Source organism: Periplaneta americana, chromosome 2 (genome assembly GCF_040183065.1).
Source record: "Periplaneta americana isolate PAMFEO1 chromosome 2, P.americana_PAMFEO1_priV1, whole genome shotgun sequence".
Taxonomy (NCBI): domain Eukaryota; kingdom Metazoa; phylum Arthropoda; class Insecta; order Blattodea; family Blattidae; genus Periplaneta; species Periplaneta americana.
Genome location: NC_091118.1, coordinates 40962501 through 41095002, shown reverse-complemented (window position 1 = coordinate 41095002; position 132502 = coordinate 40962501). Strand labels below are relative to the sequence as shown.

The 132502-nt window shown below is 34.5% G+C and overlaps 2 protein-coding genes across 3 annotated transcripts; both read left to right on the top strand.

The window, feature by feature from the left end:
• The first annotated feature begins 14388 nt into the window (after window positions 1–14388).
• LOC138692896 (lipid scramblase CLPTM1L) lies at window positions 14389–65132 on the top strand. Its single transcript, XM_069816223.1, has 11 exons — window positions 14389–14827; window positions 19109–19209; window positions 21844–22075; window positions 26666–26799; window positions 28545–28688; window positions 32244–32385; window positions 33688–33876; window positions 34884–35098; window positions 36837–36972; window positions 39845–39960; window positions 46741–65132. Exons 1-11 carry the CDS (start codon window positions 14672–14674, stop codon window positions 46838–46840), a joined length of 1665 nt encoding a protein of 554 aa, XP_069672324.1. The 5' UTR covers window positions 14389–14671; the 3' UTR covers window positions 46841–65132.
• Window positions 65133–65153: 21 nt separating this feature from the next.
• Window positions 65154–127049, top strand: LOC138692885 (rifampicin phosphotransferase-like). 2 transcript variants are annotated; one of them, XM_069816201.1, is made up of 30 exons: window positions 65154–65196; window positions 71115–71209; window positions 72630–72774; window positions 73470–73624; window positions 76675–76810; window positions 77986–78103; window positions 80269–80340; window positions 82552–82662; window positions 82908–83138; window positions 84072–84199; window positions 85645–85801; window positions 87784–87967; window positions 88605–88759; window positions 90355–90621; window positions 92620–92767; window positions 94962–95079; window positions 96679–96830; window positions 98561–98688; window positions 100141–100297; window positions 101221–101388; window positions 106396–106530; window positions 108188–108272; window positions 108965–109053; window positions 111084–111239; window positions 112337–112506; window positions 116404–116631; window positions 116774–116858; window positions 119474–119708; window positions 122076–122150; window positions 124638–127049. In XM_069816201.1, the coding sequence occupies exons 3-30, from the start codon at window positions 72636–72638 to the stop codon at window positions 124745–124747; spliced, it is 4092 nt and encodes a 1363-aa protein (XP_069672302.1). In that variant the 5' UTR covers window positions 65154–65196; window positions 71115–71209; window positions 72630–72635; the 3' UTR covers window positions 124748–127049. The 2 variants fall into 2 exon arrangements, with proteins under 2 accessions (XP_069672302.1, XP_069672311.1); XM_069816210.1 differs by lacking the exon at window positions 65154–65196 and having other exon boundaries at window positions 71135–71273.
• Window positions 127050–132502: the final 5453 nt, after the last annotated feature.

The window sequence follows — 132502 nt, the reverse complement described above, 5'->3', positions numbered from 1 at the left end:
GCGAATCCAGAAATGAATATAGAGTATTAAGTATTAGTTGGGAGACTGGAGGGAAAAAGACCTTTGGGGAGGCCGAGACGTAGATGGGAGGATAATATTAAAATGGATTTGAGGGAGGTGGGATATGATAGAGACTGGATTAATCTTTCACGGGATAGGGACTAGTGTTGTGCAATGTTCGAACATGAGAGAGGCAACCAAGACGTTACAAAATTTGTCTTATTCCATATGAAAAACTAATCGCAAAATATTATGCCAAAATCCTTAAGCAGTTAAAACATGAAGGGGTGAGAGTAGAGAACAGCAAATATTTTCATAACAAGGCCGCCATCTGCAGAGCGAACATCGGCGAATATTGAACTTCACCATACTCGACGAACTGTAATGCACGACGCTAATAGGGACCGATGGCGGGCTTTTGTGAGGGCGGCAATGAATCTGTGGGTATTTGAGAAGCCATTTGTAAGTAAGTAAATAATAATAATAATAATAATAATAATAATAATAATAATAATAATAATTGTGGCGTTTTGAATAGTAATGATGCATATTAAACGCTTACCTTGTTTTTATGTAAACAGTATTCCTTCAGTCACTGTTGAATAAACACACAGATCAACACACAAATACACAAAATTGTTACTTTCACAACTTACTTTAATATATCACACATTTATAAATACGATATAGATCACAACAAACATGTTAATGATTCAATCTCACGCGATACACTGCTTGCAATTTGTTTTGAATGCTATAACTTTGCATCTAGAGATAATGGAATTTAGATTGTCAGGCCTTATTATCACGAAGGCCACGATATACTGTAACTGTGCAGATTGAAGGAAGGTAATAGAATACATTAAAATAAATAAAAAATACCTGTTATGCGTTTTGTTTTTAAGTGCATGGCTTATTGAAAAGTTTAGATAAAAGTCTGCATAGTTTGGCAACAGCGCATCGCCGGCTCACCTTTAAGGTGCGTACACACTTAGCGAACGAACAACGAACGAATGATGAAGCGAAATTTCGTTGTTCGTTCGCTATTTGGAGCAACGTACAAATCATCAGCAAATGGTCGGAAATCATTCACGTTCGCTGATTATCCGCAATAATGACAGACGAAAATTTATAGCAAGTGCAGTCGTTGTTATTATAGGCAGTTTAATAAATATAAAGTTAAAAAACAAAAGGCGATGGTGGCAGACGCCACTCTACGAAAGTCGCAATCAATATAGAGGCACTGACTTGCTTCATGATTTACGTCGAATGCAATCGGGACAGTTTCACAACTTCTGTCGCATTTCAGAAACAGACTTCGAAATATTACTGTGCAAAATAGGGTCAAAAATTTCCAAGAAAGACACAGGCTGGCGAGAAGCAATACCTATTCAGGAAAGGCTAGTATTAACACTTCCGATATCTTGCTACAGAAGATTCCTATACAAGTTTAATGTATTTATTCAAAGTGTCGAAACAGCTGATTACCAGGATTGTTCCAGAAGTATGTACAGCTATAATTGAGGAACTGGAAGATTTTATTAAGGTACGACTGCAAGACAGGCAAAAGTTTCAATATACGGATACCTCACTGACAATAATTATCTTAAAATTCTAAAAAGAGAGATTTGTCTGTGTTTGTCGAATGCGGATCATGCTTACGAAAAGGCACTTTTCAGTGCCAATATTTTATTTTGTGTGCACAAGGTTGGAGCTTTGTTTTTTTTCTGGGCGTGAATTTTGTCCAAAAGGAACGACATATGTTTATACGCGACCCAAGTTGACTCGTACACTTCATCACTCCCCATTCCAGATCTTTTTGTGGACTTCTGTCTTTCCCTCCTCGGAGTGATGTCAATAGGGACTGAGTTTTCTTTTTGACTTCTGTTCCCTACAATAAACAAAAATTATGTACCCGATCAAAAAATAAATAAACAAAAATAATTGTTAAATTTTGCACGTGTTTGACTCGCCTACTTTACAGCTGAACATCTTTTCAATAGCTTCCCAAACATCATGTTATCTTACTTTATTGTGGTAAGTAGGATGCTTGGGAATCCATAAAGTTTCCTGCTCCCTATATGCATTAATAAGATTTATAACAGCGTCTTCCGTCCACTCCAGTTTCGACATCCCGTTGGTGAAATTGAACTAAGCGCTGCGTTCTGCTACGAACTACAAGCTAGTGGCAAATCCCGTCCACAACGAATACCAACTTCCTTTGATGTACCGACAAGCGACGGATCACTTCCGAAGGCAAACCAAACGATCGGTTCGCACCTTTAGAAGACACACACGCAATGTTCCTGAATAGCAGAATTCCGTCCCATAGGATTGTCAGACTTCCGAATGGCAGGAAATAACGATACATGTTAATCTTTTTATTTAATTTGCAAGAAACCGTCCATTTTATTGAAAAACTGCAAAGAGATGAATCGTTCTTTATCACTTTCTCTAATGATAAGAGTAAAATCAGAATCGTACGAGCAGTACTTATCGAGTAAATCAGTGATAAGAAAAGTTATTCATTTAGGATAAAAGAGAGATTTGCTTTCAATAAACATCTGCCAACAGCATAATATTAAATTTCTCCCTTTTCAAAGACAGTATGAATTACATAGACCCTACAATTTCCTTTGCCCGAATTTTGTGAAACTATCGAAACTTATCCTTTCTTGTGTAAAGAACGTCTGAAAACTGAAATATATGTTTTGTACGAGAGGCAAGAATTCCACTATTTGAGGGCTTATGAAAATGTATGAAATCATTTTGGATCCTGTACAGAAGTGTTCACTCTCCTCAAAATAATTATTACTACTACCATGACTACTGCTGACGCTGAGAAAAGAGTGATGACTTTTCTAAGTACAATGACACACGACTGTTTTGCTGCTTTTGCAGTGTTAATCGTAGAAAAACTCATGATTGACAAAATTACTAATTTCATTGATAAATGATCAATAAATTTTCCAGTCGCAAAGAGAGGAGATTGGACTTCATGTTCAAACAAATTTGTGAATGAAGCAGTGGCATACATGTATGATTTTATTCGTGTTCAAACAAATTCGTGAATGAAGCAGTGACATAAATGTATGATTTTATTCGTGTTCAAACAAATTCGTGAATGAAGCAGTGACATAAATGTATGATTTTATTCGTGTTCAAACAAATTCGGGAATGAAGCAGTGACATAAATGTATGATTTTATTCGTGTTCAAACAAATTCGTGAATGAAGCAGTGACATAAATGTATGATTTTATTCGTTGTTCAAACAAATTTGTGAATGAAGCAGTGACATAAATGCCCGATATTATTCGTGTTCAAACTAATTTGTGAATGAAGCAGTGACATAAATGTATGATTTTATTCGTGTTCAAACAAATTCGTGAATGAAGCAGTGACATAAATGTATGATTTTATTCGTGTTCAAACAAATTCGTGAATGAAGCAGTGACATAAATGTATGATTTTATTCGTGTTCAAACAAATTCGTGAATGAAGCAGTGACATAAATGCATGATTTTATTCGTGTTCAAACAAATTCGTGAATGAAGCAGTGACATAAATGTATGATTTTATTCGTGTTCAAACAAATTCGTGAATGAAGCAGTGACATAAATGTATGATTTTATTCGTGTTCAAACAAATTCGGGAATGAAGCAGTGACATAAATGTATGATTTTATTCGTGTTCAAACAAATTCGTGAATGAAGCAGTGACATAAATGTATGATTTTATTCGTTGTTCAAACAAATTTGTGAATGAAGCAGTGACATAAATGCCCGATATTATTCGTGTTCAAACTAATTTGTGAATGAAGCAGTGACATAAATGTATGATTTTATTCGTGTTCAAACAAATTCGTGAATGAAGCAGTGACATAAATGTATGATTTTATTCGTGTTCAAACAAATTCGTGAATGAAGCAGTGACATAAATGTATGATTTTATTCGTGTTCAAACAAATTCGTGAATGAAGCAGTGACATAAATGCATGATTTTATTCGTGTTCAAACAAATTCGTGAATGAATCAGTGACATAAATGTATGATTTTATTCGTGTTCAAACAAATTCGTGAATGAAGCAGTGACATAAATGTATGATTTTATTCGTGTTCAAACAAATTCATGAATGAAGCAGTGACATAAATGTATGATTTTATTCGTGTTCAAACAAATTCGTGAATGAAGCAGTGACATAAATGTATGATTTTATTCGTGTTCAAACAAATTCGTGAATGAAGCAGTGACATAAATGTATGATTTTATTCGTGTTCAAACAAATTCATGAATGAAGCAGTGACATAAATGTATGATTTTATTCGTGTTCAAACAAATTCGTGAATGAAGCAGTGACATAAATGTATGATTTTATTCGTTGTTCAAACAAATTTGTGAATGAAGCAGTGACATAAATGCCTGATATTATTCGTGTTCAAACAAATTTGTGAATGAAGCAGTGACATAAATGTATGATTTTATTCGTGTTCAAACAAATTCGTGAATGAAGCAGTGACATAAATGCATGATTTTATTCGTGTTCAAACAAATTCGTGAATGAATCAGTGACATAAATGTATGATTTTATTCGTGTTCAAACAAATTCATGAATGAAGCAGTGACATAAATGTATGATTTTATTCGTGTTCAAACAAATTCGTGAATGAAGCAGTGACATAAATGTATGATTTTATTCGTGTTCAAACAAATTCGTGAATGAAGCAGTGACATAAATGTATGATTTTATTCGTGTTCAAACAAATTCATGAATGAAGCAGTGACATAAATGTATGATTTTATTCGTGTTCAAACAAATTCGTGAATGAAGCAGTGACATAAATGTATGATTTTATTCGTTGTTCAAACAAATTTGTGAATGAAGCAGTGACATAAATGCCTGATATTATTCGTGTTCAAACAAATTTGTGAATGAAGCAGTGACATAAATGTATGATTTTATTCGTGTTCAAACAAATTTCGTGAATGAAGCAGTGACATAAATGTATGATTTTATTCGTGTTCAAACAAATTCGTGAATGAAGCAGTGACATAAATGTATGATTTTATTCGTTGTTCAAACAAATTTGTGAATGAAGCAGTGACATAAATGCCTGATATTATTCGTGTTCAAACAAATTTGTGAATGTAGCAGTGACATAAATGTATGATTTTATTCGTGTTCAAACAAATTCGTGAATGAAGCAGTGACAAAAATGTATGATTTTATTCGTGTTCAAACAAATTCGTGAATGAAGCAGTGACATAAATGTATGATTTTATTCGTGTTCAAACAAATTCGTGAATGAAGCAGTGACAAATGTATGATTTTATTCGTTGTTCAAACAAATTTGTGAATGAAGCAGTGACATAAATGCCTGATATTAGTCGTGTTCAAACAAATTTGTGAATGAAGCAGTGACATAAATGTATGATTTTATTTGTGTTCAAACAAATTCGTGAATGAAGCAGTGACATAAAAATATGATTTTATTCCTGTTCAAACAAATTTGTGAATGAAGCAGTGACATAAATGCCTGATATTATTCTTGTTCAAACAAATTTGTGAATGAAGCAGTGACATAAATGTATGATTTTATTCGTGTTCAAACAAATTCGTGAATGAAGCAGTGACATAAATGTATGATTTTCTTCGTGTTCAAACAAATTCGTGAATGAAGCAGTGACATAAATGTATGATTTTATTCACTGTTCAAACAAATTTGTGAATGAAGCAGTGACATAAATGCCTGATATTATTCGTGTTCAAACAAATTTGTGAATGAAGCAGTGACATAAATGTATGATTTTATTCGTGTTCAAAAAAATTCGTGAATGAAGCAGTGACATAAATGTATGATTTTATTCGTGTTCAAACAAATTCGTGAATGAAGCAGTGACATAAATGTATGATTTTATTCGTGTTCAAACAAATTCGTGAATGAAGCAGTGACATAAAAGTATGATTTTATTCGTGTTCAAACAAATTCGTGAATGAAGCAGTGACATAAATGTATGATTTTATTCGTGTTCAAACAAATTCGTGAATGAAGCAGTGACATAAATGTATGATTTTATTCGTGTTCAAACAAATTCGGGAATGAAGCAGTGACAAATGTATGATTTTATTCGTGTTCAAACAAATTCGTGAATGAAGCAGTGACATAAATGTATGATTTTATTCGTGTTCAAACAAATTCGTGAATGAAGCAGTGACATAAATGTATGATTTTATTCGTGTTCAAACAAATTCGTGAGTGAAGCAGTGACATAAATGTATGATTTTATTCGTGTTCAAACAAATTCGTGAATGAAGCAGTGACATAAATGTATGATTTTATTCGTGTTCAAACAAATTCGTGAATGAAGCAGTGACATAAATGTATGATTTTATTCGTGTTCAAACAAATTCGTGAATGAATCAGTGACATAAATGTATGATTTTATTCGTGTTCAAACAAATTCGGGAATGAAGCAGTGACATAAATGTATGATTTTATTCGTGTTCAAGCAAATTCGTGAATGAAGCAGTGACATAAATGTATGATTTTGTTCGTGATCAAACAAATTTGTGAATGAAGCAGTGACATAAATGTATGATTTTTTCCGTGTTCAAACAAATTTGTGAATGAAGCAGTGACATAAATGTATGATTTTATTCGTGTTCAAAAAAATTCGTGAATGAAGCAGTGACATAAATGTATGATTTTATTCGTGTTCAAACAAATTCGTGAATGAAGCAGTGACATAAATGTATGATTTTATTCGTGTTCAAACAAATTCGTGAATGAAGCAGTGACATAAAAGTATGATTTTATTCGTGTTCAAACAAATTCGTGAATGAAGCAGTGACATAAATGTATGATTTTATTCGTGTTCAAACAAATTCGTGAATGAAGCAGTGACATAAATGTATGATTTTATTCGTGTTCAAACAAATTCGGGAATGAAGCAGTGACAAATGTATGATTTTATTCGTGTTCAAACAAATTCGTGAATGAAGCAGTGACATAAATGTATGATTTTATTCGTGTTCAAACAAATTCGTGAATGAAGCAGTGACATAAATGTATGATTTTATTCGTGTTCAAACAAATTCGTGAGTGAAGCAGTGACATAAATGTATGATTTTATTCGTGTTCAAACAAATTCGTGAATGAAGCAGTGACATAAATGTATGATTTTATTCGTGTTCAAACAAATTCGTGAATGAAGCAGTGACATAAATGTATGATTTTATTCGTGTTCAAACAAATTCGTGAATGAATCAGTGACATAAATGTATGATTTTATTCGTGTTCAAACAAATTCGGGAATGAAGCAGTGACATAAATGTATGATTTTATTCGTGTTCAAGCAAATTCGTGAATGAAGCAGTGACATAAATGTATGATTTTGTTCGTGATCAAACAAATTTGTGAATGAAGCAGTGACATAAATGTATGATTTTTTCCGTGTTCAAACAAATTTGTGAATGAAGCAGTGACATAAATGTATGATTTTATTCGTGTTCAAACAAATTTGTGAATGAAGCAGTGACATAAATGTATGATTTTTTCCGTGTTCAAACAAATTTGTGAATGAAACGATGACATAAATGTATGATTTTATTCGTGTTCAAACAAATTCGTGAAGGAAGCAGTGACATAAATGTATGATTTTGTTCGTGATCAAACAAATTTGTGAATGAAGCAGTGACATAAATGTATGATTGTATTCGTGTTCAAACAAATAAATTTCACTGTGATGTGTGATAATGCTATATGTATAAAATTGTAGTACAGCTCTACAGAACTAGAATCTCACGAGTCGCCACTGCTTTTCACAATAATATAATATTATGAAACGAGTTTATATTATACTTTATTGCATGAGTCGCGAGTTTCATAATTTTAACGAGTGCAATAACTGCGTAACATTATAAACGTGTTTCATACGTTATTTTTTGTACGACAGCATTATAAATCAATTAATAAAAAAATAACATCAAATTTGTGATAGATAGTTTGATATCATGGTCTATGAAGATAGGGGTTCCATAACAACAGTGATGCATTGGCACAGCAAATCGTTTCATAATGTTAACTTTATGACAAATTATGCCGTCATAATAGAAGTCATGACGTTTCAGTTGGCATGGTAATATTTTACGACATTAGTACAATAATGTGCCATATTTTTGTGCATAATTTTTACCAACGATAAAGACTGTTTATAATGCTGGAGTACAAAAAATAAATTTATGGTATTTTGAATCGTAAAGATTGCTTAACAGAAATGCATCTATGTACGTAAAGTACGCTTAACGGGCTAGCACATTTTGGGCTACACAACCGTTTCATTTAACATCTCACTCACCAACTTCTTTTTTCATCATTCATTAAATAGTGACAGCTCCTTATAGGCCTAATATCGATCTCTCGATTTTCCTGGTACAGCGCTTTGGCTTGCTTGTTCTGCTTCTATCAATATTTCGTTAGGAATTTCAATGCAGTCCATTTACACAAATTTAATCTCAGACAAAACCATTTGTATTAAACGCTTTTGTTTTATTTTCCTACCGTAGTAACCGATTATGCCGTTTTCTCTAACATAGTAACTGATTAAGACGTTTCTCAATTGTTATTTTATCTACAAATTCTCAATAATTTCTGTTCCAACAAAATGCAAAATACAATTATTAATTTATTTTCTCTTAAGATATACGATTCAAAATACCATAAAATGTTGTACAATGCACGACCGTTATGAAATTTAGAAATCTTCTCACTATTCGTGAGCTGCCACAAGGGACAAAGAGTACCTACTTAACCATATAAATGTTTACAAGTTCAGTGAACCATTAATTTTGTTTTGACAATGAAACTCCTACAAGTACATAGCTGCAAATATACATTTTGTGATTGGTGGAAATATACCTACTTTTAGAGAGGCAAGTGTTCCAACAAAATGCAAAATACACTTATTAATTTATTTTCTCTTAAGATATACGAATAATTGATTAAATGGCGATCTTACTCGTGTTAATTGTGTAAGCATGTGCGGCTTACAGCTGTTTCGGTGCTTAAAAATATACAGAAAACCAACCACTACCACCACACACATACACAACACATCTAATCACCCCACACAACACAAACATGCTGCATTCAGGACAATGGTACACAGATTACTCAACATACCCATGAGCCAACAACACTACAATGAAAAGTGAACACAATCAAATACGTAGCACAAGAAAATGGTTACAACCCAAACATAATAGAAAACATCATAAGGAAGACAAAACAAAAACTCAACAAACAGTCCAGGGGCGTATACTGGTTAAAGGGTTTGGGCTATCGCTGACCCTATTATTACACAAAATATATCTAACAATTACTTTAATTTTAATTACTATGGTAAAACTAATAATACAAAATTATTACATTATGTTATATTATAAACTTTTTCTTTTGTAATTTTCTTGGGCTACCGCCGGTAGCCCGCAAAATACGCCCCTGACAAACACAAAAACACAACACAAACACAAGAACACAAGAAATACATCACACTAACATACGAAAACAAAAACACACACAAGATCGCATCCTCATTCAGAAAACAGAAATACAACATAGCATACAGAACAGAAAATACACTACAAAGACATCTCAACACACAAACAACACAAACAAATAAATACAACCATACAGGCGTATACAAACTCACATGCAATAGTTGCGACATTGGACAGACAGGCAGATCATTCCAAACTCGATACAAAGAACACATTAAAGCAATAACCAGAGTACAGAATACATCCACATACGCCGAACACATAACTAATGCTAACCACACATACAATAACATACAGACATGGAAATCCTACACATACAACCCAAAAACCAAAAACTCAACACACTAGAACAATATGAAATATACAGACACACTAAAACACACCCTGATCAAATTCTCAACATAGAGATAGAGATCAATTTCAGAACACACACACTATTTGACACCACATTTCAACACTTTTCAACAATCGAACGCACCCACACAACAGGCAGCGAAGTTAGAGATGACGCCGAGATCTAGTAGGCTCTGAGGATGGTGTGAAGAAGCACCGAAACAGCTGTAAGCCGCACATGCTTACACAATTAACACGCCATTTAATCAATTATTTATATTCAAGTGTTAAAAGTAGTGTACGAAAGATTCAACATGGATTAAGATATACGATTCAAAATACCACAAAACCTCGTACAATACACGATCGTTATAAGAACTCAACATCTCACATGGATAATAACTCGCTGTCGCTCGTTTAGTTAAATTTAAAATTCCATGCTCGCATGTTAAGTTCTACATAACGGTATTGTAACGTAAATAACTATTATTGGTTTGTGTACTGTGTATCACATTGTTTTCACTGATGTACCGCTCGTCTGTTGCTTTCCTTGCATACATCTACTGTTAAGGCTACTAGACTTACCCTTTCCTAATTACTTGATCGTACTTACTGTTATGTGTTATAATTTCCAGTAGTGAATATGGTCACTAATATTCGTACGTTAGTAAATTTTGCAAAAATTAATTTTGAATTATGTAAAATACCTACTGCAAATGATGATAAACAGCAGTATCACTTGGTAGTTCTCTGATCGAATGGGGAAAGAGATTAGATAGACTATTTAAAGTAGCGAGTCTAAGGCTTTATCATCTTTAAGACTATCTAGTGGCAGGTCTTCTTATCTACAGGAAACCAATTGAAAATAGGTAGATTCGCGCTCGTTCAGAATTATTTCACATAGTACACTTTTGTCATACTCTGGTGGTGTGACGTGTCATATATTCGCGCATATACATTTATGCACAGAAAGAAAAAAAGGAATTGACTGGATCACTGGTTGAGGAGAAACTGCCTACTGAAGGATACACTGGAAGAAATGGTGAACGGGAGAAGAGTCCGTGGCAGAAGAAGATATCAGATGATAGACATTAAGATATATGGATCATATGCGGAGAGAAAGAGGAAAGCAGAAAATATGAAAGACTGGAGAATGCTGGGTTTGCAGTGAAAGACCTTCCCTTGGGCAGAGCACTATGAATGAATGAATGAATGACATTTATGTAATATACATTAAAGTCATTGTAGTACTAAAATTTGAGTCGAATTGCGTAAATGTTGGTATAGTCGTGACGCTGTTATTCCCGCGTGACTCCTCCTCTTTGCTTACGTCTTAGTAAGTGAAGGCTCTATAAAGTCTAGGTAGGTTATATCGTTCGCCATTTTTGTTCTTTCGTCGCCGAGCTACCAGACGAGGAATCTATTTGCCACACCGTTAAACATTATCATGTCGTAGCTCCTATGACAATAAATCAAACGCACTGTAATTGAGCAAATAATTGAGCGGCAAATAACGTCCTCGTGTGCTTTCTGCAAACGCCAACGAAAGAGCCAAAATGGCGGGCGATTATATTATTTATCGAGCCTTAGGAAATGTAGTAGTGTCTTCATCAGCGAATCACAAGATGCACATGTTTAAATGTAGCCGACCTGCAACGTGATTGGCTGCCGGAATTAGAGCGATGGGAATGACATTTTCATATAGGTTCTATGGTTACAGTGGTCACTCGTCCTCTCTTATCTGGATTGGTGGAAAATGCAAAGAGGATACTTTCGACGTGTACCTTTACCTTATATTTTTATAGGCCACCATGTTTTCTTGGAATATCCATTAAACGGTTTAATTTTAATTTGTATCTCACATTTTGAGAAACTCTTTTTATGTCTTAACGTTTTTGTTTCAAGTTTTTTAATCGAGGTATCTTAACATTGGGGAGGGCGGGGAATTATAATATGATCCATGGCCTATTGTTTTGACATCATGAAAAATAAAATCGTTACTAGCCGCTTTTAAGTAAATCACACGTTGAGTTTTTTTTCAGCGCTGAAAATAAATTATAAAGCTAAATATATTTTTTTCTAGTAGAAATTCTCCTGTCATGTGCATACTTATCCAATGAATAGATGTAAAAATTGAATGCAAACAGTGTCCTCTTGCTTATTTGAGAGAGAATGCTTGCCAAACATTTCGATACTGCAGAAATAATTATTTTACTATGAATAAGTGTATTGCCACACGTCGCTACTTTCGCAGCACTGCAGTACAAAATACTGCACAACGCTCTGTGACGTGTGAACTATAGTGTCGTGCAATGTTCGAACATGAGAGGGGATATCAAGATACCATGGATAAATATATAATATATATTTATTCATGAAGATACTACGAACTTCGCCCTAATCCTTAGGCATACAGCATTATGTGGAAATGAAGCATGTAAACTAAAATAACAGAGTCTGTTGAAAACTGGTAAGAGGCCTTATGTTCGGTTCATATTTGTTGAGTCTTTGTAGAATCGAAGCTCCCTTTGCGTTTGTTCAATCTTTCCCCTTCCTTACATACGTTCGGCACCTATCTCCTTAGTTCCTCCTCTCTCTGCGCCTTTATGTTTTAGCTGTATGAGGATGTCAGGCACATATCTTGCGAAGTTACGCACAGTTATAATTTTCTTATTATTAATATTACTAAACATTCATAAAAATATACGTATAAATAAATCAAAATATAATTAAAAGAAACATGTTCATTTTTTTAATACCAACTAGTATTGTGCAGTGTTCAAACATGAGAGAGGAAGCCAAGACATTACAAACTTCGTCTTATTTCATATGAAATAGTATCCTGCAGTATTCGAACATGAGAGCGACAACCAAGATTTTACAAACTTCGTCTTATTTCATATGACAAACTAATCGCAAGATGTGCTAAAATCCTTAAGCGATTAAAACATGAAAGGGTGGGAATGGAGGACAGCAATTTTTTTTATAACAAGGCGGAACAAACACAACAAAGCGAACATCGGCGAATATTGAATTTAACCATACTCGACGAACTTGAACAGAACATGGCGCCTGTAATACACGACACTAGTTTAAAGTATGGAGGGATGGAAGAAGACAACAAATATTTTCATAATATTGGCGAACAAACATGATAGGCCTCCTACTGCAAAGCGAACTTCGGTAAATATTTTACTTCGCCATACTCGACAAAATGAACCGAACATAGTGTCTGCCATGCACGACGATAATGTGTAGTATGAAAATGAAATCATTAATTTTATTAACAGGTTGAATAGTATTGTTACAATTGCAGTATGTATAATATTATGAAAATGAAAACGTTTATTTAACAGGTTGGATATTATTTATTTCATTTATTAGCAGAGTGATATAAGTTGTAATATTGTGTATAGGCTGATATGAAAATGATTTTTTAAATTTATTAACAGGTAGAGTACTCTAAGTTTATTATGTGTAATATGAAAATGAAAATGAAATAATCTTATTTATTCTCAGGTTGAATGTTGCAGGCTACAACGAATTATGTAGTATGAAAGTGAAATCTATTTTATTTATTAACAGGCTGGATAAGTTATAATGATACGTAGCATGAAAATGAAATCGTTTAGTTTTATGGGCTTATACATTTTATTTTATATTATGTCGTTGTTGTTTAGTCAACTGTCCGAAGACAGGTTTGAACCTCACAAATGATATCAACAAGGCAACATTTTTGAGGCAACTAGACTAGGAGATAATGGGTGGCCAGTTTCTCTTCCCCCTCCATTGCATACATCGCCGATTAGCTACATATTACACTAATCAAACTTCAGATGTATACAAACAATAATATTGTTCTTCCTGTGACACATCGTGAGTTCTTGTCACGCTCGACAAAATTGAACCGAACATAGCGCTTGAAATGCACGACACTAGTGTGAACAACGGTGCAACCCGGAAAGTAGCGGCTGCCGAACCAGCTATCCACTACTTTTCATGCTGTTTGTAGCATGAAAGCAAATACTTTGAAAAATTAGCGAAGACTTTTGTAGCGCTTGGATTGGGCAGCACGAAAAGTAGCGTGTAGCCTGTTACTTTGGGCACGTAGGCTATGAACACGATATGCAACTTTTGCAACTGAAGTAGTAAAAAGTTTCGCAAGAGAATTAGCGACACGTGGCCATACTTTGTATACAAAATCTTTTACCAATAATTATTTAAATTTAAAGATGTCATGTTTTTCCCCGAGTTTCCTTGAAATCTCGCCCGAAGACGCCCTATAGCATTTCTTCAGAACATTGTCTAATTATTTTCTGTATAACAAAACACGAAAATAATAATATGTATTATAATATTTTCATCGACAAAAGATTGAAACACAATTTCTTAATTATTACAGTTAATAATTAGTCATTTATTGGAAATTGATATTTCTTATGGTGCTGCCATCTTGTGGTAAAGAGTACGTACTACTGGTAAAGATATATCACGTTATTCAAATCAGTATGTTGTGACGTGCCACATGTTATAATATTTGGTGTATGATTTTGATTGTAAACATGAATAGATCAGGAATTGTTATCTCATTCTGTTTTTGCTGACGTAAAAGTGTACATATTTCACCTTAATTTGTCCTGATTGAAAATATTGTGTAGTATTCTATTAAAAATGCCATTGTATCTCGTATGGATAGGTTAGAATGTGACCTAACCTTTGTTCGAAATCTTGGAAATAATAATACAGCTAAACGTTAAAGAGAACGTAATATTCAAGAAACAATGCATTTTCCATCGCTTTCTCTCATACTGTCGGGATTATTTATTGCCTACATCGGACATTCGGTTTGGACGCTAGCACAATTATTTGTACCTCCGAAATGTCACGTCGGTGAAAAATGTTTGACATCATACTTGCATAATAAGCCGAATTTGCAGGTTAGTTGAAAACATCTGTATTTTTATGAGTAACACAGTAATATGACGGCTTGATATTGTCAGGACTATTCTGATACCGGTAGTTCTTTAATTCAGTGCCTTCTATTAGAATGTGAGGTTAAAAGAGTAGACCTACTTAGTTACCGGTAGCCTACTGAGAAAATTAGGCCTTCATAGAATGTTTGAATCGGGAATGTTTTTGCACGTAGAGGCTAACGAAAGTGAGATACCGGTAGTTTAGTGTAAATAAGAATGAGGTCAAGGTTGAAATTTCACTTTGTATTTGAAATTTGAAAGTGGCTCGTTATAGCCCATTCAATTGCAGGTTTAATATTTTTAGACTTTTTTTATGTTCATGGCCTTTGTAGTATCACATGCAGTTGAATTCTTTTCGTCTTCCGTAATATAAGCAGGCAAGATATTGTGTTTATTGATTTTAATATGATACCGGTTGATTAATAAGCTACTGTTACATAGTACTTCTAAGCTTTTATTTATAGGATCTACTTAGTACCCTAAGAATATAAGAAATACATCCTAAAAGTAAGTGCGATAATAGATTCAATTTTTATCCTTTACATAGCCAGAAAAGCTATGCCTTTTCATCTCATCTCAACTGTACACACCTACTCAATTGAATTTTCAATAAACACTGCTGTATATTATAATTTTTACTGTTTATAGACCCCATATTTAAAAAAAAATTGTGTATATTGTTAATACGATGTGCCAATTATAACCCTAGTCATAATCATCAGCGTTTGGTGCTACAACCCTGTGTGGAATTTGGCTTCTTTAGCAACGGCATACCATCTTACTCTGTCGTCCATCATATTTGTCCAGCCTCTCACTCCCATAGTCTGAAGGTCTTTAATTACACAGACCATCCACCTCACATTTGGTCTACCCTTTCTCCTATTATAATTATAGTCTTCCCTTTAACATTATTATTTGTATTCGAGTTTCCGGCATTGTTCAGATGTCCCAGCTATCTTATTCTTTGGGTTTTTATAAATTTTACAATATCATGCCCTTCAATCAGATTATATAGTTCGTTATTGGAGAGTGTCCTCCATCCCTGATGTTCTCTAACAGAATTATAACTCTCGTAGCTCCTACTTTGTGAAATAGGGTTGCACTAAGTTGATAAATCAATCTCAATCTTATTTTGATACAACTGTCAAATTATATAAAACACACAAGTAGAGACCGGCAAAATATCCAGAACATTTGGGAAAATATGGAATTTATTTTGGCAAAATATGAAAATATTAAATAAATATTTAAATAAAATGTATTGGTTTTGAACTATTTGGAGCAGGTTTACTCATCATTATTTACAAAATATGCTTTGTGTATATTTAATATGCTGTGTAATAAAATACAATAAATTGGCATACTTGATAGTTTTTAGCATGATTAAATGCTTATCTGATGCAAGACGTAAGTAACTCAGTTTTTGACACTGAGGAATACAAGAAAAAATTCTTACATTAGTTGGAATCAGCACTAGTTACAATATAACTTAAGTAATTTTTCTATATTTTCTTGCAAAATATTACACTTTCTGTGAGGTAATATTGTTTTGTATGACGAAAATCGCATGCAGTTGCAAAAAGAGGAGAAATTAAACAGCAAAACTGATGGTGAAATCTATTTTAAACAATCATATATAGAGTAGGCATGGCAACACTGAAAGACTTCACGGCTTTCGAAAGAATGAGGAACTGCGAAATAGGAGACATTTGGCTTTTCAAATTCATTGACGGTATGAGTTCATTGACTCTAAAGGGTTATTTCGAGGTTTCACTTTGGGAATTCGGAGATTTCACTTGTCTTTGGGAGCCTCGGATTATTGATGGAATGGGTGGCTTGGGTTTTTCAAGGTTCCCAGGAAAACATCCCTATTGTCTCATAATTGGAAAGCCCGGTTCAATGGCTGTTTCAGAAATATTAACAGACGAAGAAGGGAGAAATCATGCAAAATATGGAAAAATGAACATTTTACCAAAATATTTATTTATTTATTTATTCTGATAGAGTTAAGACTATGAGGTCTTCTCTTCCACACTACCAGAAGTGAAATATACATTGAAGCAATAACAAAAGTAATAATATTAATAGTAATAGTAAGTAAAGTAAATCCGTGGCGCTAGAGCCCATGAAGGGCCAAGATCGACCAGCCGGCTGCTGGCCTCATGTTCACATGCTGAAGCAGAGGTGATTAATATTAATACTGGTAGTTAAATATAAAATCATTATCATGCATATTAACGAGCTTACATGGGTCTGTTCACACCTGTGGAGTAACGGTCAGCACATCTGGCTGCAAAACCAGGTGGCCCGGGTTCGAATCCCGGTCAGGGCAAGTTACCTGGTTGAGGTTTTTTCCGGGGTTTTCCCTCAACCCAATACGAGCAAATGATGGGTAACTTTCGGTGCTGGACCCCGGACTCATTTCACCGGCATTATCACCTTCATATCATTCAGACGCTAAATAACCTAGATGTTGATACAGCGTCGTAAAATAACCCGATAAAATAAAATAAATAAAATACAAAGGCCTTTAATGAAATATTGACTACCGGTAAACATGTCATAACTAAGCAATTTATAATTTATATATATATATACATAGGCCTTTAATGAAATATTGACTACCGGTAAACATGTCATAACTAAGCAATTTATAATTTATATATATATATACATAGGCCTTTAATGAAATATTGACTACCGGTAAACATGTCATAACTAAGCAATTTATAATTTATATATATATATACATAGGCCTTTAATGAAATATTGACTACCGGTAAACATGTCATAACTAAGCAATTTATAATTTATATATATATATACATAGGCCTTTAATGAAATATTGACTACCGGTAAACATGTCATAACTAAGCAATTTATATATATATATATATACATAGGCCTTTAATGAAATATTGACTACCGGTAAACATGTCATAACTAAGCAATTTATAATTTATATCCTAATTATACTTTACAATAGACCTAAATGACAATTTATACAAAGACACAGAATAACTTATAAAATCGGCTAACACCCACGAATCAATTTCGTGTAAAAGTATGTAATTCTTAATTTAAATTGATTAACTGATTGGTAGTCCCTGACATGGCGAGGTAAGGAGTTCCATAGACGACAAACCGACACGGTTTTGCTCTTTTAGGCAGGCCCATGAAAGAGCTTCAAAAGATGGCGTTACCGGTATATGGTCAAATTTACGAGTATATTTAGATGAAGTGGACACACACATTATGAACATGTTGTAATCTTTCAATTAAATTGACAGGTATATATTTATCTAGAGATAATCTCAGTTATCAAAATGAGGCATTACTAATAATTGGACAATATTTCTTTTTTTATGGAAAGAGGCATACAATTTCGCAAATGATTTAAAAAAGTGGAGCAATGAAAATACTTTCTTACAGATGTGAGTTACATAACTATTTCAAATATTATGACATATGAAAAAAAAATTGGTGTTAATTACATTCTACAGATAGTGAATCATGAAAATATTTGATCCCAAATAGCTACTAGCCTGTCCAAGTCAATTACTCTCTTTTAATATCATATTTGTATACAAACCTGACTTCTCTATAATTTGTTACCATTTTTAAAAGTAAAGCTTACACAAGACATATTCCATTCTTCTGGAATATTATCTGCACATTCTATCTTATGAAAAATATTATCATACATATTAATGAGCATGTTAATTTTATTAAAATATTGCCTCCATATTTTAGGAATTCAGTCTTAATATTTCCTGGCCCTGATGCTCTTCCATTTTTTGCATCCTTTAGAGCAGGTACTGATAATTAAAAAAAAAAAAAAAAAAAATGTGGTGATGGAACTTGTATCCTGGAATAATTAGAACGAAATTTCCTCTTGCAATATTTGTAAGAATGTTTTTTCATTAACTTTCGTAAATGAATATCTTTTTTTCCTAAATTTTATCAAATTCCCACATCGTCACATCTCGGTAATATTAAACAGTGAATCACGCACAGAGCAATAAGTGTGTCAAACTCAACAACTACAATGCAAATAAAACCAGTTATCAGTTAGCATGACTAGCAACAGCTGACATTGACTGTGCTGGGAACAGAGTTTAATCAATTTGAGCTGTTTGTGATCAATCCAAGAGGATTTATGCTTTATACATTTGTCGTTTAAGTAATCATTTAATTCAATCTTTTTTCCATGAGATGTGTCAATGTTGTATTTTAATGTTCCAGTTGGTGTTATTCACTTCTGTGAAATCAGCACCTACGACACAAAAAGATGTGTCATTCGTTGATGCCCGAGAAGATTTTGACTATAATGTACCATCTGAAAAGTAAGTTTTCGTTGTATAAAACTAATTTCTTTGTGCTAGTTTAGTTTCGTATCTTCCTTTTATGTACACACACCCGAGCGCGCCACACACACACACACACACACACACACACACACACACACACACACACACACACACACACACACACACACACACATTACATATTTACCTATTCCTCCATTAACCCATCTGCTGTTCATCCCAGTCACATCTCGTATATACTAGGGTTTGATAAAAAGTAATGGCAACAGTTCGATATTTCTGACATGGCTTTATTCACAGGGGTACAACATTTACGTACCTTCTGTATAGTCGCCCGCCTTATTTATTACCTTTTGCCAAATGTTTGGAAGGTGTCGTACACCATCAGTGCGTCCATCTTTGTTGATGTTCTGTATTGACCGCCCTAAAGCACGGATAAGTTCATCTCTGGTATTGTACCGGGTCCCTCGCACCGGTTCTTTCACTTTGGTGAAAAGATCGTAATCGCATGGATCATATCGGGTGAGTACGGTGGATGTTCCAGTAGTCCGCGTTTTCCGTCTGCCTTGGAGGTACAGCGTGGTGCAGTATTACCCCATCAATGTCATACGCCACAATGAACATCTCCTTCACAGCACTTTGTGTAGGGCGCACTTTCTTTGGACGAGGAGAACCGGGATGCTTCCATTCATTTGATTAGTACTGTTGCCGCTGGCTGCACTAACTCATCTAACAGTCCTTGTTCATGTCCACACAGCTGGCAGCTCTCGAACGCACCATCGTCATGTGACCAGCAGTGTTGCGATTACTTTTTATCCAACCTATGTATGACAATTATTTTCCTGTTCACTTTTCTTATGTTTGTGAAATATTTGATTGACAGTAGTGTTGAATGGCAATTACTTAAAATACTTTGGGTTTCCCTCCTCTATTGTTGAATCATCACTCTGTTCTTTTCATGTCTAAGTTAATTGGTTCTGAGTAGTATCTGTTGTTTAAGTGTTTATTAAATAATTAACAATTGCTTATTAAATAATTAACAATTTATGTACTGTACCTTCTCATTATCCATTACCTTTCTTGATTTAATTTTACACTCACCTTTTCTTTGTCCTTCCTGCAGTATATATTGACTACACCCCAACTCTGGCTACTAGCAACAGGCATCTATAATGAACACCGATCAAAATATCCCTCATTTCTCGTGAAAAAGAACAACTGAATAGACTACAGTGGACTATAGTGGACTTTATGTTGTCAGCAAACAGCTGGATATATTAAGAAGATTGATTTGATTGATTTATGTAATTCGCCTCATACCACCCCTAACCTATCTTATCCTATCCTATATCAATCTATCTAACCTAAATCTATTATTACTTACTTACAAATGGCTTTTAGAGTACCTGCAGGTTCATTGCCGCCCTCACATAAGACCGCCATCAGTCCCTATCCTGAGCAAGATTAGTCCAGTCCCTATCATCGTATCCCACTGCCCTCAAATCCATTTTAATTTTATCCTCCCATCTACGTCTCGCCCTCTCCAAATGTCTTTTTCCCTCAGGCCTTCCAACTAACACTATATGCATTTCTGGATTTTCCCATATGTGCTACATGCCCTACCCATTTCAAACGTCTCGATTTAATGTTCCTAATTATGTTAGGTGAAGAATACAATGCGTGTAGTTCTTCATTGTATGACTGTTTCCATTATTCCTGTAACTTTATCCCTTCTCCATTCTCCTGTAACTTCATCCTTCTTAGTCCCAAATATTTTCCTAAGCACCTTATTCTCAAACATCCTTAACCTCCGTTCCTCTCTCAAAGTGAAAGTCCAAGTTTCACAACCATATAACACAACAGATAATATATCTGTTTTATCAACTTTCAGTATTTTTGAAAGCAGACTGGAAGACAAAAGCTTCTCAAGCGAATAATAACAGGCATTTCCCGTATTTATTCTGGGTTTAATTTTCTCCTGAGTATCATTTATATTTGTTACTGCTGCTCCAAGGTATTTGAATTTTTCCACCTTTTCGAAGGATAAATTTCCAATTTTTATATGTCCATTTCATATTATGTTCTGGTCACGAAACATAATGACATACTTTGTCTTTTCGGGATTTACTTCCAAACCTATCTCATTATTTGCTTCAAGTAAAATTGCCGTGTTTTCCCTAATAGTTTGTGGATTTTCTTCAAACATATTTGTGTCATCTGCATAAACAAGCAACTGATGTAACCCGTTCAGTTCCCTACCCTCTCTGTTATCCTGGCCTTTCATAATGGCATATTCTAGAGCAACATTAAAAATTAAATTAAAAGTGATAGTGCATATATTTTTTCTTCTCTTTTCCCCATTCATTTCTATCCTAGTTACCTGATATTACCTAACCTAATCTTACCACACATTGCTTTATCTTTTCTCGACAATTCGTACTGAATTTTATCTGATCTGATCTCATCAGACTTAACCTATTGTACCATTGCTACTACTGTATTATTATTATTATTATTATTATTATCATCATCATCATCATCATCATCATCATCATCATCATCATCACCACCAATTGTGATAGTCTTCATTCTATTGCAGATCTGTGCCTTTCACTGTATTTCGTGCATAAATTAGTTTGTTCCTTTTTGTAGGAAACTCACTATTTCCATTCCACCCTCCACAAGACAGAATGGGAGTCTGTATCTCCACCTGTTCACATTTCCTCGACCAAAGCAGCAGTCAGATACGAAGCAGTGGGACTACTGGAGGTTGAAGCAGGAGTCCATGGCAGTCTACACACGCATCAGACTGACTCAGTATCACATTCCTGAGGCATCGACCTTCAAACTTCTGGAAGGGAGCAGCGAGACAAAACCGAATTCGGTATGTATGCTTGCATTTAAGAACTGCAGTGTTTCCGTGATAGCGGAATGGTGGCGGGAGAAATTGAAGTACTATATGAGAAAACTGACCTCTTTGTATCTTTGACCGTCATGAAAGACAGTGCTCTAGATCAGTGTTTCTCAAGGCCCTGGCATCAATTATATTGGGCGGCGAGATGTTCTCCCGGAATTTGTCATTTTACTTTTCTAAGCATTTTTCACGAAAAAATATTTTATAGTGGAAATATTCTTAGAATGATTTTCATGATTGTGTCGAAAAGCACAGATCCAGATTGTCTCTATCCAAACTTACATGACGTAGCAATCATATTTCTTCATTGTTTTTCCACAACATTTCTTTGTGAAACTGCATTTTCTGCCATGGCTGTGCTTGAAACGAAACAGAGGATCCGCCTGCAACTTTCTGTCTCCGTTTGGCTATCACTTCAATTAATCACAGAGTTAACAAGTTAATGGACAGAAAACAGCAACAGAAGTCTCACTAGCCTCGCTAAATCTGTAAAAATTCGCAGGTGTAATACAAAAATAATAGTACATTATGCAACGAGACTATAATGGTAGTAATTAAGACGCGAGTTTCATAATTTTCATATGAGCTTCTTAATTATCATTGTATGCAAGTTTCATACGACTTTTTATGCTCGACCATTTTCCTAACTTGAAATTATTCATAAGTATTCATGTTATTCTTATCTGACTGGGGAGCGGAACTGACCTTGTGCAATATCTCGTAAATTGTGAGATGTACGCAGATGCGAAAGTATTGATTTTTCCGAAAAACAAATGTCATTGACCTTGATGTAATCTAGAGAGTAAAATAAACATTAATCTTGATATAACCTTGAAATTGATTTAGAATTGAAAAACGAGATGACAAATTGAATTTATTTGAATATTATTTACAATTAACGCTAATTATTATAGTAACAGAACATAACCTGCGACAGTATTGGATTTCCAGCCTCCGTGATGTTTTGCTAGTTGTCTTTCGATTGCATATCTGAGAATAATCGATACTTGCGCTTTTATAATGCTACAGTGGTGATTTCTGATTGGCTGAACAACTGAACTATAATGAATAGGTGTACTTTAATGAGGTGCATTAAAGGGCTACTACCAGGTGTATAATTACTACATTTCGGCATGGTCGAGCATAAAAGTATTTTATAGCGGAAATATTCTTAGGAGAATAATTTTCATGATTGTGTCGAAAAGCACAGATCCAGATTCTCTCTATCCAAACTTACATGACGTAGCAGTCATATTTCTTCATTGTTTTTCCACAACATTTCTTTGTGAAACTGCATTTTCTGCCATGGCTGTGCTTGAAACGAAACAGAGGATCCGCCTGCAACTTTCTGTCTCCGTTTGGCTATCACTTCAATTAATCACAGAGTTAACAAGTTAATGGACAGAAAACAGCAACAGACGTCTCACTAGCCTCGCTAAATCTGTAAAAATTCGCAGGTGTAATACAAAAATAAAATAAATTAAACACTAAAGTTAAATTTTTCAATAATTTATAATAATGCTGTGGTCATATGTTGCATTTTTAATTCATAATATTAATTAGTATTGGGACTAGTGTTTAGAATTGAGATATTCATACATTTTTTACACAAAATTACATATACGTTTGTCTTATGTGTGTGTGATAAGCATTTTGCCATTCTCCTGCTTCCTCTGCTGAGCTGACTTCTGTGGAGTTACAGTGCATAATCATTCTTCCCATCAGCTTTTTTTTTTTTCAAACAAGAATCATTAAAATCAATTTAATAATACAATGTTTTTGGTGGTCAGAAAGGTATAATATGTCGCATAAATTAATTGATGATGTTGGATTGAAGAAACTACAACAAGCTACAACATTTCTTTAATCCATTGCCTGATAAATTTATATTGAATTAAGTTATTTGTCAACTTGTCACACTGTTTTCATAATGAACTAAAATTTTTTTTGTCTTAAGATCTCTGCGGTGGCTGAATGGTCAGACCAGCGAATAGGGATTATAAAGAATGGACACTGAGCGAATTTTCCTGTGTTTTGTTTCTCTGTGCGCAGCGTTTAGTTCCACTTTCAAGCGCTAGAGGTTAGTGTAATCGAGCATACGCTAAGTTAATAATTGAGAATAGAATTAAGGCACAGGATCCAAACATCGCCTACCTTATTGCATAATCCAGTAACGCTTTGCTTCAAATAAATTCAAGTTAACAGCTTTTCCTTATTTCTCAGTGACAAACTAGTTGTAATAATAATATTTCATATTTCAGATATAATAAATTATATTATAAAATAATATAATACATTATAAAATTAAGTATCGAATTCGTTTAATATTTGTATATAATATAATATAGGTATATGGTTTTACTTCTCGTAAGAGTTTTGTTTTTCCATTTTCAGCGCTATCAAATCATTACATATTTTAATTGTTGTTGGGGGTCAACGTCTCAGCTCTCATTATAAAGGAACTCTAGAGTCTAGACATTACAGTTAATGACGGATTTATTATTTTATGGATCTAATTTATTTTATTTTAGTACATAATGTACCTAGATGTATTAATTATATGTGTTATATTTCCGCTGTGTCGACTGCTAGCTGGTGTGATGTCAGCGCCAACTCCTGGGAGAAAGCAGAATCTCACTCTCTAGCTGGCTTGAAGGTCATTGAAATCAGTCCGGCTACATCAAAGATACCGACGCGAAGTGTCCATTCTTTATAATCCCTATTCGCTGGTCAGACCTTCAGACTGTCACGCAGGCGGCCCGGGTTCGATTCCCAGTCAGGTCTGGGATTTTTTCATTGAAATCCACAGTGACACTTGTGGCGGACAAGGCTGCAGTTGGGGTTTTTTCCCGGTGTTCTTCTGTTTTCCCCAAAATAGGCATTTACATCATTCCGTCACCATTTTTCCATTTCATAATTCCATAAATGTCGGCTGGCGGTTCATGGAGGGGGTTGGCCTAGAGACGAGTAGACCTCGCTGCTCGAAACCTGGACCAGAGAACCTTAGTGTGGTCGGTCAGTATGGGTTTGGGAATGCGTCACCAGTGAGTTAGCGCAATAGATCTGCACAAGGTCGCAGTGCTGGGCCATAGTATCCCCTTCCATTAAATTCAATTCATTAAATTCAATGTCTTAAGATTACGTCATACTTAATTATCAATATTTCTGTTAGTTCACTCCTTGTATACTTTGTCACCTGGCCTTAACTCTGCCATTGTAAATAAATAAATTATTATTAATTATTATTATATGAACTTTAAAAAATTTGGAAAGGTATTTACAAATAAATTTATTGGGACCAGCCATCGTCTTACAGAAAAATAATTTACCGGGCCACGGTGGTTAAGAACCACTGCTCTAGATTAGAAGTCAGTATATTTGCATCTTTGGCAGGTATTGTCTGACCATCAGATCTGTGCCCTTTCAGCGCTGTCGTCGTTCTTAGAAAAGTTAACGCCTGTACTCACTCCATTCCGCCCACTTTCCTCCCACCACTTCAAACAGCAGGCCACGAACCTTGCTGAATAGGGATGTTGCCAAACTTCCGTCAAACAGTGTCATAAATAACTAGTCCTCGATGCTACAATATCATTTCTTTCAATCAAAATACATCTTGTATTTCTACATTTTTAAAGCTAAATCCCATGTCTCGAATCACTTTCCGTAGTGTTTCTCTCCAACCTTGGAAATTATTGCTTCTCTCACAACCTTCAGTAATTTCTTCAATGTTGGAACTTTTTTCTGCATGGTATAAAATTCTTGTATCTTTCTTCTTAAAATACATCGGTTCATATCATCTACAAGAATTAAAGGTTCCCTTGGTCTGTTCTTCCCTGGTGATTCTAACTTTTCATCTCCTGCACAGACTCCCTCTCTCCTGATTTTCTTTATCAGGCGCTCTGATCTGCCTATATAAATTACATAAAAAAGTTGTATTATATTAGTATTAGTTAAGTAAGTAATTTTAATACATAATCAATTGAAATAAAATAAGCCTCACCTGTGATTGCAGCTGCTCTTTTCATTGCCTGATTTATACGACACAGATATTGATCTGTTTCTCTTCATCGCAAAATGCTTATTATGTACCTGCTTAATAATATTTCTTTCGCCACTCCTTGCTACAGTGTTCATGTTGAATTGACAACACTGGACTGCAAGTGCACATAAATTGTCCCGCAAGAAGGCTAAAATTGTGGGTAGTGGGGAAGAGAAAGGGAGAGAGGTAGGAATGCAGGGAGAGAAATGAATTACCGAGGCTGAGAAGGAATTAGGGTTCAGTTCGCATATCTTACGGGGGCACTGATCCGATGGTCCGACAATACTTGCATACGTCATTAGTTACCAAGTATGCATTTATGTGAGTGACGGTAATCTACAGCTAGCTAGTGACATATTTGTCTATAGTATGTGTGTAGCTGGAGTATCTCTTTAGAACTTATGTGAAAAGTTGACTTTCTATTAAATCTTGATAATTATCTCTTTTATGCTCTACAATATCACGAAGATCTGTGACATACACCTGTTGTGACTTAAACTTGTATTATTTTTATTGTTTAGAATGGAGTAAGAGAGCAAAAGCAAACTGAACAGCGAGTTACCCACCTGAAATCTCGTGTTACATTCAACATTCTAACTGATGACATAACTCTGCCAAGCAAAGATCTGCCTCCAGAAATTGCACGATTGCTTGCGTGAGTATCTTCACCTCAACTTGTATTTGGAACTTCCTTCATGGACACCTCCCAATACCAGATACCTCTTATTAATGGACATGTTAAAATTTCTCAGCAGATTTACACATTCCCTTTCAGTAATGAATTTGTGCACCGAAGTACACGTGTATGCATTTGATAGGTTTACAGTTTCTCAGTAGAGAAAATAATCAAACATGCAATCTCTTCATTTCACAAAATTTTGTCATAATTACTCCAAATAACTACTAAACTTTGCAGCTATGGTATCAAAGTTACGATTATTGATCATATCTGATGTACCAGTATAAATATATATATATATATATATATATATATATATAAACATTAATTAAAACATTATTAATAAGACAAACAATTTTCATATTTTAAGTACAGTAGAATTCCTCGTATCTGGCAACTGTGGGACAAAGCCAGTGCCAGATAACTGATTTTGCTGGATAATTGGAAAATACGTTTATAGGTTATGTAAAGACATACTGTATTGCACAAATATTTTTTTCCTTGTTGACATTTAGTAATTTTCATATTAGATACTGGTATTTAAAAATAAAGTTTTGAAATACGTACCGTGTTTATTTTTAGTACTGAATACGGTAATGCACATTCATCAGTTCATAATATTAGGTCTTTTGTAATATAGTAATACATAATATCGTAAAAAATACTAAAAGTTTTCGTAACCTTATGGCAATTTTAAATAGCGGCCATATGATGTGAAGAGTAGTGTAGCTAACATCGCATCTATAAAGACAAAGTAGCGCTCGATGATTTGAACCTCTTTAACATATTTATAATGTCTGCTTGTTTACAAGCCTGCCTATGATGTTTAAAAAATTCACTATGAATACAGTGTAGCTGAACGATGTCATGTGCTGACATATATGAAGATTGTTCCGCGAAGCGAATGAATGTGGACAATCCAACATCTGCTTCTTGCCGTGATACACGTGGTGTTTGAGCATAAGAACATTTCCCGGAATCCATTGTGCAACAGCAGCACTTATGGACCGTGATACTATTTATTACTCGAATGAAATTTTTACCCCCCTGTAGGAACAGAGAATTTCACACTTTTCTATTTAGACTCATCCAACATCCCTTCGAAATGGGCGAGTTCAAGTAGTAAATTTAAAAATATCGTCTCTGTGCATTGTAGCTTACTCATGCTACCCAATCTATATACTTCAGGGCATAACAGGGTTTTCTGTCTATGTTTTCATGTGTGAACTGTGTAAAAAGTAAACACAATATGCGGCATGTGCGATCCACGAAAACCACTCACATCTTCGTCCGATTCTTCCCTTTCGCATGAATTACTATTTTTTTTTTGTCCTAGCCAAAAGTGTCATTTTGGTATTGCCGGTTATTTGGGTGCCGGATACGAGGAATTTTACTATATTAGTACATATAAGCTACATACAGTAATTCATATTTATCTAAGTTGAAATACGTAATAAAAATTGTAAAAAGAAAAAGATACTAAAATGCATTGAGTAAAATGGAGTAAGTGAAAAAGTTTTGTATTTCCTTTTTAATGACTGATAATTGACTTTGTGTCACTCACTCAATCATCAACATTTATAAGCGAATAGGTTTCTGAATAGGTCAGCAAGAAGTTCAACTCATGTATTAACATAATAATATGATAATAATAATAATAATAATAATAATAATAATATAATAATACAGGATAAAGAAATAATTATTTGTATTTGTTTCAGTGTAACATCAAAAATGGAGTTCTTGCCTGTGGTAGTGTACGACTTCCTTAACAATCGTCTTAGAGACCTAATTCACATTACCAACAATCACAGTTCCATAGATATAATGTTTTTGTACTCTCCGATTAGTATTGGAAAACTTAGGTAAGTTCCGACGTCATGTGCAAGTTTTGATGAATATATATGTTAGATATTTATGTAATACTGACAAACATGGAACATATATTCAGAAAGTACTTTAGAAAATTGATCAGAATTATATTGAGATAGACACTCAGTGTTCAGAAATCGTGGGTACTTATCTAGTAACAGGTAGGCCTACCTTTCACTTAGAGAAGTGCAATCAAACTATGTTAAATAAAGCCACCCACAGATAATGTCAAGCTATACATGTTGCACTGCTGTCCATGATTGTGTAGCACTTTGAGGTGAGGGGCCCAAAAATTTTAGATATGAATGTTCCCAATTGTTTAATACAACTAATACAGGACGTTTATTTTAACAGTTTCAGTTAAAATTAAAGGAGAATTGATTATAGAATTCTTATAAGGAGAGGTGTTAGATAAGACAATTCTCTCAGTCCTTTACTGTTTAATTTAGTGATGGATAAGATAATTGGTAATATGAAAAAAGGATATGGATATAGAATGGGAGATAAGGAAATTGATGTGATATGTTATGCTGATGTTGTTGTTCTTATAGCCGTGACCGAGGATAACCTACAAAGACTTTTATACCAGCTTCATCCCAGAAATTTAATATGAAAATATCTATTAATAAAACAGTAACAATTAGCAAAGAACCATTGCAATGCAAATTAGAGATTGATAATAAAGTAATAGAACAGGTCGTAAATTTTAATGAATTAAGTGTTAACATAACCAGTCAAGGAAACCTAATTGAAGAAATAAATTGTCAGATATTAAAAGCAGGAAAAATAGCAGGGTGTTTTAATGAACTGATAAGGAAAAACAAATGTTTAATGTTATGTTTTATTTAACGACGCTCGCAACTGCAGAGGTTATATCAGCGTCGCCGGATGTGCCGGAATTTTGTCCCGCAGGAGTTCTTTTACATGCCAGTAAATCTACTGACATGAGCCTGTCGCATTTAAGCACACTTAAATGCCATTGACCTGGCCCGGGATCTAACCCGCAACCTTGGGCATAGAAGGCCAGCGCTATACCAACTTGCCAACCAGGTAGACAGAAAAAAAAAAAAAACAAAAGTAAGAATTTATAAAGCAGTGGTTAGACCTGTAATGACATGTGTATTAGAAACAAGAATCGAAAGAACTCAAACAAGGCGCATGATGAATACAAAATATGAAATGAAAATATTAAGAAAGATAAATGGCAAAACATTATATGACAATCAAAAATGAATAGATAAGAGAGATGTGTGGAGTACAACTGGTAGCAGAATGGGTAGAAAGAAGGAGAATACAATGCAATCAGTATGTAGATAGAATGGCAATGGAGAGAATCATTAGGATTGCAAAAGGTAAGAATCTAACTGGAAGGGAAAGTCCAGGAAGACCAAAAAGATGGAAAGACTTGATTCATGAATAAAACAGGCAGTAACATAACACCTACATGAAAGAGAAGAAGAAGAAGGATCCAAAACTCGAATGGACCTTTCCACAGCATCCCTGAGTTTGCATCTAATAAACATAGAGGACTTTTTTCATAGAGATTTAGTGATCGCATTTCTTTCGTGTTTAATTTTATGTTTTCGTCCCATTGCTGATGTTATTCTTATCATCTCTGAGTGAGTGCTGCAGGCGACATATATCGAATATTTCTGATCTATGTTGAATTTCAACACTAAATATATCACCTTTGCAGTTGAAAGTGTTGTTATATAGAATAGTATTACTGCTTTTTTTTTTTTTTTTTTTTTTTTTTTTTGTAATTACAGTCATTATGATTCATGGATCAAGACTACCAATAATAGAGAAGTAACTAAAAAATGTTATGGTGTAATAAGACGTGAAAATGAACATCTAGATATATATTTTTTATTTTAGTAGATTATTTTAAGATGCTTCAACAACAACTTAGATTATTTAGCGTCTGAATGAGATGGAGGTGATAATACTGGTGAAAGGAGTCCGGGGACCAGCATTGAAAGTTACCCAGCATTTGCTCATATTGGGTTGAGGGAAAACCCCAGAAAAAGCCTCAACCAAGTAACTTGCCCCAACCGGGAATCGAACCCAGGCCACCTGGTTTTGCGGCCAGATGCGCTAACTGTTACTCCATAGGTGTGGCTATTTGTTCATTGATATAATAGTATTGAGGTTTTTTTTTTGTTTTTATGTAAGAAAGTTAATAATAGGTTTGTTTCAGCAAGCAATGCAGAACACATGAACTAACACTAAACATCTTTCGATGCATGCGTTAGTTAAGCACATTCTCAGAACTAGTTCGGATTTTTACTTTGTTGGGAAGTTTCTTGAACTGTTCTTTCTCAGCCTTAGGAGCTTCTTCTCATATTAAAATTATATTCATTTTCCAAACTTAATTCGTCATAAAATATATCGCTGTCACCTTCCAAATCACTCATGATCGACTATTTTTTTTTATTTTAACCTGTCTAGTCTCGATTATACTTGAAGCAAGTAAAGCGATAGGTTTGGAAATTAATCCCGAAAAGACAAAGTATATGATTATGTCTCGTGACGAGATATTGTACGAAATGGAAATTTAAAAATTGTAAATTTATCCTTTGAAGAGGTGGAAAAATTCATATACCTGGGAGCAACAGTAACAAATATAAATGATATTCAGGAGGAAATTGAACACAGAATAAATATGGGAAATGCCTATTATTATTCGGTTGAGTCTGCTGTCAAGAAATCTGAAAAGTTAGAATTTATAAAAGTTATATTATCAGTTGTTCTTTATGGTTGTGAAACTTGGACTCTCACTTTGAGAGAAGAACATAGGTTAAGGGTGTTTGAGAATAAGGTGCTTCAGAAAATATTTGGGGCTAAGCGGGATGAAGTTACAGGAGAATGGGGAAAGTTACACAACACAGAACTGCACGCATTGTATTCTTCACCTGACATAATTAGGAACATTAAATCCAGACGTTTGAGATGGGCAGGGCATGTAGCATGTATGGGCAAAACCATAAATGAATATAGAGTGTTAGTTGGGAGGCCGGAGGGAAAAAGACCTTTGGGGAGGCCGAGACGTAGATGAGAAGATAATATTAAAATGGATTTGAGGGAGGTGGGATATGATGATAGAGACTGGATTAATCTTGCTCAGGATAGGGACATATGGCGGGCTTATATGAGGGCGCAATGAACCTCCAGGTTCCTTAAAAGCCAGTAAGTAAGTCTCGAAGTATTTTAACCTCAACCTCAGACTATCCATCTGCGCATCGTCAGCAGTTCAGAATTCCCAGTTCTGCTCTTAATCGAGAACTAATTTCACTCTTTCCGAACGAGTTCCAAAGCTTGTTGGAACAGGAAGCTGCGAGTTCAGAATAAGTTCAAGTCTTGTTGAAACACACATTGAGATGCTGTATATGAGCAGGCAGTACAGAATCGATTCTAAACCATACTGGAACAAACCTAATATATATTTGTATATTGAAAAAAATATTTATATTGGAATGAATAAGGTGCGCTCCTAGCAGGTATGTATCATTGTACAAGTTATGGAAGTTAGACGATTTTCATTACAGGTTAATGCTCCATGTCGAGACAGCATTGCGGTCAATACTTTCACTTGGATTTACGGAGAAGGATGTAGATGAGATGAAAGGAATATTTGCAGATACGAATCTTTATTTGCTCTGCATCACCGTTTCTGTTGCAGCTCTTCATGTGAGTTTCATATTAATCAGTTTATATTTAGGTATTTAGCAATTTTATTTTAACCTTCAGAGCAGCAAAATAATCTCTTGTAACATTGATAATACGAGGCGCATCCAGAAAGTAAGTTTCCCAATTTTTTCCCCTTGAAAGTAAACGTAATTAGCCGTGTCAATTGCGCATGCGTGACAGATCTATGACGTATCAATCATATGCCAGCCGGACAGGTCCCGCCTGGTGCCAGTAGCATGGCAGCAGTGGTCCGAAATGGAAGCTCTTATTCCTTCTCCCGCTGTCTGTGAGGTTCGGTCGGTGATAAAGTTCTTTAATGCACAAAGCATTGCGCCAATTGAAAATTCATCGGCAGCTCTGTCAGGTCTAGGCCGAACATCTCTCTCTCTCTCCTCCTCTCTCTCTCTTTCTCTCTCCTCCTCTCAAGAAATATCTGTCCTCCGGTGAGCGTTTTGGCAACGACGAAGAGCTGAAGACGTCTGTCACACGCTGGTTCCATTCACAGGCGGCAGAGTTCTACGACAGAGGGATACAAAAGTTGATCCCACGATACGACAAGTGTCTCAATTCTGATGGTGGCTATGTTGAAAAATAACTGAAACATTGCTGTACCTGTTGCCAATAAATGTTTTCCTGAAAGTGTGTGTTCTTTTTTTTTTTTAAAATAGGGAAACTTACTTTCTGGATGCACCTCGTATATCAATTTACCAACTTCTGCGCTGTTTTATAGTGGGTTTTCAAGATTCGAGTTGGCAACACTGCATGAATAATACAAAATAATGTGTCTGGAAGTATTGAAATCTTTACTGTCATTATTGTTTTCTTTGTTCTATATCATCCATTACTAGGTTTAGGCCTGGAAGTATATATACACATTGACAAGTGAAAATGAAATATTATTTTGAAGTAATAATTTTGTTCTAATGTATTCAATTTGGCCTTTAAATTGTTGTTTAGATTCAATTACATGAATGGAGTTGTGGATCATGGTAAGAATACCTCCACCCACTCTATCTTCACGAAACAGATTAAAAATTTTGTAGTCAGCAAATTTGTAAAATTTTAAAATATCAGCAATCTGAATTACCAGTTGCAGAAGACACAGCCCTGCAGTATATATTGACTACACCCCAACTCTGGCTACTAGCAACAGGCATCTATAATGAACACCAATCAAAGTACCCCTCATTTCTCGTGAAAAACAACAACTTAATAGACTACAGTGGACTATAGTGGACTATATGTTGTCAGCAAACAGCTGGATACATTAAGAAGATTGATTGATTATTGTTTTCTTTACAGCTCCTGTTTGATTTCCTAGCATTCAAGAATGACGTCAGTTTCTGGCGTCGAAAACAAAATCTTGTAGGACTGTCAAGCAGAACTGTGGTTTGGAGAGCTTTCAGCCAGGCAGTTGTGTTCCTCTACCTCATGGATGAGGATACTTCGTTACTGGTTCTTGTGCCTACTGGGATTGCTACTGTGATAGAGGTAAGCAATGAGACATCATTCAACATTCTGTCTTTCTCAGTGGTTGAGTGATTATCATGATTGCCTTTAGATTCAAGATTCACGGGTTAAACTCTGACTAAGAATGATGGGTCATTCATTGGGTGTTTAATAACAGTAGAAATGTTTGACATAGCTTCTTTCAAAGTAGAAATTAAGATGGGAGTCCCATGCCTGGTAGTGTAAGTCACAGAGTGTAGAGTGGTCTGAAGAACCTAATTATGTGAGAATTTAGAATTTCATAGTGTTCGTGTTTAAGGGGTTAGGTACAGCTTACAGCAGTAAAATTTTTGGAAATATTCAAAATTTTTTTCCTCCATTACTGTGTCTTGTACAATAATGAAAATTAGTATGTGTAAAACACTGTCCTTTTGCTATATGAAAAAAAATATTTTTACGATTAAAAAAAATATTATTATTATTATTATTATTATTATTATTATTATTATTATTTATTTATTTTTTTTTCAAAATTCAAAATGGTGACAGTTCACTGTGCAGTGATGAAGCGTTTCCCTCAGTTATGCCATTTGAGTTTTAGCTACATACTTACGAAAATCAATAGGCATATGAACTAATAAATAAATATACAAATCATAACCCCTGAACAGTTTACACGTGATGTTGCATGCTCATTTACAGTCTTCCCTGACTTTAAAACCACTAGCCGCAACTGTTGTAAACTGAAAATCATAAACTGTGACGAGATTAAAGGATATTTATATCATTAAGGCAAATTTATAAAAAATTTCCATCAGAGCACTGCCTGTGGCACCATAAGATGTGGCAGTTATGCTACTCTAATGATGATAATGCAATAGGAAGTAACTTTACTGTTCTGCCTAAATAGGCGAATAAATGAGTAAATAAATATGTAAATCCTAGTCTCTGAATAATTTACATGTGAGATGTACTTATTTACAGTCCTCAATTTTAAAACTATTAGCTGCAACTGTCATAAGCTGAAAATCATATTTAACTTTTTTCAGTTTTGGAAAGCGCAAAAGGTGGTGCGGATGGAGGTGCTGCTGCCAAGCAAAGAGTGTTTCTACCCACGGCTGAGGTTTGTGTCGAAGGGTTCAACAGCTGCAGAGCAGGAGACCCAGAAATTTGATGCAGAGAGCATGAAGTACCTGTCATACCTGCTGTATCCTCTTTGTATTGGGGGAGCCATCTATTCACTACTGTACGAGCCACATAAGAGGTGTGTAATTTCTTTCACCTCACTTATGTCTTATTGGTGAACTGTTATGAGATCGTATTGAAAGCTTCGTGATCGTAGCTGATCACATTACCTGTTATGTTGTGAATTTGACGCTTTAATGAAAAATTATCAAAAAGGTGAATAGCCTCTGTGCTTGAGTGGATAGTGCTTACTCAGCTGGTGCAGCATGTGTGCATGGCCTTATGTCACATATCATGTGATAGAGTAGAGGTTCATGGAAGATGATGATTAACTGCTGTCTAATATATCCTGTTGTTTTTTAGTGCGATATATCAAGTAATTTTTTACATCATTACAGTTAATAAGGGCAACTTTTTTTTATTTGTTTATCAGCTATGGATATCTCACTACTATCTGCACAGTTTAAAGGGAGGTTTCGAAGTGAGCTTATTAACAGTTTCCATGTTAGTATTGATATTCTGTTGTTAAACATTCATCTTGGGGCTGTTGCATTTTTTGTTTAAGGGAACCAGGTAGTGATTAGGAGTAAAAAATCCGATTTTTTATTTTGTGTTTAAAAAAAGTACAAAATTTGTTCTCATTGTGGAGTTATCTCTGCTGATAAGCCATGTAAATGGCCTCTTTAAATTTGGCGGCAGATAAGAAAGAACTTTAAATCTTCTGTTAACTTAATACTGCTTCCTTTCACTTTGTTCTCTTCTTCGTTGGTTTCCCTTTCCTTTCAACATATAATCATCTCGATTTCTTTTTCTTTCATCTATTCTTTTCCTTCATCACCTTACTTACAACTTACTTACAATTGGCTTTTAAGGAAACCACAAATTCATTGCCGCCCTCACATAAGCCCGCCATAGGTCCCTATCCTGCGCAAAGTTAATCCAATCTCTGTCGTCATATCCCACCTCCCTCAAATCCATTTTAATATTATTCTCCCATCTACGTCTCGGCCTCTCCAAAAGTCTTTTTCCCTCCAGCCTCCCAACTAATATTCTGAAATCGCCCATACGTGCTACATACCAGCCCATCTCAAACGTCTGGATTTAATGTTCCTAATTATGTCAGGTGAAGAATACAATGTGTGCTGTTCTGCGTTGTGTAACTTTCTCCATTCTCCTGTAACTTTATCCCTGTTAGTCCCAAATATTTTCCTAAGAACCTTATTCTCAAACACCCTTAATCTCTGTTCCTCTCTCAAAGTGAGAGCAACCATATAGAACAACCGGTAATATAACTGTTTTATAAATTCTAACTTTCAGATTTTTTGACAGCAGACTAAAAGCTTCTCAACCAAATAATAACAGGCATTTCCTATATTTATTCTGCATTTAATTTCCTCCTGACACCTAGTTTTAATCTTCTTCCCCCTTCCCAACTTTCCTGTCTTCTCATTTTCCTCTTCTTTTCCTTACTTTTGTCATTCACCTTCACTTTTTTTTCTTCTTCCAAAAGCCACCTTAGTCCCGTTCTAGGTAGAGTCTGTCAGATTTGTGGGACAAGTTTTGTTCAAGTATGTAGATTGTTCTGTCACTTTCGTTCCACATCATTTTTCGATTTTCACAACACCATCAGCTCATTGTCTCTGAATGAGCTACATAGTTGCAGAATAAAGGACTGCAGCTCATATTTAAATTCCTGTGTAATAATTTTTCACTAAAAGGACTTAAACTGTCGGAAAGTAAAATGAAGTTTCATGTTTATTTAGAATTTTATGTTGTAGTTTTCAGTTGTGATTAGTAATTGATTTCTCTTTTCACAGTTGGTACTCGTGGAGTGTTCACAGTTTAGTGAATGGTGTATATGCCTTTGGCTTCTTGTTCATGTTGCCTCAGCTATTTGTCAATTACAAACTTAAGTCTGTGGCCCATTTGCCTTGGAAGGCCTTTATGTACAAGGTAAGTGCTTTGATACAGTATTTTGGTTTGCATTGAAATTAAAAGGATTTGTATGCCTCAGGAAAACTAAAAAATTTATATTTTAAAAAGCCAGTTATATTAAGGTACGGTCACACGTCGCTACTTTTGCAGCACTACAGTACAAAAAACTGCGCAACTCTCGTACTGCGACGTGTGAACAATGGTGCAACCCGAAAAGTAGCGGCTGCTGAACCTTCTGCCCGCTACTTTTTCATGCTGCGTGCAGCTTAGAAGTAGTGACGTGTGAACAGGGTTCTCAGGGTTGCAGCCGCAACATTTTTGATATCTGTTTTGTTGAAACTTTTGCTGCGGTTGCAACCAGTGTTGCCACCTAAATGTGCCAATGATACTTTTATTGTTTGGATATATTTTAATGTGATGAAAATAAATTATTTGTAACAGTTATTAAATACACAACACAGTCTAAGCATATTTGCTGACGATATAATTCATTTTTTTAATTTTCCATATCGTGGTTTCAAACAGGAGGGTTGCCAACATTGATTACGTGAAAATGCTGTTGGTTATCATTTAATTATATAGGTGTTTTTAAAAGCTTTATAGTAAAAATAATGCCAATTTCTGAATACTAGTTAGGACAGAAAAGCAAATAATAGATAAATAAGCTTTCGCATGAGTTTCTTAATAATGCGAACATAACCACAAAATGTATAATGAGAAGTCAACATGGAGATGGAAACCTGCAGCATGACTGCGGCTGCAAAAGTAACGCCTTGTGTGTGAAGAAACTCGCAACCTCCAGTTGCAACTTTTGCTGCACTCGGGTTGCACAGCACGAAAAGTAGCGTGCAGCGCGCTACTTTTGGCTTACATGTGAACACGACACGCAACTTTTGCAGCTGCAATACAAAAGTTGCGCAGCAAAAGTAGCGACGTGTGACCTTACCTTTAGTTACGAATTTTCCTCAAAAGTGATTTCAAACTTTTTAATAATTGGCTGTTGCTCTTGTATTATACATGTGTTACAGTAGAGTCTGGAATATCTGACCTTCAAGTAACTGATGTCTGGATTATCTATCATTAAAGAAAGGGTGCGATTTTTGAAAGTGATTTTACAGTAATAACTTACACCTCTCATTCTTATTTTCTGAATCATGCTAACCACGATCGCCTAACTTTCATTTGGTTTTCCATCAAGCCTAATTAAATACTTTCACCACTTTTGGAGTATCATAAAAGTTTCACTCCAAACTCTTTGCTCGATTATTTCTTAGTAATTAGAATGGATTAGTTATAGGAAGATGCAAAAAAAAAAAAAGTTTTTTATAGGATCTTAAATGGTGCCATGTTGATTTAATTCTATTAAAATGAATATTGATATTAATTGTTTTGATAAACTGTTCACTTCCATCAAAACAAATAAAATAATGGAAGTTGCACTGTATATGAGCTTTTCCATCTCAAATCGACCGAAATATAGAGAAAATTGACCTTACAATTTCTAAATATAATAAAACTTTTTTTGTACGTAGAGAACTGTGATACAATGCTTTGTGCAAAGTTTGAGACATTAGAACTTCATAGTGTTTAAATTAAAAATATTTAAATTTATCGTATTTTCATAAAATTAGCAACTTTAAACTGTTGTAGCTCCGAAACCCTTTCACCTAATGGTCAAAATCATGGTTTATTTTGATGCTGAGAAATTAAAGTTTGTATTGACATATAAACAGATTTCTTACTTTTTATGGAAATGGAGATATTTAGATTTTTCCTCATTAAGACTCCTTTGCCAAGAAAAAAATATTTTAAAAATATATAGTTAGATTCCATATTGAAAGTACAAATAAACACATATTTTTTACTGATGGCACGTTGATAAAGTATTGAAAATATCAAATAAAGAAAATAAATAGTACGCGCGTGAACTAACCAGCTGACTGTGAGGCGGGAGCTAGCGTAGGCAAAGCAAGGCCAGGAGAAATAAACACGTGATGCGTCGTCTAGCAGTGCATGGCTGTGCTAGTTTTATCACAGGTTTTCATAAACACAGGAGTAAAATGACGCCCAACGTTCTCTTATCTTCAGCTCTCGGCCAGTGCGTGCGGTACTGCGCCGTTCAAGTCTAGGCATGTGAAAATAATCTATTTAATACCCTCGAAACTTATTGCCATACCACTAAGCAAACAATGCAGAATCCCTCTTAATAATGCAAGGCTTTTTCTCAATTTTTTTAATTTTTACAAATTGGCAAAAAGCCTAAAAGTAAGTAAAATCAGATTATCTGTCTCTTTGTGTACAATAAAAATAAGGATTACTTCTTAACATAACCTACCAAATGTCAGCTTCAAAATAAGCTCTCGTTCAATGTTCTGCAGTAAATGGTTCCAGAGTTCTGAGCACTGAAAGTGGCTTGTTTTTATAAAATACGCTAAATTTGTCGCTCAATAGTATGAAAACCATACTGATCGATTTCATATGGAATAGCTCATATGTAAATATTACTGGTAATTATATAACAGTACAAGTCAAGAACATGTAGTTTTATTTGAAAATATTATAAGTAATCATCTTATACAAAAGTACAAGTCAAGAACATATTATTTTGGTATTAGACTTTCAGGTAATCCAATGTGTCCTGGAGCTTGACATTTCCAATGTTTCGGAACTATTTACTGAGCCTCAGTTGTTCGTATTATTTCCGTTCTTGGTTTATTGTGAATAAGAAATATGCATGTTCACGTCCTCCACTTCCCGTTCTCATTCTGGTTCTCATTCCGGTTTATTATGGACTAGCCTTAACTCCTGTTTTTTTATTGTTATAAAACTGCACTACTGAACTAGTTTTTTAAAGCTAGTATCTTTGTCATGATATTCTCTCTTTTTACAGGCATTCAACACTTTTATTGATGATCTCTTTGCATTTATCATCACAATGCCAACTGCTCATCGAGTAGCTTGTTTCCGTGATGATATCGTGTTTCTAATTTATCTGTACCAGAGATGGTAAGTACATCTTTTTGTCAAATTTCTTTACCTGTAAAAGATGCATATTTAGTGTCTTAAGTACATCACGAGAAGAGAATCTAAGAAATAAATAGTTTTGTGCGAGATCGTGTGTATTTGCTTGGTTTCCGCACAAAACCAATCTGCGGAAAGTCTAAAATTCCACATTGAGTATTCCCAACCTAACACACATAACAATTTCCCTCTTCTTACCGCTTAAGTGACATATTGATTTTACTGCTTTAGGCTTTTAACATATTATTTTTAGAGACGTTCAATATAGTAATAATTATAAATTGTAAACTTACCACTGCAATTTCACCTATATTGCACTGTTAATTATTGTTTTTAAATATTTGCAAAAATTAAGTAAATTCTACAACTCCACTAAAGTTACTGCATTCGTAATGCAAGTAACATTAAGGAAGCCGATGTTATTACTGCAATATGTTATATAAATAATATTGTTAAAATATTAAAATGAAAAATAAATCATTACATAACCTTACCGTTTGTATTAAGTTCGCATTTATAGACTGGGGGAAAAAAAAGACAGACATATATCACGGCCTGCTGGAGTATAGTAAACACAGAAAACATTTTAAAGCAACAATGTTGAAGATAGATATTTTTGTTTTGCAAATTTGCCGTCATTGAACAGAAACCAAGATGGAGATTTCATTGCAACTAATTAGAAATTCCTCTTTCAGGTATGTAATAAACGATCTTCGCACAAAATAATGTATGATACATGAGCGGTATGTTTTCTTTCAATTCTCGGAAATTAAAAAAGCTCAACTACGTTTCGCTTTTTGAAACTTTCTCTCAAACATGAAAACTTCAACATACCGCTCTTGTAACACATATTACTATTGTATGGTTTATTTTCACTAGTTTGCAATTAGAAAAAAATCTTAGCAATTTGATGCTTGAGGCCTTTATAGTGGAGCACTGCAAGTCAGAAGGTCACAGTCTCTCGTTCCTGTGGAATCATGGATTTTCTCCATAGGTTCAATCCTGCTAGCTGCACTATGGTCCTGGGGTTCACTACGCCACCAAAAGAAATTATTGCTATTAGAGGCAAAGGTGGTCAGCACATAGGACTGATATCACTACTACTACCCATTTTTGGGCCATTGGTGTTGTAGTTCAAGTGGTAGTGAATTTGCCTGCTGTTCCAGAGTTATGCTCAGGCGTGGGTTCGATTCCCACTTGGACTGATTACCTGGTTGGGTTTTTTCCGAGATTTTCCCAAACTGTATGGCGAACGTCAGATAATTTATGTCGAATCCTCGTCCTCATCTTGGCAAATACTGTCTCGCTATCATCAATTTCATCAACACTAAATAATCTAGTAGTTATTACAGCATTCTTAAATAACTGACTTAAAAAAACTACTCAGTGCCAATTATCTCATTGTGAGATGAAAACCTTGACATCTTACCATCCCACTACCCTAAAAGTGCATCTACACAATTAAACTTTTCTTCCAACTTTAATGCATGCAAGAGTGAACGAAATGCATTCAATTTTGCAAGCTTTTTTTTACACTAAAAATGACAGCGCATGCGGCAATTGAAAGGTATCCATCGCCAGTGGGTATCTTGTGCATATTTCGTTCAACAGTAGCATGTAGCGAGCAGCTGATTGTTTTAGGTGGCCGTGAGACATGAATTACTGAAAATTCTTTTGTTTTGTGATGATAGACCTTTCAAGCTGAAAATGGTGGAAAGTACGATTAGCTTTATTGAAGATTATTGCAAATACGTGTGTGTGTATAGAGTGTTCAACCACAATGTTGCGAATCAAATAGGTCTAAGTATTGGATTGATATTTAATATTTATTAATTAATATAATACATAGTGAGATGATGTTCAACATGGCACGTTGTGTAGACACAAAATCTGCATGCTTCTTAATTGAACATTCATTTTCAACTTGGTTCTTTCAGTATTCTCTCAAGATTGCATGTGTAAACACATGGAAAATTGAACCATGTAGATGCACCTTAAAGGCTTTTTGGGAACTCTTTCCTCTCTCTCTCTCTCTCTCTCTCTCTTTTTTTGTCCCCAGTGCTTGGTTCAGATGTGGTTCTCTAGTGATTCGGCTGTATATTTGAAATATAAAATATTCAGCATCTGAGATCTATTTACTGGTTTCGTTTTCAAAGACATATTCACAACTTTTCAAAGTTCACCTGTTTTCTTGAATCTGTTATGCCTAAATACTGTATTTTATCGAATAAACTGTTGACCCTACTTTTGAAAGGGGAATTTACAAAAATAAAACTTTCAGCAAATGTGTTCACACCCAACAAATTGAAAACAATTAAACAGAAATAGAGTTCAGTTAACAGTAAATAAATAAAAGAATAATTATAAGTTTTATCCTGGAACAGGACGCACTTCAAACCCATTCTGTGTGCACGCACTGCGCGGTCAGTTGTCTTGTTTAATTGGCTGTTCACACGTTATCCTGCAACATTAATAGCACATGTCACGATTTCTATGTTCCTCCTCATCCTTAATAAATATACAAGTTTTTTGGTGCGAGTAAAGGATCACAATCTGATACCTTTAGTGGTACTCATTTTCAGATTAAAAATATAACGCAAAAACTACACTTATCATTAGGGACCGGATTTTTATGTAATATCAAGGTGTGAGATATATGTATATATTTATGTAAGAACCATCTGAGCCGTGGTCTCCCCTGTCCTCTCTTTCCGATATAGGGATCCCACATCGTGACTGCATGGGTCGATCTTGTCTGATGTAGTCTCAGACAAGATGGACCCATGCAGTCACGATGTGGGACCCCTACGTCGGAAAGAGAGGACAGGGAAGACCACGGCTCAGATGGTCTGACATGTTTACCAAAGAGGCGGGGAAACAATGGTCGAGGACAGCAAAGAACAGAGTTTTGTGGAAAGAACTAGGGAAGTCATTGTAAATAGATAACGTAATCAGTGTTAAGATATTGTAAATAGTAAAGTCAGTATTAGTGAAAGTGTAAGATAAGTTTTGTAAATAGCAAAGTCAGTGTTGAGAAAGTGTCAGGTAAATAGTGTAAATAGCAATCAGTGTTTGTCAAAGTGCTGGTGTCAGTATAATGTGTGTAGTGCAAGAAAAAAAATGAACAAAGAACAGAGTGCTGAGACTAGTTAAAGTCTAACAGGGTTATTAACCATGTCACAAAAGTAGTATACATGACAAGCTCGCCTGGATTGGCTCACCAAGCGAGTACAGTTGAGCCATCCCTGTCGAGGGGGTTCTAACCCCATCACAGGAGGCCTGTGCCCAACATGGGCCATCATGACTAACAGCCATTCATTCATGTACCAAAATATGTAAAATCATGAAAATATTTGATATCAATATCTGGCAGGTATAGGATAAGTAAGACTCTCCAGTTGTGATTTCATAGAGCACCCGACATTTTTTACCGCACACTTGACACATTACTATTTTTCCATCTGTAGTGAAAGCTTCGTCCATCGCAATCCATGATTTTATTTTTGTCATTAGGGTTGAAGATACAGAGGCCAATTTAGTTAGTTAAAAGCAGTAGATAAAAATCACTTGCACTTTATATTGTAATTACTAAAACTAGAGAACTGAGTGAAATCAATGACACATCAGTACTGCAAGTACTGTTTTGCTGTACTGGATTAGGAGAAAATAAGAGGAAATGTGGGACATACTGTATGCATTTTAGCTGCTCCCTGTAAGAAACAAAGTACCTACTTACTTACTTACTTATTGGCTTTTAAGGAACCGGGAGGTTCATTGCCGCCCTCACATAAGCCCGCCTTTGATCCCTATCATGAGCAAGATTAATCCAGTCTCTACCATCATATCCCACCTCCCTCAAATCCATTTTAATATTATCTTCCCATCTACATCTCGGCCTCCCCAAAGATCTTTTTCCCCGCCGGCCTCCCAACTAACACTCTACATGCATTTCTGGATTCGCCCATAAGTGCTACATGCCCTGCCCATCTCAAACGTCTGGATTTAAAGTTCCTAATTAACAAAGTACCTACTAAAATCTCAAACTATAGGCATTTACAAACTATTGTTTGAAAAGTGACATTCCTGTCTCATTCAGAAGGGTAGGATTATTCCAGCTGAGAACCATACTTTCTAATTGCTCAGAAAATCCCATTTCCATATAGGTCTACTAAATTTAAAGTAAAGAGGTCAAGCAATAACCTGAAAAGCTATTTATTTTAATCTTTCAACATTTTTCCAGTTTGTTCCTTTACTTCAGCTTCTTTTCAAAAGTCGGCTACTTTATTATGGCTCATGCCAGACTTGACATGGGTTTTCCCTGGAGGATTAGGAAGAGGGTGGGTAAGGTTGCAAATTGCATGGGAACGGCTTGTTAAGACGTGTGCAGAACAATTATAGTTGGAGACAAATCATGTCATCCTCATCCTACTTCACCATATGAAGGCAACGCTACTTTCTGAGGGATTTTTACAATACAAGGTAGTTGTATGAGAAATGTTGCCTTTTGTTCACTCATATTTATAATGGGCGGTATGGGGTGAGTGCCTCTTATACTTCCTGGAACTAACAATGTTATGTTTCATCCCGAAATATGTCCTTTCTTGCGTAGGTAAAAAGGCTTTTTAAATCTGTGTATTTCAAATTGTAAACTTCCCCAGCAGAAGTTTCTTTTTTTTTTTCTTTTAAAGATGTAAAAATGAATAAAAACCCCTAAATATAGTCTGGGTCAGCTTACTTCATACCCTAAGGGTGAAACCTAACCATTTTTCCCCCATTACTACAAATGCTAGTGGATTGTGGTGATTTTCTAGTTTGCAGATTGAATTTTCTTTTGCCAACTTCGTTTCGAATTTCGATACTGACAAATACTACAAATGGTAGTGATTTTGTAACTAGTATGTTGGCAGCTGAGACAAATATCGAGTTCCATGAAATTGAAATTGTACTAGATTTCTGAGCCTGTTACTGGGAGCTAGTGAAATTTGAACATACTAATAATTAATTAATATCAGTATTAATATTAATACATAATAGTTATTTTATGTGTTGTGTTGTGGTTATAATTCAAGACTATAGTCAGGTAAGTTTTCTAAGTTAGTACAATACTAATAATTTCATGTGGTCAAACAAAATACATTTTTAGGTTAGGTTTCGTGAGTCAATTGTTCAGTCAAACCAATGAATTTCGTATTGCCAGACAAAATACTTGACATGTTGATCCCTTCCTCTTATAGTTTGCCTAAGAAAACATATTACAAATTATTGAATTATTTAGAATAATCTTCCAACATAAAGTACGGTTAAATAAGTCATTTAGTACGAAGGACCATGTGATATCTGGTAACAGTTGGCAACATTGACAAGACGCCAATATTTGCTGTTTGGGAACTGTTCTTATGTGACCCTCACTATATGTAGATTTATGTAATACCAAGCCATAATATGTAATGTGGGGCAAATATGTAAAAATATGTAGTATCAAATTTTAATATATTAATGGTAATTACAAGATTCGCATAGTTTTGTTATTTATATACAGTTATGTGGAAAGGAATATAATATGCAATTACATAAAAATCTGGTCCCTACTTATCATATCACACTTGAACTTGATTGTGACACATGTACTGCTAATCAAAGGTATTAATTTAATACATATTTATTCCTGATGTTTCCTTACCTATTACTTACTTACTTACTTACTGGCTTTTAAGGAACCCGGAGGTTCATTGCTGCCCTCACATAAGCCCGCCATTGGTCCCTATCCTGAGCAAAATTAATCCAGTCTCTATCATCATATCCCACCTCCCTTAAATCCATTTTAATATTATCTTCCCATCTACGTCTCGGCCTCCCTAAAGGTCTTTTTCCCCTCCGGCCTCCCAACTAACACTCTATATGCATTTCTGGATTCGCCCATACGTGCTACATGCCCTGCCCATCAAACGTCTGGATTTAATGTTCCTAATTATGTCAGGTGAAGAATACAATGCGTGCAGTTCTGTGTTGTGTAACTTTCTCCATTCTCCTGTAACTTCATCCCTCTTAGCCTCAAATATTTTCCTAAGCACCTTATTCTCAAACACCCTTAACCTATGTTCCTCTCTCAAAGTGAGAGTCCAAGTTTCACAACCATACAGAACAACCGGTAATATAACTGTTTTATAAATTCTAACTTTCAGATTTTTCGACAGCAGACTGGATGATAAAAGTTTCTTAACCGAATAATAACAGGCATTTCCCATATTTATTCTGTGTTTAATTTCCTCCCGAGTGTCATTTATATTTGTTACTGTTGCTCCCAGATATTTGAACTTCTCCACCTCTTCAAAAGATAAAGCTCTCATTTTTATATTTCCATTTAGTACAATATTCTCGTCACGAGACATAATCATATACTTTGTCTTTTCGGGATTTACTTCCAAACCTATCTCTTTACGTGCTTCCAGTAAAATTCCCGTGTTTTCCCTAATCGTTTGTGGATTTTCTCCTAATATATTCACGTCATCTGCATAGACAAGCAGCTGATGTAACCCGTTCAATTCCAAACCCTCTCTGCTATCCTGGACTTTCCTAATGGCATACTCTAGAGCATACCTATTGGGTTACGGAAATGAAATTTACATATCTTTATCTGTCTATTATTTTAGAATGTCTAGCAGTAAGATGCACTCACCCGTAAATCTCCTACATATGTGTAAAGATAAATTAATTCCAGCAACTTTATCGTGAGTAGGGAACAATATAATGCTTACTTCGTTTCAGGTTGTATCCTGTAGATAAGACTCGAATAGACAGTATGAATCCAGAGCAGAGTGGGGAAATCAGCACTGAGGTCCTTAAACAGAACAAGAAGAATGATTGACAGAGGTGAAAGACACTCTAACATACAGCGAAATTGCAAAGCTTAAGTTATTATTATATAAACATTCCATCGTAAGTAAATTAAAATAAGAAAAACAGTTGTGAAAATATGGTGCAATATGAGCCTGTTTGGGTTGCATGTGTGAGTCGTCATTTTGTGTTCGAAAGTGTAATTAGATAATTGTGCTTTTTATTTGGTATAATGGACTCTATACGTTTTATCAATTTATTAAGGTTTTAAATGTCAACCTTTTTCACAAAGAAAGAGAAATTATTTATTACTTTCTTCAACAAATAAAATAAAACGAATATTTTCTAAGCTTTCTGTTGGGACATCTCTAGGGATTGAATTATGTATAGGAAAAAGGAAGATTCTTATTATGAATATACGATTACTACTGAAATCTTTATGTTTTATTTCAAAGTTTGAGTTTCAAATGTTTGGTTCTGGAAGAAAGAGAGAGAAATTTAAGTGGCATGATCTCTTAACAGACCCATGTGATATTACTCATACATATTTTTAAATTTCTCTGTGGCCATTAATTTTACTACTTTCAATTCATACGTCGTCTTCTCCCTCATATATTTTATGAAATTTCATTTTATTATTATTATTATTATTATTATTATTATTATTATTATTATTATTCTTTGAGCATTACATAAATTTTGCTTCTGTACCTCACTGCCATGTATATTTTCTTTATCTTTATATAACTGTAATCTGTTTTTTGAACATTGTTTAGGTAATAGTTGATTTTAAGAGTAGAAGTTTTCCTCGTAAAGGTTATAACTGGTGGGGGGGGATGTTGATGACCTAAAAATCTACTTAAAATGATCATTAAAATGCCCTTAAACTAATGGAAAAAATGACATAAAATTAAAAGAAAATGACATTTAAATATTATTCACCATACTTGCACCACAACTTCTTAAAACTCAATGACTGCCCTGCAAATCTCGGAGAGAGGAGGCAACTTCCTGGAATTTGGCTAAGATAAAGGAAAAGAACATGCAACAAAATTAAGGTCTTAAGGGAGAACTATAGATTTTAGTGAGGGTTTACAATGTATTTCAATCAGGGGTGGTCCATGACAGTGCCTTCATTCTCCGTCTCCTCCTCCTTGTGCACTTCACTTTTGTTACCAGATCTTTCAGATGAGGGAGTATGAATGACAAAACAAATTGTGGGCGCTGCGTGCATTCTTGCAATCTTTGTGTCAAAAATACTGTCTACTACAGGAGACATCCCTTCCGAACCATGTTGAGGACACAACGTCCTGTCCAGGACATGGTGAAAGTTTCTTCCCTTTCAAACAAATTCTAAAGACACCCTTGTACAGACAAAAGAACAGTAGCGGTCAAAGTCCTCACTTAAACTAAGCTGTTGTCTAACATGTTATATTACTTCCGTTGTGTGAAGTGAAGCCTTCAGTAGAATGATGGTTGGACTTTAGAGTCTGTTCCAAACTATATAAAACGCAAACTTCACTGTTATTCACTTATTCAGTAGGTAATTACTACTGACCTATTTGGTTATAAAATGATTTAATAGACCTATCGGTAAAGAAGAAAGTAAAATGCATTCCAAAATGATCTAGAAGTTCTTCAAAGTATTAAAAATGACCAAAAAATGCCGAAAAAAAAATATAAAAATGACCTATTATTTCTAAAGGTCAAAAAATACGATATAAGAAATTATTTTTTACGTTGATATTGACATAGAAAAGATTTCTTTATTAATAGGCATCGTCGTAATATGTTGTTGTTGTTTTCTAATGCCAGGCGTTTGACAATAAAGTCATTTGACCTCTTGCACTCCATTATTTTTCAAAGATATTATCATGACCAGCCACTGAAGCACAGATTTTGAGGTGTTCCGAATCCATTTCTTGGTTTGAGTTGCACAATGGACAGTTAGGGGACTGATATATTCCAATTCTATGCAGGTGTTTGGCCAAACAATCATGGCCTGTTGCCAATCTAAATGAAAAATAAGAAGATGACTTTTCATCAACATCCGCCCCCTAGTTATAGCATTAGTCTTAAAAACGTTAATTTTCATACCATTATCTTTAGACCACTTTGAAATTGCGCTTTTTAACTGAAGAACCTTGTGATAATGTACATGTACACATCCGTCTTAATTGTAATATGATTAAAAAAGGTAATTATTGTTGATATTTGCGTGATCATTGAAATAAATAATACTGCTGGAGAGAGGGCTAGATGTAACTTCTGTTGCGGAAACTGCAATCGAAAACAGATGTGGTGAATATGGCAACCACATTGTTAGATATGTACTTTATAGTCGTCTATGTGCATGATTTCATTCAGATATTCAAATGGACTTCTCGGTAGATCATCCAAAAGAATAATATTTCTCGTCTGGCAACATAGAATCTTCAGTTGATGAGAAAGGTAATGATAAAGACGATAATTCTGATTTATCTTTATAAACACAAATATCTTAAATGTCATAAAAACATAGAATATTTATCTAAGTTACATAATGTTGAAACTATAACTGAGTAAATGAAATATACAAGTAGTCTGCAGTGTTATTTATTGTCAGTTATTTTAGTGTACAGAACAGTAATGTAGTGGCGTACATATTGATATTTGTTCATATTAGTATTAACAGTCAGGTAAACTAAAGATTAAGGCACAGATGATTGTAAAGTTGACAGTAACTGTTGTAACGGAAACTCATTTTAACATACCAGCATATTAAATCGTAGGTAACTTATATTCCAGAAACTGAATTCTTGATCATCATCTACCCCAAGAGCCCAACATCATGAGACATGCGAAATTGATAATTCCATCTATATTGTGTTCCATAATGTCTGACACAAAGTAAACATTGCCAGCAGAGATAGGGAGAAAGACAATTGCCACTCAACCAATGTCAGAGGTCACATTCCAGACTAAAGGCTGGTCCACAATAAACCAGAAACGAGAATTGGAAACAGAGGACGTGAAAGTGAAGATTTTTGATTCACAATAAACCAAGAACAGAAACATTTATGCATATTGATATGTATGTTAATAACAATATGTAAAGTCGATATTACGCATTCTGATATTATATGTTTATAACCACGGCCGACTTGATGCTCGCTTCGCTTCTCCTTTACCGGCCTTGGCAATTCATCTTAATCCCTATGTTAAAGCTGTAATCGAGAATATATGAAATTCCCGCAAGATGGCACTGACTGCCAAGGATTGCTGAGGAATGTGTGTATGGTTTATTGTACAATTATATTTAGTAATATTGTGCTTCTTTCTACTGGTATATGAGTTTGTGATGTGATTCAAAATGACGTATTGTTGTGTACCATTGTGTACTTCGAATAGAAAAAAGAGTGGAGGAACCATATCATTCCACGAATTTCCGAGTGATAGGGAAAGATGCGAAAAATGGCTTAAAGTGATTTCACGCCAAGACTTTGTTCCAAAAGCAACTCCCCATCTTCAGTCGTTTGTTGTTTACATTTCAGAGAAGAAGATTATTCTAATAATGGGAAATTTAGACGATTAAAACCAAATGCTGTGGCAACAATATTCCCTCATTATCCTAGGTAGAAAGTGACATATCAAAAGACCATGACGAACAGTTATTAAAACTGATCTCCCTCCACCCAAGAAACGCAAATCTTTTAGTAATATTGGTTTTTCACTATTTGAACAAGATATTCCGAGTGGCTCAGCTTCAGTTAATGACATTCCCTTCTTGCCAGTTGAAAATGACCATAAAGGGACGCAAACAGATGCTGTCAACATTGCTGAGCTAAAAAGAAATATTAACAGATTGCACATGAAAATTACACGACTTAATCAGGTGTTACAAGAGAAGCAAAATGAGATAACAAAAACAACTGGAAAACTCCAACCAATTGAAAGAGATCTGTTACATAAAGAACTGGAAAATGTAAAGAAAGAGGCTGATGAAGGCAGTATTCATGCAAAATTTATTCTAGATCAGCTGCTTAATCATAGAAAGAGAATACCAAACAAGAATATATTAGAAAATTTGTGTTCGGAAATTGAGCCGTTACTGTGTAGATGCCCTCTCTTGCAATGCCAATTTGAGATGAAGATGGCCAAAAACGACTTGCTAATATCATTACTGTGAAATTTGTTAGGCCACTTCTAGATAACATTGCAGCAGCTTTAACTGAAAAGCTTGTTCCTTCGAAGAATGCGGCTTATAATCCACTGAGTCGCAAAATCTTTAAACTATGATTCTTGACTCTGAAATTACCCAACTGATTACTTTGAAACATCGCAGTTTAGCCTAGGGGTACTACTCAGCGAATGAACTACAAAATTACGCCTCTGTCATCATGTTACTTAAACTGAACAGGTTACTATGTAGTTATCTTCCCTGCTTTTAAACTTGCGCTTTTACCATAATTAACAGAACTAAACATAATAATACTTATTATTTTCAAATTTGTTATTTATAAGTGTTATTATTACTCTTTAATCATTTATTTTAATTCATATTGAGTATTTCTTCTGTGGGCACCAATCCTTGGCAGACAGCGCCTTGTGGTGGAATTGAGGAATTAACCAATTTCAGAATAAGATTACTATTGTCAAGGTCGTATACAGAAAAACGAAGGGTGCATCAAGTCAGCCGTGGTATAACTGACCAACTTCAGAATTTATGACACAGAAAATTTAAGAATTCAATTCAGGTGATAATCTGGTCACATATACACGTAGCGTATATTGAAAGTGATTCTAATGAATTTCTGAGTTAGTTAGAAATGATGCATGAAGAAGAAATTGCGTCATGGCTTCCTTGCTACAAAATATACGACGATCAAATAGCTTTATTATGGCAACAATGAATCTATACTAAAAGCCAGGTTATGAACCGACTAAACCGGAAGCAACATTGTGTTGCTCTCTTTCTGAGCTCTGTTGCCACATAGTGGTGCGAGATTCAAGGCGTGTTCAGCGTTTGTCACCGATATGTTTAAAATAACTACTGTATATAGTTCTCGATAACACTATCAACAATATTAGTAATTAAAATTACTGTTTTTAAGAAAGCACGAGCTAATGACGCTGGTACGAAATGCGACATGTAATGCGCGTGGTACTGCAAATGAACTGGGAAGTTTGGCTACACTGTCTCCGTGATTCCGTTGCCAGATTTTCGTTAGTAGACGACATTTTCACGCGAGGTCCAATGAAAAGATCCGTTCTCCTTTTCCCCTCCAACCCCCCCACACTCACAGGCTACCCCTCTAACCCGCACTTTCCTCTCGCCCTCCCAACTACTTCCTGTTTAGTTGGTTCATAACCTGGCTTTTAGTATAGCAGGCTGTGAGAAACAAGAACAGCAAAGTTGAAACTTGGGCAACCTCATGTTCCTGGGTTCCGGCAAGTTCTCGTTAATTGTGAATGCTTACATTTAAATTTACACATTTTAACAATTTTTCCGTTCTTGTTCTCGTTCTGGTTTTCGTTTCCGGTTTACTGTGAACCAGCCTTTACCTTGAAGCTGTGAGGAGATAGCCCAACTTGAAGATAAGTATAGGATGTGATCTCTGCCATTGATTGAGTAGCAATTATCTTTCTCCCTTCCTCTGCCAGCAATGTTCACTTTGTCAGACATCATGGCACGCAATATAGTTGCCAGTGAACTGCCTTCTTAGATTCAGGGAGAAAGTAAGCTAAATATATCCGGTCATGTTTGTTACTTACATTATATTATTGTAATTTTTTTTTTACTCCATGGCTGTACTACCAACGAAAACAATGTATTAACTTAACAGACTCGCTAAGAAATCGAACATGTAAATATAAAAGTGTCAAATAATGGCCTACTTTTGCAAGAAAACTAGATAAAATATTTTTGAATTGAAATAATGCTGTAACTTAAATATAAATTTGAGTGGAAAATAAACATCAGCAAATGTCAACTAAATATGTTGAGCAGAATCAAATATTCAATATTAATATTTCTGTTTTTTATTTACTAAAGTCCCCATTAAATGATAAAAATATATTGGAATATAAAACTATAGATACTGGGATTTCTAATGAAGACCAGTGTACTACTTGCGTTTATATTTGATGCTTTTTTGTCATAAAGTTTCATAATTAATAATGCATAATTTATAGTTAAATGCATTGCTTCTTTAAGCAGATGTACTCAGTGTGATGCCGATACACTCATATGATGACTCACTCATGTTCCCAAAATCAGTGGCGGCTCTTCTGAGTGAGGGGTATGATGTTATGTACATAACAAAGGAAATTTAGTTTTTATAAAGATAGAACAAATATTTACTGAATATTCATCGACAGTTTTATTTTACACCTAAATAATAATACTGTAATAATTATGTCTATAATATACTATACTTACACGAAAAAATTAAAATATTTACATGCTATATATACCGGTATATATTCATATATGAACCTACTTTTCACTAGTAAGCTGTGTATTTCAGTGTTTGAAATATAAAATATTTTGAATTACTAATAAATAGATTTGTCGTGATTTTTATAATCATAAACTTGATAGGTTATGGTTTTAGTACAACCATAAAAATAATTCAGAAATTAACTTCGCTGAAGCCACATTTTGAATCTAGCTATTGCAATTACAATGAGCCAGAATTGCTTTTCCTGAGTATGTATATGCTTTGGCATCGATTATTTAATGCATAAATATATGTTAAGCTTAAAAAAACTGATAGAACCCTCTTCTCTATACAAGCCGCCACTGCATTGTAGTATTATGTTGAATTTGACATGTTTTCTCTTTTGCATTTGTCTGTAGTTATGAAGTTTGCAAATGTGAAGGTGATAATGACGCTTGTTAATTAATTCTGCACTATTCTTTACTATGTGATGCATAAATATTGTTTGCAATATTGTAAATTTTAACTTGTTATATAGGTGGAAGAAGTTAATGGTGTTAATGCATTTATTTATGCTAGTTTTAGGAAATAGCAGAAATAGCACATTTAGTGTTCCTCTTTCAATGTCAATTTTTTACAGCGGGGCTCAACATATCTGCTATAAATCCTGATGTCAGTTTTAAAATATATGTGACGTCACTGCCTAATTTTAATATATTGTGTGAAAATGTTATGGAAAAAACAGTATTTTTCGGATCATAACATGATCCAGACCTTAAAGATTCATCTTGATTTTAAAATGATATTTTAATTATTTTATTTTATTTTTTCCCCAGTTTTATCAGCTGATTTTGTTGCATTTGTCATTCATGACTCATTTTTTCAGCTTGTGATGGTCTGAACTATTGCTGCCCTATTACATTTTGAGATTACTTATACCCTGAAATGTGCTAACGTAGTAGGAATAGAACAGTGCTATGTTACACTATATAAAGTAAACCATACTTCACAGGAGCAGATCCGCCCTCTTGAATAGACTCGAGACAAATGACTTAATCCCCACTCCAGCCTGACTGGTAGAAGCACTTGTTTCTGTGCATTTTGAAACATTTGTTGCCTGACTACCATATAATCAAAAGATATTGTCATGGTCAGCCACTGAAGCATAGATTTTGAGGTGTTCCGAATCCATTTCTTGATTTGAATTGCACAATGGGCAGTTAGGGGACTGATATATACGAAATGTAATGTGTTGCAATGCTGTAACACTCCTTGAGGTCATTACTCCACAGTGGGGGTGAGTATAACTGCAATCATCGACTCTGCAAGACTTCCGAGAGGAGAATGTAAACAAAAACGTCTCATCAGATATGTTTCGATCAAATGACTGTAGATGAAAAGATAAAGTATTGAATCAATTAATTACGCAAATTGTTTGGTTTTTAACATTCTTTATTACACTATAACCACTTTAACTCTAAATTTAACACCATAAAACTTGTATGACTTGAGGCTTTCCCTGCGTTTGATATAGAATAACTCTTCTCGGGTTCTCAGCCAGGTGAGTTGGAGATTAGATTCCAAGCTTTCAACGGCTAGCTCTGCCATCTTCTTCATCCCTGAAGAAGCTGTCGAAAGCTTGGAATCTAATCTCCAACTCACTTGGCTGAGAACCTGAGAAGAGTTATTCTATACCATGAAACCTATTTAACATTTACAGTATCTGTTGATTTCTTTGATTTTTATGTAATTACAAAATAGTGAAGAATGTAGGCTACATTCTCATAAAACATTAAAGATTAATTTATAGGTACAGTTGATGTAAACTCAAAATAACATTATTACGAATACACATTCTGTAACTATCTAAGTTATTATCTTTGAAGAAATTAAAAATAAATTAATTTATAAAAGAAAGTAAGTTTACAGTACTGTTAAATAATGTGTTAAGTGTTACGAATGTACAGTAATTTGATCGAAATGTATCTAATGAGACGTTTTTGTTTACATTCTTCTCTTGCAAGTCTTGCGAAGTGGATGATTGCAGTTACTCTCACCCCCATGCAGAGCATTGATTTAAAGGAGCGTTGCAGCATTCGAACACATTACATTTCGTATTCTCAAAACTATTGAACTTACCAAAGAACTTATTTGACAAAACTTGTTCACATTGACTTGATCTATTACATCTGTGAATTAATGTAATAGGTTCTCTTCCACTCTGTATATTGCAATATGATAGCATAAATATCTAAGAAAAGTAACATAAGCATCTTGTTTTGTAATGTGATTTAAATTCTACAGTTACAACTTATTTTTTAAATGCTAAGAATAAACTTAGCTCTGTTTCAAAGGTTGTATTTTGTTTTATTTGCGAAAATCAGAAGATGTGATGCACATAAGATTTGTTGGGCCCTGTGTTGTGTATCTCGTAATTGTATCACACAAAACAGGGATTTAAAGGTTAAAGCTTAGGTATAATGATATTACTCATCGAATTATATAATGGTACTTCTATTTAAGCTTTAATAATAGGAAGTAGGATTTCCACAGCAATGTTATAAATGTAAAAAGTATTAAATCATTCAGTGTTAGTAGGCCTATTCAGAACAAAATGTTGCTTCCATAATTAAAAAATTTAAGGAGAGTTTTATTTTGTTTGTTTGATTATATACATACATAATGCGAAGTGACTATTGACATTGGTTTGCATATTAAAAACTTAATATACATACAGCTGTTTCCCCTTTATCACAATACCTACATCACACCCCTAAAATAATACTGTCGTAACTCCCAAAAAGTTAATTTTGAATTACAGGCAGTTTTGTGATCCATATTTATTCCTCTATCAAACAGTAGAACTGTCATATCTCTGAAGGTGGATCTACATGGTTCAACTTTTTTTTCAAGAATGAAGGAAACACATTCAATTGTGCATGCTTTTTTCTACTAAAATTGAGAGTGCATGCGACAATTTAAAGCTATCCATTGCTGGTGAGTATCTTGTGCATATTTCGTTCAACAGTAACATGTAATGAGCATACGATGAAAGAGTAATGGAACGGAGAAAAATTCTCTGCGGCACCGGGATTTGAACCCGGGTTTTCAGCTCTACGTGCTGATGCTTTATCCACTAAGCCACACCGGATACCCATCCCAGTGTCGGACAGAATCGTCTCAGTTTAAGTTCCAACTCTTGGGTTCCCTCTAGTGGCCGCCCTCTGCACTACGTCATAGATGTCTATGAACGTAGGACTGAAGTCCACACATGTGCTGAGGTGCACTCGTTCTGAGTGACTAGTTGGCCGGGATCCGACGGAATAAGCGCTGTCTTAAATAACGAAGTGATTTACGCATATCATATATATTTTAATGTACCGAAGTACATATGATATTTCCACCGACACCGGGATGGGTATCTGGTGTGGCTTAGTGGATAAAGCATCAGCACATAGAGCTGAAAACCCAGGTTCAAATCCCGGTGCTGCAGAGAATTTTTCTCCATTCCATTACTCTTTCATCGTATGATGACGCAGAATATCTGCATGGAAATATCATATGTACTTCAGTACATTAAAATATGTATGTAGTGAGCAGCTGATTGTTTTAGGTGGCCGTGAATAAACTGAAAATTCTTTTGTTTGGTGATGGTGGACCTTTTAAGCTGAGAATGGTGGCAAGTATGATTAGCTTTATCGAAGATTATCGCAAATACGAGTGCCTATAGAGTGTTCAACCACAATTTTGCGAATCAAGTAGGCCTAAGTATTGGATATTTTATATTAACTCATATTTATATACACAGTGAAGATGACGCTCAACATGGTAGACATAAAATCTGTATGCATTTTAATTGAACATTCGTTTTCAACTTGATTCTTTCAATATTCTCCCCAGATTGCATGCGTAAACATTTGGAAAATTGAACCTTGTAGATGCACCTTAAGTTCAAGTGAGGGATTCATACTGATGCTGAGTAATCCTGAGTTTTCATATGACTTTGAAATGTTTATCCTGCATTTACTCAAAATTAACTTTTGGTAGTTATGACAGTATTATTTAAAGGTGTGATATGGTACATTGAATGTGTGTGTGCGTGCATGCATGCACGTACGCACACACGCGTTTTTTTTTTATAGAAGTCATAACTTAACAGTGTTTTACTCAATAAAAATAATAGGTTTACAGATAAGTAGAATAATTATTGGAACAGAATATTCTGAAACCTATAAACTAACATAATAACTAAAATATAACACACACTATAAATACACTGTGTTCTGGTTGGACGGATCGAGAAATAAGTGATAATTTCAAGTGTAAATAATGGCTTATTAACATACCTTTTTACATCAATTGATGTAAACACAGAATTTCGGAGAATGCTCAGTGCAACTCGATGTGTGCACCTTGAATTGCTCTGCAGACATCTAAACAACAGTATTAAACCTCCCGCCAAGTGTTCTGTAGCATTTGTGGAGTCACTAGCACAGCTGAATTTGTGATGTGTTTCCTCAGTTCCTCCAAAGTGTTAGTTCTGCTTTTTTGGTACACAACATCCTTCACAAAGCCCCAGAAAAAAAAGTCCAAGGGGCCAGATTAGGTGACCTGGTTGATCAGGCAAGGGGTCCTCGTCTTCCGATTCACCTATCGGGGAATTTTTAATCCAAGAACTCACACACCCGTTGATGATAATGGAATGGCGTCCCATTCTGCTGAAAAACCGATCTTGGGGGAAGTTGGTCAACAACAAACTTCCGCAACATGTCCAGATACACATTTCCTGTGACTGTAATCTCTACGAAGAAGAATGGTTCAATGACTCGTGTAACAGATTTTTCTTCTGCAAATCATAGGACGCACTGAACTTTCTGTTGTGGTGTCCACATGGTGTTTACCATAGCGTGTTCTCCTACAAAATGGCGCTAGGCTTTTTTTAATGCCCTAGCAACAAACAAACGAAAGTTACACATGCAGCTCTTTTCAGACTTTGTTTCATAAACTTGGACAGTTTCTCTATCTTGTCAGATGTAAATCATAACTATATCTTTATCTGATTTTAAGTGGTGAGCATTTGTTACTCGATCCCTCTAAGCGGGACACGGTGTATTCTGAAGTCTGTCCAACGAAAGAATGAATTGATGTAAACTATGCACATGGCCTTGTTATCTTTGAATAATTGGCAATGACTTTTTTCTTCGTTGTCATGTGAACAGATGTTTTGGTGTTCTGTAGTTTACATTTACTTTATTCTTTTGCTGGATGGAGTATAGAATAGTTTTAAACACCTTAATGAAAAACACACAACTTCTGGATTAAAAATTTTTAATTTTCAGTAGTTATATTTTGTTATAGCTCATACTTTCTTCTTCAGTACAATAAAACAATTTTAGTCGTCTAGAATGTTTCCTGAGTTCTGTTCTGAAACATATTCGGATATTGGGCTTGGGAACTTAAATATTTCAGCTCATTTTCATCTTCTGTAAGCTAGTTGGTTGCTTCATAACACTTGTATCTTTGAAATTGCTATATTAGTGTTTGAAAATGTAGAAGTATCTCAGTACTAATTTTATGAAAATAAATTTGAATTTCCTATTAAAATTATAACAAATTATACATATTATTTTGATTGAGATAATGGGTTTAACACTTTGAATCCCTGTTTCATGTTACATTAGTAATGTGTGAAGTCTGGAACTTCAGGCGCTAAAAGTTAAGAATGACACTGAATGTAGATAATGTGGTGTCCGTGAGGAGGATTTTTAAGCCTAGTTCACAAGAGTCTGATATGTAATAATAGACAACAGAGTCACAAAGACTGGACAGTGGATCTTGTAAACCGTGCGCTAATTTGTAAGTAGTGATTGAAAGGATTAAAGACATTTAACGGTATCAAAGGGAAAATACTGAATGACAAGAGTGACATAATGTCATCTAAAAGGAATGAGGACATGGCTTCCATATTTATAAACTATAGCGAGTAACATTATTAACTTTCAGTGCCTAAAGTTCCGGGCTCTGGTAATGTGTCACACTTAAGCAAAAAAGGAAATCTGAATCCTACAAAGGAATTTTAATTTCATCGAATATTCTGTGACCTATAAATATATGTTTTCTTACGTATTCTGGAAATAATGTTATATTGTGTTTGTTTTATATTTATATATTAATTATATCACATAAACATAACTGAAACACAACTAAGTCGAAGTAAATGTGAAAGATATTTGTATTGTAATTACTTGTTTTGATTTTTATTACTTCAGTTGGTGCTGGTTAGGCCTACAATTTCAAGAACTGTTACAGTAGGATTTTGTAACGGAATGCAGATAGCTTTCAAAATTGTATTAGTGCTCAAAGTTCCTATAATCAACTATTATTAAACTGTATAATTACCAAAATGTATGGCTGTTTGTATGGCTCAGTTAATAAAGTGCCTTCCAATTTCAGACGACTGGTTTTATTTCTATTAAGGCATTTATACCATATTTCTTCTAGAAAAATCCAGTTGAACATACACGTTATTTTTATTTTAACATTAAAATATTTCTGTTTTAATTGTAGTTTATAACTCTGAGCCATAAAAACACCATAAAACAGGTTCTCAGATTAGTGTTTTTCAAGAATTATCTAATTTTCATGTTATTGTGTACCATGTCATGCAATAATAAGTTGTGTAAGTTACTCGTATTTGTATTAATTTCACATGACACTAAACACTGATTCTGTAATGAAAACAGAAATGTGTAGTTATTCCATCCTTTAATACAAAAATAAGTGCCTAATAAATGTATGGCGAAAGTAATATCAGTTTCGTAAGAAAAAAGATTAAATGAAATAAAAGATATACAATTTTATTTTAAATTAAATACTGAATTACATTTTAGATACACTCTGTTTGAAGCATGGTTAAGATCTCTTTGCATTTTCTCCCTATTAATAGTATGTTATGTAATGAGCCTATAATGATAGTAATTAAGACGCGAGTATGTTTGTTTATGAAACGAGCGCGAGCATCTTAATTACCATTATAGGAAAGTTTCATACGACTTTTTATGCTCGACCGTATTTCTAACTTGACATTATTCAGAAGTATTCATTTTATTTGTATCTGACAGAAGATCTGAAGTGATCTTGTTCATAGCTCGTTAATTGTGAGTTGTGCGCAGACGCGAAAGTATTGATTTTTTCCGAGGAACAATAATGTCATTGACCTTGATGTAATTTAGAGAATGACATGAACTAATTTTGATATAACCTGGAAATTGATTTAGAATTGAAAAACGAGATGACAAATTGAATTTATTTGAATATTATTTACAATTAACGCTAATTATTGTAGTAACAGAACGTAACCTTCTGCGACAGTATTGGATTTCCAGCCTCCGTGACGTTTCCCTAGTTGTCTTTTGATTGCATATCCGAGAATAATCGAAAACCTGAACTTTAATGGATAGGTGTACTTTATTGACATGCATTAAAGGACTGCTACCAGGTGTATAATTACTACATTTTGGCATGGTTGAGCATAAAATAAATAAACATACAAATACTCCGAAGTCGTGTATTGTTAAAGTGTTGGGAGTCATTAATGTCTAAACAAATTTTGAAGGAATTTATGTAAATGTGATGTATATAATTTAAATCTTTCTTGTGGTAATCTCATTGTAATCCAACTCTGATAAGAAAAATTTATATTTGTTTTGGTTCATGTGTGTGCATTATCATAGACATCAATTTCCTGTGCCTATTAGAAACAGAATTTCTTTCGAAAAAATTTCAATTTTCTTATGACATTAGTTGCAATATTATGTTCAGTGTTATCAAATATAGAAAGATTTAATAAAAAATCTCGTCTGAGGCAGATATGAAAGAAATCAAGGTACACATTCCATCCCTTTCTAACTCAATTATTTCCTTTAAAATCAAACCTACTGCTTTTCTTGCAACTCGATTTCGATATTTGCACATGTCCCTTGTTAGCTGTTGATTATTTATCGACCTCTGATTCAAGAGATTTAAGGTATTACCGCAGTCTAGTATATACAGTCACGAAGCTTGAGTTGTTGAGGGTACTAGGAACAATAGACTGTGCCGGTACTATTTCGCATTGTCTGTGATGAGGCGATAGTAGCGATCCTAGTGGTTAGCAACTATCTATGGATGCATATTTCTTACGTACTGAGTTTCGTGACTGTATATACTAGACTGTGGTATTACTGTTTAATACATTTGATATTTATTACCTAATAATATCACAGAAAGAAAATCTGTTTCTAATAATCAGAGACCATTTCATTCTCCCTTGTAGACATTAGTTGTGTGTCCATAATAATGTTTGAATTTCTTCTTCAGGAAAAATTTTGTGATGTCTATAACGAGTATTGTACTATTGATAGGGGTGTGATTTTATGGTGGTTATTTTACCCTGATTTCGGTGATTAAAATGGTTTCATTTCAGTGAATATTCCATAAAAAAACAAGTAAGTTCGTACATACTTCGTACCCTAAAGAAACTTAAAAAATAATAAAATAACTTTATTTAAAAATTATTATTGAAACAGTCCCTTTGAATCTGACAGATAATTGTCTGCATCATTAACTAAATTTAAAATTTAATTTAATTCGGCTGTGAGGGGTGACAGCACTGCCTTCTTGACCTCACGAAGCCAGTTGTTGCGGGAAAGAGAAATAACCGTTGTCTGCTTGTGCTGCTCTCTGGAAGTAGTCCCTGAAACTTTGTGTATGTCATTGCCAGATGCCGCATGCATTTATGCTGAACGATCATATATGTAGAAATGTTCATGTATATTTTATAACAAAGAAAATTTTCATGTTTTGTTTGGTAGAAAGAGTTATTTTTCATGTGAATTCTCCATAAAATCTACTTTTTTTTTTTTACTGTAGTTATTATGCATTTCCCATGTCGCTTATGTCATTAATACCAAAAAAATCACATCCCTAACTATTGAACAAGAGCTAGCCAGAAGTGATGGATTGTTGATTAATCCCCCCAGTACCTTTTGTCTTTGCGTCATCTTCATGGAATTGGCCTCAGTAGTGTAGTCAGTATAGTGCTGGCCTTCTATGCTTGAGGTTGCAGGATCGATCCCGGCCCAGGTTGATGGCATTTAAGCGTGTTTAAATGCGACAGGCTCATGTCAGTATATTTACTGGCATGTAAAATAACTCCTGCAGGACAAAATTCCGACACACCAGTGACTCTGATATAACCTCTGCAGTTACGAGCGTCGTTAAATAAACCAATAAACCATAATTTAAATTTTCATCTTCATGAGCTCTATATCCAGGAAGGATCAATCTTCCCATCTCTCTGTTTCCCCTGCATGTTCCAGGTTGTGTCTATTCAGATCTTATGATTCCAATGAGGACTATATGGCGTAGTCCTGCCTCAGCAACATAATTGTAAATAATCCTGTGCATGTGACTCATGTTTAATGCAAGAAATTGCGGTGTGACATTAAGTGTGAAAGTAAATGGTTCTGGATGAAATATTTTGGCAAAGAAAAGGAGAGTGCATAATGTAGAGAGAGAACAGTTATATATCCATCTGCCATTTCTGGCTAACCTTGATGTAAATGTATTTCTTAGTTAAGCTTACTTCGTAGTTACTTAAAATATGGAAAAGTTATTGAAAAATATAAAGGAATAATGAATTTAATTTCTTCTATTTCAGTAGAGTTAAGATTGGAATGATGATTACAAAATTTTAACAATTCAATTGATGTAATGGTACTGTCTCCAGTGGGCAGGAAAAAGGGCTTCAGTCATTACTTTTTGTGATATAAAATTTTAATTTTATATTCCTTCCTAAAACCAGTGACCTCAACAATAAAGAATATCATGGAATAGTCGAAACATCTCACTTCGGATTTACAACAGTTATTTAAATGCGTGAAAGTACCTCCTGTAAATTTTGCGTAGAGTGACATAAGCCCTTTTATCTGCCCACCAGAGAAATGTCAGCCAGGAGAAAAATCTGAGAAGGAATGTGAACTGTGTGACATCATGAGATGATACTACTAATTGTAAAAACATTTGCTTCCATAATTACTGTTTTATATCTGCCATTCCTAAATGGAAGGAGGTGCAAATTATTTGAAAATGGCCTAGGTTCTAAAGGAATACGACTATTTAATTCGTGAAATTAAGACCCGTAACACACTACAGCAAGAAATATGTAATGTGTTTGTCGAGCTATAGAAAATGTTTTTCTTTAGCATGGAGTAACACACGAAATAAGGCATAGCTGATATTGGTCGGCTGTATTTCTTGCTACCACAGGTAGCCTATCCGAATTATAGCATATAAAATGTATATTAGATTAATAAAATTTTATAGAAAGTCAGCTGATCAAATTTATGTAACTTTTTAACTGTCAAACTGCCTTCAATATCATGTAATAAAATTCGTGTTTTAATTATCTATACAGAGATGGCTTCAGTGTGTAGGAACATATTTCCCACTGTAGTGTGAAGACCAAAGCAATGAAGCATTGCTAACTGTTTCCAAACATATTACATAGTTCATAGTTCTCGGCATAGTGTATTACAAGCTAACTCAAAAGTTTTGTGTAAAAGTTAGAAGATTATCGTGATTAATACATAATAGACTTTTCACGGGTTTAAAATTAATTACTGTAAATAAATTATTAACATTGCTTTATGATCAGAACTTGTAATCAAGTTATTTACTTCATTCCAGTTTTCTTTAGAGAGTTATGGATATTGAACATGAATTAAGATTCATTGACATCAATTTAAATTTCTTAAAATTGTTGTTGGTCCAATGCTTAGACACTTAACAATGAAGTCATTTGCCGTAAATTTCTTGAAGTAGAAATTGCACTGTTAATGTATGTTTTCGTTTAGTACACACAGTGGTCGAATTGGAAATATATCATTGACAGTATGCACAGACTTGTCTCGTAATACAACTATTGTATTTTGGGGATCTCTTAAATAAGACATTGCTCCCATACGCTAACTAAATAACGTACTATATAAGACATCACACACTACTGCTGGAATGTCTAAGAGAAGGTACAGAGTATGACAACACTGTTAGTTAGTGTAATTAATTGTGTGATGAGCTTCATTAAATAACAGCTCATTTTAAATTTTTACTGCCGGTATGTTTTTTTAAATCTATATTACTTCCGGTATGCCATACCGGCTCAATTTGACCACTGAGTAATTGTTGTCATATTATCTTGTAACAGCCACGACTTGCCATTGAAAATATTGAACCTTTTCAAATTGCAGATTTGAATATGATTTTCAAGTCACCAACAAATGTAACAAAATGTTAAAAAAATTGCCTCAATTTAAATTTATTAAAATTATCTCTTACGATCACTTATCTGTTGTATTTATAACATCTTTCATTTCTCAACATTGAAGTCAGTCTATTGGCCATTGTCATTTGTCTATCATTTTAATTTTAATAAAAAAAATAGTCTATAATAGAACCAATTATTTGAGTGAATAAATACTAGGAATTTAAATCTGAAATTTATTGCACTAAATCTTTAACCTTTCGGGAGAGGAGGGAGGAAACCATTAAATCTGGAAATCTGTATTGTTTGCTCAATTCATAACATGTGGAATGATGTAATCATTGTTATTAAATCTGCATTTTGAAAAGTATCATGCATCTATATACTTTAATGAACATGTTATATCAGTATTTTGAATTAGATTATCTTCTTCCACCTAACCTATGATTGTTAAAAGTAAATTATGAAATTGATCGTTAATTTAAAGTTTTAAAATGTTTGGTTAGAGAACTTGATATAGCATTTTAATCTTGTTGTGTTATGAGAAGTACTGTATGAGATAATGTTATCACATGTAATAAAACTACTGATAAGGCCTATACCTTGATGTTGAGATGTGTGTCTGAATTCCATACTTCTAGTTAGTATTGTGCTCGAAGGAAGGTAGTATTCCTCGTTTATAATTTGACATAAACTTCTCTGCCTCATTTTTCCACCTTCTAAAGATTTATTTTTTTATCTCGTTTCTTAAAAGTTATACCAGTATTTCATTCTGAAACCTGATTTTAGATATCTCGTCATTAACCTTTCCTAAAAGACAGTGAAATCTTTTTTGGTTACAGTTTACCTAACTACTGTAATCTATATTGATGTGTGTATTTTTTATTGTTTACATTCTCTCATTATAGCAAGTATGAGAAAAGTACTGGATACTGGATCTATAATGAGTTGCAAATAAAAATAAGAGCTCAAAATGCGAGCAAGAACGAATCTAAAATTGTTTGAATTTATATTTTTGTAGGCTTTTACTTCCTTGTTAATTATTTTTCCCACTTCTTGGTTTTCATTTTATAGTAAATCTAAAATTGTTTGAATTTATATTTTTGTAGGCTTTTACTTTCTTGTTAATTATTTTTCCTTCTTGGTTTTCATTTTATAGTATGTTTTGTTTCTTTGTCGTCTCAACAGCAGTTTAATTAGTAGACAATTTCCCCACAAAAAAAAAAAAAAAAATAGGCTTCAATTCCAAACAGGACTCTTGTGACTGGCAAAGTGCTTCTGAGGCATATTTTGTGCAAGTACTTTAGTTTTATCTGTCATCCCATTTTACCATTGCTACATCATTGATATAGCATCAGTCGACCTAGTTGGCGAGTTGGTATAGCGCTGGCCTTCTATGCCCAAGGTTGCGGGTTCGATCCTGGCCAGGTTGATGGCATTTAAGTGTGCTTATGTCAGTAGATTTACTGGCATGTAAAAGAACTTCTGCGGGACAAAATTCCGGCACATCCGGTGACGCTGATATAACCTCTACAGTTGCGAGCGTCGTTAAATAAAACATAACTTTAACTTTGATATAGCATCATCTCTGAATAGCTAGTAGTTAAATGAAGATTTATCATTAACAATTACAATTTCGTGTCTTAATGAATGTCCATAACAAAATTAATGAACTTTACTAACATTTAACTTTCTGTCCACACCAAGACCAAGATGAAGTTTTCATTCATAATTACACACTTTTAACACTTGTATATAAATGATATGGTTAAACTTGTTAAATTGACAACTTTCACAGCTTTACTGTATTTTTTTAAATTATGTTTTATTTAGCGATGCAACTGCCAAGGTTATATCAGGGTCGCCAGTGTGCTGGAATTTTGTCCTGCAGGAGTTCTTTTACATGCCAGTAAAGCCAGTAAATCTACTGACATGAGCCACCCTCACATCACCCATAACAGTAAAAATTTATTCTTCAAACTGATACCATCCCCCTCAAGTTCAATTCATTGACAAGCAGCTGTCTAAGTCCATGAGCAGTGTCCAGTATTTTCTTGTCATTCAAAACTTTGAAGGCCAGGGAGAAAGTCAATAAAGGGTCAAAAACCTTCAAACAGAATTTAAAAATCCAAGCTACCCTACAGATTAAGCATGGTTAGATAATATTCCCACGACTAATCTAGAGTCAACTGCACATTTATCTTTTAATTAACTGGAATATTTAGTGGGTCTAGCTGTGAGATTTCCACAAAATCAACACTGCCAATAATTGAATCACTTTGTAGTTGTTCCATTTTACAATATAATGATAAAATAAATATGCGATAATGATTTCCTTGTTTTTTTAGCTCGCATACACCTGTAGTGCCAAGGCTGAACCTTGCTGGACTAGATAATAGCAATAAATGAACAATATAAATAATATGTTACCTTGTTATCATATACAGTTGTGTGTGCAAGAGTGCATTTGTGTGCATATGCATAATATGTACTTATGAGCAAATTACAACTGTTTTATAGCAGGTGTATTGTTCATGCTCATCCCCCAATATGGAGAGCTGCACCTGTGGGTTAGCAAGTTCATAAAACTTAGCCTGAAGAACTTTACTGTGTCTACTGACCATTCCCTACATCCGCCACCTGTGAAATACTTCTCTAAGCCATGACAGGCCAGTACAAGGCATGTACAGTTGCAGAAATTGATGTGATAAGTTAATTAAATATTTCATTCACATGTATTAACGAAAATATTTTACATTATACATCTTGATTACACAGCTTTTAACACTATATCACTTCGGAAAATGTATTATTAGTCTTTCACTTGTTAAATTTTAATTACCTTGTTTACATGTTTCGGCCTGTTATTGGCCTTCTTCAGAACTGGTTGCTGGTCTTGGTGCCACAGGAAACAAAACAAAAGGCGCCAAGACCAGCAACCAGTTAAGAAGAGGCCGAAACATGTAAACAAAGTAATTAAAATTTAACACATGAAAGACTAATAATACATTTTCCGAAAATATTTTGTTCACGAACAAGACAGAAAATTTAATAAACACGTGATCTTCTTAGTATATAAAAAAATGTTAATGAAGATGAATTATTAGCAAACTAAATGAAAAATTTCCTTTGTGAACACACCATTACACTACAAAATGAGTGATAGCACTGATAACACTACACTGACCAGGGTAAATGAATTAAAAGACTTTGTACTGGATAAAACTCTCTGCTTTGTGCTTATTTTGAGTTTATCATTCCATATCTTGATCTGCCTCGTTTGTCATATAAGGGATTCAGGGTATAAGTGATATATCTCCACTTTTTTTATTAATGAAATTGCATGTGTGTATTGAAGTGAAGAATACCAAAATTTCAATGCAATAAGTAAACTACCACCTTCATAAGAATGTTATATCTAGGGTAATTTGCGTTTTTGTAGGTTAACGAAGATTTTAGTCTTTTTATGTTAAAATAACAATTTTATGATCATAGTTACAGGTTTTAATAATATTATACTTGTGGTAGAAAAAGTAATTTTGATTAATTTATGATATTGCTAAACTCGTAAACCATATACCATAGAATCCCTCTTAACCAATAGCAAAAGGACCAGGCAGTTCTGGATACGAGATTTTGCAGGATAATTGAATAAATATTTAAGAACAATACCTGTTCGTATTTTATGATGCCAAGTGTTGAAACTGCAGACATATGAAACTTATTTTTCAGTCACTTGATCATAACTAAATAACATGAAAAGAATTTTATTATATTAGTGACATTGTCTACAAAACTATATCATAATTTAAAGAACATAAAAATTAGGAAAAGAAAACTGCAATCACATGAACACTATGTCGATTTCCTTTATTAAAACACACCACACCATAAATAATACACTAATTTTAGATTCGAATATTAACTGAATATGGAAGTTCGTGCGAACTTCATAGTTAAAGGTTTTAATAATATTATAGTAGAAAAAGTAACTTTTATGAAAATTATTGCTAAATTCTTAAAACATATACAGTAGAATCCCTGTTAACTGGAAGCAAAGGGACTAGGCTAGTTCCAGACACGATATTTTGCCAGATAATTGAATAATATTTAAGAAAAATATCCGTTAGTTTTTTATGACAGCAACAGTTGAAACTACAGCCATGTGAAGCTTATTTTTTCAATCACTTGATTTTAACTAAGTAACACGAAAACTGTGTCATTATGTGAACATGTATTGCAATGTTGCCGTCTGTTTGCTTTTATTTGTAAGAATATCTCAAAGTGATCGCAATGTTATTAGATTTTTATGTTTAGCTTCCCTCCTTAATTCATCTCTGAAAAGGATTCCATTTAATCCCCTTCCACTCAGTATACGAGTATTTACAGAACTGTTAAAGATTCATCTCATTTAAAGAAACATTCAATTCCAATACTATAAAAATAATAATAATAATAATAATAATAATAATAATATAAATTTAATCAGGATCTTTTAATGATGTGCATTTACACAACAGTTGAGGTAAACGTAATTGGGCTATTCTGAGATGCAGATTACAAAAACGTTTAGTCATCATGTTATGGGTGTTAAGTTTTAAAATAAATTTTCTTCATTCTTGTAAACACTTTCAACACTTATATAATCACTGATTAACTGTTAAGTTATCTATTTAAATTAATAAATAATGAATTCACTATGTTAACATTTTAAATAATGATGCTGTTGTACCTGATTGACTAGTTTCAATGTCATTTTCAGCAGATGATGTTGAAACATCAAAACTAGTCAATCAGGTACAATAACGTTATTATTTAAAATATTAATACAGTAAAGTCGTAATTTATTGAATTAAATAGCTTCAGAGATAATAATAATCAGTAAATAAACTCTAGAAGTTAGAAATATAAAATATAAAATTAATATAAGAAATTTTAGGTATAGGATTAAGAAATAACTTTTATGATGTTCGTGACTATTTGGAAAGTGACTTAATGTAATAATTTTATTCTGACATCCTATTGCATGTAAAGGATAAACGTTGGTAATACTGTGATACGAGTAATATTGTGATAGTTCTTTTTGAGAATTTATTACAATTTTACTGAGCGAGAGAAAGATCGGTTTTTTGCGTCAACGTATTAAGGGAATGTTCGTGAACAAGTTGCTGCACAAAACCGGTCCTTCTCTCGCTCAGTAAAATTGTAATACATTCTCAAAAAGAACTATCACAATATGTCTCGTATCACAGTATTACCAACCTTTACCCTATGCTTAATGATGTAAATAAATAAACTAAACTATGAAAAGTGGAGTTAGGTTACTTATGCTCTGAATTCTTTTGTATGTTTTCTCAAATCTCTTACTCTTAGCCTTTGAACATTGAAAGTAGCACTGTTTGTAGACATGGTATTTTAAACATTAACCTTACTGTCTGATTGTACATTTCTTTAGATAGTATTAAACTTTGCTTATCAGTTAAAGTGCAATTGATTCATCAGCTTATACTCTTGAGTGTATTTGTAGTATTTAATATCTGAACATATGGTACTGATGATGATGATGATGATGATGATGATGATGATGATGATGATGGAATAATTTCAAGGGAACAATTGTTCCGGGGCCGGATATCGATCCTGGGACCTCTGGTTGAACGTACCAGCGCTCTGCCAACTGAGCTACCCAGGAACTCCACCCGACACCGTCTCAATTTTTTCCCTTTATATCCACACAACTCACGTGGGCTGACGAAACGCCAGAGACCCACATCGAGTGCACACAATCCCGGGTAGCTCAGTTGGCAGAGCGCTGGTACGTTCAACCAGAGGTCCGGGATCGATACCCGGCCCCGGAACAATTTTTCCCTTGAAATTATTCAAATCTGCTTTACAGGGAGCTTTACCTGAAAGACTAGATTTGCATGATGATGGAATGTAGCATAAACCAGTTTCCTATCATGCATCCTGGATATCGACTCTGTTGGTAAATTGGTTTACACAACTGACTTCATGTGGGTGAATGACAAACGGTCAAGTATCCGCCATTAGAAAAAAAATTTGAACTGTAGGATATTAGTTACCTTATTTTCCAGTATTCACTCATATGTGTTTACTTGTATTTACATTGCATTAAGAACCCTGTCCCTGAATGGGAGTCTATGATGAAAATTCTGAGTTATTTTACTGTTAAAATGTCCCCACAGACTCTATTACATCATATCAGCTTATGATGCTCGATTCAGAAAAATATAGAAAGATTCATAACATTGTTACAAAGGTTTTGAAAGTTGTTTCGTGTTATAATTTTCAGAAAATAACAGAATTGGATTAACAGTATTAGATATCAATGCTAAATAGTAGACACTGTTGAACCCATTCGGGCTGAAAGGCTATGCACTAATTGAATCCATCTATATATCGATTCTGTCAACCAGTGTGGAAATTATATTTAGGCTGTAATATTTGACTGCTGTAAATTACAGGTGTAAATAGGTCATGTAAAAGATTGTTGGTAAATCTGTTATTTGCATATCCAATTAAACAGGTGTTTGTTTATCATCACATTTTGACTATTTCAGGTGATAACACAAACGTTCCAGATTATGCAAGACAGATAAGAATGCCTTAACAGTGTTAAATCTCTTAATCTGGAGATAACAGGTTCTGCCAGTCTGTAAGTCACATCAGTTATTTAACTTTAAATGCTACTTGAAGGTTGGGAGTCTTACTGAAAGACAGTAAGTTGTTTAAACATGCATTGTATATAATTACTAGCTTCACAGGATGTATGTAGTTTTTAATTGATTTTATATATTATTGACAGAGACAGTAGATTTTTGCAATCACGATAAATGTGAAATGTGCCCAAATGCTCTCAAAATAAGTAATTTCATGTTTAAAAGCATGTATATTGTGACTTTTAAAACCGCGATAAAATGTGAAAATTAGTAAAAATGCGAAATGTATGTGATTCTGCGAAATTAGAGCGAAATATACATTTTATGAGACTGTTTGTGTTTTTGTAAAAATAAAAAAGGGATTTATCCAAAGGTTCTTACATTTTTCGAATAGTTTGGTAACCCCTTTATGTTAGCTTTTACAGTTCAAATAGCACAAGAATGCGACATCCTATGAAACTTCTTTAGATCCAGTGTTCACCGACAAACAAATTGTATGTGGTAGTGGGTGATTGTGTTTGAGTATCAAGATGGATTAGGATAAAATTACCATTAAGCAAGGAGTGGGCGATTATAAAAATGAGCATTTTTTTGTTAGTGATTCTAATATTTGATGTGCAAATTGTGTAATAAGAGGTTGGCTTGGGAGGAAAAATATATTAGAGAAACATATAATTGTCACATAATGATGTTAAAGATTAAAGAAGAATCATTTTGAAATCTGTTTCATGTAACTTTGAATGAAATAAAACAATTTATCTTGAATACCGATTAAATGCATCTCGGAATTAGCAAACCCATATCTTTTGGCATGTTTCTAATGTTCAAAGTTCCACTGTAATTTTATAATACTTTTATTTTTTTTCATTAATTTTATCTGGAAAAATGTAGAAAATGCTCCTGGTAACACATTGATAACATCGAATTCCTATTACCAAACTTTCTATAAAAGAAAAATGTTTAATTAAAAAATGCTACAAAATGCTAAATTCTAACATTACGAGTAAAAGCGCTATAAAATGCTAAATTTGATTTTTAAAATGTTAAATTTTTTATTTTAAGCTTCTAAAATCTACCAACTCAAATTGTATTTCTTAGTTTACATTGTTTCAAATGGTAGTTGAGAACAGTGGTTCAGATTTTGTTGCCATGTTTATAAATTCGTTAATCTTAAAAAAAAAAAAATAATAAATAAATAAATAATAAATTAGTGAAATGCTGAGACCATAAGACTTTTTTCATTTGTTGTCTAATGTGACAGTAAAAGTCGGTGATGTTATTAACACTTACCGGTATTTAAAGTGTTGATACCTTTACAGTTTAGTATGTGCTCCAAGTTCATTACAATAATTACCATACAAACTGTTGCTTTTGAGATATTTTAAGATAATACTAATATAATTATGATTTGTTTAGGAAAAAATGGAAGAAGAATCTACACTGTCAATATTGGATCTGCTTCAGAACACAGCTTTCTTTGCCTGCCCTATAGTTGCATATGTCTTGCTGTTCAAAGGAAGACAGAAATTTAAAAGCCAACAGGGCCCATATAGCACTCCAGGTATGACTGTGATTCGAATATCTGTGGCTTGGTTCTAAAAGGGCCAATGTCAATTTTTTGCACTTTTGAGTTATATACACTTTCGAGCTTATCTTGGTCTGTTCTTCCATTTACTAAAAGGGCCAATGTCTGCTGCAGTTAATGTGGAAGGTACAGAGTATTCACAAGCCAATGTCATAAGTTCACTGTACAAAATAAGCAAACTTCAAACCCATTTATCTCAAAACTAACATCTTTGACATTGGTTGTATGTTTCATTTATTTTGACTTACTGTTCACATTTTATCATGCTTTTTCCTTTCTTTCCATATGTTATATATTATGTCTCATTTCTACTGACTTGTTGTTTACATTGTATTATGATTATCTCCTTCAGTCTTTTTTTTTGCGCTGTATTTTGTAAATTTGTAGTGTTTTTCGTATCGTAGTTTTACTCCTGGTTGAGTGTTAGAGAAGGCCATATGACCTTAACTCTGCCAGGTTAAATAAACCATTATTATTATTATTATTATTATTATTATTATTATTATTATTATTATTGTTATTGTTATTATAAATTTTAATGTAAAATTTAAAGTTATTTCAATGTTTTCTACGTTAATGCATGATAATTACTCCAATACTATTAATACTTACTTGAAAGAAAGTATGTTACAGTACCTGAAAACGTCTCTTATGTTGTATTATTATTGCAGACTGGAATTTCTTCTTGAAGAAATTGTGGGCACGCTGGCAGCTGTGGAGACAGAAACCTAGCCGAAGACCTGCTGCAGCATCTGTCACTGCCTTCATGCCAAGTGTGGAGGATGAAGAGTTCGAGGCACCCAAGACTCTTCTCAAGGGCAAGGATGTAAGTTATTTATCGCATAGAGAACTCTAAAATGGAAGTTGTGTAAGAATTATAGCTTTCAAGAGATCGTATTTTCCTGATAAAAAATTCTTTCTATTATCACTTCTTATCCTCCTCTGCCTCCTGTATATTCCCCTTCCTCTACACCCCTTTGCCTTCTCCTTTTCATGATCTTTCTCATAGTTTTGCCCCTCCTTTCAACTTTTTCTGCGTCTTCTTCCTCCATGTTTTGTTCCTCCACGTCTTCTATCTACATCTTCCTCCTAGTTCTTTGCCTCCTATTTCTCTTCATATTCGTTCTACATCACTTCTACATCTTTTTCAACTGCCCTTTCACTTTCTCTCTTCCACTTTCTTTCTCCAGCCTCTATCTCCTCCTCATCTTTCTCTTTTTCATTCTATTCGCGTTATACTTTCTTTTTCATCTTTTTTCTTTTTGTCCCCTTCTTTTTCCTTCCCTCCTCCAGGGGGCGGATGGTAAGTTTGAAAGTTGAGGAGGCCAAGACCTGACTGATGAAAGGTTGTATTTTATGTATTAAAAATATAGGACCTGTCATGTGCCTCATTATTATTACATAGTTGTACAGCATATTCACTCGATGATCCTCTTCCTTTGCAAACCGATCAATTAGGTCACAATATACTGAAGAACTACTATTAGAAGAAACTGGAGACAAATCTGCATTTATTTCTAAACTATCAATATTTAACCATCATCATCATTATCATCATCTTCCTAACAGGTAATAGTCCTATAAGGATTGTTCCAGTCTACAAAAGTTTTCCTGCCATCTCTTCACAGGGCGACCCAGTGATCTTTTCCCTGTTGATCTGTACTTCAAGATCGCTCGAGGAATTCTTGTTCTAGGCATATGCTTAACATGATGAAGCCAGTTGTCTTGATATTGATGAATATACTGCAGTACAGGTTCCATTCCCAGTTCTTGTAGGATGTCTTCATTTCTTTTATGATCCCATTTAGTGTATCCTGCTGTTCGGCGCATAAACTTCATTTCACTGGCAGTAATTCTGTTGTCATCGCTTTTTCGTAAGGTCCAAGCTTCGGTGCCATAACAAAGGACAAGTCTCACTAAGGTCTTATACAGACGAGTGAGGATATGTTTCTGGACTAAAGAAGGTTTCATTATACGGTTGACGATGCCTGCAGATTTATTGAATTTAAACATTTTTTGTGAGATATCTAGATGAGGTAGAAAGGAAAGCTTGAAATTAAGATAATTGAATCCATCAACCCTTTCTAAAATGTTACCATTTATACAAATTTTGCTTCGTACAGGTTCTTTGCTGCAGAATGCCATTATTTTTGTCCTTTTTCTGTGGATATTTCCATTCAATATTTATCATTATTAATTTTAAACTATAGACTGATTGTTGTAAATCATCTTCTGAAGTGGCTAGCAAAACCAAATCATCAGCAGAAGTCAGTATGTCCAGACAAAAATTTCGATTTATAGTTATATGATCATGTCTTAAGTTTCTAAATTTCCGTACTATTGCATTCATATAAATATTGAATAAGAGAGGTGAGAGAGGACATCCTTGGTAAAAAATTTCCAACTGATGAGACATTTTCTTATCAATTTTGACAGAAATGAAAGTTTCTTTGTATAGATTAAAAATATTTTCAATTATTTGTTGTGGAATATTATCACATACTAGTATTTCTATAAGTTTGTTGCGGTTTACATGATCAAAAGTTTTCTTGAGATCAATAAATGCAATATGTGTTCCTATATTAATATTATTATTATCAATATTTAATACACTGTATAAATAAATATATCTTGTAACACAAAATAAAAAATAACAGGAACACCCGCAGACAAGAAAAAAATTTGCCAACATAAAACAAAACTTTTATACAGGAAAAGAAAACTATACATGACGCGATTTTCTAAAGCCAAGAAGAAAGAAAGAAAGAGAGAGAGAACTTGCCAATAAAGCCGAACATAGCCGAAAGCAGCCGAGACTAGTGCTACACTTGTCAGTGGTGAGTAGAATTTCTCTAAATTAGCCTCCTCTTGCGGGTTTTAGTCATGACCGCTAACCAGCTATCTTATTGGTTGAACTGTTGCTGTTATGGTTACTGGGGAGGTGAGTCATATAGTTGTCTCTACTGTCTCACTCTCACATTGGCACCACAGGCTGCGCATGTCGATTGTACAGGTTACAGCGCTATCTATTTTCTTTCAGTACGAATTATTTGTAATGTCTATAGCGAGCGGGCATCACCAACTGGATGTGGTCGACTTGAAGTAACTTACATCTTAGTCGTAAAATTAATATGAAAGGAAAAATGTCCGTCATTTGCTATAACGTGTTTAAGATCTTACTTCAGCAGGAATTAATACTGTCATATTGTATTCTGGCAAAATTAAGGGAGGCATGACCTCCCCTGAAAATCCGTCACTGCCCTCATTTTCTTCTTCATCTCCTTTGTTTTCATCCTCCTCGTCTTCACAATTCTCGTTCTCTGCCTCTGGCTTTCCTTGGGGGTCTAGTGGTTACTGTGCTAACCATTGGATCGATTACTAGTGGATTCAAACCGGCTGAGGACGATATATTTCGAAGGCTAATAAAATTCTCAATATTTCTACCTCTGTGAGGGAAGTAAAGCTGGGAGGTTTGTGACTTAGATTAATAGCATGTAGAAGAACCTGTCCAGGCCACAAATTCCACTTGGGACTGACCAGGATTTGAAATCGTGTGTCCATCTTGCAAAACCAAATGGCCTACTCATATGCTCTGTTTTGGATTTACCGTATATACGCGACTTCGGGCCATCAAATAATCCACGCACCATAATTTTAGCAGAGGGGAAAAAAAATGGCTGTAATTTGTGTTTCAAATAATGCGCACACCACAGTTTTTCTTTGCTAAATTCTGGAAAAAATATGCACGGAGTATTTGCGTATATATGGTAAGGCCATTTCGTCTCCTTTGTCCATTTTATCTATTATTGTCCAGTATTTTTTGTTACAGTATAAGTAACAATTTTTATACTGTTTAAGGTTCCTTTCTTCGTGCAGGTAGACAGTTTGACGATATCTGGGACAGATCACAAGGGCAATGCAATTCATTTGAGGGTTATCAGAAAGCTGCATAATATAAACGAAGTCTGGCTTCATGTTCATCTAGAAGATGGGTCCATATACCAACTTCCAGGTAACAGTAACATTTTGTGTAATCCATCATTGCTATTATCATTGTAATCTACTTAGCTGTCATTACTGTCAACATCATTGTAATCATAATCGTCATATTTGTCATCATTACTAACACCAGCATCATCATCAGTACCGGTACCATCATGGCTATCGACATCATTGTTATCACAATCATTGTAACTGCTATTACCGTCACAACCATCTTCTTCACCGTCACACCAGCACCACCATGACTATCACCACCACCACCACAAAAGTACCTTCACCATCACCACCACATATCATTATCGAGATAGTTGTCATCATTGTTACAAACTTTTTCTTCTTTTTCTCTTGTACTGTCTGTTTTGCTTGATGAGTGCCATGATCTTCATTCACTACAGTTTGTAGTTCTGCATATACAGGATGATTCATGAAGTATGGTCTGCACTTTAGGAACCAGTTCTATAGGTAATTTTGAGCAAAAAAATGTCATATGTACATGAATCCAATTATCATTAATTTTTTTATTTATAGACCATTTGAAAGCACATGAAATAAAATTACTATAAAAATTGTATTAGGAGTGATACAAAAGTAGTTTTAGTTTGGTTAAAACACAGGAGTTTTTATAATTTCTTTACGAACAAAAAATAATCTGATTACCACTTAGCAATGACTGAATAAACAAAATACCATTTAGACAAGGAGCTAAATGTGTGTTGTGTTTTACAGAATTTGAAAGTGTAACATCGATTCGTCATTTTTGCTATGTTCATATGATATATTTTTTTGCTCAAAATGACCTATTAAACTGATTTTTATAAAGTGCTGGTTATACTTCATGACTCACTGTATTCAGGTACTTTGACTACTTTGAAACGGAGATTGGGTTGGATTTTAGTTTTATTCATTTCATAATTTACCGATGATCACTTCATACATCTTGAACATGTATAAGTTTTACTCCAATTTGATACCAAATGTTTAAGAACATATGCTTATAAATGGTTATACATAGTGTGTACAATAAATTTATATATTTAATAATCCCATCATTGAATTTAGGATGTCAGCTGGTGAGCCTAGACTCAGATTACTGTTTTATTCACCATTTATTATAATTTAGTACTTTTTGTGCTTCATATAAACTCTTGTATTTATAATCTCGTTCGTTTTCCTTCCTACTCCTAGGATACCCTGACAGTACATTGCAGACAAATAATCGAACTTGCTGGAGTGGTGGAGGACTCAAGATCCAGGTGTGCGAGCCACTGCGCAAGTGGAGAATTACATTTAACGGCTTATTGAGGTCAGTAAATTCTTAATCTTGTATGCACTAAAGAAAACAACACCCTTTTCTTGGATTACTTTTTTCTTCATTTAAGTTTTTAATACTAAGAAGTGGCCTTATGGGATTTGGACGTAACTACCTGTTCATAGTTTTTTATTCTTTTCTTGGTCGTTTCAAGTCCTCCTCTCTTCCCTCCCATGCTCATTATAATGCAGAGTTATTTAGTATATGAAATACTTTGTTGGAAACAAGATTTTAAAAATTCAAAAACACCATTTCGTTAACATGATTGGAGTTTTATTTATGTAGAAAGCAGTAATCTCACTAGAGGTTTTGATTTTTCTAGAGAAAATCAAAACTCGAGTGGGATTTAATTGACTATTACACGATTAGAAGAAAGTATATAAAGATCAGAAGAAATAAAGTACTCTAATACAATAAAAATAGATATTAATTGACTTACTAAAATTCTATTTTACTAATGTTAGCTTCACCAAAACATTTGAACGGAACTGCCATTTTCAATTGACTATGCGGTAAACAAATGACGATCGCAAAGCGGTTTTTTTTTTTTTACTACTGTAAAGAATTTGCAGTTTGAAATGTTGGCAAACAAAGAAACAAATGGTAGGAAGGTGATAAAAACAGAAGAAAATATATAAAGATTAGAAGAAATAAATTATTGTAATACAATAAAATAGATATTAATTGACTTACTAAAATTCTATTTCACTAATGTTAGCTTCACCAAAATGTTTGAACAGAGCCGCCATTTTCAGTCGACTATCTATGAGAAACAAATGATGATCGAAAAGCATGTTTTATAGTACCGTACAGAATTTGCAGTTTAAAATGTTGGCAAACGAAACAAATGCTAGGGAAGTGATAAAAACAAGTAAATGCTAGGGAAGTGTTAAAAATAAATGCTAGGGAAGTGATAAAATTGTAGGATAAACAGCCATGATTGTTTGAAACACGTCAAAAGTAGTGTGACATAGTAAAAGTGTAATAGTCAATTAAAAATTTGACATCAGCGAAATATACGTCGATCACCTCAGGGGTCCTAAAATGCAATAAAAATGTTCGAAAAATATGACGAAAAATATAATTAAATAATGGATTTTATATTCATCTTGAATATAATCTTAACCATTCTTTTTTATTTTGTTTTATTTTATTTTTTACTGAAAAAAATATAGTTGATGATGTAGAATCTTTAATGACCCCTTGATTATGCGTAATATGCTGTCACATAACTAAGTGAGAGAACCTGTAAATCTTTTAACTATGACCTTGTTAATTTTGAAACTCCTCCATGCTACCAAATAGTAAACCAGTGACTGTCGATCTATCTAGTGATAGGTTATATTGTTGTGAAAGGAGACAGGGCTAGTAAATTTATTTCTTCTCCCTGTCAACTTCTGTTTCTTGATTTAAATCTCTCTCAAAACAAATTTTTTCTCACTCTTGTTTGTTGCAATGGTATCAACTTTCCTAAAATACTCATCTGAAGACTCACAATGCACCTCTTTATAGACTTTCCATCCCGAGAATAATAAGGGAGATGCTAAAGAACATCTCTTTCTGTGATGTTTACAATTAAACAATCATGATTTCAGTACAATTCAAATGTAACATGATATTCATTTGATCAGTGATAGCTCCTCTTTAATTGTATTCTTTATACACACATTCAAAAAAAGATCTTGCATTAGTTTTCAGTATTCTCGTGTTTCTCTACAGTTCTTATTAAATGTTTTGGTAAACCCTTTTCATAATTTCCCACAAAAGCGCTCTACAGTATCTTGTTGAATGCTATTTGAAATCAGTGATTATAAAGAATGTTGATAAATAAAATGTTATTCATTTCTCCATTAATTTAGACAGCATCAAATTACAATCAGAACACTGGTGCAAATAAGATATTATTTATTCCACATAAGAGTTTGGAGATTTATGCCATAATAGTTCTTAGAGTCTACTTTAGTCCCTTTTTTATAATCTTTCCAATTGTTATATATAAACTTCGATTTTGTTAACGTGAAATTAATAGTAGTAGTAGTAGTAGTAGTAGTAGCAGTAGTAGTAGTAGTAATAATAATAATAATAAATTTGAAACTTATGTAAATGCATTGAGAGTTACGTCTTTTCTTGTGTTCTGATGTATTCATTTCATTCAACAGGCATGTAATGTGTCATAAGACTGGGGAAGAAGAACATGACAGCAGAATTCAACACGTGCGCTTCAATTTCATGTAAGAGTAAGATCAATGCAGAGATGATGTATGATTAGAACACTCTAGTTTCATGCTGGTAAATTTTATTGTAGTGAACTTTTGGTTTGTTTTATTTATTACTAAGTTCTTGCCTAAAACTTGTGTGTTTGTGTTCGTGTTCGTATACTATAACAAATGAATGAATCAATCAATAAATCTATTGATCGATCGATCTCAGTATTGAGATTTCTCTTGACGTCATTATAAATGGATATAACAAACCATCTTGCTTCTTGATTTTGTTACTTATTCTTGTTAAACTGGATCATATTTGCACATGAAACCAAAATTTGATTTCTGGGAAGTGGCAAATTTTTATCATATTTTTCACACTTGCAGTAGTGGATGTTATCAAATACAGTAACATATGGTGTGGCAATTTTATAACTTGTAACAGTAAAATAGATATTTTTGTCATTTCTCTGTGTGAATGCTAGTTTATCTGCTTTTTTCTGATTACTATTTCAAACCATATTTCACTTTTATTTCTATTATTATTAGCAGTAAGTAGAGTGACAGTTCCCTTCCCCCCCTCACTGTGCCAAAAATGTAAAATTGGGCCTGCTGTTGAAAGAGAGCCCACATTTCAGTTTTCAACCTTCTCAATTTTAGCGGGAAATCTCGATTTTTATGTTTGTTTCCTATTTTTCTATATTCAGCCATTCTTTGTAATTGAAGCTTTTAGTATTTTTGAGTGAATGTGTTGAAAGTTGGAGCTTAGAATTAATTTTATTATAAATTTGTTGGTTTACATATAAGCTGCATTTAGAGAGATCTGTTTAATTCGTTTGCTGCAATTCAGAGGTCATCTTCTTTTAACAGTGTCTGAATTTTATGTATTTGAATTAATGGAATTCATTTACGGACTTTTTTTTTCTTTCCATTTTTTGATAATTTGATTGATGACAATATTAAGGGCACAGGCTATGAACACATACAAAAATTATGACAAAACATACACTGACACTTTTGACAAATCTACCACAATACTTGTGATAGCCATACATAAATTTTATCACTGAATATCGAAAGAAAGCTGAATTGAATGACATACAGTTCACTTAATTCAGAGTATTCATCTGTTCTAAATCATTTGTTTAATTGTTGCAACAAATCGAAAATACACTGAAACATATTTTAACATAGGTACAAATTCCTGGTAAACTAATGATCTCATTGGTCTTACATTTTTATCAGATCTTACATGTACATACAAATATAAGAAACTCACTTTTTACTTAATTTGAGAAAGATCTGTCGGTTTTGTGATATTTTGAAACATTAGAGTTTAGTTTGGAAAAAATAATTTCACAACTTGTACTCGAATAAAATTATGAAACTAACTTAATTTTCAAGTTGTAAAAATAAAAACTGAGTTTCACTATCACAAGGCAATATATAAGATCTGGTAACAATTTTGGACCAATGGCATCATTACTTTGCCAAGAAAATGTACCTTGTGATCTTACGTTTAGGTATATTTTCGATTTGTTGCAACAATTAAACAAATTGTAAAGGACAAATTAATAATCTAAATTAATGAATTATAAGCCATCCAATTCAGCATTCTTTCAAAATACAGTGGTAAAATTTATGTATGGCTAGTATAAATCTTGTGGTAGATATTGTTAAAAGTGTAACTGCATGTTTTGCCATAATTTTTGTATGAGTTCGTGACCCTCTGCCCTTAAATAAAATATATGACAGAATGCAGCCTTGTTTCACTCCTTTTTTTTGTTGTATATGATTCAGATAATTATCCATCAAAATCTTTTTTTCCTGTTGTTTGAATCATTACTGTATATGAAAGTCTTATAGTTTTGTGGAGTTTTGGACAAATGTTTTCTTTTCTGAAAGAACATGAAATTTAATTTTGAAATATCTGTATAAGTTTTTTAAAAATGATAAATTTAGAATGGTAGCAGGACTTGTAACATCCAGTATGCGTTTGTCAATCACAGAAATGAAAGACTAGGAGAAAAAGAGGAATAATATTTGAATATAATTAGTAAATTTTAAATGTTTTTGCTATCTTGTAAATTAAATATAACACACTGGAGTTTAACTTTAAAATAACGAATGTAAGAATAACAAATATGCAATGTTTACAACATGAGTTATATATACAAAGTAAAAATTGGAAGCACACAATAGAGATATGTTTAAATGAATATTTGTTACATGTTCCAGATGGACAGCCTGCAGTGACGTCATTGATATGCAGAGAGACTGGAGTGCAGCCCTATTGTGCGATGCTTTAGCTCGTGAACGCTGGAGAAATGGTCGATGGATGAAAATGAAGTATGGAGATGCCAATGGATATGAAACTCATATGAGTGTCAAGCATTATTTTGAAAAATCGTATCTCGAAGGCTAGGCCTTCTCTGGATGTAGAAATTTATAGAATTTCTTATTTTAAATGGAACTTAAAGGAGAAAAATCGTTGTGAAAATCCATTATCACTTGGTGAGCCTTCCTTGTGAGTTCAGAGTCTCTTCTCTTTGATAATCTAGGACATAAGCAGATATTATTCCTCTGTTACACAGGAAGCAGCTGGGAGAGGGCTATGATCAATGGGGTACTCTCCATGGCACATGGACACAGGTGAGTGATGGCACTGCTACGAAGGAGTTGTATCTGCGAGGTATCAGGCAGAGACGATATGGGGCTGACGAGGCGGTGTGGCAACACAGGGCTGTCAGTTACGTCGGAGTGACTACAGATGGCAGCATGTTCAGTGTGGAGGCACGATGCTGCAAACGGCCAGGCCTGACACAGTGAGTACAGAATGTATCCCAATCAATTATAGAGTGAGGTTATTTTGTTACTGTTCTGCAACCAACAGTTATCCTACAGCGAGAAATTGAATAAAATTGTATCTATTATGACAGTACATTAAGTTATTTAACAGTCTTTAGCAGGGATGTAGTGGAGGTGGAGCAGAGCGGAGCGATGCTCTGGCACTGTTTTCGAAGATGGAGCAGAGCTCCGGCACTGATTTGGAATTTTAAAATCTGTTTTGACATCACAATACTTTCCCAGTTAACGATATAACGTCAGAATATTTAGTGATTATATTTTCTGTGCTTCCTTTAAAAAATCGGAACAAGTTCGGAAGTAGAGGTCACGAGACCACTATAAGTGACAGTACATCCACCAAACTAAACTTTAGTGCGTCTGTGCGAAATGATCACATTCCTAATTCACTTTCGTTTCATATTGTATTTCGTTAGTTTTCGCGTCTTTGTACATACAGGAGATTGTCTGTGGTGTTACTTACCGAAATGTGTTGTGTTTGTTTACCAGTTATTTTACGGAGTGAATTTTAAACAGTTAATTTACTGCCTATAACGTGACTAAAAGACTGCTTGAAACTTCTGTTTTTATCTATTGCCCTTCAGTAAATATGGAACAAAATAAACATAGACAAAAAACATTAACTTCTTTCTTTTCTCGTGTCATTGCTGTTACTAGTGGAGTTACAAAAGCTTCCTCTCCTGATATTGTTGATATCTCAAACCTATCGCTTCTATTTGATGAACCTAGTAATTCAATCAGAGATACTACAACCCTGGTCTTTAGCACCACAAAACTTATGATTGAGATGCAACATTTGGATTACTACACAGCACTGGTACTGGTACATACGTTATTTTTCTAAAAATGCTCATTGTTATGCCCTCAACTGATGCCATGTTTTGTTCTTCCAGTGCAGTGTTTGGGCATGTCTACAAGCCGGATGGATGTCATTCTTCAATAGATTCATGTGACATCTCTCTACCAAACTTAGGGAATCACCCAAAATGGATACCACAGAACACTATGCTAAGGTTTTCAGGTATTACACAATATTACAATACAAGGGAAAATAATAAGTTCATAAAGGAACTTTCCAAAATCGCTAGCCTAAATGCACCTTGAAAATTAGTAGTTAATACTCTGGTAACTACCATGAACAAAAGTTTAAATGAAAAGAATTAGCTGTCAGTAAGAATTGTAAGACATAAAAGCAGCTTCCAAAAATAGCATGAAATCTGCATTTGAGTAGAGATAAGCAGCCATGATTGGTTGAAACTCGCTGTTATGTACTGTTTATTGATCAATAGTAGTATGACGTAGTAAAAGTGTTGTTGTTTTCTAATGCCAGGCGTTTGACAATATAGTCATTTGACCTCTTGCACTCCAATATTTTTCAAAGATATTATCATGGTCAGCCACTGAAGCACAGATTTTGAGGTGTTCCGAATCCATTTCTTGGATTTCTCTTGAGATTGTGTTACCAAATTTTGTTTGTTGAAGTTTAAGTATGCAGATTTAATAAATTTTCTCACAGAGTAATATGTAGATTTAGTAACAGGTCTGTAAGTAGCAGTGCTGCCCTTCTTTGCTAAACATCCGCATTCTCGTTTCCCAGGATTCCACAATGGGATGGTATCCATTGGAATACAATTCTTTTATTGAGTGATATTAATTGAGAGAGCATTTTAGTTATTTCTGCTGTTTGAGATGAAGGTGTGTGTTTAGAGACGATTGATAGAATAGCTGCTTTGGAGTCTGGCAATATAACTGCATTCTTAAATTTATTGATGTGGTATAGAAGATTCCTGAGACTTTCACTGATTGCAATGATTTCTCCATCAAAACTTGTTGTTCCATATCCAAGAGATCTATAAAGTGAGAAGAGACAGCACGTAACACCTGCACCGGCACCTTGTTCTCTGGAGATCAAGGATCCGTCGGTGTATAAATGAAGCCAATTTTGTGGAGGGTACCTAATATTAATTGTCTCTAAAGACAATTGTGTCATTATTTCAGTGTTTACTTCTGATTTCAGTATTTCACTTTAGATTATACTCTATATTTAATAGAGTTAAAGGGTTTGGTTTAATTTGAAAGTTTTCTTTTAAATTCGGAATATTGAGTTTCTGTTTTAATTCTTGAACCATGGATATGAAACTTTTTTGAGTTTTTAATCTACAGAGAGGACTGTATGAATGGCAAAAAACATAAAAGTAGCTTCCAAAAATAGCATGAAATCTGGATTTGAGTAGAGATAAGCAGCCATGATTGGTTGAAACACGCTGTTCTGTACCGTTTATTGATCAATAATAGTGTGACGTAGTAAAAGTGTAATAGTCAACATAAATCTGTAATTAGAGCTATTGCCTATCGGAATATTGCAATATTATTTGCCCTAATTTATCTTTAACTTCTAAAATTATTCTAAATAAATCTTGTTGCACTTATTATGTAATTAAATTACAAGTTGCTGTTATTTTATAGCTGGAGGAAAGAACTACACAGCAGGCATTCACACCATACCAGATAGTACTGCCACTGTTTATGGTGGTCGTCCATGGGACTATGAAGCTCATTTGTCAGTGTTTAGATGCATCGTAAATTCGAAACAGGGGACAGGAACAGCTGCATTCTGGTACAGGTGAGTTCTCTTATTCACTGCTATCTGTAACTACTTCAGTTACGATCTCTGCAGTCTTTCCTGCTTGGAAACTAATGTTTTTATACGAAAAATATAATTTCTGATGTGACAACATCAGTAATTTTGATGATACTGTGTTACTGTTAGAATAATAGTTGGTGCAGGATATTTCTCGTACTCACTCAATCAAAACTTCTTTAGATTGACAAAAGGAGAATAGCTAGAATATAAAATCTGTAATACCGTGTTTACTCGCGTAATTTTCGCCTTCACATAATTTACGCACCCCAATTTTTAAGTATTTTCCTTTCATTTCATTTTTTTTTTGCAAAATTCAGCTCTTGGCCATGTATAACGGTAAAATATAATGACATCATGGCTTGCTGTGTGCCTCAGCACATCCTGTGGCTGCCCTTGAGTTGCTGTGACAAAGAGTTGCTTTTGTAGGCAACGTCATCCCCTCTACTCTAGTTGATTGCACTTTAAGCTTAGTGATAAATCTGATACTCTAGAGCACAGATGGGCATCGTGCCTCACTTGAGAACTTGTGCCTCACTGACCTTCACAGAGCTTATCGTTCTGAGTGACATCATCTTCACAGTCCCCGTTCCTCCCTCACATAGCTCCTAGGCGTGGGCAGGCTCCATATCAGTTTCATAAGCAATATCAGTGGTGGCATAATGGCATTATCAAAGCAGTGTGTACGCGTTAGAAAACGATTATTTCATGAGAAATGGGAGGAAGAGTTTTTTTGCTGTTTAGAAGGAGAGAACATACGATGTATGTTATGCTCGAAAATCCTATTAGGCATTAATACATTTAATATACAATGACAGGTAAGACAAATTAAATGTTATTTTTCGTACTATTCCGAAGAAAATTTATGATCTTAACATTTGCATAGTATACTAAATACGACATTATACCTTAAATACGCTGCATAAAAAGGTACGAGGAATTAAATGTTGTTTGTACATATTATTTCCAAAAGAAATTTATAAAAAAAAAAATCAGATATGCGTAAAAAACGAAATATGATTTCCTGAAATTATTTTAGGTCGAGAACGTGCAAATTTATTAAGTAATCTTGAGAAACGCCAGAATATTCAAGAAAATAAACATAGACAGCATGATGGAATATTATTGAATAGTTACGCAATTTCTCACCTGTGATTTAAATCAATTCATTGATGGAGAAATAGTAAAGAGGTTTATGATTAAAGCTGCCGAATTAATTTGCCAAATTGAATAAAAGTTTTCAAGAGTCTCACGTTAACCAAGCGCTTTCCTAATAATTCGCCACTGACCGCCTTAGCGATTACGATAAGGTGACGCAGGTCACAGCAGTTTATATTTTCCATCCTACTCTGCAGTCTCCTCTCCTAGTAAACAAACTATTTCAAATCGAGTGCCTCACGTAACCGAAAATTGTGCCCATGTATACTCTAGAGTTAGCAGTGCTTGTCCACTTCATAAAGTTTGTGTAGTTACATTACGAGAATGAGTATAGCTCATGCATTTTGAGACATTTGCGATGTGCACTACGGGAACAACGTTTCTGTGGACAGGGTAGAAGTAGAAGGGAAGGTCAGGCGTGTGTCTACTGAGTTCAAGGCAAAGGCTAACCCATTCCCCTATAATTCGTAAGTAGACTCATCCGATCTCGTGCGCAGCTCTGTAGGAAGAGTGGGGGAGTATCTTGAGAAAATGCACGAGCTGTAATCACACTGTATTTACAAACTTATTATTAGATATATGGTATGTATAATACATTACAGTAAAATTAATTACTTTAGTGCAAGATATTATGTGTATTTTTTAATTCTTCGCACAATTTACGCTCTTTTATTTGAAGATATTTTGTTGTTCGAAAAAATGCGAAAAATACACCAGTAAATATAGTAAATAAAAGAGCTGCCAATGCTATTTCTTATTGGAGTTCACACGTCATTTATGCTGATTGGTGCCATTATGTTTTGTAGATATTTCGGTGCATGTCCGGATTTTCCTTCTACTTCGCTGCCCATCTTGAAGGAACCAACACTCAGATCTGATGCTGAAGTCCCATTTGTGATAGACTTTAAGGACAGACAATGTGGCAACAGCGCATTAGTTGGAGGCAAGGGGTCCTCTCTGGGACTGATGGCTTCTCTCGAGGAAGGAAAGGTATGTAATGACTGTTATTATCGTAATCATCATTATTATTATTATTATTATTATTATTATTATTATTATTATTATTTTATTTTTATTTAAATCCACTACCAATAGAAGCAAGCTTCCAATTATAGGTGGCTTACATTGTTACATATACAAAATACATAATAAGAAAAAACAAAACAAGCAACACACACGAAAGAAAGATACATAATAGATGCTAGAATATAATTTTTCAGTTAATATAGTGCCAAATGTCAATATAATAATGCGAAATTATTTCAAAACTAGTATAAAAAACATTATAATACACTTATTCATAATTTAAATATCTAAGGAAATACAATTCTTTTTAATATTGTATGAAATTTTTTAACTGTTAAACTGAAATCTGATTCAGAATCACAGTTTGAATACAGAGAGTTGTAAGTATTACACATAACAAACAATGGAGAGTTGTTGAAGAAAACAGTTCTAGGAATTGGAATAACAAAAGGTTGTCTATTGTTATATATAATTATAATCATCATAATCATTATATTTATTTTAACATGAATATTGAAGCAACACAGCAAGTCTATAGTTTGAAATCTATATAAAGAATGACATAGATTTAGGCTTTTGTTCTCCATTATCCCAATTGCAGTTGTCAGCTGTGATTCCCCCTGGCTTCTGTCTGACAGTGGCAGCTCTGGAGAAGCAGATGCTAGAATTCAGTCAGTTGCAGGAGGCTGTAACAACTCTGCAACTTGTCAGTTCCATGGCCACAGTTCTCGGAGACATCCAGGAGCAATGTAACAGGTCCGTACATACCACAGTTAAGGTTTAAAATTTATTATTCTCTACATAGTCTACTTCACTGTCTGTAATGTGAAAAACATTTTGTTTTTACTTTCTCATTTTGCAAAGTACAGAGAGAAAGATTGTAATGCTGCAAAAATTCGATTTCAAGATTTTGGTTGAAATACACATTTTTAGAATACATAATAAATGGGTAAGATTACAGGACCAAAGATAATTCATTCACTAATTTTCCTATATCGCATCATCAATACTTTTTTGCATAACTATCTCTTAGTGCGTTTTAATTTCTTGTCCTCATATCACAGTCTGGGTATTCGTTCTAAAAATGACCCTTTATTATCTATGCCTTACTGTAAAACGGTTTACTATTCTTCCTCTTTCACAGTATCAGCAATTCGTTTCTGGAACTCCCTACCCAACTCTCTCAGGAACTGTCGAATGATATTGCAGTTTAAAAGTAAATTATTCAAACATGTGACCAGTACTAAAGACTGGTTCACAATAAACCGGGAATGACAATGAGAACGAGAACGGAAATATTGTTAAAATAAATATATTTAAATATGAGCATTCCCAATTAACTATTATGAATGCTCACATTTAAATACATTTATTTTAACATTATTTCCGTTCTCGTTCTCATAGTTTCCATTACCGGTTTATTGTGAACCAGCCTTAAGCCACATAACTTCTAGCTTCATATTTAATTTTTCCGTTCCTTTATCCTATCATGATTGTTGTATGTACTTTTATCATTGAAATTATAAATCTTCATTGTAATCCTACAAATTGTTAGTACATATTTTACTCATTTTTCTGAAAATATTGGTTCACTTACCACTTGCATATTCATTGAGTGTAACTTCTAAGCTTTACCTTATTTTGTAATTTATTATTTAGTATGTTTGCATTATTTTACTCAACTTGTGCTTGTATGACTATATCAATTTTTTTGTGTTCTTTAAATATTATTCTGTAATCATTAACTTGTATTACTGTAAATTGTATCAGCTTCTTTTGTTTCTGGCTAAGTGGAAGAGAAGGCCTAATGGCCTTAACTTCGCCAGAATAAATAAATATTATTATAATTGATCTGTTATGCAAGTGAAGCTTGGACTTATCTAAGGAGACAGAAGCTAAACTAGGTATATTTGAACGCAAAATACTTAGAAGAATTTTTGGACCAGAAAATATGCAGTGGAGAATACGTTATAACAACGAGCTATATAAATTATATAGAAGTTTCGATATTGTTACTTTCATCAAATTAAGGAGGCTTGAATGGGCCGGACATGTCTATCGGATGGAAGGGAACAGAATACCAAAGAAGATCTTAGAAGGGAAAATACATGGTAAAAGACCAATTGGAAGACCCAAAAATAGATGGATAGATGCGGTAACGATCGATTCTCAGGACTATCTCGGAACAACTGCCTGGAGAAGATTAGCACAGGACAGGGAGAGTTGGAGGAAGAAAATTGAGGAGGCTAAGGCTCGACTTTGGGCTGTGATGCCATCGTAGTAGTAGTAGTAGTATTATAATTAATAATAAATGTGTAGTAAATGTATTCTTATATCCCACTTTTCTATAGGACTGTGACTTTATTTGAGTCTACGGCTGTCACAGAGACTGTAACCAGTGAAGTCTCTGACCATTTGCAACGTCTATTGGATTCAACAACAGAACCCCAACTGCTTGCAGTTCGATCTTCAGCTGTGGGTGAAGACTCTGAGGACATGTCTGCAGCTGGACAAAATGCGACTCTGCTAGGAGTACGCTGTGAACTCATGGACGTTCTGGAAGCCATTCAGCACTGCTGGGCTTCTCTTTACACTTTCCAGTCACTCCAGTATCGAAGGTATGTACAATTTCAGTGCCCACAAGTGTGTGTGCGTGTCTTATCCCAAGGCCCACTGGACCAAGTCTGTAAGATAAATATTAGGGCTCTTAATGGGCTGTTGCACCGCAGATTTAAAGTCATATTTAACCTTTTCGCTCGAATGAGTCCATTTGGATTCACTAACATTTCTGTAATCTCTGATTCATATTGCCTGCTGATTCCATTTGGTATTCTCAGAATTAGTTTTATTCTTTACCGATAGAGTGCAGCACCTGTCAATTCCTTGGCCAGTTGTTGTTAGGAAGAGGATTGCTTTGTTTTTTTGTTCCTCCATGATCTTAGGTCAAAATATAAGTTAGATGCAAAAAGAAATTGTTTCATCCACAAAGAACAATTCAGGTCAGAAAGGGTTAACATTAAGTGATGCTTCAATACATGAGTCCTGCTTGCTATGTTGTTGTTGTTGTTTTCTAATGCCAGGCGTTTGACAATAAAGTCATTTGACCTCTTGCACTCAAATATTTTTCAAAGATATTATCATGGCCAGCCACTGAAGCACAGATTTTGAGGTGTTCCAAATCCATTTCTTGGTTTGAATTGCACAATGGGCAGTTAGGGGACATATATTCCAATTCTATGCAGGTGTTTGGTCAAATAGTCATGGCCTGTTGCCAATCTAAATGCAGCTACAGACGATTTGCGTGGTAAATTGGGAATTAACTGTGGATTATGATGCAGAGAGTTCCATTTTTTCCCTTGAGATTGTGTTATCAAATTTTGTTTGTTGAAGTCTAAGTATGTAGATTTAATAAATCTTTTCACAGAGTAATACGTAGATTTAGTAACAGGTCTGTAAGTAGCAATGCTGCCCTTCTTTGCTAAAGCATCCGCATTCTCGTTTCCCAGGATTCCACAATAGGTATTAGCTGTATTGTTTCCTTACGAATTCCAAGTAATAAAAGTGCTGTTACGCATTTCTGAACTAGTATTTATCACAATGCATACTTATCCATTGGTGTTTGTATTACAACTGAAATTTTCTACATGAAATTTGAAATGTTACTGTTATCTTTTCATTGTTATTTGTTCTGAGTTGTAAATCGTATGCTTATTGTAATTTTCTGCTGCTATTTACATATCTTTGACTGAAAGATATCCTGAGACATAATTTTGGGGAGGAGGGTTAAATGATTCAGTACAGAGAATGCTTACTAGACTAGACAGCATTTCGGAAGGCGGTCAGCTGCTACATGCACCGTAGCATTTCTGGTATGTGACGTCACAAGCTTGTACAGTAGAACCAATCGGAATCAGTCTGTAACAAGTACTTCTCGAGTTCATTTGTTCACGTCTGAGTGTTTCAGTACATTGAATAGGTAAAATTAACATTTACTGTGTAAGATAAATAAATGGAAGAAGAGATTGTGAAAAGACAAATACTGCACAGGCTGGCGCAGAAAATAGTGTTTAAGGTGTTAATTATTTTAAAAACGTTGCCAGCCATCTTGATGCTGGCTGCAACATTGCCAATGCGCAAGAAATGACTGCAGAAGCATGTGGTGTGGGATTGAGAACCGTGCAAAGAATATTGTTAGTGAAGGAAAGAGGGTTTGTTTGGTGTTACGCTTATAGTAATCAATGGCTAAGGTCATTATTGTCTTTTGATAATTCAAATTCTCCCTTGCGCTATTTGTATTGCATGTGCTCGTGAAGTACGATGTGGCAATGTTGTACGCTCCCTTGCTCTCTCTATCTGTCTCTCTCGACAAAAACGCTAGCACACTACCGCCTTCCGAATTGCCGTCGACTCTAATCTTGCTAGAAATTAATTGAAGTTCAGTCATCAAAATATTATTTTTGCAGGAGTGATAATTTTTTGGCGATTAATTTCTTTAAATTCAATACAAAATCAGTCAGTTCTGTCTGTTGGATATTTAGTACAGTACTTGTTACAATAATGCAATTCTAGCATTATATAGATATTCAGATTGTAATGTTATTTTACTTACATTGTAGGCAACATGGCCAGCCACTGCAGGTTGGTATGGGTGTTGTGGTACAACTGATGGTACCGGCAGACACTGCAGGAGTGTTATTTACTTGGCATCCTACTACTGGAAATCCGCAACACATGCTTATCACTGCCAACTATGGATTAGGAGAAGTACGTATTTGTTATGACAAATTTTGGCTAACCTTTAGTACTGTAATATTTGGTAGTAATTTGTACCATTCTTCAGTTATGCACTATATACGGAGTGACCAAGAAGTGGGCGTATCTCCCCCTTATTTTTGACACTGTGACGGTTATGATTAAAAGTTTGAGTCCAGAACATTGAGATTTTAATCGTCATTGTCGTAGAACATCTGAATTCTGCGCCATGTTTTGGCAGATGTTTTACAGAGATAATCTGAGATGTTGTGTGTGAAGGTATCTTTCACAGCTGCTCGTAACTCTTCCATTGTGCGATACTGGTTATTACTCCCACTGCATGGTTACCAAGATTCACAATGTCACCAATACAAATCTTTGTGAGGTAAAGGGGGATATGCACATTTCTCCGCCACTGTACATTATATACAGATCATTTTTTTTAATCACGCAGAAGCTCTACCTGCACAAGACTGTCCCAGAACTAGTTTTGTCAGTCGATGTTTCCCTAGCAAATTTCTACTTCTACAATTTTGATCAATAATGTATGCAAACAATTATGTTTATCTTGCAGTGTAGGCTTTCACAGCCGGAGTCTATAGATGTAGATTCATTTTCCGGGCTGAGAGGCCGTGGTCTATTAGTTGGTTTTATACCAGACGTTTCGTCTGCAACTGCGGCAGACATCTTCAGTGGAGTGGTATCCGAGGTCGCAAGACTCTTCTCGGCGCACCTGAGGCAACTCAGGTACGCTGAGAAGAGTCTTGCGACCTCGGATACCACTCCACTGAAGATGTCTGCCGCAGTTGCAGACGAAACGTCTGGTATAAAACCAACTAATAGACCACGGCCTCTCAGCCCGGAAAATGAATCTACATCAATTATGTTTATTTCATAATGCGTATTAATCTTTGTTATAAGAGTTCAAAGTGGTATCTGTCTACAGTCACACACTCTTTGACATCTTTTAATAAAATTTGAATATACTCACAAAAGTTCTCCATCTGTAATTCTTCTAATTTAAGTTCCTCTATACTGTGCAGGTTATTTCTGTAGACTTTGTTTTTATTTTTGAAGATTTCGCAGAGATAGTTGCACATTGTAAGGTTTGGGGAACGTGTAGGCCAAAATCTCTAGTAATGAAGATCCTGTTATCAAAAACCTCCCATATTAGTTATTAATTCCAAAGAATTTCAGGTATTGTATGCTGTGGCAAAATCTTGTTTTAAGTATTTTTATTGTCTCATCGGATAAAAAATAGTGCAAGTATTTGTGTTCAATACCTCTCTAGATTTACAGTTTCTTAAAATATGGGGGCCAATTATTGTTCTTGCAGTTATAGCACATTTTTGTGTTATAAGCAGTACACAGAGGAAGTAATTTTTTAAAATAAAAAATGAATAATATTATACATAAAATTATTATTTACTACAATTGCAAACTATGAAATAAATAAAAAAATTATTACCAGTACACTTAAGATAAACAAAATTCTGAAATGATTTTTAATTTAGAATTTTTTGGCAAGAGAGTACATGCGCCTTCTGTTCCCCTTAATATGCCCCTGATAAAAATATGACGTACAGTAGTGGCAAAAAAAAAAAACCGGACCGACCCTTGTAGCCTAGCTGATTTCAGAGCCTTGTTCACAGTGACAGCACGAATCCTGCCTGGGAAGGAAACTATTTTTTGTTCCTTATTCAAATTTATTCCCAGTACTTTTCGATTGCAGCAATATTTTACTACTTAATTAACTTATTATTCCAAGAACATGAATTTTACCAGCTTATTTTCTAATGGCTTTCGAAATGGGCTACGTCAGCAGTCGAAACTACAACAATTTCAATAGATTACTCGCTATCTTGTGAATGCGGGCGTGGCTATCTTGTGAATGCGGGCGTGGCATGTGCAGTGGCTCATTTCGGGGACTTCGATTATTCTGTCCGTCTGGTTTTTTTGCCACTACTGTACATCATCACATCACTCTTAGGGGTAGCCTACTTCCTTTTTTTTTTTTGGGAAGAAGAAAGTGGACTGAGAAGCTTCCCTCCCTTGCTATACTTCTACTTGTATAGCTACCGAGCTCGTTTACCCCCACCACAAGGTTCTTACTATATGCTTCGGCATACACTTGCATTTGGTTTCACAAGATAACGAATGACCTATAACACTCTTACATTCGCCATTAATTTAAAAACTGTTCTAGAGTGTGGTTTCTGCACAAGTAGAACCTGACACCATTCTTCTAATAAGGGATGAAGAAGGTCAACTTTTTATGAAGGAAGGTAGATGTGGCAACAAGGCACACATGGTAACTTTGTCAGGTAAGAACGTAATTGTGAAATTTAATGGTTTTTCTTTACATTTCTGACTGGTTTCAACTTTTGAACTGTTGTAATAGAAAATAAATTTTTGGCTGAGAAGAGAGAGTGTAGACTGGTGGGGTAGTGAGTACAGAATGACGCATACAGGCAGCTCGGAACAATTTACCGAGATTTCTGATGCAAAATGTTCTGTGCCAGTGATAAATTGGCAACATGATCTTGGAGACAGGGTAGCAAAACTTACCTTGGCAGACCACAGGAATTATATCTTGTAATTTTGTGTACCAGCAATTGGTCATCGAATACTTAAATTTTTACTGCTATTACTGTTAAATTATACCCAAATCTTGCATTGTACTCACAGTTTATACTGGTAACAACCTTAAGGCACTGCATAAACTTCGAATATTTTCCACTATCTGGATTATATCACTTCTGATTCACTCATTTAAAAAATTGAAAACAAATATAGCATAGACACGTCTTCTTATTGAGTAGCTGAAAGTCACATTCAGTCCTGTGAACTTGAAGTTGTTTTATTGAGAAAATAAAATACCCATAATTTTCATATGTTTGATTTAAGATTGTGTACAATTTATTTTTTCGTGGTTTCATAAGCTGGCAGCTAAAGTAAGAATTTCATCTGTTATGGTTCACCCTAAACTGCTTCTCTGTGTTTGAAATCATGTACTTTCTGGCGTGTATCTGTTAAATGGTCAGATCCTTTCTATGTGTGGTTAAATTTTGACATATTAACATGTGATTTGCATTTTTTAAGGTCATGCATAAAAATTACACATTTAGATAATATATATATCATATGCAGAGACAAAGAGGAAGGCAGAAAATAGGAAAGACTGGAGAATGCTGGGCTTGCAGTGAAAGACCTGCTCTTGGGCAGAACACTATGAATGAATGAATGAATGAATGAATGAATGCCTGTCTATATTTTTCAAATGACATAAAAATCATATATATTTCCATATAATACAGTATTTAAAATGTGTGGTAAAAATTTTATTGCCTTATCTTACTTAGTTTTTGAGAAATCTGATTTTCTAGATTAAAAATTGTAAAAAATTTAATATACAGATAATCAGCTCAAGCATAGTTGGAATCCATACCAAAGTACATCCTCGGATCAGTAGAATAATAATTCTAATGTAATCATAATACACTTTTCATTCTTAACAGGAATTTTTAAATGTTACATTTGTTCGGATTAAATTCCTGCACATTTAAAGGACAAAACTAAAATTCTTTCAGTCATTTATTATCATAATACACTGCTCTCTTAAATAATTGACTGAGCAGATTGGAAATTAAATCAATGGCTTTCCCAAAACACGCTATGAAATGTTTCATATAACAAATTTTTATCTCGAAAAGGAAGCAAAAACTAGGAAAATTGTATTTAACTTTGTTGTTTGAAATATCTCAAAGAATAACCCCTTAAAATTAGTGACATTACTTACAGTTCACTCTGTATAGTAAGGATTCTTGGTGACAAAAACACTCGCCCGCCCACCTACCCACTCACCACCCATGATAATTTCGTGATGAAAGTTCTGACTCAAATGACTCTGTTTCTGCCTACAGATCAAGGAGGTGTTACTGCTGAACCTCTGGACAGAGAAAAAGTTTCACAGCTGTGTCTCACAAATGACGATGCACTGTTAATAGGCCAGCTGGGCCTACAAGTGGAACAGGTTTTTGGAGGTCCGCGAGATATAGAATGGGCTATTTCAAAGGTGAGTGGCAGCTTTACTAAAAATCATATCAATCTCATATCAATCTTATGTTCCATGTACAGTGAATCTCCGTACACATTTTAACTTCAGTATATTTGCTACTTTACAGTTGACCTTTGATATCAGTTGAAGAAATAAAGCTTTTTTTATATTAATTTAAACTTCAAAGTGTTATAGAATTTAAGACTTTTCTTAGTACTACGAACTTTAGGAACCATGATTACACTTTTAAGCATACTTTACTGGCAGCTTTGTCAACTAGGTAGCTCACAAGCTAATATTCTGTTGGGGGCAGATAAAAAAGTTAAAATTTTTTCTTCCACCATGTTAATAATGTCAAAAGAAGTGTTTATACAAATTTTGGCCACTCGACCGCAATTACGAAGCCGTCCAGAAAGTGATTTTCCCTGGGGCAGTTTACAGAAAAAAGTACAATTGTATGGAAAGATTTATTGAAACAGATACAGCAATTGTTGCGCTATTTGTCAACATATCTTCCACTGCAATTGAGACATTTGTCATACCAAGGGATCAATTTTTGTATCCTTGTGTTGTAGAAGTCTGCCGCCTGGGATCGGAACCAGCGTTTGACAGCCGTCTCCACCTCTTTGTCGATCCCATGATAAGACAAATGACTCCATTCCGTTGGGGAATATGTTGAAAAATAGCTCAACAATTGCTGTGTCTGATCCAATAAATTTTTCCAATGAAATTGTGTTTTCTTTCTGTTAACGGCCCCTGGCAAACTTATTTTTTTACGGCCCTCGTAATTGCGGTCGAGTGGCCAAAATTCGCATAAGCATTTCTTTTGACATTATTAACATGGTGGAAGAAAAAAAAATTAACTTTTTTATCTGCCCCCATCAGAATGTTTGCTTGTCAGTTGGTTGAGCAACTGGCTATGGACTGGAACTCCCGGATTCAATCCCTTAATTTGATGGTAGCCTGATCCAAACCAATCTTTTTCATTTCAGAGATATAAGCAGGATGTACAGTAGTGGCAAAAAAAACTGTACCAACCCTTGTAGCTGATTTCAGAGCCTTGTTCAATCCAGAGCACATTAGACTGGTAACTAAGACTTTCGTGGTTCGAAAGGAAACTTTTTTTTGTTCCTCATTCAAATTTATTCCCAACACTTTTCGATTGCTGGTAAAATTCATGTTCTGGGAATAATAAGTTAATTAAGTAGTAAAATATCGCTGCAATCGAAAAGTATTGGGAATAAATTTGAATAAGGAACAAAAAAAAGTTTCCTTCCCAGGCAGGATTCGAACCACGAAAGCCTTAGTTACCAGTCTATCATGCTCTGAGTGAACAAGGCTCTGAAATCAGCTACAAGGGTCGGTCCGGTTTTTTTGCCATTTCTGTACATATAATGAGTTCTTTTGTGAATCTTTATTATTTATAGTCATTTAAATTCTAAAGTATTAGTATTCATTTGTCTTAAAATTGTACAATTTCAAAAATGACAAAATGAATGACAGAGTTGAAGTGTTATTTTTCCAGCAAGTCGGTGAAGGTTAAATTAAAAATGAGAAAGATATAGATTGAGACAGACATTAACGGAATTCATTTTATTACATTATAGTTGTTAGTAATGATATTAATATATTGATATTTTGAACTTTTTATAAAAGAAATGAAGTTAAATTTTCAGATTTTGGGTAGTTAGTTATAATATTCAGAATGATTTATGTTTCGAAGGTCTTTATTTCTTTCCTTCTTTTAGGGTCAAATGTATTTGCTGCAAGCTCGACCAATTACATCACTGGATTCATGGTCAGATTTTGAGCTCCTTCACGAACTTGATACACCCATTCTCACTGATTCAGAAGTTTTGACGACTGCAAATGTTGGGTTAGTAAAATAATAATTATGATTTACTATTATATGGAACTTTTAGAATAAACGTTTCGAGATAACATCTTTTTCTTCGTCCTAGTGTGTGATCTTCCCACGAAACTTTATAGATTATTAATATTAGAGGAGAAAAATTCGCTCTGACACTGGGGATCGAACCCGGGTCCTTGGTTCTATGTACCAAGCGCTCTCACCATTGAGCTACGCTGAAGTCCAATCCACAGCACCGGATCGAACTCTCCTCCTCCAGTGGTTTTTCCATTGTGGCCTGACTCCAAGTTAGGCATGTACGTTGATATTTTATTAACTGCCATTATACAAGGAGCGCACTCAATTGAGTGACTTGGTGGCCGGGATTCCACAGTAATGTGCACAGTAGTCTGTACAGAAATATTAATTGTTACCATAACAGATATATTCTGTAGGACCAAAAAAAGTAATAATCTTTAGTAAATTTATAGATTATGCTAATACAATATTTACAACAGTAAATTCTTAAATGTATTATTAAATTATTTAAGAAATGTTAAGAAACTTGTGCATACTTTTAGGATACAGTAAGATACGAGGGAAAAATCTTTAATCTCAACATTAGGAACTCACAAACTGTAAAATTATTATCAGTTGCCTGTACTATCAGATCCATCTCTGATTGAAGTTCTGGCTGATATTTATATCTATTATCAGGTAGTGCATCTACTTGACGATGTCAGAGGAAGAACAATTGTTTGTATACATCTGAAGTTTGACTAGTGTAATACACTACCTACCAAAAAGTAATTGGGCACTGTTTTTGCCCCTTTAGAACCTCGTGGTACCACCTCTTGTTGCTATAACAGCAGCCACCCTGTCAGGCATGCTCTCCACTAGTTTGAGTAGGATATCCACTGGAATGCTTCGCCATTCCTCTTGCAACATGGCACTCAGTTGGACAATGGAAGTTGGTCGCATCTCCCGAGACCTCAATCGCCAGTCCAATTTGTCCCAAAGGTGCTCAATGGGATTGAGATCAGGACTCTGTGCAGGCCAGTCCACCGGTGAACATTATTGTCTGCATACCACTGCATAGTAGCCGCCGAAACATGGGGCCAACTTTCATTGTCCAACTGAGTGCCATGTTGCAAGAGGAATGGCGACGCATACCAGTGAATATCCTACAGAAACTAGTGGAGGGCATGCCTGACAGGGTGGCTGCTGTTATAGCAACAAGAGGTGGTACCACGAGGTTCTAAAGGGGCAAAAACAGTGCCCAATTACTTTTTGGTAGATAGTGTATGTAGCTAGTCGGCGAGATATGCAATGGAGGGGGAAAGGAATTGGCCATCCTACCCCATTATCTCCTGGCTTAGTTGCCTCATAAGTGGTGCCTTGTTGGTATTACTACTACTCTATTATTATTATTATTATTATTATTATTATTATTATTATTATTATTATGAACTGTTACAGAGAGGTGTTTCCAGGTGCCATAACACCATTATCCCAATCGATCACGACTCGTTCTTCAGACCTGGCTCCTAGGCATGGGTTGCCATACAGACCAGGATATCACTATTCGTCAAACGTTGTTACGTCCAGTTACCATGGTATGATCAACGTCCTCAATGTAAGTATCTATAATCTTTTCGCTGTAAGAAAAATCCTAATATATAAACAATGGCACGTGACTGAAGTGAGGCTTCATTGGCCGCTGTTTGGTGCCATAGATTCTCAGTACATGTTCCCGCCTACTGTTGTACATTCTGTTTCATGTTAAACATTTCCCGTTACTCGTCAAGTAGACCTAACCTCACTACTATGCATTCGTTTGCTTAGGAAACATTTACTTTATAATTACTGCAATTAAAACTCACTTAACTTATTATATACATTTAAGACTATTTTTTTTTTGCTTTTGAGAGGGTTTCCACTCTTATGTTTAATAACCACACACACCGATGATGCAGAAGCCATACTTCAGTACCACATGCTTACGTGACACCAGCTTTTTACAAGAACAGACTACCTCGGTATTATTATTGGTATTCATCCACGTTCATAGTACATAACAATATATAAAAGTAGCTTTTCTTTTACATATTGTTTTACATATGAGTGAAGTTATATGTTTCATCGTATTTAACAACTAGAATTCAATTTTTTATTTTCAAATAATACAAGATTATGGTTTCCAAATACGAACTATATTTTCGTGTGAGTGTTTTGACTGGGAGCCAATCACGGGTATGACAGCAACGTGCTTATGTTTACATTAGGATTTTTCTTACAGCGAAAACAGTATACACATAAATACAGTGTATGTTTATAACCTGTACATTCGTTCTTTAGCCACGATTGTTAAAGAATATAATTTTATGTGTTTTTCAGTTCTTTTGTGCAATATTCATTTTGCATATAAATCTAATATCTTCTTATTAGAAAAGAACATAAAACATTTTCTAGAATTTTTCAGGCACTGTGCCTGCAGTTATGATTTGTTTTTGGAAGGTACGAATATCTTCCAATTAAATTGCTTTGTACCTTTTCCAGACAATGCTCAGATCTGTGGGTTCGACTATTACATTGGGTGACAAGGTTGTAGATTTGGCAGTCTATGGACATCTGGTGACAACACCAGAGCTTCTGGAGCTTGCTATAGAAAGAAATGGGGCTTTGAGTTCGTTTGGCAGATTCTGTCTTGTGCTCAAGATAATGAAGGTAAGTTTTATAATCATATTAATTTGGGTTTTTTTATTTTGCTTTCTCATATTGAGAATGTTTCTAGCTACGAATGCAGTGAACTCAGGCTGAATTCAATATAAGGAAATGACAATTTATTTTCTTGTCGAAACGGAATGTACGAATTTCTTCCTTGTTTTGTGTTACCCTGTGTTGTAGAGACTAATGTATTTCTCTCAATATTATTAACTTTTAGCTCATTTAATCCTGAAATTGAGAACCATCTGTGGAAAATAAAATATAGATGGTAATAATCGGAGACTTATCTGAAAAGTGCAAGAAAATTATGTATAATTTATATTTTAAACCAGTCTTGACATATGCAGCGGAAACTTGGACTGTGACAAAAAAGATCAGAGCAGAATTCAGACGACAGAGGTGAAATTTCTTAGAAGTATAGTACAGAAAACACCAAGAGATAGAGTTAAAAATGAAGATATGGGAAATATTTTTGGAATTGGAAAATTGCAGGATATATTGGAAGAAAACAGAATTAGATGGTTTGGGTATGGTATGAGGATGGGTGATGAGAGATTACCAAAGAAAGCACTGAAGATGAAAGTGAAAGGGAAAAAGCTGTTAGAAAACTTAGAACAAAATGGGAAGATCAATATAAAGAGGAACATTGAAAAAAGAGGGAAACCGTGGTGAGAAGTAGTGAAAGAGAATTGCTGGGAGGATCGTGATAGATGGAGGATGCTATATCATACTCGACCCCACAACCAGGGACACGAGTCTAGATGATGATGTATGGTAATAATAAGGGCTTGGATTTTGATTAAATATTAAAATTAAAATGACAGTAAAGTTTAAAGGAAATGTCCTCAATAAAATGGGCTAAAAGTACATGTATTAAATGAAGCCAACATTACAATTTTGAAATCGTTTAGACATATTAAAATTTATTGGAATTATTTCTTCTCCTTCTGAAACCTGCCATCTCTGATGATTTCCTCATTTTAAATTTCTGAAAAAAATAATGGAAACATTGTTTCAAAAGATACTGTAATTTAAAGTTTAACATGTATTAAATCAAATTTATTTAAATATCATATGACAAAGTAAAAACGAAGTTCTGATTTATTCAGCATTACAGTAGACCACTATAATATGTAGTGATTATCAAAAGTAAATGATCGGTTATTGTCTACAGGGACATTTCTTTAAGTATTTTGGAAAATTTCATCTTTATTATAATTAATTTAAACATAGATAATTGAGTTGAGATGAAACAACTGCTTTTTCAATTGAGCACAAAACAAACTTACTTCACAAAAAATATTTAGCAACTAAATCCAAATATTTTGTTTATTTGCGGTGTTAAAAATTTCGTATAAATACAAAATTAGGTGCCAAGAACGAAATATGTGCTGAAAAGGATATATATAATTAAATCTTATATAATGTTTTTATTACTGGCAACAATACGAACGAAACCATGACATTTGCTTTTATGATTTGTTTATGTATCTGTAATGCATGTTAATTAATGGTCGATATTATTATAAACTTAAATTTATAAGGATACTGAAGACACATTTTTTTAATGTTTAAATCTTATAAAACATAAACAAGGAAATGTCTCAGTGTCTCCCTTTTCTTGCCTAAATGCACCCATACTTTTGTTTAATTACAACACTGTATAAAATTACCTTATAGGCAGTGGCAATATCAGATAATGTATGTATGTATTTATTCATACTGCAAATGGGTATATACCCGGTGGCAGTGGTAACTAATTACACTCAATAATGACAATTAATAATAAACACAACTAATAAAAAACAATAATTAATAATAATAATAATAATAATAATAATAATAATAATAAAATAATAATAATAACAAGGAGCATCCTAAATTAAATGAAGCATGGTCACTTAAAATAGCATTTAAAGTAAATCTAATTTGTATCTTAACCCTAAGTTCGAACTAAGACCCACGAGTGTGACAGGTTCATACCTGCACAAGTACCTTTCGGCACGCTGTCAACTCACTCACTGCACTGATTCTACCTGATTTCACTAACACTCCTAACCATTTCACTGTTCAAATACATTGCACAGCCACTTCACTGACACCAACACACTTCACTTACACAATAGACTTCACTGACATTACACACTTCACTGACATAACACACTTCCTCACTGATAGAACACTTCAAATAACAAGATATCAATTACACCCTTTAAGTAGTGTGTATAATATACTACCGTCTATTAGTAAAGTCCTTAAGCCTATTTTTAAATACATTTTTGGTTATTGGTAAAGCCTTTAGTAAGTCTGCAGGTAAAGCATTCCAGTCCCTGATAGTACGATTGAGAAAGGAAAACTTTCCAGTGTCCATCCTCTGTCTTCTTTCCCTCAATTTATATGAGTGGTCGTTCCTTGAAGAGTAATTTGACGGCTGCAACCTATTTTTTATTTCTCTCTAGGCAGGCTCACCTCTGTATGTTTTGAATGTTCTGCGCAATAATATTCTTGTTTTAAATAACTCAGTTTTCACATAAATATCGTATATAATTTTTTTTTTTTTTTTTTTTTTTTTTTTTTTTTTTTTTTTTTTTTTTTTTGCTATTTAACCATGCTGTACTGTACTCCAACCAGGTGAAAGTCTCATGGGAATGACACGCAGTGGGGTAATGCTGTGAATGAATGTTGATGTCATAAGATGTCATAAGGTCACACACGTGGGTACAAGCATCTCCATTGGCTAACTCTCAAAGCGAACAATAACACTGATACACACATACTTATACTACTCTAGTTACAATATTAGATCACGGTTAATTTCCTGGTCTTTTAATCTCTCCATACAGGAAATAACATATGCAGGAGAGCACATGTTTTTTAAACTGACGTTATAATGGTAATATTATCTATCTACTTTGCTCCAATAGATGACGCAATAGTAAGCACATTCCTTTCACGGTTAATCTCCTGGTTGGAGAACAGTATCGACTTTGAGGTTGTTTGTCATTGATGGAATTAGTAATAGTGAGGTGGTATTTCGACCCTCCCAAATACTAACATTGTAACTCATTTTTTTATGGTTTTGAGTTATGCTAGTTAATATGGTCTTAAGTTGTTTCTTTTTCTTCCAGTACTATCATTGTAGCTCTAAACCTTCCCAATCGTATGTAAAATCTTATTGTTACTATCTGTATACACTGATTTACACGATCATTTTAAAATTTCATTTGCTTCTCCTGAAAAATGGAAGAAAGTGAGTTACAATGCTAATACTTGTGAGGGTCGATTTGAGTAAATGAGTCTGAAGAATCGTCATAAGATTGACATTCATCTCAAACTTGGAAAAACACCGAAAAAAACCCAACTAAGTAATGAGATGAACCGTAGTTCGAACCCACACCCGAGTGCAGCATAGGATCAGTAGAATTATAAATTTCACAACAGATTATCAGCAGCTGACGACCATTGTGATGCAATACATTGTTTATCTGAATTTACAGCACACTTGATTTAACAATATGCTGATTTTTCTGTATGCTTTTTATACAGTGCTATTCTGCCACTCAATGGCAATTCTCAGCACAGCCTCTGCTAAAAAATATTGGCTTAAATAGAGATATTTACATGTTATTAAGTACAAGCCACCCACTGTGACAAGTAGTGGCTGACCCTCGCCACCAGAAGTCTGACAACACTGCAAGTTTCACTTGACTAAGCATTGGCTATGCAAAGTGATCAATGAAGTTGATCCATTTTAATCTTTGACGCTTGTTAGCCACACAACAGCGCCACTTAGAAGCACTGCTATGTGGCTCTGTGTATGTGTGTGTGTGAAATGACATGGAAATAAACCTAGGAAATTATTAAATATAATTATTAAAAATAATGAAAGAAAAATAAATGAAGCTCCTTTATTAATATTTTTTGTTCCAGATAGTATTTTAAATTTTGTATGTAAATTTGTTAATAATTTATTCATTTAGAGCAGGGGTCGTCAGCACAGAGCACGCTGGGGCTAGTCTCTCTTACCCACACTAGGGTGCACTAGGGTGCACTCCATAGCTGCTAGTGGGTATGCTCTTTATCTCTCCCTGTTGCACGACAGTGCACACGGGACAGCACTGATTATCCTTTGCACATTTCAGCGAGTGCTGACGACCACTGATTTATACTGTTTTCGCTGTAAGAAAAATCCTAATGTAAACACAAGCACGTTGCTGTCATACCCGTGATTGGCTCCCAGTCGAAACACTCACATGACGCAGGAAAATATAGTTCGGTATTTTGAAACCATAATCTTGTACTATTTGAAAATAAAAAATTGAATTCTAGTTGTTAAATGTGATAAAAGATATAACTTCACTTATATGTAAAACGCTATGCAAAGGAAAAGCTACTTTAATATTTTGTTATTTACTATGAACGCGGATGAATACCAAGAGTAATACCGAGGTAGTCTGTTCTTGTAACAAGCTGGCATCACTTGAGCTCGTAGTTTTTCACATAAGCACGTGGTACTGTAGTATGGCTTCTGCATCCTGGAAGGAATAACTCCTTTGTCCAGCAGCGATTGACCTTACACATAAGTTTAAAATAATTTAATTACAGTAATTATAAAGTAAGAGTTTCCTAAGCAAACTAATGCATAGTAGTGAGGTTAGATCTACTTGACGGGTAATGGGAAATGTTTAACATGAAACAGAATGTACAACAGTGGGTGGAATCACGTACTGAGAATCTATGACGCCAAGCTGCAGCCAATGAAGCCTCACTTCAGTTGCGTGCTATTGTTTACATTAGGATTTTTCTTACAGCGAAAAGATTATAGAGGTACCATTCAGATTTGTTTCATTACTAGAATGTATAGTGCATAATTCTTAAACAGAGGGAGAGTTTCCATTGCTGTGTGTTGTTACATACTGGTAGCTTAAAAATGGCACTATACTTTTCTTTGTAGCTGCATAATTGCGATCACTTGTGTAATATTTTTATGAATTATTTGTTTTTCAGGATATGATACTCAAGGGAAGAGTTGTGCAACGGGCTGAGAAGTTGACATTGCAATTTGTGCTTGAACCTAGATATTATCGCTATGCCAAATCTCTCTATTCCAGTATTTCAAATAGTCTACATTTATTGGCTGAGGTAAGTTCCTGTCTGTGTAAAATTCTTATTAATTTGTGGTGCGCCATCAATTATATCAGCAAATTCATTAATTAGGTTAACGAGGTATTTTAGCCATTTTTCATGCTGTTCAAACCAGACATTTTCAAATCAGATGTTTTAGCCATTTTTCATGTTATTTAAGCCAGACATTTTAAACCATTTTAATACTATTTTAAGTTAGATATTTTAATAATTTTTCATGTTATTTATCAGATATTTTTAGCTATTTTCATCCTATTCATGGCAGATATTTTTAGCCATTTTTATGCAATTCAAACTAGATATCCTTAGTCATTTTTCATCCTATTCTAGCGAGATATTTTAGCCGTTTTTCATACTGTTCAAACCAGACATTTTAAACCTTTTTTTTTAGCCTTTTTTTCATTCTATTAGACAAGTTCAGCCATTTTTCACGCTGTTCAAACCAGACATTTAAAATAAATTTAATGCTATTTAAGCCAGGCTTTTCTTTAACCATTTTCATTCTATCTTATATTTTTAGCCAGACCAGCCTCATGGTCTAGTGGTCAGAGCTTCTGGCTATAGTTCATGAGGTTCCGGGTTCGATTCCCGGTTAGAGCACAGGAATTTTTCCTTAAAGGGGATTATTCCTGTGTTCGTCCATGGTCTGGAATTTAGGTTAAGTTTAGATTTAAGACCTCTCCTGACACCACATTATCATAATCATCCTATCACATCATCGGGGTAATGTAACTCTGCCTTCCAGGCGCCCCAACCTCAGAAGTGGGTTACAATTAAGCCACGGCCAGGAGAGAAGACCAGAAATGTCGAAAAGACAACCTGGTGGCATTGGATTAAAAAAAAATATTTTTAGCCATTTTTCATCCTGTTCAAGGCAGATATGTTTAGTCATTTTTACTTTTTCACTGAAAAGACTACAGTGGACTATAGTGGACTTTATGTTGTCAGCAAACAGCTGGATACATTAAGAAGATTGATTATTTTTTCATGCTATTCAAGCCAGATATTTTTAGCCATTTTTATCCTATTCAAACCAGACATTCTTAGTCATTGTTGTTGAAAGTAGATTTTTCTTCAGCCATTTTTAATGCTATATAAGCCAGACATTTTTAGCCATTTTTCGTTCTTTTCAAACCAGACATTTTAAGCTATTTTTCATGCTATTCATGCCAGATATGTTTAGTCATTAAATGCGAGAGCAATAGAAATCTTTAACATGGCCTTCTTCGGAAAGAAAGTAAAGCCGCGGGTCTTGTATCCTGTGTTTGTGGCACATAGAAGAGCAATTCATATTTTAAATAGTACCTAAATTTAATTATTTCAAAAGTTATTGAGTTGTTTGTGTGTAACTTTTGATTTGATAGTTCTTAATAATTCAGTTTTATGTAATTATTTTATTATGACATGTTAATGTGTGGGTGAATTTTGTTTTCCCCTGAATAGCTAGAAGTAATTTTCTGTATGTTTGTAACCAATTTGGAATGTTGAGTTTATTGCTTTTCCTTTGTGAAATCGTGAATATCCCTTATCATTGTATGCCAGTTTTTTGCATTATATTGTTTGAAGCTTATAGTCGTCTTCTGTTTGTCCATATTCTTGCTCATTTATTGAGCATACCTGGACTGGCGACAACTAACTATTTTGTACATTCCAGGTAGCTGAATGCCATGGTGACACGTCGAGAATTGGGCTCTTTACTCAAGTTTTAACCATCTCTGTACTTACCGAAGGAAATGAAGGTAAGTTTAAAGGAATACTGTATACGCGAATACTCCTCGCCATTGAATAATCCACGCACCTTAAAAAAAAAAGACAAAGTGGTGCAAACCTTATTTCAAATAATGCGCACACACCAGTTTTTCTTCACTAAATTCTGTAAAAAATATCCGCGAAGTTTTCGCGTATATACGGTATTTGGTGCAATGTGATGTAAACGGCTTTCTGCACTAAAACTCAAGTTTAAATATCCGTTAGTTGAAATGAAAATTTTGGTGGAAAAGACAGACTTTTCCTAATTTTCTGAGATTGCAAAGCAGGTCTGTGTACATAATAAATTATATTTAATTATACAGTGCGTTCGTAGCTCGGCTGGACCATTCCGTGGTGGCCTGATCTCCCTCACTATCACCAATTCCATCGACACTAGATAACGATAATTTGATAAAGCATAGATAAAAATAACCGATTATGAATACGAAATGATTTAGAAATGACGGGAATTCAATGTTCAAACACATATTCTACTTATTGATTTTTTAGTTGGTTAAGAACGACGCGGAACGGTCCGGCCGACCTACGAACGCACTGTATATATCTGTGCCTTTTATATAAATAACTTTTTGGATGGTGTAACTTGTAGATGTTCATTTTGAGCACTAGGCTTTGTGAAAGTGCATATCGAAAGTGACGTCTTTTGTTTCTTAATTTCCAGAACTAACTCCAGATCACTACAGTGATGTGGCTTTAATGCTGTCTTCGTGTTCGGATGTAATTTCAGCAGAGATTCCAGCAGCTCTTGAGGTATTTATTTATTTTCTTCTTATTATTCCTCTTCCCCCTCTTCTTGTCCTCCTCTCTCTCCTTCTCCTTCTCTTCATCCTCCCCCTCCCCTCCCCCTCCTTCCACTACTTCTCTTCCTCCTCCTTTTCCTTCTTTTCTTCCCCTGCATCTCCTTCTACTTCTTCTTTTCTTCTTCTCATTCTCCTCCCCCTACCCTCCTCCTCCTCCTTCTTCTCCTTCTCCTAATCCACCTTCTCCTTCTGCTTCTCCTTTTCCTTCTTTTCTTCTTCTCCTCCTTCTTTTCCTTCTCCTCCTTCTTCTCCTCCTCCTCCTTCTCCTTCTCCGTCTCCTCCTCTTCCTCCTTCTCCTTCTCCTTCTTCTGCTTCTCCTTTTTCTTATTTTCTTCTCCTTCTCCTGCTTCTTTTCCTTCTCCTTTTCTTCTTCTCCTCATCCTCCTCCTCCCCCTTCTCATTCTCCTTCTGCTTCTCCTTTTCCTTCTTTTCTTCTCCTTCTCCTTCCGCTTCTCCTTCTCCTTCCTCTCCTTCTCCGTCTCCTTTTCCTCCTCCTCCTCCTTCTCCTCCTCCTTCTCCTTCTCATTCTCCTTCTGCTTCTCCTTTTCCTTTTCTTCTCCTTCTCCTTCCTCTCCTCCTCCGTCTCTTTTTCCTCCTCCTTCTTCTTCTTCTCCTTCTCCTAATCCACCTTCTCCTTCTGCTTCGCCTTTTCCTTTTCTTCTTCTCCTCGTGCTTCTTTTCCTTCTCCTCCTTCTTCTCCTCCTCCTCCTTCTCCTTCTCCGTCTCCTCCTCTTCCTCCTCCTCCTCCTCCTTCTTCTGCTTCTCCTTTTTCTTATTTTCTTCTCCTTCTCCTGCTTCTTTTCCTTCTCCTTCTCCTCATCCTCCTCCTCCCCCTCCTCCTCCCCCTTCTGCTTCTCCTTTTCCTTCTTTTCTTCTCCTTCTCCTCCTTCCGCTTCTCCTTCCTCTCCTTCTCCTTCTCCTTTTCCTCCTCCTCCTCCTTCTCCTTCTCATTCTCCTTCTGCTTCTGCTTCTCCTTTTCCTTCTTTTCTTCTCCTTCTGCTTCTCCTGCTTCTCCTTCTCCTTCCTCTCCTCCTCCGTCTCTTTTTCCTCCTCCTCCTTCTCCTCCTTATTCTCCTTCTCCTGCTTCTCCTTTTTCTCCTGTTTCTCCTTTTTCTTCTCCTTCTGCTTCTCCTTCTCCTTCCTCTCCTTCTCCGTCTCCTCCTCTCCTCCTTCTTCTCCTCCTCCTCCTCCTCCTCCTCCTTCTTCACCCAGAATTAACATATCATGGTCACATAAAGCATATTGCTGACAAAGCTAGGCAAAGACTAAACAAAATGAAATATATATCACGTACATCTTGGGGAGCAAATGCTGTAACACTTAAAATCACATTTGTCCCCTCATTAGACCCATTATTGAATACGGATACCAAATTTACTGCACAGCAGAAAGTAACTTAAAAGTACTTGACAGAATACACTCCAGTGCAGCAAGAATCATCACAGGTCTAAGAAACTCTTGTTCGAACTCAATATGTTTATATGAAGCTAATCTAAAACCATTAAACTTACGGAGAAAAATCAACAGCAGAAAATATTGCAACAAATTGGTAACTCTAGAGAAAATAAATGGAACAGGAGACTAAGTACATAACTGGAAAAGCAACCAGCGTGATAAAGCATAGTTCTGTGTACCTCTATACAAAATTTGAAAATTTTCTCACACATCCACATGCAAACACGCAGATAATTACAAAATGTCTGGGAAATAAACATTGAAAATGAATATTATTTTGCTTGCTTTTCCTGACCGTGAATAGCAATGGGGTGCCCCTGAATGGGCTGAGGGAAGGATGGGTTAAATATTCAGGTGAGTGGGCAAACCCACAAATACGGAAAATGCTGATAGGATATTGTGTAACTTGACCCCTGGTTTATTCTGCTGTTAACTGTTTACATGTATAAACTTGTCTTAGTAATCATGTATGTAACTTGCTTTAATTGTCCTTATTAAATTTTGTAGGCTATTTATATTTTTTAGGACCTTGCTTCATCAATTGATGTAACTGGGAAGATGGTGGAATTTTGTAAAGTGCCGCCATCTCAGGCCATTCAATGGCTGGAAAAGAATTGTCCAAAAGTCTTCGTTAAGTTGAATAAATTTCTACTCCTACATGGTCATCGGTCTATTAAAGAGGTACGTAATAAGAATAATATGTTATATTCTCTATGTATATCATGGCTCAGACTAATTTTGCTTTCAGTAATTTTTTGGACATCTTTTTGTCTCTTTATCAGGTTTGGAATTCAACTTTTAAGTCAGCCATTTTTTATACTGTATTTTCACGTTCTTTTATATTTCTCCTCAAATTGGAAAACTGCTAGTTTATGCTTCTAGGGGAGAATGTAGGTATGCTTGGCGAAAAATCTCAATATTTCTAACATAATCTGAAAAATCCAAGGTTGATTAAAAATATTCTTGTCTACTAGTGTACAAAATTGCAATGTTGTAGTATAACGAAATCCAGTGTTTGAGGCAAAGTGGTGCCAACCTTATTTCAAATAATGCACGCACTGGAAAAAATATGTGCAGAGTATTCGTGTATATACAATAATTCTCCTTTCCTTATCTTTCTTGTATGATGAAATCAATATCAATTCGCAATTCTGAAACATTGCGTCTTCTGTATCAGTGATGCAGTATAAATACAGAGAGATATAGCACAAAATTTAAAACTGAATCAATTTTGAAAAAAATAACAAAAAGTATTAGGAAAATTGAAAAGAATGCAAAAGATGGAACTAAAGAGAACGCCAAAAGAAAATCTAAAATGTTAACCTGAATCTTCTTCTTCCTCCTCCTCCTCTTCTTCTTCTTCTTCTTCTTCTTTTTTTTCTTCTTCTTCTTCTTCTTTTTCTTCTTCTTCCTTTTTTTGGACGTTTCCATTTATCCTTTTTCTGTTTATCCGTTCTCCCTTATCTGGTCCAATTACCTCATTATTGATCTTCCCATTGTCTTCTTCTCATCTCCAATGCTGTTCTTGGTAATCTGTCTTGTACCATCCTTTTAACATGTCTGAGCCATTGTAAACTCTTTTGCAATGGTCAAACAACCAACTCGTTCTTTAATCTCTGCATTCCTAATTATATCTGCTCTAGTCTTTTCTTAAGTACTTCTTAATATTCTCATCTCTGCTGCTTGCAGTCTACTTTTGTCCCTAACCTGAACAGTCTATGACTGTTAAATGATTGTATTGCACGACAAATGATAATTATACTTTCTTTTTTTTTTAGTTCGAATTAATGACGGAAACCTGGGGAATGAAGCCAGAAATTCTGATAAAGACTCTACAAACAATGCTGCAAAATTCCGTCACGTCAAGAGTTCATAAATCAACGAAGAAAACGCTGAAAGATGAAGAATTATTGTCACAACTAAAGACGGTGAAGAAGTGGGGCACAAGGTAAGAAATTTGATCCGAAAATATGTAACTTTTCATTCTGCAAAGGGATTTTTCAATGTTACATTTGTTCAGATCAAATTTCTGCTCATTTAAAGGACAAAACTAAAGTTCTTTTAATAATTTATTATCATAATACAGTGCTGTCTTAAATTGGCTGAGCATATTGGGAATTCAATCAATGGCTTTCCCAAAACACTCTATTAAATGTTTCATATGAAACAATTTTTATCTCGGAGAGGAAGCAAAATTGTATTAAACTTTTTTGTTTGAAATATCTGAAATAATAAGCCCCGAAATTAATGACATTACTTATGGTTCACTCGGTATATTTACAAATTCCACCTAATAACTTATCAATAAAAATATAATATTTATATAACAAAGGGTTTTGTCTACTTATTATTTGGCATCGTCAGGTCACATTATGTGCTATATGTTAAAATTCTAAAATTATATAAACAATGTAGTTTAAAAGTGTATGAATGTAGTATTTTCGAACATCATTATGTGCGTTATTAATTATTAAATTTGTTCATTTGGTTAAACATAAGAATTTTTTTTTTTAATATATAGTGATGCGAGTTTCAAAAGCCATTGTTTTCGCTGCCAGTGTCAGAATATACTATAGCATATTTCATAGTTAAATATTATCTGTAAAATGAAGAATATTGAAAAATCTTAGTTATTAATTTTCCAACCATAATAATGGAGCAGGTGCTGGTGCTACATGTCCACTTTTCTCGTTTTATACAGAGTATTTATATAGAACTAACATATTTCTTTCCTTCTTTCTTTCTTTCCTTTCTTTTCTTTTCTTCTTTCTTTTATTTATTTCTTTCTTTCCTTTCTTTCTTTTCTTCCTTTCTTTCTTTCTTTCTTTCTTTCTTTTCTTCTTTCTTTCCTCTCTCTTTTTTCGTTCTTTCTTTCCTTCTTTCTTTCTTTCTTTCTTTCTATCTTTTCTTCTTTCCTTCTTTCTTTCTTTCCTCCTTTCCTTCCTTCTTTCCTTCTTTCTTTCTTTCTTTCTTTCTTTCCTTCTTTCTTTCTTTCATTCTATCTTTCCTGCTTTCCTTCCTTTCATTCTTTCTTTCTTTCCTTCTTTCTTTCCTTCTTTCTTTCTTTCCTTCTTTCTTTCTTTCCTTCTTTCTTTCTCTCCTTCCTTTTTTACTTCTTTCTTTCTTTCCTTCTTTCCTTCTTTCCTTCCTTCATTCTTTCCTTCTTTCTTTCTTTCTTTCTTTCTTTCTTTCTTTCTTTCTTTCTTTCCTTCTTTTTTCTTTCCTTCTTTCTTTCCTTCTTTCCTTCTTTCATTCGTTTCTTCATTCTATCTTTCCTTCCTTCCTTCTTTCTTTCTTTCCTCCTTTCCTTCCTTCTTTCTTTCTTTCTTTCTTTCGTTCTTTCATTCTTTCTTTCATTCTTTCCTTCATTCTAACTTTCCTTTCTTTCCTTCATTCTTTCCTTCATTCTATCTTTCCTTCATTCTATCTTTCCTTCTTTCTTTCTTTCCTTCTTTCTTTCTTTCTTTCTTTCTTTCGTTCTTTCTTTCTTTCTTTCTTTCCTTCTTTCTATCTTTCCTTCTTTCTTTCTTTCTTTCTTTCCTTCTTTCCTTCTTTCCTTCCTTCTTTCTTTCTTTCTCTCTTTCCTTCTTTCCTTCTTTCTTTCTTTCTTTCATTCTTTCCTTCTTTTTTCTTTCCTCCTTTCTTTCCTTCATTCCATCCTTCTTTCTATCTTTCCTTCTTTCTTTCTTTCCTTCTTTCCTTCATTCTTTCCTTCCTTCTTTCTTTCTTTCCTTCTTTCATTCTTTGCTTCTTTCTTTCCTTCTTTCTATCTTTCCTTCTTTCCTTCCTTCTTTCTTTCTTTCTTTCCTTCTTTCTTTCTTTCCTTCTTTCCTTCATTCTTTCCTTCTTTCTTTCTTTCTTTCTTTCATTCTTTCCTTCATTCTTTCCTTCTTTTTTCTTTCCTCCTTTCTTTCCTTCTTTCCTTCTTTCTTTCCTTCTTTCTATCTTTCCTTCTTTCCTTCCTTCTTTCTTTCTTTCTTTCCTTCTTTCCTTCCTTCTTTCATTCTTTCCTTCCTTCTTCCTTTCATTCTTTCCTATTTTCTTTCCTTCTTTCTTTCTTTCTTTCTTTCTTTCTTTCTTTCTTTCTTTCTTTCTTTCTTTCTTTCTTTCTTTCCTTCCTTCATTCTTTCCTTCTTTCTTTCTTTCATTCTTTCCTTCCTTCTTTCATTCTTTCTTTCCTTCTTTCCTTCATTCATTCCTTCTTTTCTTCTTTCTATCTTTCTTTCCTTCTTTCTTTCCTTTCTTCTGTCTTTCCTTCATTCCTTCTTTCCTTCATTCATTCTTTTTTTCTAAACGAATGATGCTAGCCACAATTTGCTTACCTCAAATGTAGAGTATCTTTGGGAGATTACTAACCTCTATAGCAAATGTTGAAAATGTCCTCCATCCTGCATAAGGCATAACTCAACATGTCGTTCCATGTTACTGACCACTCGTTGGAGGACTCTCCTTCAATACCATTAATCTCCTATGTGATGTTGTGCTTCAGATTGTCCAATTTGTTTACCAGTCCCAGTATTGTGTTTCTTTGGGGGGATTACAAACACCAACTTCTCTCTGGTATGCCGTTTGAGTAGCTGTAATTGAATTCGTAATCCAGTATTGCTTCACAAGGAAGAACCGTTGATTTAATGTGTATTGCATTTTCAGTGATTTAAACAAATGTCGAAAACAGCTGCCAACAATAAGGAATAAAGAATAAACATCAGGGCAGGGAATCAAAACTTCTGCTTAATTTGACGTTAAAAACTGGTCATTAAGTGAATTTCCACCCGAATAAATAAATAATTTTCAACATTTTCTATAGAGGTTAGCAATCTCCCAAAGATACTCTACATTTGAGGTATAACAAATTGTGGCTACTGTTGGGGACTCAAGAGAAGACGAGCGCGGAGTGAGGAAAAAGTTTAGTTAATAGAGAATGTTACGACAATAGTGCAATACTTGTACTATTAGTAAGTGAAAATAATGTTTCCACTTACTAGTAGCACAAGTATTGCATGTGTTGCTGTAATGTTATCGAATAATCACTCCTTTTTCTCACTTCGCGCTCGTCTTCTCCTGAGTCACCGACAGTAGCTTCATTTGTTTTGAAAGAAAGAAATGTGTTAGTTCTATATAAATCACTATGTATATCCTTCGATTGTGTAGCTACAAATTTTGAAGCCACCTATTTGACACTTCAAAATCTGTTGTACCGGATCTCTTATTTTCAACAAACTGTTATATTCAATGATCCTAAAGCAGCGATTACCGCTGTAATAACCATTCTGTCACCCTCCCCCCCCCCCAAAAAAAAAACATCTGATGAATTTGAAGGTTAGTTGTTTTGCAATGGGGTACTGGCACACTGTGGGTTGTCTGGTAATGCAGTTTCTAACTGCTGACCATCTTGCTAAGTAGGAAACTAATATTTTACAAACCCCATGTCAACTTTATCATTTTCAACAGTTTAAATATTAATGAACTCAAAATATGAAGATATAATATCATACCATTTCCACGAAATTTAAAATAATAAAAGACGGGAGTTTCTCAGTGCACAACAAAATATAATTCTTGAGTATCCAAGGTAAACTGCAGTTACATTCTTTCGATTACTCGCAAGGTATGACTGTTTGTCCAAACACTTGAACAATATTGGAATTATTGTGCAGTCTTCAGGAAGAAATGGACCAGAATCATCTTCAGCAATGTCCAGTCCTTTCTTGTAAACCCACTGTGTGTGAGAAATATTGAAGAGCAAGAGAGTTAATGGCTTTATTTTCGAGAACTCAGCATTAATTAACAATATGTTACTGTTTGTAATTTACATTAATGTATGTGTGTAACTATCTTCCAACAGAATGGCTCTGAGTTGGCTGCTTTCCATGTGCCGCAGCACAGTGACAGGACGTGAGTCCAACAAAGACTGCTACATCACCATAACACACAAATTGCGGATGGCTTATCGACAACTGGCATATCTTATGGCAAAGGAGGGGCGCATCCCTGACTCTCAACTTCTGTTCTTCTTCACTCACTACGAATTGGGCGTACTTTTGCGGACAAGAAATCCTTCCCTCATCTCCAAGTAAGTCCCACAGCCTCTTCTACAGAACTAACCTATCGTCAGGGCAAGGTTTTTTAATTAGCAATAAATGCGAAATGTGACAAAACGATAAGTCAACCATCATGAGAATCTCAGTTCTCATGTAAGTAATTTATTTTTTCAGAGCAATTCGAAGACGAAGGCTTTTTCCTCAGTGGGAACAGCTGGTATTTCCGGAGATAATCAGAGGTGTACCTGCTCCTATGTCTGTAAGTTGTGTTTCTTTTGTAGTTAATTATACATAGAAGAAGTGGCAGGGAATTCATGAAACTCCTATAATTGCGTGAAACGTTTGTACTGAATGTGATTGCATGGCTGGAATTGTAAGGTGTTCGGGATTTGGAATATAATTTTGATATTTCGTTTCATTTCCATCTTTATACTCCTCACATGTCCCGCGCCATAGCGTCACGGTCTAAGGCATCCTGCCTAGGACTCGCGTTACAGAATGCATGCTGGTTCGAATCCTCGTGGGGGAAGAAATTTTCTCATGAAATTTCGGCCAGTGTATGGGACTGGTGCCCACCCAGCATCGTGATGCACTTGGGAGCTACGATAGGTAGCGAAATCCAGTTGCGAATGCCAGCTATAATGGCTGGGGGATCATCGTGCTAACCACACTATACCTCCATTCTGGTTGGATGATCGTCCACCTCTGCTTCGACATGTAGACGTGAGGCCAGCAGCCGGCTGGTCGGTCTAGGCCCTTCACGGGCTGTAGCGCCACAGATTATTATTATTATTATTATTATTATTATTATTATTATTATTATTATTATTTATTATTATTATTATTATTATTATTATTATCATTATTATTATTATATTCCTCACATTTAAGTTTAACAAGGCAACAGCCTTCTCATTCATTACTTCATAATTGCTTCTTCATTCCATGAAGCTTAATCTCTAGATAATAGTGTAATTAATAATAGTCGAAACAGTTTACACATCAATATGATGCTAATGGGTTGTTTGTAATTGTAATGGATATATAGAGAAATGGTTTCATTTGGAAATTAGTACCATAGTTAAACTATTTTAAATTAACTATTCGTATCTTTACATTCAGGATAACAGGGTGGAACCCTCGAAAGAGTCAGTTCAGGCCTGTCCTTAAGTGAGTTTCAGGTCCTATTGGTATGGTGGGTAGTACCTGGTAAGGGCCCCATCTATAGAGTAACGTGGGGAGTAGAGAAAGCTCTATATCCGTAGTGAAGGCAACTTTTCTAGGGAACAAACACTATGAAATTGCAGTTTCCTGCCCTCCAGAAAGTGGAGTTTAGTTGAAGCTGGTAACCTCTACTATTGAAAAAAAAAAAATGATGAGCAACAGACTAAGTGTTGCTGCTAGTTCCACTGGAATTCCCAAGTAGACCATCAATGTGCACTAATATTTATAGTTTTTCTTTTGTTTATAGGAAACAATTTGTTGTTCCTTCATTTTCTTCTTATATGAGGGAATTTATTTCGAAATTGTATTATTTATGTTTTTTCCTATTTGTCGTACTTTTAATTTTGTTTACATATCGATGGTGTTCAGGTAAAAGGGATTAACCCTAATTTTTTTAAATATGACTTTTTTTTTTGCTGTAATTAGAGTAATTAGTTGAAATTTAATTTCAAAACGTGAAGATATGTATTTTCATAATTATATTTACATTTCTTGACAATATCTTTGAAAAATATTGGAGTGCAAGAGGTCAAATGACTTTATTGTCAAATGTCTGGCATTAGAAAACAACAACAACATTTAATAATGGTTGTTTCTGACAAATTTTTCTTTTGTGAGATAAGCCTGTTACCTGAACACCATCGATATTTTATTTATTTATTTACTTACTTATTTTTCAGGCCTTCTCTTCCCCTCTACCAGGGCATTATGTCACAGTCTAGTATATACTTTCACGAAGCTTGAGTTGTGAGGGTGCTAGGAACAATAGACTGTGCAGGTATTATTTCGCATTGTCTGTAATGAGGCGATATTAGCGATCCTAGTGGTTAGCAACTATCTATGGATGCATATTTATTATGTATTGAGCTTTGTGACTATATATACTAGACTGTGATTATGTTATGTATTTATTTATGTTATGTGTGATTTTATGATGATTATTTTACCCTGATTTCGGTGATTAAAATGGTTTGATTTCGATTAACATTAAAAAAAAATCAAGCAATTTCGTGCATATTTCGCACCATAAAGAAACTTTAAAAAATAATAAAACAAAATTGTTTAAAATTATATTTGAAACAATTCCTTTGAAACCAGCACAAAATTGTTTGCATCATTAATTAAATTCGTAATTCAATTTCATTTGATTGTGAAAGGGTGACTGCACTGCCTTCTTGATCTCACAAAGGCAATTGTTGCGGGAAAGAATTGCACTGCTCCCTGGAAGTAGTCCCTGAAACTATATGTACATTGTTGCCAGATACGACATATATGTAATGCTGAATGATCAAATACGTAGAAATGCCCATGTATATTTTACAACAAAGAAAATTTTCACATTTTATTTGGAAGAAAGAGTAATTTTTCGTGCGAATTCTTCATAAAACCAGTTTTTTGTTGAAAGCATCTTGATTATGTAGTAATTTCGTGAATTTATACCAAATTCGCGGATATATTTCACTTAGTTTTGGACTTTCATTAAGGGATTTGCATTTTCCATGCATAAAATTAAGTTTTTAACACATTTCACGTATATTGTTAATACAAAAAAATCACATCCCTAGTTAGTTAGATTTTATCCACTACTTTAGCTTTAATTTCCTTCTTTTGAGGAGACAGTTTGTTTACTGACTGATAATTCAATTTCAGACAGAATCATTGACTTCTTCAAGGAGGCCTGGAGCTCTAGGCGTTCGTCTGGTTGGAACGTCTGTGTGTTCCGGTACAGTGTTGGGGCGTGCCTTTGTGGTCACAGATCTGGACCAGATCGGCAGTCTGAAGGCAGGCGATATTCTCATCACTCACAGCACTGATGTGGGTTGGAGTCCCTACTTCCCCCTTCTGGGCGGCATTGTAACAGAGCTTGGAGGACTCATATCTCATGGTGAGCTATTCCTTTGTTAAGTTTATATTTCTTCTTCATTAAAGTAAGTGGAGAAAAATTGTAGTTGCTTTACCATTCACCGTTCATTTATGCTTATAGTTTATATTCTTTAATGATAACTCAAAGAGTCCACACCTGTGGAGTAACGGTCAGCGCATCTGGCCGTGAAACCAGGTGGCCCGGGTTCGAATCCCAGTCGGGGCAAGTTACCTGGTTGAGGTTTTTTCTGGAGTTTTCTCTCAACCCAATACGGGCAAATGCTGGGTAACTTTCGATGCTGGACCCCGGACTCATTTCACTGGCATTATCACCTTCATATCATTCAGACGCTAAATAACCTAGATGTTGATACAGCGTCGTAAAATAACCCAATAAAATAAAAAAATAAAATAACTCAAAGATGTGCAGAAGTGCTAAGGGTGCCCATAGTAAATGAGTGATGCCACTTGTCAGAAAGAGTGAGATTCATGGAAAATGAGTGATACAGTAATTTTCGTGTATTTATATCCATTTATTTCTAATATAGCCATTGGTGAAATACAGTATTTTTATAATTCAGTATGTTTTTGTATATATCTACTAGAAATTTTATGAAAAATAATATAAACACAATAAATAGATTGTAAATGTGCTTTTAACATCAACAATTAGTAGATCAGAAGTACAATTTGTGTTTACAAAACTGACTCTTTGTAATAGTGTCTTTTATTATACAGTACAGTAAAACGTTTTTATACCGTTTGCATTTCTGCGTTTTTGACACTTATTCGTGTTTTTCTTAGGTTCCAGTAAAGGTCCTATAATATCCATGTTAATTATTTCGAATATATGTTTTTCGTTTATTTTTTTTATACTTGAGACATCCAGTTCTATTATCTGCTAAATCTATTTCTGTAAAAATGAGTTTTGACTCTATCTACATTCAGCAGGATCAGAAATTTTCATGTAAAATTTCTACCTCGGGACTAGGAGAGATGGCGGTGCACAACTTCTAATCACTAGATTGTGCACCAATATGTCTGGGTTAAATCCCAAAACTCTCCGCAGTGCATATGAAGAGAAGGCATATGTCACTGTTGATAGTGATTCATCTGTTGGATGGGGATGTTAAGCCTGGCGGCTTAATACATTTTCAAACCTTGTTTTGCCCAAAAACACATAAGAATTAAAGTCTATAAAACGCTGGTGAGACCTGTTCTCATATATGGAAGTGAAGCTTGGACCATATGTATAGTCCGGGTCAGCTTACTTCATACCCTAAGGGTGAAACCTAACCATTTTTTCCCCATTGCTACGTATGCTAGTGGATTGTAGTGATTTTCTAGTTTTCAGGTTAAATTTTCTTTTGCTAACTTTGTTTCGAATTTCGATACTGACAAATACTACAAATGGTAGTGATTTTGTAACTAGTATGTTGGCAGCTGAGACAAATATCGACAATATTTGTCGGTACTGGAGTTCCATGAAATTGAAATTGTACTAGATTTTTGAGTCTGTTACTGGAAACTAGTGAAATTTGAACATACTAATAATTAATTAATATCAGTATTAATATTAATACATAAGAGTTATTTTATGTGTTGCGTTGTGGTTATAATTCAAAATATTGTCAGGTTAGTTTTCGGAGTTAGTACTAATAATTTCATGTGGTCAAACAAAATACATTTTTAGGTTAGGTCTCGTGAGTCAATTGTTTAGTCAAACCAATGAATTTCGTATTGCCAGACAAAATACTTGACATGTTGATCCCTTTCTCGTATAGTTTGCTACGAAAATATGTTACAAATTGTTGAATTATTTAGAATAACCTTCCAACATAAAGTACGGTAAGTAAATAAGTCATTTAGTACAAAGGATCGTGTGATATCTGGTAACAGTTGGCAACACTGACAAGATGGCAATATTTGCTGTTTAGGAACTGTTCTTATGTGACCCTCACTATAATGTGATGAACACCAAATCACTGCCAATAAAATTAAGTTTTTAAAAAGAACCGCTGGCTATACTAGATTAGACAAGAAGAGAAATTAGGATATTTTGAAAGAATTAAATATTGAACCAATTTTAGAGAAAATTCAAAATTATAGACAAATGGCTTAGACAAGATACCATGCCAAACATTAAATTACTACCAGGAACAAGATCTTTGGGCCATCCACTGAAACGATGGAGTGAGACTGTAACAGGTCACCAGGCTTAATACATGATAAGAAGAAGAAGACGACTATTTTCCTTATTGTTCTGTTGTAGACATGTTGTTTTATAACTTTTCCAAAAATGTGTATGAAGTGCTAATACTATCTAAATTTATTTTTGATTGCACATTAGATAGTGATGTATGGTACAGTTTCTTTTCTTTTTCTACAGGCGCAGTTGTAGCTCGTGAATATGGTCTTCCATGCATTGTCGGCTGCCAGAATGCCACTAGAATCCTCAATACAGGTAGGTCAGAATGTTCTTAATAAGGAACAGATAACAACTACAAAATGTTTAAAAAAGGACGTAATCCACATATCTTTAACTTTACAAATGTTGGAAATGTTTTTCCCTATTTTGGCTTAGACTCTTATTCGTTTCATAACATATACTACCTTATGCAGTGTCTGTTCATTGACGTTTGTAATCTCCATTTCAATGTTATACATTACGGCAAATCTCCTGCATATGGCGAGAACCAATAGGAGAGAGTTGCAATGTTGTAATATTGCTGTCTTGTGCAAGAGAGATTAAGATAGATGGGATGAGGAGGAGAGAGAAATCAGTTCCCAGAAATTTTAACAATCAGTTGTGGCTAACCAGTGTGAACCATCTGAATAACACGAGTGATTATATAATATAAATATATTATACATCTTGATTACACAACTTTTAACACTGTATCACTTCAGAATATGTATGATAAGGCTTTCTTATGTTAAATTCTAACGTACCTTGTTTACGTGTTTCGACCTATTATGGGTCATCCTCAGAACTGGTCGTTGTTGGTCTTGGCGCCTCTTGTTTTGTTTCCTGTGAGGGTGTGTTCGTGTGGTGTAATGTAGAGTCACAGACATGGAAATACTACACATCTAACCAAAAAGCCAGAAACTAAACACACTAGAACAATATGAAATACACAGACACACGAAAACACACCCAACGAAATTCTCGAGACACAACTCAATTTCAGAACACACACACTCTTTGACTCTATATTATACCACACGAACACACTCTCACAGGAAACAAAACAAGAGGCGCCAAGACCAACAATGACCAGTTCTGAGGATGACCTGTAAAAGGTCGAAACATGTAAACAAAGTACGTTAGAATTTAACTCAAGAAAGTCTTATCATATATATTCCGAAATATATTGTGTTAATTTGTGAAAAATAATTAACTTACATATTTACTTAAAATGTGGCCTACATGTAAATCTTGAGAAGTGCTCGGTGATGAGGATTGGAAGAGGACAGTCAGATGGTGGTTACATTAATATCGGAAATCACATGTTAAAATAAGTTGAAGTAAATTATTTAGGAAGCAGAATTTCACACACAGGAAAAATTCAACAAGAAATCACTAGTACGATTGGACTGGGTGCTGAATTTTATAACACTGTGAAACATATTTTATGGAACTGGGAGCTGTTGAAAGAAATAAAAATTATGATTTATAAATATTACATACCTGTAGTTACGTATGGTGCTGAGATGTGGACCATGACTGAGGAGGACATAAGTAGAATCCAGGCAGGAGAAATTAAATTTTTAAAAAGCATAGAAAAGAAAACAAGAAGGGACAAAATCGGAAATAAAGTTATTAGACAGACATTAGGAATTCAAAAATTAAAAGATAGAATAGTAAAAAGGAGATTAAAATAGTTCGGTCTTTTGTAAAGGATGAATGAAAAAAGAATACCAAAAAGGGCATTGAAAATGAAAGTCAAAGGTGTAAGAACATTAGGAAGACCCGAACTAGATGGTTAGATCAAGTACACATAGATTTAAAAGAGAGAGGCCATGATTGGGAAAGAATTAAAGAGGAGGAATTGTAGCAAGACAGGACTTTGTGGAGGAGGCTATGCTCTGAGACGACCCACAACTGAGTGGAAACATCTACTGATGATGATGACCTACTTAAAATGTACACATCACGTATTAAATCAAGTATCACAATTTTGGCATTATGGAGAATCGACGTAAAGATTAATTTTCGGTCCTACAGAATATATCTTTATGGTAACAATGGTTATTAGAGGAGAAAAATTCGCTCCGGCACCACGTAGCTTAGTGGTTAGAGCATTTGGTATGTAGAACCAAGGACCAGGGTTCAATCCCTGGTGCCGGAGCGAATTTTTCTCCTCTAATAACCATTGTTACCATAACAAATATATTCTGTAGGACCAAAAATTAATCTTTACGTAGATTTTTCGTCCAACAGAGCATAATACTGTGGAATCCCGGCCACCAAGTCACTCAATTGAGTGTGCTCCTTGTATAATGGCAATTGACTTAATATATGTCAACATACATGTCGAACTTGGAGTCAGGGAAAAACACTAGAGGAGAAGGATTCGATCCGGTGTTGTGGATTGAACTTTGGCGTAGCTCAGTGGTTAGAGTGCTTGGTACGTAAAACCAAGGACCCGTGTTCGATCCCTGGTGCCGGAGCAAATTTTTCTCCTCTAATAACCATTATTATGGAGAATGCCTCTTGGGTGCAATCCATAAAACCAACTTCATCATTTATTTGGGTGCATATTAAATCATTTAATCTTGTCATGTCTTTTGAATACTAGTTCAAGAAAGTAAAGTTTAAACTATGAACTGTATTGCCAATCACAGCATGATAAAGAAATTGAATTGTTGAAAAATTTGTAAAGCATGTATTGAGAACGTATGTGTCACTTTCATGTTAATAATATGCTTGCCTTTTACCCCATTTTAGGAGATACAGTGCTTCTTGTGGGTGCCATGGGAACGCTGGAGAAGATTGATAGCAGTGAAGATGCACCTGTACCAACAACAAGAAGCATCCCAAAAATAGTTTGTCCTTAACATCTACAGAGAAGAGCAGATACTGCAGTTTTGAATTACTGTGTTCCAGGAAGATTTGCAGTTTTTAATGTGACTGTAATCGGGATTTCTACAGTGAGAGTTGGTGAAGAGCTTACCAGGAAGCAATGTGAGACTCAACCAGCGTTCAGTAAGTCTACTGTTGTTACAAGTTGTTATTTATTGAAGTTTGGGACAGAGAGGACATAATATTATGCTTCCTAATCAAAAATTCAAACTTAACACAATTTTAATGTAATTCCTCCAATATTTGAGTGTCACTATGTGAGTTATTCCATCTCAAATCGACCGAAATATAGAGAAAATTGACCTTGCAATTTTTAAATACAATGAAACTTTTTCTGTCCGTAGACAACTGTGATATAATGCTTTGTGCAAAGTGTGAGGCATCAGAACTGAGAAGTTAAAGTTTATATTGACATGTAAACAGTTTTTCTTACTTTTTATGGAAATGGAGAAATTTAGATTTTTCTTCATTAAGACGCCTTTGGCCACGAAAAAATATTTTGAAAATATATGGTTAGGTTCCTCATTGAAAGTACAAATAAACACATATTTTTTACTGGTGGTATGTTGATAAGAAAGTATTGAAAATATCAAATAAAGAAAATAAATAGTACGCGCGTGAACTAACCAGCTGACTGTGAGGTGGGAGATAGCTGAGGGAAGCAAAGCCAGGAGACAAACACGTGATGTTTCGTCTAGTAGCGCATAGCTGGGCTAGCTTTATCACAAAAACACAGGAGTAAAATGACGCCCAACGCTTGCTTATCTTCAGCTCTCGGCCAGTGTGTGCGGTACTGCACCGTTCAAGTCTAGGCGTGTGAAAATAATCTATTTAATACCCTCGAAACTTATTGCCGTACCACTAAGCAAACAATGCCGAATTCCTCTTAATAATGCAAGGTTTTTCTCAATATTTTTTTACATTTTTACAAATGATCAAAAAGCCTAAATGTAAGTAAAATCAGATTATCTGTCTCTCTGTACACAATAAAAATAAGGATTACTTCTTAACATAACCTACCAAATGTCAGCTTCAAAATGAGCTCTCGTTCAATGTTCTGCAGTAAATGGTTCGAGAGTTCTGAGCGCTGAAAGAGGCTTGTTTTTCTAAAATACGCTAAATTTTTCGCTCAACAATACGAAAACCGTTTGACTTTCGATAGTATATTTTTGCAAATGCACTCTCCTCAGCACCTTCTATAAACAGGGAAAAAATTAGAGTATAAAAAATGCGAGGTTTTTTTACTAATTGATTTCATATGGAATAGCCTATGTTGATCTTGTGGGAAAGAAGACAAAGACGTGGGAATTGATTAACAGTACAGCTTCACAATACCATGTGATCAAATATTTTCGGCCTTATCTGCCAGTCAATTTGAAAGTCACTATTGCAGAGCGAGTTTCTACGCAATGAGGCCTCAACACCTTGTTGATAGGTAACATGGAGTTACGAGTGGTATGGGGTGATAGGTACAGTATATTATAGTGAGAAGCGTACCGAACCGCGAGAGTTGTCTCAAACATGTCTTGTTCGTCCTCAGCCTCAAATTGTTCCAAAACATAAGTACAGAGTTGATGCGGGCTGGCAAATCAGGATCTCTCAACTCATGCAGTCGTGTTATTTTGTATGGGTAGAGCTTCAATAATTTCTTTACTGCCATATGACAACCCAATCTCCAGACTGAGCAGATGTAGTGATGTCCGTGGCCTCTCTGTCATACATCCTCATATTGTGTCCATGGTAACGTCTGTAAGTTTAGAGCGCACTTCCACGAAAATAATCTATTACATCACGTAGAAAATTGTGTAAACATTAGTTTTTTTACATAACGTAAATTATGTGTAATTTGTATGGCCAACCTTAGGTTACCCTTTTTTAAGAAATAATTGACTTTCCCACAGATCTTGTGGTTAAATTAGCTATCTGTAGACTGGAACACCATGGGAGAAGACGCAAATTCTCTTGTGGAGCAAGTGATCTATTACCACGAAAGGCACAGAAAGTTTCATAAACAGTTCAGTTCTCATTTTTATGTACCATGTCCTTCTGTTTTCGTTTTCATTCAGATTGACCAGAACTGTAAATGAAAAGGGTCGAATGCTGTTACGAAATGTAAAAGAAAATAGTGACTGGGGGTTTCATAGGATCCTTGTAATTGCGGGAAATGATTTTGTTCTCGAGTGGGTGTTATTGTGATATTTAGATTTTTAAGAAATTGGTTCTTATTCATAAGGATTGTGAATGTGATTAAGTGTGAAATAAATTTAATGAAATTTATATGTTGTATTATTAATGATTTATTCATTCATTCAGTCCACAGTTGTGGAGTAATGGTTAGTGCGTCTGGCCACAAAACCAGGTGGCCCGGGTTCGAATTCCGATTGGGGCAAGTTACCTGGTTGAGGTTTTTTCTGGGGCTTTCCCTCAACCCAATATGAGCAAATGCTGGGTAACTTTCGGTGCTGAATCCCAGACTCATTTCACCAGCATTATCACCTTCATTTCATTCAGACGCTAAATAACCTGAGATGTTGATATAGCTTTGTAAAATAACCTACTAAAAAAATCATTCATTCATAGTTTTCTGCCCAAGAGCAGGTCCTTCGCTGCAAACATGGCATTCCCCAATATTAATTATAATTTTTCCTTCATTTGTTTATTGAGTACATAACCTACATCTTTACAAGTAGTTAGGCCTGCCATGGAATTACTGTTGTTTCATGTCAATCGGTTTTGTGGAGAGCAGTTAGTATAGGTCTATGATAAGAGAATAAGAAATATTATTATTCGTGCAATTCGTCTTTCTCTTGGTCTGTTGGTCCATCCGTACAAACATACTATACATACATACACAGGCTGAACCGTAAGTAATGTCATCAATTTCAGGGGTTATTCTTTCATATATTTCAAACAAAGAAGTTTAATACAATTTTGCTTATTTTTGCGTGTTTTGGGAAAGCCATTGATTGAATTCCCAATATGCTGAGTTAATTTAAGAGAGTAGTGTATTATGATAATATAATATATTCAGTGGCGGCTCGTGATAAAATATTATGTGTGTCCACAATTTTGTGTTCTAAAATCGAAGAGAATTTGAAATCGTACGTTTTTAGCCTAATATGAAATGTCATGATTCCAATGTTTCACTGTCGAAAAAACCGTATATAAATTCAAAACAACATATAATAATAATAATAATAATAATAATAATAATAATAATAATAATAATAATAATAATAATAATAATAATAATAATAATGAAACCTAGTCTTTTTATTTCCAATTTTTCCTGGAAAGCCAGTTTACCCAGTTCTTTACTCTTCAAAATTACTTGAACAGAGTTCATTGTTTACGTTTGTTAAAAATTAATACATAACACAATTTACAAAAGCGTGTGTTCAGTAATATATTTTGATTCAGAACACACTGATACACTATAGCCTATACCAGTACTGTAATCCCATTCGCATGGATTGATTACTATAAATACATGCCAGTAAATATTATTCTTAAATAATATACAGATATTTAAATTCATACCACCATCACATCAGCCAGCACGTCTTTGAAAGCCAAACTATGCTGTTATGCCGACACTGAAGTATAGTAATTCACAAACTACACTCTCGTAGCAGCACTGTACACACATCCACATAAAGTAAATGTTCCGACAGTGAGATGCTGACATCTGCAGGATAAAATACAGACTAATTAAATTTCCTCCTCGAGATATAGCACGTAAATGATAGGGATCGATGCACCTGACATCTGTAGGATAGATTCACTGTTCACTTAATCCTTTGTGCTCTTGACGAGTCATAAGCGGCCAGCGAAAGACAATTTTCTCCCGCGCATGCGTGAAATTTCTGTAACCTTCTGAAAAGAGCACGGTTTATAGGTGAACGGATGTTGCCAAGTTTACATAAGAAGTTTATGCAAGATGCTAGAAGTTTAAAATACTCGATCCTGATATTATACATCCCCACTACGCCAATACGGTATTAAATAATAAAACTAGTCGTGCATTAATGGAAACAAGGTGTTCACGTGCTCTTATTGACGCACTGCTACTGAATATATTATATATATATCGTATTATGATTGAAAGAATTTTAGTTTTGTCCTTTAAATGTGCAGAAATTTGATCCGAACAAATGTAACTTTATAAAATTCCTTTGCCATTCATAAGTATCTTGGGTTTCCCTGTATGACATAGCTGCCAACCTGTCCCTTAGCCATTATACATTTAATTCTCTATACAACAATGTGTACATTATTAACATGATTATAGCCGACCCAATATATAAAGAGTTTTATGTGTTTCGAATAATGTGAATGCTTAGGTGTTTCTTATTGAGTTATTTAACGACTCTTCATCAACTGCTATGGTTATCTAGCTTCTGAGTGAGATGAAGGTGATAATGCCAGCGAAATGAGTCCAAGAGTCCAACGCCGAAAGTTACCCAGCATTTGTTCTTAATGGATTGAGGAAAAAACAATCGGGTAACTTGTTCCAACCAGGTTTTGAATCCAGGCCCACTCGTTTCATGTTCAGATATGCTAACCATTACTCCACAGCCATGAAAGCTTAAGAGCTTAGTTGTTAACATATTGTTTTACTTACTTTTTTTTTTTAGTGGGTTATTTTACAACGCTGTATCAACATCTCAGGTTATTTAGCATCTGAATGAAATGAAGGTGATAATGCTGGTGAAATGAGTTCGGGGGCTAGCACCGAAAGTTACCCAGCATTTGCTCGTATTGGGTTGAGGTAAAACCCCCGGAAAAAACCTCAACCGAGTAACCTGACTGAGATTCGAACCCGGGCTACCTAGTTTCGTGGTCAAATGTTCCATTACTTCACAGGCGTGGAATTTTACTTAGTTCTAATGGGATGAAAGGTGTAGCGTATTTTAAAGTTTTGTACATTATACAGGGCTTTTATAAATGATTTCTCTGATATTACTTTCATTTTACTCCCAATGTATTAGACTTACAACAATGAAACAAAAGTGATCAAAACAAAACCTCGCCACGTTGTCATTGAGCTACAGGTGTTGTGTTTGTTGTAAATAATAAAATTCATTTGTGTGAGGTCGAGCATATTTGCTTGGCTTCCGCACAAAACCAATCGGCGGAAAGTCTAAAATTCCACATTCAGTATTCCCAACCGAATACACATAACAATTTCCCTCTTCTTACTGCTTAAGTGACATATTGATTTTACTGCTTTACGCTTTTAACATATTATTTTTAGAGACGTTCAGTATAGTAATAATTATAAATTGGAAACTTACCACTGCAATTTCACCTAAATATTTGCAAAAATTAAGTAAACTCTACAACTCCACTAAAGTTACTGCATTCGTGATGCAAGTAACATTAAGGAAGCCGTAAAAAAATCAACAAGATTCCAGACTCATCATAGACTGGGGGAAAAAAAAGACAGACGTATATCACGGCTTGCTGGAGTATAGTAAACACAGAAAACATTTTAAAGCAACAATGTTGAAGATAGATATTTTTGTTTTGCAAATTTGCCGTCATTGAACAGAAGCCAAGATGGAGATTTCATTGCAACTAATATTAGAAATTCCTCTTTCAGGTATGTAATAAACGATCTTCGCACAAAATAATGTATGATACACGAGCGGTATGTTTTCTTTCAATTCTCGGAAATTAAAGAAGCTCAACTACGTTTCGCTTTTTCAAACTTTTCCTCTAACATGAAAACTTCAACATACCGCTCTTGTAACGCATATTACTATTACTGTGCATTTTAACTCCCATTTCTAATTTTATCAATGGCAACTGTACCGACATTTAAGGAAAATACTTAAAGGAAATCAGAAAGGAAATGTACAGAGTGAATCGTAACTAATATAATTAATTTCAGGGGGTTATTGTTTGACATATTTGAAACAAAAATTTCAATACAATTTTGTTCTTTTTTTTTTTTTCTTTTTGCTTCCTTTTCGAGATAAAAATTGTTTTATATGAAATATTTCATAGCGTGTTTGGGAAAGCCGTTGATTTAATTCCCAATATGCTCAGTCAATTTAAGAGAGCAGTGTATTATGATAATAAATGATTGAAAGAATTTTAGTTTTGTCCCTTAAATGTGCAGAAATTTTATCTGAACAAATGTAACTTTCCATCCTGCAAAGGAATTTTACAATGTCACATTTGTTTGGATCAAATTTATGCACATTTAAAGGACAAAACTAACATTCTTTGAATCATTTATTATCATAATATACTGTTCTCTTAAATTGACTGAGCATATTGGGAATTAAATCAATGGCTTTCCCAAAACACACTATGAAATGTTTCATATAAAACATTTTTTATCTCGAGAAGGAAGCAAAAAACGAGCGGAATTGTATTAAACTTTTTGTTTGAAATATGTCAAAGAAAATCCCCTCTGAAATTAGTGATATTACTTACAGTTCACCCTGTGTATACGCACACACACACTCGCGAGAATATGGGCCAGTGTTGCCAGATTCTCTTATTAGGAATCCAGGACAGGTGATGATGCTGCGTACCTTAACATGGCTACATATTTTAATTAATTCAATTTATAGTACAACTGATTTTATTCGTTTTATGTATTTCATCTAGTTATGTAGGGTCTAAACTTTTAATTTTGTTACATTTTTGCTTGATTATGATATTTCCTTTGAATTATTGTTGAGGTCAGAGAAATAATGTCATATTACAGCCTGAGCTACAGAGAAAAATGCATGATACAGTGCTTAAATCATATCAATTATAAATCAACTTCCAAAGACAGTGAAGTATAAAGATACTGTATAATTCTTAATACATACTATAGTATTATCGTTATAATTTCAATACAACCCGATAGGAGACACCAGGTGGTGTTGACGATGACATTGAAAATAGATTGGACAGGGTCTTGAAAAAATGAGCAAAGAAATGTGTTTTTCCGATCTTTTTGACATTCTGGGACAAATATAACTAAATCCAGGACACACCATTAAAATCTAGAACAATCCTGGCAAATCCAGGACTTCTGGCAACCCTGGCATGCTCTCAGATTCCGAGGACAACTTGTAGCAGCCATTCCCCCAGAGCATCACCAGAGACTCTGAAGTTACGCTCTCAAGGTGGTAGGGTAAGTACATTGTATTACCATCTAAGCGATACATCTATACTTATTTATGCTTAGTCACTATGTACAAATGAATTTATCCGGAATTGATGAAAATTAAATGTGTTGTTTTCGTAAAATAGTCATTATTTTAAATGAACATAAAATTGAGATGACTTCGAAATGGATTTTTATGGCTGTTTCTAACTTGTTTCTTGCATAGCATGAAAAGGTAAATTAAATGAATTGGCCAGAACATGTATATTTCGAAGATTTTATGAAAGAGGATTAATATGCACATGCGCCAACTCCTTTGCTATCTTTTAAGGTGCATCTACAAGGTTTAATTTTTCTTTCAACTTACGCAGTGAAACAATGCTTGCAAGAGTGAACAAAATGCATTCAATATGGAATAATACGAAGTTTGTAATGCCTTGGATTCCTCCCTCATGTTTGAACATAGCACAATACCAATCAGTACCATGAACATAAGCGTTTTTTAAATATGTTTTGTTGGATTTATTTATACGTATATTTTTGTGAATGTTTAGTGATGTTAATAACACAAAATTTAACCTGTAGAAATAATCATCATATTGTCAGGTTGACAAAG

What these genes read in the sequence shown, in the direction of transcription:
- LOC138692885 (XM_069816201.1), top strand. Translation starts at nt 72,636, where the DNA reads ATGGAAGAAGAATCTACACTGTCAATATTGGATCTGCTTCAGAACACA. An exon ending in ACAGCTGCATTCTGGTACAG is followed by an intron (nt 85,802 to 87,783) that starts GTGAGTTCTCTT and finishes TATGTTTTGTAG; the next exon opens with ATATTTCGGTGCATGTCCGG. An exon ending in GTCTACATTTATTGGCTGAG is followed by an intron (nt 106,531 to 108,187) that starts GTAAGTTCCTGT and finishes TGTACATTCCAG; the next exon opens with GTAGCTGAATGCCATGGTGA.
- LOC138692896 (XM_069816223.1), top strand. Translation starts at nt 14,672, where the DNA reads ATGCATTTTCCATCGCTTTCTCTCATACTGTCGGGATTATTTATTGCC. An exon ending in ATAATAAGCCGAATTTGCAG is followed by an intron (nt 14,828 to 19,108) that starts GTTAGTTGAAAA and finishes TTAATGTTCCAG; the next exon opens with TTGGTGTTATTCACTTCTGT. An exon ending in GAAATTGCACGATTGCTTGC is followed by an intron (nt 26,800 to 28,544) that starts GTGAGTATCTTC and finishes TATTTGTTTCAG; the next exon opens with TGTAACATCAAAAATGGAGT.